General features: G+C 44.8%; 3 protein-coding genes and 1 non-coding gene across 6 annotated transcripts; all 4 read right to left on the bottom strand.

Moving 5' to 3' along the window:
- Nucleotides 1-6,093: 6,093 nt before the first annotated feature.
- Nucleotides 6,094-46,223, bottom strand: UBA2 (ubiquitin like modifier activating enzyme 2). Of its 2 annotated transcripts, none has more exons than XM_027618350.2 (17): nt 45,751-46,223; nt 43,811-43,894; nt 42,393-42,463; nt 40,756-40,820; nt 39,251-39,351; nt 37,471-37,592; nt 31,807-31,874; nt 31,221-31,342; nt 24,463-24,562; nt 22,080-22,246; nt 20,229-20,322; nt 20,029-20,141; nt 16,235-16,390; nt 14,776-14,872; nt 10,919-11,024; nt 9,212-9,348; nt 6,094-7,665 (listed from the first exon to the last, which is right to left on the bottom strand). In XM_027618350.2, exons 1-17 carry the CDS (start codon nt 45,886-45,888, stop codon nt 7,484-7,486), a joined length of 1,923 nt encoding a protein of 640 aa, XP_027474151.1. In that variant the 5' UTR covers nt 45,889-46,223; the 3' UTR covers nt 6,094-7,483. The 2 variants fall into 2 exon arrangements, with proteins under 2 accessions (XP_027474151.1, XP_027474152.1); XM_027618351.2 differs by lacking the exon at nt 45,751-46,223 and adding an exon at nt 44,747-45,650 and having other exon boundaries at nt 7,142-7,665.
- Nucleotides 14,631-14,707, bottom strand: LOC113936776. Its single transcript, XR_003524351.1, has one exon. It is a non-coding gene; the product is annotated as a small nucleolar RNA SNORD79 (small nucleolar RNA).
- A 3,787-nt stretch (nt 46,224-50,010) lies between the features above and the next one.
- Nucleotides 50,011-75,346, bottom strand: PDCD2L (programmed cell death 2 like). Of its 2 annotated transcripts, XM_027619281.2 has the most exons (7): nt 75,227-75,346; nt 74,948-75,114; nt 74,742-74,802; nt 72,988-73,361; nt 71,066-71,176; nt 65,435-65,583; nt 50,011-50,187 (listed from the first exon to the last, which is right to left on the bottom strand). In XM_027619281.2, exons 1-7 carry the CDS (start codon nt 75,332-75,334, stop codon nt 50,057-50,059), a joined length of 1,101 nt encoding a protein of 366 aa, XP_027475082.2. In that variant the 5' UTR covers nt 75,335-75,346; the 3' UTR covers nt 50,011-50,056. The 2 variants fall into 2 exon arrangements, with proteins under 2 accessions (XP_027475082.2, XP_027475083.2); XM_027619282.2 differs by lacking the exon at nt 65,435-65,583 and having other exon boundaries at nt 50,017-50,187.
- A 4,168-nt stretch (nt 75,347-79,514) lies between these two features.
- GPI (glucose-6-phosphate isomerase) lies at nt 79,515-105,118 on the bottom strand. Its single transcript, XM_027618115.2, has 18 exons — nt 104,913-105,118; nt 103,521-103,611; nt 103,106-103,174; nt 101,645-101,764; nt 97,323-97,406; nt 97,051-97,197; nt 96,222-96,293; nt 95,704-95,748; nt 94,462-94,515; nt 82,839-82,899; nt 82,373-82,416; nt 82,109-82,261; nt 81,679-81,808; nt 81,475-81,551; nt 80,486-80,614; nt 80,186-80,261; nt 80,034-80,100; nt 79,515-79,922 (listed from the first exon to the last, which is right to left on the bottom strand). Exons 1-18 carry the CDS (start codon nt 105,032-105,034, stop codon nt 79,787-79,789), a joined length of 1,677 nt encoding a protein of 558 aa, XP_027473916.1. The 5' UTR covers nt 105,035-105,118; the 3' UTR covers nt 79,515-79,786.
- Nucleotides 105,119-110,438: the final 5,320 nt, after the last annotated feature.

Here is a 110,438-nt window from a genome sequence, read left to right as displayed (position 1 = left end):
CCGGGGCTTGCAGCGGGGAGCTGGCCTCGCGGGCCGAAGCGGCGGCGGTGGCGCGGCGGACTGAGGCGGGCGCCGCCGTGCGCCAGGGCCGTCGGGCCTCTAGAAAGGTCCCGGATTCCCGCGGGCTGAGCTGGAGGCGGCTCCCCCAGTCCCGGCCGGAGTTAAGAAATACGAGCAGTTGACAAACGGTTCCCACATCCTCCCATCTTACTAACCAGCGCCGCCAGGGTTTCAGGCGCTGGGCCGGACTAGTTCAGCCCGGGGAGCAGAAGCGCTGCTCCCGCTCCAGCACCCGGGAGGACACTGTGCGTCTCGTGCAGATGGGCCCCTCAGGACCTCGACTGACCCCCGACCCCCCGCTCCCAGCCTGCCCCGGAGCCATGTGGCCTGCGCATCGGGGTCGGGGCGGGGGGGAGGGGGGAGCGGACTGCCTGGTGGGAAGGTGCCGAGTGCTGGAAGCCGGGGTTGGTTGGGGACTGGTCCTCCCGCCTGGTCGCTGTGCGCAGGCCCCCAAGGCCAGACCAGGCCGGAAGCAGGCCTCAGGCTAAGCCGGTGGACCGGTGAGCCCCAGATGTGGCCACCCAGGCAGGCAGTCACGAAGAGCTGCGAGGACACCCCCTTTTTCCAGCACCTGCCTTCAAGGGCTCGGGTGAGGCACCAAGGAGGCTCCTGAAAGCACTTGGGCTGCCACAGGTACTGGGACACGGTGGGGCCTTGGGAACCACACTGGGAGGGAGGGGCGGTGAACGAGAGGTAACTAGGGCTTTGTCCCCCAAAATACAAGCTACAAAGTCTATATTTCAAACAGCTTGTAGGGAAAAGCAAACCGTTATCTGTCGTGACCTGGTGGATTCAGGAAAACGACTTGAGTGGAAGAGTTTTGTCTCTTTGGAGGCACCCCCTTCCACTCAGAGAATTTCAGGAAGGTGCCCACGGTGTCGCAGGAGGCAGGAATCCTGAATGGGGGGTTGTGTTGGCACAGCTTGACCAGAGAGGACCTCTGGCCTCAACATTGCTGAGAAGCCTGCGGTGGTCCATTCTCCTCAGTTGGCGTTTGAGCAGTGTCTCACCTGGCAACTCCTCGGCAGCGCCCCTCAGATCTTGCAGAATTCCAACCCACCCACCCACCCAGCCAACCAAGCTCAGGCTGTGGGGGGCAGGCACAGGTGGATGCATGCGTTTGAGGGAGCAAATACCCAGAGGAGCCATCCCACGGAGAAATGAGCTCCACTCTGAGAAAAGAGGAGCAAATTAAAATCGACAATGAAATATCACCTTTCACTGACCACATTATCTAATATTTAAAAAATGGAAACATTGGCAACACTGTGGTGAAACGGGCACATATTTTGCTGGTATGGGTGTAAGTTGGTACATCCTGTCAGGAAGAGCAATTTGGTGGTATTAACAGTGTCATAAACAAAAACACTCTTCTACACGGTAATGCTTCAAGAATCTGTTCTAGAGAAGTAATCCAAACTGCAGATAATGATGTACGCATCAAAGTGTTTATCGTATTATTTATGTAATCTATACAGTCCTAGGATGTCTAGCCTCTTGAAAAGGACCTCTCTGCCCTCAAATTCTTAAATAACTGTTTCATCCCTACCTGCCCAATTAGAGCTTTTAACAAGATTTTAACAGTTTATTGGAGTCCGCTTAAGTAACAATATATAGGGTCAGCTAGAACACATTGCTTACCCTAATGGTAATTAAGCAATGAATAACAAAGACCCACCAACAGAAACGACCCAAAAGGCTTGCTTTCTCACTCCCCAGCCTCTGCTGATGCCTTTTCCCTCCTCCACTGATGGAGGGATGTTCTCCGTGTTCACCTCTCTCTTTGGCCTTTTCCTTCTTCCGTCCGGTGGTGTGCCGATAGGTGATTAGCAACCAGTGCTCTTGGGGGAGAATTGTACTAATCAGGAGCCCTGGTTTATAGCATTTACCAGTACCACTGTGGTGAATTTCAAACCACCAACATGGTATTACTGCAGAGAATGGGGAAGAAATGGGTATAATCAGCTCTCAGAAGCTAGTATGAGCTGGTTCTAACTACCTGGGTTATGTTGTTAAAGTTTCACAAGGATTTGTGGGGACTCTAGTCTGAGCATCCTCTCAACCAGAATCTTCCCATTGTCTGGGGATGGGGACACTTAACCACTCAGGAGGCTGGAACAGGACATGTTCAGGCTAGTCCCACACCAAGTCCTAAACCATGGTCTTTTCCTTGTAATTCTCCAGAGGCCAGGCCTACCCAGACTGTCTACACTGATGGTGGTTTAAGGATTCCCCCTCCTGTCTCTCCTTGTAATCTGGCTTCCATCAGACCCCCTTATCTGTCTGTAGTGTTTGTATTGTCTGGACCCCAATTACGGACATGAGTCAGGGATTTTTCCAGTCTTGGGACACACTCAAGCCAATCAAGTGTGGCTGTTTACCTTGGGTTCCTAGGGAAGAGGGATGGCACACAGCCAAACACCATGTGGGGGAGTCTCTGGGACCCACTCTTCTTTCTCTCCCTCAGCCTGCAGCAATCTTTACCCCTATAAAATAGTACTTCCTGGGGAGAGCGGCAGGAAGTCTTTCCCCTGAAGCCCACTGGTACCTCTCCCAGCTCAGCTCCTAAGGGCCAGTTTCCCCACAAGGTGTGTGGCCTCTCTGATGCTCCTCTACTGGCAGGACATCTACTGGGAGCTGTGCCCAAAGGGATTTCTCCATCCTCTCCTTTGAGGCTCAGCTCTCTCAACCACACTGAGTCCAATTTCCCCTGGTCCTGGTACCCGCTTTGGCCTCTTGGAGGGAAGAGAAGGGTCAAAGCATTGACATCTAAAGCCGTGGACAGGCATGGTTCCCCAATCTAAGAATTAGGGGCAGGATCAGATAATTTCAGCTTGCTTCCTTCCTAAGGGTGGGAGTGGCCACCTCGGAAGGACCTTCGCTTCCTTGCCCTGAAACCTTATCCTGCATCCAGGAAAGGGAATTTATACACAAACTTCGTATGTGGCGATCACCCCAGCGACCTGCAGTTCCATGGGGTGGGACATTTGGGAATGCGGATTTCTACAGCTTTGTTACATTTTTTTTTAAAGATTTTATTCATTTGAGAGGGACACGGAGAGCACAAGCAGGGGGAGGGGCAGAGGGAGAGGGAGAGGCAGACTCCCCGCTGAGCAGGGAGCCCGACTTGGGACTCGATCCCAGGACCCTGGATCATGACCTGAGCTGAAGGCAGACACTTAACCATCTGAGCCACCCAGGTGCCCTACGTGAGGTATTTTTAAGTGAAGGGGCAAAGACAAAACTGTCATCGAGAACATTTCTTGTTTTGTCCTGCTCAGCACTTTCTCCTTTCTCTGCATTTCCTCGGGGAGCCACCCCTCCAATCTTCCTCCATCTGAGGCACCCAGGCACTCCGGTGGATTTCTAAAGTAAAGGCCTGAGGATCTACTTGGAGTATTTGTACTTTTTTTTTTTTAATATTTTATTTATTTGGCAGAGAGATACAGAGAGAGCACAAGTAGGCAGAGTGGCAGGCAGAGGGAGAGGGAGAAGCAGGCTCCCCGCTGAGCAGGGAGCCCGATGCGGGGCTCGATCCCAGGACCCTGGGATTATGACCTGAGCCGAAGGCAGCCGCTTTAACCGACTGAGCCACCCAGGCGCCCCGTATTTGTACATTCTAGTAAAAATTATTCTGAGTCTTTCCCCATATAAGTTGTCACTTGTTGCTGATATTTAAAATTTTTTAAAGCTGAGAGACATTTAACAAAACCCTCAAAATGTTATTTTACCAGGAAAACATTATCTTCGGGATAGAGTCAAACTTCAGAGCATCATCATAGTCCTGTAGTTCAACTCAGATGATCTTTTTATTGAGAACAGTTCAAAAATTTCTCAAACTTTTGGCTGGAATTTATTTTAAATTAGATGCAGGGGGGAAAAAGTTCCCTGTGTGCAGAATGCAAATAATGTATTCCCAGTATGAAAGGGTCTATAAAAATACTTCTCTAAATATATCCTCCTGCAAATGGTCAAATGGAGATTCCAGGAGGCCTTTACCCCCTCCCCAAGTCACAGTGACTAGAAACATGTCATTTTTTCTTCCCTAACTTCTTTGGGTTTTCTTTTACTTACTTTGTAAGTTTGTATCTTCTGTACAATACAAAAGGCTAGTAGGAAGCTTAAATTTGCCAATGTTCCTTGGCCACCCATGGGCAATTTCCAGGAAGAGGAACATCTATTATGAACCAAATGTTTTCTGGAACTTCTAAGTGAACCATTAATCTACCGGGAGCAACTTGGCTCTCTTCTTAGTTCTCTGGAGGCTCAAATCAAAGAATTCTTCCTAAGTCACAGCCTAGCAACAAGGGTGAACAAAGCGGACTTCATCAATGTTGGACCCAGGAATCACTGCAACACTTTTCCATGCCAACTTATATTTTTAATCTTTATTGCCTGATTTAAAATCATAAGATATATTCATTACAAAACTTGAAAGTCACATAGGCACAGAAGGAAAATACAGACTATATATATATATATATATCTCCACTTTTATTACGAAAGTTTTCAGAGAAAAGTTGGATAGAACAATGAACAACGTATATAGGCTCCATCCACCTAGATTCAATAAATGTTATCTTTTTCTTCCTGTATTGTATATTTTGCTGAGCCATTTAAAAATTGTTATGAAGCTTCATCCCTAGTATTCAAAGAATAAAGACACTGGCCTATGTAAGCACAAGGACATTATCATACCTAAGAAAATACTTCCATTATCACTTTATCCCATTTCCAAATTTCCAATTATCGCAAGAATTGCTAAAGTCATGTATTTTGCACTTGAGTTCAAGAATGTCCCACATTCTGTACTTGTCTGTTTCCTCCTCATGTTGTTTAGCTTGTTCCTCTACACCCTCTCTTTCCTGTCAGCTGGAAGTTGGGTCTAGCTGCTGCATTAGGTTCAGGTGAACATGTTTTTTTCTCAGTGCCATTGCAGTCTTCATATCATCTCATTGCGAAGCACACATTAAGTTGTCCCTGATGCCAGGTTTGAGTATGTGATTACAGCGGTGACAGATCAGTCCATTATCAAAGGTTGTTTTTTCCTTCTGTGAGTTATCTGTACAGCAGCATTCGAACACTGTAAAGATTCTGTTCCTCAACAGCCTGTTATTGAAGGTTTTGGCTGATTACACTGATGTCTGCCTGATTGATTACTTAAGTGGTCAGGCTCTATATATTAAAACACTGAATCCTCTCTTACATGCCAAGTATGCAGACTCATCTTTGGGACAATAGACTAGATAGGTAAGCTTGAGTCAGCAGACTGTTCCCATTAAGGCTGGAAGATGGTCTGCCAGACTGTATTTCAGGGTAGAGCTGCTGGGGAAAGGCCCCTGACGAAAGGTGTCTGGAAAGGCGTCTGGCTCCCCAGCTGAGAAGACAACTCGCACAGGAAAACCACGAATACCAGACCACATCTAAAGCGTGTCCATGCTCCAGGGGCATGCAGGCAGCTTGGATCTGCTTAGTCTACACGGGCAAGACCCATGTATCAGACCTGCCTTGCTGATAAACCCTGATTTTATAAAAACAGGTTGAAAATGGACAGAACCTGCTGGAAAAGGTAGTAATAGAGTTGTTGCAGAGATAAAAACCACTGGTCTGCCAAAACAGAAACCTATCTCTGCAGATCAAACTGGCTCTTACTGCTATGTATGTACAAATGGAAAAAAATAAAATATACAAAATGCAGGAAACCACTGACAATTGAGTCTACAAGGGCAGGGTTAGGTTTTAGGAATGGAATTTCAAAATTGAAACATGATCACCAGTGACCAACCAGTTAACTGAAACACTTCTGAAAGACGGGATTCCAGAATATTTCATCATTGTTTGTTACACAGTTCTGTAATTTCGAGATTTTTTTTCTGGAGGAAAATGGAACATCTAAAAATCTAAAGGCAAAGTGAACCTCATGGGCTCATATAGTTGTAGGTGGGGATTCAGCTTGCTCAGTGCTGTATTGAAGGCTGGAAGTCAGTCCATCCTGCAGGCATCAAGTGGCATGCTCCTGAGAGCTGAGTCTTGTTCAACATGATTTTTCTGAAGGCTCTGATTACACGCTGAATTTACAAATGATACAAAACAAGGAGCAAGAGTTAAAAAGCTAGATGGCAAAGTAAGAATTATACAAAGTGGAACAAAATTTAATGAGTTAACAATCTGAAATTTAATTGACTGTAGCCACAAAACCACCAAAGGCTGAGGTATCAAAGGGGGGGGGAACAGCTTCAGGGGTTTCTGTTATCTGAAAACTCAAGGCACATCTGTGTGAGGAGAGTACCCTAAGGGCCAAGGCCCTCTGAGGTCCAAGGCGGAGACATGGGTGCTGATCCATCTAGGGCTGGTCTGGCCACTTCTGTAGGCTGGAGTTGGGCCCTAAATGGAATACTCAAGAAGGGACTCTGATGAATCGGGGGAGAGGGTGGGGAGGGGCAACCCGGAGAAGACTGCAGAATAAAGAAGACTCTCCCCCGCTCTGGAATCTCAAATCCAAGGTTCTAAGTTCCTGGGGCTGGGCAAAGATCACTTAATGTTCTCAACGGAAGGCCAGTTGTTTACAATCCAAACTTAAAAAGTAACACTGCCATAAAAGTTTTATTTTAGAAAGTACTTATCTATGGCAAACAGTGGAGATCATTTAACCTTCACAACCATTATGAGTTAACTCTTTAGAAGGAAAGAATTTTGCATGCCTGCAGTAATATATAAACCCAGTAAGGCAGCAGAAACGTGAACTATGCGGGCATGTATAACAAGTATGCAGATGCCATTTATTTGGTCCATAAGTACAGTATAGTCGTATTTGAGTTCTACAAAACATCAAATATAAATAACCTGAAACTGTAACAATACACAAAAATTGGCTCTTACACAGACATACCAGGCAGTACAAGCTGAAAACTTGAGTAAATTAACATTGTTTTACATTAATATACATAGTGCCAGTTAACATTTAAAAACACATTTCAATGCATAGCACTTGATACTTCTTTGAATCTGTTTCAGTCAGTTAAGAGTATGAAAATGGTTAGATCTAGGCTAAAAATAATTCTTCTTCTAACCAAAAATAAAGGCATAATATTTATAACCAGGTATCTTTACTAAACCACAATATTTTAAAACTGTTAAATGATACCTAAGGGTATTTACATTAAAAAGGCAACATGCATTGTGTTGTTTCATCTCGTAACTGGTTATGCACACACTTTGTTCAAAAGGCTTTAAAACTATATTCCTACTTTCAATACAGCATACCGCAATGTTTCTAATTGTTCTAGCAAAATGAATGCTTTCTTTCAAAGGGAGCAGAATCATCTTCAAGTCACTGGTGTCAATTTTTTCCCTTTGGAACAAAGAACATAACAAATAACCTGGTTCTGCCCAGTAAGAGGGTTCTGTTTGGAGGCGTTTCTGTTCAATCTAATGCTATAACATCATCAAGCTCTTCCGTCTGTTCTGTGCGGGACCTCTTTGCACTGATATTCTCTTTCTCATCTAATTTCCTCTTGCGACTTCTCTCTTCTTCACTGATGTCAGCATTATTTGAAGGACCTTCTTCATCTGAATCAACTATGAGCACATCATCTTGCTCTTGTGCTTATTTCAGAAAAAAAGGAAAAAATGGTTAAAAGTGTGGGAGTTATGAGTGATTTACTAGTATTTTATGAAAGTGAAAAGCTGGCATTTCTAATATATACCAAACTTAAGAATGGTAGGCTACCCTTAGGGAACCTCCACTTTATACATTTTCACATTTCTGTGCTGTTTTAATGTTTTCTGTAACAAGCACCAATTTGTTTTCTAATCTTAACAAAAACTGTAACAAGCATTATAGAACTCAAATTATTATAGCTCCTTGTTTCTATTTCTCCAACAGAAAAGGGGAGGGTGCATATCCTAATACTGGTAGTGGTGGTAATAATAATAAAACAACAACAACAACAACATATATATAGCACTTACAATGTGCCAGGAACTGTTCTGAGCACTTTGCATATAACAACTCATTTAATCATCACAACAACCCTATAAAGAAGATAACATTATTATCCGTTTTCCAGAAAAGGAAACTGACGTACAGAGATTGACTTGCCCAGGGTCACACAATAGCAGAGGATGAGGCCAGGATTCAAATCCACGCAGTGGGCTCTACCATGCATGCTCATAACCTTACACCACAGCTGGTTTCACGTACCACCCCCAACCCACCCTCCAGCCCCGCGCCAAAGCAAAAAAGGCAGAGTACCTACCTATCTTACTCATTGCTACAGTAAGTAGCAAACCGACCCACAGTAAGGGATCAAGCAATTCACATTTCAAATTATGGTTTTTGAAAAACTACCATAGTCCCTTCCTCACAGGAAAATGATAGACTTTTCTATTTTTGGAGGGGGAAAAAGGTCATGAACCCATAGCTCATCAGTGGACCACACTCTATAGCTAGTCTCAAAGTCCATCTTTAAAATTCTCAGAGAACATAAGAACCAAGAACAACCATATTCCAAAGAACACCAAAGACACAGGGTTAAAGAAATGGAAACAAAGAAGTAAAAAAAATTGGTAACTTTTAGTTTCCTGAGTAAAGAATGAAGGGAGGGGGGCTGTTGTGGGATGTGCGTAGGTAGGAAACATCCAAATCTGAGCACACAGTAAAGCACCAAGCACTAGTACTGAAAACCCAGGGAAACAGAGCCTCTGATGCACTTTACCAATGTCATAATGGTTCTGAGAAACTGTGAAATGCTAAAAATCCTATACTTACGCATCTGATCACTCAAAATAGTCAGATGCATTGATTTGTTTCCCCTAAATAAAACAGGTACCCAAAATCCAAAACTACCACTACAAAGAATGAAGTATCTTCATGCACTAGTAAATTCACGGACATTTCCAGTTGTGAAAAAACTAACAAAAAAGAACAGTTCCTATTTTCCATAAGAATTTCCCCTAGTCTTAAATGTCTTCATTGGTTCATATATTCAGAGCTCCATTAAAACAATCAATGCCAAATCAATATACACCTCTAATAGTCCTATGGATTTCTGTTTTATGGTCAAATTCATACAATAATCACAGTTTGTTTCTATATAATGGCCTGCTTGGTGGATAATTAAAGTGCTGGCTGGCTGGGGCCATGACTCACCAGTGGATGTGGAAGGCTGAGCTCCATCGTCACTGCCATTGGTTATGCTTTTGGCAGCATCTTCGGCTTGTTTGGGCCCCACTTTTTCTGGGGCATCACCAACAACTTCAAATTCAACATCCTTCCCTAGGTCCTCACTGTAAAAGAACAACACACTGTAAAACTGGACCACCATGACTATTTACAAAAGCAAAGGCACGAAAGAGAGACACTGCTCCTCAAACCTCTAAGTGCATGTACTATGTACACACCAAACAGATCCTGATTTTCAAAGAGCTAATAAAACTAAAAATAAGACTGCACATAACACATTTTTGTAATAATTCAAATGGTCAATACCAATGCCCCTTCAAATCAAGGAAAAAGTCTTTAAAAAATATTAACACAACTTTTACTGCTAGAGCAGAAAATGGAGTTCAAAACTCTGTGGCCCAAACTAGCTCTTAAGCATTATTTCTTCAGCTACCATGTTTAAAGATTTACACACTCTACTCTGCTCTTGACCAGAGCCATCTGGTGTTTTAGGAATGGGGGCTTACATGGGCTCTGGGTTTCCCATCTTTACCAGCAGCACCCTGCTTTGGTAATGAGTTCCCAAAAACATGTATGAAAGTTTAATGCATGAAAGTCAAGCAAAAGACTTACATGTTATAAGGGGGGGTTCTGTTCCCAGAGAGCTAAAAAATATGATAAAAAAAAACCCTAATTATGCCTCCTCTTTAGACACCATCTGATAGATTTCCATTTTATTGTACATGTCCTTCCGTTGTTTTTTCTTGTATAATTGAATACAAGCACACCACTGGCATCCAATGGTGTCTGAGGCTAGAGATCACTCCCCAGCAATATCTATCTTTGACTCGATTGTCTAACTTTGTGAAACTTGTACTTATTACTACTACTAACTCACATTCAGTTTTTCCTGTCATTTTATGCTTTTTATAAACCAAGTACATAAAATGTGATAATCTCCAAACAACTACACAAGCCTGAAGTTCATATAGAGATGGCAATATTGGCAAAACAACTGGATGCAGATGGCAACCCCCTTCATGTTTGTTAGATGGTACCCAAAAGTCCTAAGTCAGTGTGTAGTTTAGGTGTATCAATGGGAGCATGCACAAAAATGCACCTTATTCAACAGTTAACCATACCAAAGTGGAGGACCATCTCATTCTAACTGTTACATATACGCAAATATTCTGTAATGCAAGCCAATGAATGCTTTTTATAAAAATGGCAGGACGTTAAATCAAAAAGAAAAAAATACATGATTTAAAAATCTCTATAGGATAATTTTTAAATGCCTTGTTATTGTTGTACACCACAAATGAAATATCTGTCTAATGGGAGAAAGATTTCTTTTCTTCTAATGAATCTTTAAAATAATTGAAGTTTTTATTTTAGTTCAATTATCAAAATGAATTCACTTCTGATTCAAATGCTGGATTTCTACCTTTTCTAGATCTTTCTGATCAGACACTATGATGAGTTACCCTTAAATATTTTTTGCCTATCCCTTTTGTTTTTGAATTCCCAAATTCTTCTGTAGGTCAAGCCTCAGGGAACTTAGTAGCCAACTCAAGCAAATATACTGCATGGTTTCAAACGAACAGTAGGGCTTAACAGTAAGAAAACATTCTTTTCTTCACTTTAAGTTTTTATATTCAAATAATTTCTTACACTTAAAATATTAGTAGTTCCTACCTATGAAGGATGTTGATCAATAAAGTGTAGTCCTGAAGGAAGTCATCTGCTTGAAGCCGGCTCCCATTTCTAATTCCAAATTCTGACAGCTTTTTGTGATTATTAGCTAAGAAATTGGAAAGGAATTTAGATACTTCAGTTATATATTCCACTGGAGCAGTCCTATTAATTTAAAAAAGATTAAACCCCTACTATGAGCTGAATTCTGTTGCCCCCTAAAATTCATATGTTGGGAGTCCTAACCCCAGCATCTCAGAACGTGGTTGTATTTGGATAGTGCTTTTTAAAGAGCTGAGGAGGTTGTAATGAGGTTGTAATGTGATGTAATGTAATGTAATGGATTAGGGTGGGCCCTAATCCAACCTAACCAGGATCCTTCTAAGTCCCTCCAGAGAAACCAAACCTGTGGACATTTTGATCTTAACAACCTGCAGCCTCCAGAATTATGAGAAAATAAATTTCTGTTATTTAAGTCACCCTGTGTATTTTGGAATGGTGACTCTACCAAACTAATTCACTAAAAATTAGGCACTTAGAAATTCAGTCCTGAATCTTCATTCAATACTCAACTACTACAACTGCTTAAAAAGAACCAAACCGTGTGGAGTTCTGACAGCATTGTCCCAATCAAACCAAATTAATCTAGAATCCTGGAGGAGTTGAAGACAACTTTTAGAGTTGTTCAAAATATATTCTACTTGCGAAGAGGTTATCCATGACAACTTCAACAAACTACTTTTAAGCAAATTTTGTAATTCAGAAAGAGAAAACTTTGTGGATTTGAATGGATTTCCCATTTTTCAACATTTCTCAATGACGAGCCTATGGGACCTCCCCTATCACTCCAATCTAGTTTTAGCTTCTACATGTCATTTCTGCACAGTGCCTAATACCCACTAGCACTTAATAACCTTTGCTACATGGATTATAAATATTCCAATGAAGAACAATTCCTCCAGTCAAACTTCCGATGTCACCATCTCCTCCTCCTATTTCTGAGTCTTTCTGCCTTAATTATCCTTTCTCTCCTGCACATTCAAATGCTCTTCTCTCGACCTGTAAAAGCACTCAAGTATCACTTACAAAACTGCTTCCTCACTTTGCTCCCAGTTTCACCCCCTCTTCACGACAGACTGTGCTTTATTGAGTATTTGCTCCATGAGGGGCTCAGACTGTATAGAACCTGCTGACCTATGTAGTGCTTGGCACATACTAAGTAAACTATATTTTAAATTCTAGTTATCATTAAATTTACATCATTTTTCTATATGATCCAGTAATCTTTTTCTTTGTTGGTTTTTATAATTTCTTTTGTTGCTTATAAGGAGAATGCTTACAAAGGATCCTCCCTCCTTGAGCCTGAAACCCAGAAACTACTGACAGTTTCTAATTCTTTTATAGATTTTTTTTTTTTTTAAGTAAATTCCACGCCCAACGTGGGGCTCCAACTCACGACATGGAAATCAAGAGCTGCATGCTCTACTGACTGAGCCAGGGGGATGCCCCTGCAGGTTTCTTATTTTAACTTTTTAATCTACCTGGAATGCCTTCAGAGAATTATAGTTCCTACCCACACTTCCATCCTCAAGTCCTTTCTCACGTTCTCCACTCACTACAAACTCCTCAGACCCAACATGTTTGAAAGAAAAATAGGTACTGTGCATTCATTCTATCCTGGTCAATTAGCACCATCTCTAAAGCCAGAGTCATGGCGGCAGTCCTGTATCAGCCCAACAATGCCACTTTTCCTCACCTGGCCCCTGAACTCCGACTCCAAATCTCAACTATGACATCTGCTACAGCCTCAGTAAAAATCCCTCATTACCTTCCTTTTTTCCTCCCTCAACAGCTCCCCGCTTCCTCTTTCACATGCCTAACCACCCCCTCTGCAGACAATGCTAGAAGTTAACGAACGTATTACTTCCCTGCTTAGAAGCCTTGGTGGTAAGAGGATGACAAACACATGTCACACGTAGGCCACAGAAAGCCCTCTAGCCGTATCACCACTGCTAACCCCGCAGCACCCTGCTTTCCAGTGAAACAGGTAACTGGCCTTTCCTGATTCTGTGCAAGTGCAGATATTGCCTTTTCTGCCCAGAGGGCCTTTACATCTTTAAGAACTGGCCCAGGAGTCCTTTCTTCTGTGACCCTCCTCTCTTCACAAGGCTCGAATTCCTACCTTACATGCTCTGTTCCTATAGTTATTTCTTAAGATTGTATTAAATCCACTTGATCATTTCTCCTCTCCTTCCAGGCTCTAAGGTACTTCAAGACAGGGACCACTGCCTTATTCATTCTTGAATTAGAAACATCTAGGATTATACCTATAACACAGAAGGGCTCTAAACATATTTGAATAAATGCTAGCACCCTCAGTAGCACATGTATTTCGTGGAAAAGGGCCAGAGATTTAAGCCACAGAGATTCTTGACCTGTTTCCATTTTTAAAGTCCTAGCATTTGAAAGAGCTGGCCAGAACCAAAGAACCAAGGAGAGAATGTATAGTCATGGATAAACTTTCTCTGTGTGTATAAAGACAGCTGGCTAAAATGAAGCTGAAATATTCAACTAGATTTCTTAAAATAGACTACTACCTATCCAAAACACGGCCTCAAATTACTCATGACCTAGTATCTCAAACATTTTCTTGACAAAATCTACAGTCAAGAATCCTGACACTAGGTTTTAATGTAAAGGCTTGACATTTGAATAACCTCATTAGGATATGGCAAAGTGTACTGAATAAATGACCAATGAACAAATGTATGAATAAATAGATCACGTACTTGGGGAAAACAGTGCCCCCAGATTTTGAACGTCATGGTACATTGACAAAATTGGGGATGTGGAGAAATCAACTAAAACGGTAGCCCAAAGAGATGAGCTGCCAAAGTGACCAAAGAGGTATGGGAACGTAGACTAATGCAGTCTGAAGGGGACATAACCATAACCAATTCTAAGAAAGCTGAAAAAGAATCAAATGCATCATACTTTTTACAATAAATGCATTAACAAAAGGGATGACTTGCTTGCATTTTTAAAAAAAGACTTACTTATTTTAGAGAGAGAGTGCACAAGTGGGAGGGGCAGAGGGAGAGGGAGAGAGAATCCCAAGCAGACTCTGTGCTGAGCACACAGACTGACACGGAGCTCAATCCTACAACCCCAAGATCATGACCTGAGCCCAAACCAAGAGTTGGACGCTTAACCAACTGTACCGCCCAAGTGCCCTGACCTGCTTCAACTTCTGAAAAGGAAACCCTAGAAAACCCAAAGTGGGCACTGATTTTCAACACTACTTTCTGCTCTATAATGGGCTATCAAGGCTTCTTTCTCTACTCTTGGACAAAACACCTAATAGCCTTAAATTACCCTTCCTACCCTAACAGCCAGAGGAACCTTCTCATTACTAATTTAGCTCCTAGGATCCCCAAGGTGGTTCCTTGTTAGTGAACAAGAGCATCATGGTCACTGTAAACCTGACTATGCACTGGGTTCTTGAGAAACAGTCCCTGAGATACCCTGACAACACAGGAGACCCCAGACCTGGAACTGCAGTGATCCCACCAAGGCAGTGCCACCTAGGGAGAGCACTTCCATGACCAAATATTGCCCCATCAGCTGTGATACTAACATGTATAGTAAATGGACAAACTAATGTTACTTTCTCAGAGAGATTCCCATCTGTTTTTTAATTTCAAAAATCATCACTAACTTCAGTTTTTAAAAAATCTTCACTCTTTTTCAGAGATTCCCATCTGTTTTTAATTTCAAAAATCATCACTAACTAATGTTACTTTTTCATGTATACAGTTTCCACCCAAATGAGGGGAGTGGATAAATGCAATGTATGATACCTTCTGTCTCTCCCTCTTCTGAAGATATTAGGATTGTTCCTTTCCCATCTTCAATTTGGACATCTGGTGCTACCATAGCAAATTTTTCTTTCACTATCTATAAGAAAAAGAGATACAAAATATTTATATTTATATATATATATATATAGCTAAAGACCATAAAAAAAGACATTTTTTCCATAAAGGCTCTTACTTTCCCCTTCCATCGGAAAGGGGCAAAGTTGTTCATCAAGATACCTCAGGGCATGCAGGAAAGCACTGGAAATTCACCCAATTACTCCACGCCCATGTTGCCCACCCTCATGTTTGACCACTGATGAAGTTCAGATAAAACTTCCTCCAAATGGGAGATTGCGAACTCTTGATTGGCTTAGTATTTTGTTCTTCCCTACAGATTAGGTACTGAGCTAGACACTTGGCATATTTCATCTTAAGTCTCTATGCCAATCCTCTATTTGCAGATATTTTATAGATGGAAAATTTCTCATAAAACTGATTCTTGGATAGTCTTCCTCTTCCCAAGTTCCATCTCTTTAAATTCCAAGATGGATCAGGAGTGATGATAATCTGTCAAATCCTAGCTGCTCTTAAAAATAACAGGAATTCTCTAAAGGTCTGATTATCCCACAAATAGCAGGCTTGCCTTTAAGCTTAAGAATGACTACAGACCAACTATAATTATTTCCTAAGAAAGCAGGGGGGCAATCACCCTCTGCTGGCCAGTTTACCAAATCCTGCTGCTTCTCCATCAAAACATAAGCTCAAATTAATCTGCGCTATGCAATCAGTTCTGGGAGAAAGGCTATTCCCTTTCAAGCAGTCTAGGCCACAAGGGTCTATCGCCCCCATGTCATATAAACATGAAACATGATGATGGGGATTATCAGAGAGCAATCTGAAATGATCCCAAAAGTGGGAAGTGGCACCCATTTGGGCCATTTAGAGAAACTAATCTAGCCAATTTAGAAGGAGCCTAAAGATTAGACCACATCCTAAACTTCCATTTCCTTCACTCCAGAGCTCTCCTACTGGTGAATCCAGATACACAAATGCAACATTTCATAAGAAGCCAACTTAACACACCAGAATCAGGACCATCGCCTGTCAGGAAACAGAATTTACACACAATCTGGGAACAAAGTGTCTCTTGCTTGCCAAGAAACTGTATCACCTCTGTACCACCTGTGGTGCATATTCCATCCAAATTCATCTATTCCTTTCTGGGATGTGAGGCGCATACTCTGGAACCACAGACCAAAAAAAACCAGTAGGAACCCAGATAGTAAAGTAACCTAGAATATTAGAGCAACACACTTTAGTAGTCAGAATCTTTCAGAATAATTACATGGCTTTTAGTTTATCACACTAACACTATCAAGCAGAAGGGAACCTAGGTTTCCTGTTTTTAGAAGAGGAAAATGAAAAAACCTTGTGGAAGAGAACCAGCCCCTGCACTTACCTTATCCTGTAATGTGAGAACAGTCACTTTGTGGACATTCAGCCGAACAGTCACCTCTGGCTTGCTGGCACATACGTAACAATTAGGGTTAGGATGATCCAGTGCACAAGGCACAAGAAGCTTCTTTCTTGGGTTTGGTTGTTTATTCAAAAAAATCTTTGGAGGAGAAAAAATACAAGCAGAAACCACAAATCAGTTACAATACCACACAACCTGAAGTCTACCATCTTGTTTACTGTACAGCCAATAAAAAAATAAGTATTCCCTGGGCGCCTGGGTGGCTCAGTCGGTTAAGCGTCTGCCTTCGGCTCAGGTCATGATCCCGGAGTCCCGGGATCAAGTCCCACATCAGGCTCCTTGCTGAGCAGGGAGCCTGCTTCTCCCTCCGACCCTCCCCCCTCTCATGTACTCTCTCTCTCTCTCATTCTCGCTCTCTCAAACAAATAAATAAATCTTAAAAAAAAAAAAAATAAGTATTCCCTTCTAGATGGGAAAAAGAAGGAAAATCGTGGCCTTTTTAATAAGAGCCTGATTTTTCAACTTTCTTTTCCAATTAACTACCATGTGAAAGGCTGTGCTTACTGAAAAGAAATCTTGACTAACAACTCTAAACTATTCTGCAAACTAATTTACAAAAGTAAAGGCCTAGCTGTACTCATCCCTGATATCATTAAAACAGCTTTCAGGTGTCTTCCTAATGGTTGTTCTCATCAATTTTAAGCCAACTTCTCAACAGCAATACACTTATTTCTCCAATTAATGATAACACTTTCACAGATGTACGGAACCAATGTGCTGCCTTTCTTTTCAAGTTGTCTATGATGATTATATTAACGTTTATATAATTATGAGGAAAAAAATAATGTACTTCAGGCAATATTAGCACCTATTTACCATTTCCCTAGTACCCAAACAAAAAATAAAAGCCAATGCAAATTTTTAAAATTGCACTAGAAAAAAAAATGCACGGAAATTTAAAAAGGCCCCAACTTCATATTACTACAGAGTTTGGTGAACACTAGTAAGATTAATACAACCAAATGTCAGACGAACACTGGAAGCAGATATACAAATTCTCATTTCTTGATGACCATGTTAAGTGTGGCACCTGCTAAGATGACTTAATTCTAAAGAGGAACCCCATGGATTCCCCAACTTTAACGAAGTCAATCCTGTGAGAGGCAGTAAGTGCTAGGAGGAGCACTCCTGTAACAACAGTGCAGTTAGTCACTGTACTGGCAGGGCCAGAGGCAGGGTCCAATGGGAAAACAGATCTGACTGATCTTAGACTTCCCTGGGAAGGTAACTGTGCTAAGGGAAATCAACAGTCAGGAAAACAAATGCTAACACCATTAACATACAGGCTAACACTATTACTCCGTCCTAACATTCACTTCGTAAGTGAACCAAAGAATCCAGACATAAACATCATTAACCCAAGAGAGGGACGAAGCTAAGTAAGCAAAGAAACAAGGATATTATAGGAAACAGCTGACATTTTAATAAATTCGAGATTGGCAGTAATTCTACAGTCCTTCACTCCAAAATTTCATGAAAACGATAAAAGGTTTTTGTTTTTTAAAGTAGGCTCCACACCCAGCATGAAGCCCAGCGTGGGGCTTGAACTCATGTCCCTGAGATCAACACCTGAGCTGAGATCAAGAGTCAGACACTTAAATCGAATGAGCCACCCAAGTGGCGTTAATTTTAAAAGATAAACCTAGGGCGCCAGGGTGGCTCAGTCGTTAAGCGTCTGCCTTCGGCTCAGGTCATGATCCCAGGGTCCTGGGATCGAGCCCCACATCGGGCTCCCTGCTCGGCGGGAGGCCTGCTTCTCCCTCTCCCACTGCCCCTGCTTGTGTTCCTGCTCTCACTGTCTCTCTCTGTCAAATAAATAAATAAAATCTTAAAAAAAAAAAAAAAAAAGATAAACCTAGTCCAATCTCACGCAACATAGTAACTCTTTAACAGGAGACTCTTGCATAGAGCGAGGACCTAGAAGGGGAGGTGAATTAAGAAGAAAAATATCTCTCCCACAAAAATAGCAAGAAAAATGATCTTGGCTTTGGTGCTTAGGGGAAGTGGGGGAGGGGGAAGGAATGACACATATCTTCCTTCATATTTCATTACGGTAAGACAGGGCTCATGCGGATTTACTGTCAGACATAGGAGTTGAAAAACTAAAGCTAAGAATTTAAAAGTAGTCCTCAATTGGTAAGATGCCAGGCACCCAGATCAAATCCTCTTTGAAGAAGTACACCCTCAATAAGTCCTTCAGAGTTACCAGACACAGGGATGCCTGCCTGGGTGGCTTAGTGGGTTGAGCATCTGCCTTTGACTCGGGTCCTATGATCTCGAGGTCCTGGGATTAAGCCCCATGTTGGGCTCCCTGCTCAGTGGGGAGTCTGCTTCTCCCTCTCCCCTGCACCATGCTCTCTAATAAATAAAATCTTTTTTTTTTAAAGATTTATATTTTATTTGACAGAGAGAGCACAAGTAGGCAGAGCGGCAGGCAGAGGGAGAGGAAGAAGCAGACTCTCCGCTGAGCAGGGAGCCCGATGCAGGGCTCAATCCCAGGACCCTGGGATCATGACCTGAGCTGAAGGCAGCTGCTTAACCAACTGAGCCACTCAAGCGTCCCATAAATAACATCTTAAAATAAAAAAATTATCAGATACGATCTTAACGAACACTAATTCCATTAAAAAAAAAAACAACAAATCATACACCATAAGCCAACCAAATACTGTGAGATCTAGCAGAAATGACAGTAGACTCACCCATAAAGAGTTCAGAGATTGATATTATTATCAAAGAACATAAACTAGGTTTTAAAACAAAAAAGGAGACTAAAAAGCATGAACAAAGGAGAGGACTATAAAATGACAAAGCAATATTTAATAAAACTATAGAGAACTTTTAGAATTGAAAAAATGTAACAGAAGGAACCACACAGGGGTGCCTGGGTGGCTCAGTCGTTAAGCGTCTGCCTTCGGCTCAGGTCATGATCTCGGGGTCCTGGGATCGAGCCCCGCATCGGGCTCCCTGCTCAGCGGGGAGTCTGCTTCTCCCTCTCCCACTCCCCCTGCTTGTGTTCCCTCTCTCGTTGTGCCTCTGTCAAATAAATAAATAAAATATTAAAAAAAAAAAAAAAGGAACCACACAATGAGTCCCTCTAAGAATTCAGTAAAACTGCAACTATTAGAAGCAAACTAGCTTCTGCTTCCATTTCAGACAGAAGTAAGAGAAGCAAATGTTTTCCTTTTTGCTATAATTTCCAGGAAGCTTACTTACACATAAACTCACAAGGTAACTGTAACATGGTTTTTCCACTTTTTTTTTTTTTAAGATTTTTTAAATTTATTTGACACAGAGAGAGCGTGCACAAGCAGGCAGAGCAGCAGGCAGAGGGAGAAGCAGGCTCCTGGCCAAGCAGGGAGCCCGATGCAGGGCTCGATCCCAGGACCCCGGGATCATGACCTGAGCCAAAGGCAGACGCCTAATGACTGAGCCACCCAGGCACCCCTTTCCACTGCTTTAAATCAATTTTATTGTTTTAATTTTTTAAATGATCTGTTTAATGTGCTTTTTATAAGTTATTTTTTTCCCCTGAAGTACAGACTATACTATTAAAAAGAGATTGGACGGGGGCGCTTAGCTGGCTCAGCTGGCAGAGCATATGACTCTTGACCTCAGGGTTGAGAGTTCAAGCCTCACATCGAGCACAGAGCTTACTTAAAAAAAAAAAAGAGAGAGAGAGAGGTTACATAAAGAATGCAAATAGAAATACTCACTGTTCTACACTGGTCTATTTTTCCTGATAAAATCTTCAATCCTTCCAATACTATTAACCCAGCAATCACTGCATTAGTAGTAGCGATAGCAGGAATAATGTTCCCTGCCATTGCTGAAAAACAAAGATGAGTATGTTTAACTGTTAAAAAAGAGTAACTTAGAATTTTAGGTAATACAATTAAAGTATAACATAACTTACATTTTATATCAAATCTGCTCTTCATATTCATACTGAAAATATGCATCCTGAGGTTCGCAGCAGAGGTGACAAAATCCATTGCAGATGGGTCATCCTGCCAATTATTTTAAACAATTTATTAAGTCTTCCCAAAAACTTACTAATTTGGTTGGTATCACCTTCAAAACAGTACTTTCACATGTTTTATAACACTGTAGACAGTCAACTAGAATAAGAGATGGCCTTGAGGAAGAAGCTAGGGTCTCATTATCAGATTCTTGGATCCAGGAATGTAGCCTGACAAGAATGCCAAGACCCACCAGGCTTCTGGGAACTCAATCCTGCTTACACAGATACAGTGACACTAAGTGTATAGACCGCAACACCAATTCCATTCATTGACGGTGGCAACCCTCTCCTAGGTCCATCAGTCTGTAATGAAAGGTTGTTTGGTAACAGCAAAGAGATAAGGGCTTTTTAGAGAAAAGGGCTTCATTAAAGACTCAAACATCTGGACACCTTTTGGTTTTCCTTCAAATTCCCTTCATATACACCAGTCTCCTGCATTTGCGGTTTCTTTTCACATATGGCAATAGAACAAACGTTTTCCCTTGACAATTTATATTCTTCCGGAGATTGTATCTTGGTCACTTTAGATTTCAGCAAGATTTCCTGCTTCACTGAGAACATAATACTATCCTAGCCCTATAATTCAGAAGCACCAAAGTACAGAAGAGAAAGCACTGACAGGATGTGTGTTCTCTATGTATTTACTGGCTGGCTGGCTAACCTCAGGCAAATGAAATTCCTTAAATCTGTAATTCCTTAACTATTAAGTAGAGAAAATTATATAAATATTTTATAAGGTTGTGATGAGCATTAAGTACGAATATCTAACAGTACCCAACAGTGTACATTAGGTACTTCCCTAGACAACTGGGTCACCATATCAAATAGGTGTAGATTTTAACCAGAGGGTAACAACTCCCAGTTTCAGTTTCATTATCTAGCCCCTGTGTATGGATGAAAACGTCCCAAATCACTATTAGAACACTAATAATGAAAATATGTATTTATTAAGTAATCTTTATACAACATAAACCCAAAAGAATAAGGTTTACAAGGATCCCCAAAGTATGAACTTAACTAGCTCTATTTTGGATGTCTAATTCAATCACAGTGTCAAAATTTGCACAAAATTATCATCTCAGGTTAGTAAAACTGACCAAACTTTTCCTCTTACAACTCACGGCAAATCTCTACCATCATTGAAACATATAAACTTTAACACAGCTAAATCACTTGTAGATGTAGAAAACACTGATTACAATTAAAAATCTGATTCACTCAAATTTCAAAACATGACATCTAACCACAAAATACTTTTAAATATTATTTTAACTTGGTAAAAATAATTACATTTAATTTTTGTATTTAGAGGTCTCAGACCTTTCACTATTTCAATAGAAAGGCAATTTTATTACTTTCAAGGTTAATTAGGCCCATGAGCTGTTGTCGCCAAAAGGATTTTATGACTTCTATTAACAAATCTGTATTACACATAAAGTTTTTAAGTCAGTGAAACATTCTACTCCAATAAAGTCACATTTCTCCAGTCCAGTTATGTTCTCAAAACATAATTATAAACCACAAATCCATAACCAGAATCTAAAATCAAGTTCTATATTACTTGAATTCACGTACAGAAAGTTCATAGTTCAATGTAGTAATTAGAAATGAAAACATCCACGCAAACTCAACATTATGTCCTCAAATTCTGGTAGAATAAATGATATCCAAAAAGTTACTAGTTTCTGGTTACAGTTCAAGAACAAAAATATGCATGTGATATAGAACTGCCACAAAACGAACCTTGTCCCATATGAGCTCAGCTCCATCCCCTTTTTCTGCTAAATGAACTCTCAAAGTCTCAATGCTCTTTGAAAAAAGACATGCATAGCTCTTTACATCTAGAACTTGCTGGTCTTTCAGACCTAATTGTGGTTCATTTTGTTGATCTGATGCATTGGTTTCTTCTCCTAAGGGAAAAAATATTAGAAATTTCACTATTAAACATCATCCCTCTATTTAATTAAAAATTCAATGCTTGACCAATAAGAAAATCAAAATGAAACAAATTCCATTAAGATAATTATGATACTACAAATATTTGTGCAAGAAAATTGCTAATAGGAACCTCATAAAATCACTAGAGAATTCAAAGATACAATGTCGGTAAGATAAGCATTATGCCCAGCACATAGTTAGCACTCAGTAATTGGAAGCTATCAGAAACATATTTTTTTAAAAAGATTTTATTTATTTATTTGACAGAGACACAACGAGATGGGGAAACACAAGCAGGGGGCGGGGGGAGAGGGAGAAGCAGGCTCCCCGCTGAGCAGGGAGACCGATGCGGGGCTCGATCCCAGGACTCTGGGATCACGACCCGAGCCAAAGGCAGACGCTTCACGACTAAGCCACTCAGGCGCCCTATCAGAAGCATACTTATATTTAGCTGTAAAACCCAGCAATTGCACTACTGGGTATTTACCCCAAAGATACAAATGTAGTGATCTGGAGGGGTACGTGCACCCCAATGTTTATAGCAGCAATGTCCACGATAGCCAAATATGGAAAGAGCCAAGATGTCCATCAAGAGATGAATGGATAAAGAAGATGTGGTGTACATATATATACACAATGGAATATTATGCAGCCAACAACAACAACAACAAACCCAAAATCTTGCCACTTGCAATGACGCAGATGGAACTAGAGAGTATTATGCTAAGTGAAATAAGTCAGAGAAAGACAGGTATCATATGACCTCACTGATATGAGGAATTCTTAATCTCAGGAAACAAACTGAGGGTTGCTGGAGTGGTGGGGGTGGGAGGGATGGGGTGGCTGGGTGATACACACTTGGGAGGGTATATGCTATGGGGAGTGCTGTGAATTATGTAAGACTGATGAATCACAGACCTGTACCTCTGAAACAAATAATATACGTTAAAAAACAAAAAGAGAGAAGACAGTAGGAAGGGAAAAATGAAGGGGGGGGAAGTCAGAGAGGGAGACAAACCATGAGAGACTATGGACTCTGAGAGACAAACTGAGGGTTCTAGAGGGGAGGGGTGGGGGGATGGGTTAGCCTGGTGATGGGTATTAAGGAGGCACGTATTGAATGGAGCACTGGGTGTTATATGCAAACAATGAATCATGGAACACTACAGCAAAAACTAACGATGTAATGTATGGTGATCAACATAATAAAATAAAATTAAAAAAAAATTTAGTCCATAAAGACAAATATTCATTACTGTAGAGAACTGCTCCCAACTGACACCCCAAATCTCCTGGGACCCTTTAAGTTTCAATGTGCTGATCACTGCAGTGCCTACATTAATTGTAATGTAACTTATCTAAGGCACAGACATAATGTGTGGAAGGGGCGGTAGAATAAGGAAGAAGTCACTACCACAATAGTTTTTCTCACATTTAAAATTGTAAGTATGTCCCTAAATTAAATCCTAAAGAGATAATCACACAAAGGTACAAAGATGTGCATGTATTCTTATCACAACACTATTTGAGGGAAATATGAAACAAAGGTTAACCAATAAGGGACTAGTTAAATAATACCGACTGGAAAGAGCAAGTAATTATATATAAATGTGTATGATTCCATTTATGTAAAGTGCATAAACAAGAGCCCTTTATTTCTGTGCACAGATAGAGGTAACTACCAAGACATTCCCTAAATGTTAATAGTGGCTATTTCTCTAGGTGACAAGATTTCCAGCCATCTTCCTTCTTCATGTTTTTTTTTTTTTTTTAAGATTTTATTTATTTGAGAGAGAGAGAATGAGAGCCAGAGAGCACGAGAGGGAAGAGGGTCAGAGGGAGAAGCAGACTCCCTGCTGAGCAGGGAGCCCGATGTGGGACTCGATCCCGGGACTCCAGGATCATGACCCGAGCCGAAGGCAGTCACTTAACCAACTGAGCCACCCAGGCGCCTTCTTCATATGTTTCTAAACCGTTTGAATCTCTTACCATGAAATTCAGGGTTATTTAAAGATTTTAAGTGAGAGAATTTCCAATTTAGGTATCCCAAAGACTAAAATGTATTTAAGTTTATTTATTTAAGTAATATCTACATCTAACTTTGGGCTTGAACTCACAACCCTGAGGTCAAGAGTCCCATGCTCTTCCAACAAAGCCACCCGGGCGCCCCACAAAATGTATTCTTTACCTTGACTTTGCACTTCAGCCCAGTCCAACGGAACCGGAGGTTTCCTTTTCCGCCACAGTTTGTCCATTGTCAACAGATACCGGATATCATCTTTAAAAAGCTTAAAAAAATAAAAAAATAACAAAGATAAAATCCCACAAATCCTATAGTCCCTATGCTGAAAAAAATATAACAAAATTTCATTGATTACTATAAATATTATACCATAAAATCTTCTGACTTAAAGGCATGTCCTATACCAGCAGATTCACAATTTCCAAAAGAAAAACCCATAAAATGTAAACCTTTATAAAAATATTTATACAGAGCGTCTGCATTTGAAACAGTGAAAGCAGAAATGCTGAGAAAAAGAGTAAAGGAACTGTGAATAGTGCTCACGGTCCCTGCCCCTCTAAGTCACCTCCCCCAAGCATACCTAAAGTTCCAAAGATCGACCTGAAGCAAAATCATGCCAATCAAGAAGTTAAATAAACTTACACCAGTTCCATAAGAATTGAATAAAATCACTGAGCCTAGAGATACCAGTTAGCAATATCTCCAAGTTCATGGGTATAGCAATAAAGCAGAAACATTTTATTTTTTAAAGATTTTATTTATTTATCTGAGAGACACAGAGAAGATGAGAGAGAGAGCATGAGCAGGGAGGAGGGGCAGAGGGAGAAGCAGACTCCCCACTGAGCAGGGAGCCTGATACTGGGCTCAATTCCAGGACTCTGGGATCATGACCTGAGCTGAAGGCAGACGCTTTTTTTTTTTTTTTTAAGATTTTATTTATTCCTGAGAGACACAGAGAGAGAGAGAGAGAGAGAGAGAGAGAGAGAGGCAGAAGCAGAAGCAGGCTCCCCAAGGAACAGGGAGCCAGATGCGGGACTTGATCCCAAGACCCTGGGATCATGACCTGAGCCGAAAGCAGATGTTTAACTGACTGAGCCAACCCAGGAGCCCCAAACATACATTTTAAAAGTACAGTGCTCAAAACCAGAATTTAACCACCTGTAACATCTTTGAAATGTGGTCTGGCCCCCCCAAAAGCCCAAGACTGAAACAATTTCTTTTTCAAAAACGTTATGGGGCGCCCATGTGGCTCAGTCATGTCCAACTCTTGATTTCGGCTCAGGTCATGATCTCAGGGTCATGAGATCGAGCCCCAAGTCAAGCTCTGTGCTGGACATGGAGCCTGCTTAAGATTCTCTCCTTCTCCTCCCACTCACACACTTTTCTCTCAAAAACAAAACAAAATAAAATCATGTTATAAGCAGTATTATATATAGCCTGAGAGACTATCACATGAATGGCACTATCCTGTGGTAGAATTTCAGATGATTTTATTATATTTACTTTTTCCTCAGCTGTATTTTCTATTGTCAGTTGATTTAGTCAATACATTTATTTTATGTGTCAGCTCTGAACTTAAAATTGGCTTAATAAAAAAATTCAGAACTATTTCTTTTTAAAAAAGATTTATTTATTTTAGAGAGAAAGAGAGTGAGAGTGAGCATGGGGGAAGAGGGCAGAGGGAGAGGGAGAGAATCTTAAGATTCCCCTTGAGCCCAGTACCCAACTCAGAGCTCAATCCCATGACCCCGAGATCATGACTTGAGCCGAAATCAAGAGTTGGCTTCCTAACCAACTGAGCCACCCAGGCACCCCAAAAATTCAGAACTATTTCTATCAAAATATATTCAATTCAATCAGTATTTATGAAGTATCCTTAAATCTTTGGAAAACCAGCCAAATATACAAATAGTTAGAATACAAATTCAGTGTGAGAATCACACAGCTTTGAGTACTAGAAGGAATTTTGTTCTGAGGAATAAGGATAGTTTAAGGAGATGGTAACATCTGAAATGGATGCATAGGCAAGGATAAGTTCAGTATGACTTGGGAAACAAAACTGGTTAGACACATTTTATAGAGGACCTTAAGCACTTATCTGAAAAGCCTCCCAGGCAATGGGGAATTAGCATGGTTTTCCATGCACAAGCTCCACACCCTTTATCCAATTATTAAATACTGGGAATCCCTCAGAGTTCTAAGATGGTACTAAACCATCTTCATGCTCTTTTCTCTTAGGCTTACAAACGGGCCTGCAAATCCCAGTCTAAACCTCTCTGCTTGCCTTTAGAATTACCTGTCCCTACTCTAATATTCCAGAGGAATCTCAAATTGATTCTATCACCTTATCTCATCCTCTAACCCCTACACAACACATCTGCTTCCCACCTTACCTACCTCAGAGAATGGCACCTTATTCATTCTGCTGCCTGGCAGGAAACCAGGTATCATTCCTGATTCTTCACTGTTCCTCACTCTGAACAACCTAAGTCTTTTATTTTTTTACAAAAAGATTTTACTTATTTCAGAGAGAGAGAGAGCATGAACGGGGGGTCAGGGGGGTGGGGATCAGATCTTAAGCAGACTCCCTGCTGAGCGTGGAGCCCAACGTGGGGCTCAATCCTACAACCCTGAGATCATGACCTGAGCCAAAATCAAGGGTTGGACACCTGAGGCGCCTGGGTGGCTCGGTTGGTTAAGAAGCTGCCTTCAGCCCAGGTCATGATCCCAGGATCCTGGGATCGAGCCCTGCGTTGGGCTCCTTGCTCAGCGTGAGCCTGCTTCTCCCTCTCCCTCTAGCTACCCCTGCTTGTTCTCTCTGTCAAATAAATAAATAAAATACTAAAATACTAAGAAGAAAAAAAAAAGAGTTGGACACTTAATCAACTGAGCTACCCAGGTGCCCTAAACAACCTAAGTCTTGTTAAATCTACTTTTTCTCCACCCTCCACTGGGAATGCAGATAGGCTGTACTTCAGATTATATTCTAGCACTGTACAACTTCAGAAGGTACTGTCCCATATTGATTACAATAGGAATATCAGGTCCTAGAATGGTGCACAGCATACCCTCTGTATCTGATCCTGCAGACCACCTTTTAATGGATTCTCATTGCCTTGGTATAGCATCCTTATCATGATCTAGGAAGTCTTGCCTGATGTAGCCTCAGCTTATGTTTCGATTCCTCTTCCCAGTCTCCCCTTTAATGAGAATTATTTCAGTTTTCCGACCTGAGACCTTCTGTGTACATGTAGCATTCTTTTTTTTTGGTTAATATTTTATTTATTTATTTGACAGAGAGAGACATGGCGAGAGAGGGAACACAAGCAGGGGGAGTGGGAGAGGGAGAAGCAGGCTTCCAGCGGAGCAGGAGCCCGATGCGGGACTCAATCCCAGGACCCTGGGATCATGACCTGAGCCGAAGGCAGATGCTTAACGACTGAGCCACCCAGACGCCCCTACATGTAGCATTCTTATCCCCAGCCCAATTCTTTAAAGTGTTGGGTTGAAATGTCACTTCCTCTGGAAAGCCCTCTTTTGAAACCTCATACTAGGTCTAATAACACTAATAACAATGTTAAGTCTACTTAGTATTAAAGGGTTCTAATGCATCTGATCTTAATGTCATAACACTCTGAATTTGGTATTACTTGTTCAATGTCTGACTTTCCCCTCTAAACTATGAGTTACCTACAAAGAGCTGGAACCCTACTTCCCATCTTATTCACTGCTGTATCTCCTATCAGAGTGGTGACCAGCACACAGCAGATGCTTAGTTACCTACTGAACAGATTGGAGATGTACTTGAGATTACGTTGGCATTCAACACTGCTCAAACTGGAATGGGAATAGGTATATGCACACAAGTTTGGAAAATACTGTCACTATCCGTAACAGAATTAAGTACATTTTAGGCATAACCAAAATTGATTTTCTAAAGAAAAGGCTGTAACAAGGAAATAAATGCAACAGGTTTAAGAGTCAACCTATGACATCTCTTGCACTGAGGAAAAAGAGAGGAAACATAAACTGGAGGGAGTACAGGCCATTTGCGTAGGACCTATGCATGCTGGAAAGCAGACAGAAGCCAGGAAAGATCAAGATGCCAGGCAGAGAGAAAATACTGTTTGAAAACTAAGGTATAAAATTAAATTGGCAAAATACGGCGATAGAAAAAAATTTAAAAGCAGCAAGACAAAAGAAGACAGTAACTTACAAGGGAGACAAACCCCTTATGGCTAGATTTTTCAGCAGAAACTTTTCAAGCCAGAAGGGAGTGACATGATATATTCAAAGTGCTAAATGGGAAAAACCTGTGGTCAAGAATACTTTATCCAGCAAAGCTATTATTCAACATAGGAGATAAAGACTTTCCCAAACAAAAGTTCATGACCATTAAACCAGCCCTGCAAGAAATATTAAAGCGGGGGGGGGCACCTGGGTGGCTCAGTCGGTTAAGCGTCTGCCTTCGGCTCAGGTCATGATCTCAGGGTCCTGGGATTGAGCCCCGCATCGGGCTCCCTGCTCGGCGGGGAGTCTGCTTCTCCCTCTCCCTCTGCCTAACCGCTCTGCATACTTGTGCTCTCTATCTCTCTGTCAAATACATAAAAAAAATCTTTAAAAAAAAGAAAGAAAGAAAGAAAGAAATATTAAAGGGGACTCCTCGAGTGGAAAGGAGACCGAAAGTGGCAGGATGAAAGGAAACACAATCAAGGCTCAGGTCAAAAAAAAGAAAAAAAAGAAAGGAAACACAAAAGCAGTTAGAATGAATATTTCTGTAAAAAGTCAGTCAAGGAACTCACAAAATAAAAGGATATAAAATGTAACAACATGTATCTAAAAGGCGTGGAGAAGAGGCATAAAGAATGGGTTCAGGGGCACCTGGGTGGCTCAGCTGGTTAAGTCACTGCCTTCAGCTCAGGTCATGACCCCAGAGTCCTAGGATAGAGCCCCACATCGGGCTCCCTGCTCGACCAGAAGCCTGCTTCTCCCTCTCCCACTCCCCCTGCTTGTGTTCCCTCTCACGCTGTCTCTCTCTCTGTCAAGTAAATAAAATCTTAAAAAAAAAAAAGAATGGGTTCAAACTTAAACCACCATCAACTTAATAGACTGATATGCAGAAGAGATTATATACAAATCTAATGGCAAAACCACTAATAAATATGCAAAGAATAATGAGAAAGAAATCCAAATGTATTACTAAAGAAAATCAGCAAGCCATGAAAGAGAGAAAGACAAAAAAGGATCAGAGAAAATCTTCAGGAACCACAAAAAAATGAAAACACACTCAATGGAATGAACAGCAGGATGGAAGAAGCAGAGGAATGAATTAATGACCTAGAAGAGAGTAATGGAGAGTAATCAAGCTGAACAAGAGAAAAAAGGAATTAGGCAAAATGAGGATAGACTTAGGGAACTCAGTGACTCCACCAGACATAACTAACATTCTTATTATAGGAGTCCCAGAAGAAGGAGAGAAAGGGGGGCAAAAAATTTATTTAAAGTAATAGTTGAAAACTTCCCTTATTTGGGGAAGGAAACATATTCAGAGATCCAGGGGACACAAAGAACTCCCATCAAAATCAACAAAAGCAGACCCACACCAAAACATACTGTAATTAAACTAGCAAAATACAGCGATAAAGAAAAAAATCTTAAAAGGTACAGGGGGCATCTGGCTGGTTCAGTCAGTAGAGTATGTGACTCTGTCTCAGTTTTGAGTTCAAGCCCCACATTCAGCATGGAGCCTACTTTAAAAAAAAAAAAAAAGACAAAGGTACAAGGGGAAAGGAAAAGTAGAATTAATCTTTACTTAAAGAGATTTCTCTCAAATAGCAGGGGGGGAAAGTACGCACAAAGTGCGACCTTCTCTTGACATCTGTCCAATGGCTTCAAACCTGTTAATAAATCCTTAAGGTCATCTGCTCATCTGGTAGGAGTGTATTAGGCAGTTCAAGAAAAGCTGAGAAATCTTCAAGTATCTATTATGATAAACCTGCTAGGGAGTGAAGGCAAAGAAGTAAAGACTTTATAAACATAGACATGGGGCGCCTGGGTGGCTCAGTTGGTTGGGCGACTGCCTTCGGCTCAGGTCATGATCCTGGAGTCCCGGGATCGAGTCCCACGTTGGACTCCCTGCTCAGCGGTGAGTCTGCTTCTCCCTCTGACCCTCTTCCCTCTCGTGCTCTCTCTCATTCTCTCTCAAATAAATAAATAAAATCTTTAAAAAAAAATAAACATAGACATGAATACCTAGCTGGACTATAATTAGATCGAGCCAATTAAAACAATCTTGTAGATTTCTCTAGAAATATTCAGCAGGCAAATAATAAATACTAATGAGAAGGATTTGACCAAGAACGAGCGGATTAGGGATTCAAGAGTAATTAAGTACATATCAGATTCCCAAGAGATTTGAGCAGGAAAGGGATATAAGAGAAGATGAAAAACAGCAGGAACCAAAGATCAGTTATAAGGAAAACCAAGAAGTTCAGTGTAAGTGAGGGAAGGAAAGTAAACCAAGAGTGTATAAGTGAGCCTCTCTATTTTAATTCTTATGAAGATGCTATATTGATTTATCACGAGTGCTAAAATTCCAAAACCTAGGGGTGCCTGCACGGCTGTTGGTTAAGCAACTGCCTTTGGTTGAGGTCATGATCCCAGGGTCCTGGGATCGAGCCCCACATCGGGCTCCCTATTCAGCAGGGGAGTCTGCTTCTCCCCCTCCCCCTGCTCATGCTCTCGCTCTCACTCACTCTCTTTCAAATAAATAAAATCTTTAAAATTCCAAAACCTGCTTACCCTGATGACATCAATCAACTTATTAAGGCAACATTAGGCATAAAAAGCATATACTTCATGTACTATTTTAAAACAAACAGAATAATAAATCTGTCCATAATTATGAAGAAAGTAAATCTAACCTTGGTAAAAAGTTTAACCGGATCATATCCAGTTGATTTAGCCCATTCCTTAGTGGAAATACGTTTAATGTCACCATCTTCGTTAGATGCTCTGGCTCTGGCTTCAGCTTCCATTGGTTCCCCTATAAAATGAACACCCTTTTATTCTCAGCTATAATAAATGTAGAACTAAGCTCTCATCTACCTTTGGGGGGAAAAAAGAGTCATTCGTGGAAGTCATCTGCACATGATACATTCGGAGCTCAAAGAGAAAGAAAAATAATATGCTCATTAGCATCTTTTCCTACCTCAGTTTCTTAAGGCTACACGTAGAACAGTTCAAAATAGGGACCTGTAATCAGATCTGGAAACAACTCTGCTCTATTTACTACATTTGTGAAATTACTGCATCTTGTCTTCACCAGTAAATGGGACTACTCATTTTTTAAAACACTGTTTTAAAGATGAAATAATCCATCTTAAACACATAATATACTGTCTAACACAAAACAGCAATTATTATTTTCTCCTCTTATGCTATCAATATTAAGATAGCAAAATAAAGGCAGTCCTCGTTAAATAAGAGAACATATCCCAATCTACTCACAGGAAGCTTCAGGGTCAGCTCTGTCAGGGGATACTTCTTGATCAGCATCTTCTTCCCCAAACAACTGGCTATAATAAGAGTAATAAATATTTATGTTCAACAAAATATTCTGAATATTTACTTTTCCTACTTCCCCTCAAAACAACTAACTTAGAATATTCCAAATCTATAGGAGGAATGAGGAATAAACAATTGGCAGGCTAAATTTTAGTAAACCTATATTCATTCCTATCATCTAGGTTCTGCAAATTCCTATGTTAAAATCTCTGATCAAGACACAGGTGAGCAGCTTCTACATTTACGTGGATACCATTCTAATGCCAGAATGATACTTGTGAAATACACCTGCAGCTAGCTATTAGAAAAACATTATTACACATCTGCTACGCTGGGCGCTGATCTAGGTGTAAGAATAAGCAGTGCATGAGACGTTTTTGTCATGGTACTCTACCTCTTTACTACTAAAAGGCCTTCAGAAACAATATATTAAGCAGGAATTCTCCTCTGTTAATCCAGTTATCCTAAAAACTATTTAATAGCACTTACAGGAATATAATGTTCCACCTTTCCTCAAGTACTTGACTTACAAGAAAGCTATCTTTCCAAAGGAATCCTTTGCAGTTTAAAAAAAAAAAGGAAAAGCTATCATCTCAAAGTTTCTCAAAACTCCTGATATACTCTACAAGAAAATGTCCACTTGTTTCCCAAAGTCACTGTACCAATTTTCACCCCCACAATGGCATGTAAGAGTTCCTATTGATTCACTTCCTCTCCAGACTTAACATTTTACTAAACTACTGAGTATAAAATAGTATCTTGTGATTTTAATTTTCCCTGTTAGTCATGAAGTTAAACATATCTTCATTTGCTTACTGCCTATGTGGGTTTCTCTTTAAGTGAAAAAAAAATGCCTGTTCATATTATTTTGTCAGGTTGCCTGTTTCTTGATTACAGGAATATATTCTAAGATCATAATTTTTAGTTGACTTTATGTTGCAAATATTTTCTCATGTCTTTTGACAAGAGATATTTAATTAATTTCAATGAATCAATCCTTTCTTTTACGGTTAGCACTTTATATCTTAAGACATTGTTCCCTGAAGATTTTCCCCTATATTAGAAAGATTTTTTTAAGTTTTTTTTATTATTTATTTGACAGAGAGAGAGAGAGACAGTGGGAGAGGGAACACAAGCAGGGGGAGTCTGAGAGGGAGAAGCAGGCTTCCCACCGAACAGAGAGCCCGACCCAGGGCTCAATCCCAGGACCCTGGGATCATGACCTGAGCCGAAGGCAGACGCCTAACCTACTGAGCCACCTAGGCGCCCCTAGAAAGATTTTTTCTGTTGACATCTAAATACTTAATCCATCTGGACTTAATTTTTATATATTCTTTAAAGTAGAGAATATAGTTTTTTCCACACTGATAATGAATTGTCCTTTTATTTAATCCCTTCTTTCATCTGCCATCTCGTATGTAACCTTGGTCATGAGCTCTACATTGTCCCAGGGTCTGTGTTTCTATCTCTGTACCAGCAAAACACTGTAAGTTACTTTTAGCTTATATTAAACCTTGACATCTATTAGAACAAGTCACCTCAACCTACTCCTTTCCAGGAATGTTTAAGTCTTATTCTACAAATTTTATAATCAGCTGAACAAGTTCCAGTACAAACCCTGATGAGATTTTGATTGGAACTGCATTTGAATCTATAGATCAACTTGAAGACAAATGACACACACACGATATTAAAACTTCCAATCCACAAATACATTCTTTCCTCTTATTTTACCCTTCTTTTTATGTTCCAATGGTTACTATAATTTTCCATATTGGGTCTTATAAATCAAGATTTGTTAAGTACCTGAGAGTATGTCATGCTTTTAGATGCTTTATATTTAGGTATCTTTAATATTTAATTATACAATTTTATAGTGAGTTATCTATTCTTATATTTTTTAACTGCGTGATGCTGCATATAGAAATGTAATCTTTTAGTTGGCCATGCTGCTAAACTGTCATTATTTCTAATAATTTGTCTATAGGTTCTTTGGAGCTTTTTATGCAGGTAACTATATTGTATGCAAACAACAGTTTTGTTTCTTTTTTTCCCAACTCTTCTCCTGTATTTCCTTTTTGTCTTATTGTATGGCCTAGGAACTTCATTACAACACCAAGTAGAAGCAGCAATAACGGGCATCCTCATGCCAGCTCTGATTTCAAAGGGGATGATTTATAACTTTTTTTTTTTTTTAAGATTTTATTTATTTATTTGACAGAGAGAGACACAGCGAGAGGGAACACAAGCGGGGGGAGTGGGAGAGGAAGAAGCAGGCTTCCCGCGGAGCAGGGAGCCCGATGCGGGGCTCGATCCCAGGACCCTGGGATTATGACCCAAGCCAAAGGCAGACGCTTCAAGACTGAGCCACCCAGGCGCCCCATGATTTATAACTTTTATCATTAAAAATAATGCTTGTATTGGTGCACCTGGGTGGCTCAGGTGGTTGGGTGTCTTCAGCTCGGGTCGTGATCCTGGGGTCCTGGGATTGAGCCCTGTGTCAGGCTCAGTGGAGGTCTGCTTCTCCCTCTGCCCCTCACTCCCACTTGTGTGCACACTCTCTCTCAAATAAAACTTTTTTAAAAATTTTAAAAATAACGCTTATATTAAGTATATGGTTGGCAAATAGCGGAAGTTTCTGACTGTTGGAGTGGGACTGTACAGATAATCAAGGGGAGGAAGAAGCTAGAATGACCCCTGTAGTAATGGATTAGAGCTGGAGACACCAGTATGAATTCATATTTACCTTAATATACAGATATGTTTATAAGTTTGTGTATATATACAGATTAGCATAGATATATATTTGCTCTGTTGGCTGAAAGGGCCTAAAAGATATGACAACTAATAGCATGCCAAGCATTCAGATCTTGGTTTCTAATGCCATTCTTCAAAAAAAGGACCCAGGGCTCTTTGGAGAAAGGTCTGATTCTACAGCAGGAAATAACAATAATGAGCCTGGAACATATAGTACCAGAAAGCAAGGAACTGCTCCCCAAACACCCCACTCACATTGATGGCAGTATGTCTAAGAGCACAGAGCTAACAGAAAGAGCTCCCAGTGGCCAAAGCTAGAACAATCTGAGCAACAAAATATACTATTGGACTTAACCCGAAGTATAAAATATATTCAATATGAATGCATACTGATATAAACGATGAATAAATCAATAGACGGGTGAGAAAAGACAAACCTTCTAGGCAGAAGAACTCTAATTTAATTTATGTAGATACCTCTGCCCTCAAGGAAACAGAACACAGCTCCCATTCCTTAGGTGTGGGCTGCACATAGTGACTTCCCTCCAAAGTGTATGGTACAACAGTGAAGGGGGGGTGGGGAGAGTAACTTTACAGTGGAGAAACCTGACAAACACTACCTTAGTTAGGTGATCAAGGCCAACATTCAGTTATACATGTCAGTAACATATTTACTCTTCATACGATGTAATGAAAATGGCAATTTATCTACCGCTGTGATTTCCCTCCCAATAGCTAATAACAGTGTTAACATGAAAAAAAATTTCCCATAGTGGGGCATCCTACCTAACCAGCACTCTCAAAATTATCAGGTCATCAAAAAGGAGTAAAGTCTGAGAAACTATCACAGCCAAAGGAGGCCTAAAGAGACATGACAGACAACTAATGGTAACGTGGTATCATGGAACAGAAAAGGGACACTGGGTAAAAACAAAGGACTTTATGAATAAACTATGGACTTAAGTTAAAATAAGGTTACCAATAGCGGTTCATTAATCACTGCATATGTATCATACTAACAATGTTAATAGAGGGAACTCTGTATTTCTTTCCCATTATTTCTGTAAATTTGAAACTGTTCTAACAAGTAAAATCTGTTAAAAAGAAAAAAAATGTTTGCCAAATAATGCTTAGAAGTATATTTTTTATGAAATTTCATTATTATACCATTATACGTGTACTTTTCTGAGTGCATACACGTTATTACCTTAATCAAAAAATAAAGAAAACCAATGTTTGCTATGGGTTTGTAAAAGGTATCTTTTACCAGGTTGATAAAATGTTCTTATTTTATTAAGAATTTTTGGGATGGCTGGGTGGTGTAGTCAGTTAGGGTCTGCCTTCAGCTTGGGTCGTGATCCCGGGGTACTGGGATCAAGTCCCACATCCGGCTCTTTGCTCTTCTCCCTCTCCCTGCCACTATCCCTGCTTGTGCTCTCTCTCCCCGACAAATAAATAAAATTTAAAAAGAAGAAGAAGAAAAAGAAGAAGATTTGTCATGAGGGGTGCCTTGGTGGCTCAGTCAGTTAAGCGTCCAACTCTTGATTTTGGCTCAGGGTTGTAATCTCAGAGTCATGAGACTGAGCCTGTCGGACTCTGTGCACCATGGGGAATCTGCTTCTCTCCCACTCTCCCTCTGCCCCTCCCCACGCTCTCTCTCAAATAAATAAATTAAAAAAAAGTCTTGAAATTCTCCTTTTATTCTGTAATGGCCTTAAATGGTTTTGTTATCAAAGACATGATAGCCCCATAATGCAAACTGAGAAGTATTCAGGTTTTAAAAAATGTCCCTGGGACAATTTACTTAACATTATAATGATATGGTACTTGCAAGTTCAGTGGAAATCACCAGTAAATTCAGATAGTTTTGGTGCATTATTCAGAATTCAAACCACTTATTAAATTCTCCTCAAGTATAGTACCGTTTAGGCTTTCTTATTTCTTTTTGAGTCAGGTTTTTGTTTTTGTTTTAAGTTTTTTCCCAAAATGAATTTATCCAGGAGCACCCGAGTGGCAGTCAGTTAAGGATCCCCCTCCTGGGTTTCGGTTCAGGTTGTGATTTCATGAGTCATGAGATCGAGCCCCTTATCTGGCTCCACCCTCAGTGGGGAGTCTGCCTGAGATTCTCTCCTCTCCCTGTGCCCCTCCCCGGTGCTCTCTCTCTAAACTCAAAAAAAAAAAAACAAAAAAGTTTATCCAGATCATTAAAAATTTCTGTATACAGGCATGGTCTTTTTATTATCATCCTTTTGTTCTTTACTACCATTTAAATCTGTGCTAAGATTACATTCCCCATTTATTTACCTCTCCTTTTCATGACTGAACTCACAAAGTATTTTTTTCCTCTTACCTCAATTCCATCCTTCCCACTAATTTCCTTGGAGTTTCTCCTTTTTCTAATTTAAGTTGGGTCCTTAGCTCATTAATGTTCATCTTTCTTCATGTGTTTAAGCCTAGAACTTTTCTTCCAACTGCCACATTCAGTGCATCCAACTTTCACATGCAGTATTTTCATTATCATTACAAAGTATTTTTAACTTCCATGATTTCTTTTTTAACCAATGAATTACTTCTAAGTATGTTTTTATAATTCCAAATACACAGACTTCTGTTCATTTAGTTATATGCCTGTCTCCAATATCAGGCTTCCTAAATAGTCCATGGTATATAACAGACACGCATGCAATGTTGGCTGAATTTAGCACAAGAAATAACAAAGTTAACAGAGCGTCTCTTTGCCATATTTAAAAGAATATCCCTCATAAATACAATCTAAGATATAAAAATAAAAATGATCCCATTTCCCATCGTCAGTACTGAAAATACACCCAAAAATATATATCCTCTTACTTGAACAAATACTTTGCCCAAACGATGCAATGAATAGGTTCAGAAGGGGTGTTACGAATTGTACAGCCAGGGAAAGTTCTCTGGGTAGGTTTGGGATGACATTCGTAACACTCAGTTACACCCTGCAAAGTCAGAATATGAGAAAAGTATTTATCCCATGATGGTGGTTTCTCAACATCATGAAGTAATCATCATAAACATTCATTCATCTACATTCTAACTGGGTTTTATACTGTCAAGAAAATTTTAAAATATCAGTGACTCCAAAATCCTTACTTTACAAACAAGGAAATGTAACAAAAGTGAACTGAATCAATCAGTCACAGCTAAGTCTAAGCCAGGATTCCTCTGACTCCTGGCCCAGTAAACAACACTTAACAACAAGCCAAAAACAACAAAAAAAAGCCACACTGCACCTGAATATCAAATACAAGAAGTTTACCTTAATCACACTAAACAAAAGAAAAACTACTAGAAAGACAAACAACAGCTTTCTATAACCAATTATCTCTCAAAGGTGTGGACCTCAGTTATTTAAATATTATTCATAGCCTTACCTTATAATCTCCTAAAAATTAAGAAAATTAAAAGTAATTAATAATTTCAAGAACCACCTAGATACACAGAAAAATCCTAGATATTACCAAACAAAATACTCTTCATTTTGTTGAGCTAGGGTTACATTTTAATTTGCAATGTAAGGAATCCTTGAGAGAAGTCTATGGCACCTAAGACGATCTTTCAAAACCATGAAATGAACATTCCTTATTTCAAGCAATTCTCAACCTCAGTATTAATACATACTAGTACCTTAGGATCAGGGTAACGAGCAATGTCTTTCTAATAATGGTTAAAGAACCCAAACCTGCAAATATTGTTTTAATATAAATGACAGCAGATCCAGGATTTTCTCCATAATACCATTTCTGGTGTCCTTTCAATAAACCTTCTTGGGGGCAGCCATATGACAAGCAGCCATCCCCCAAATTCACAGTGGATAAGAGAACGACTGCTGTGACCTATAAACAGTCCCTGAAGGACTCCACTGATTTAACTAAATTTAATACACATTGATATTTACAAGTCTTTGCAAAAGGATACTAAATAAGCTTCCAAGAGCATTTATCAGCTAAAACAAAAGCAGCAGAGCCACAATTTCCAACATGGGTAAACTACCAGATAATGGACAAAAGTAGCAAATTTTAAGTGCTAATTCGAATTTTGGTTTCAAAACCTGCAAAATGACTCTTCAAATGTATCTATGTTTAATTTCCTAAAAGAACTAAAAGAAAAAAGATCACAATGCTGAATTTTATAAAACTGGGTTATGAGTCCACAGGTATTTATTTGCTCTATTATTCTCTGATTTTCTCTAAATGTGTGAAATATTTCACAAATACAACAAAAATTTTCAAAGTACTCTTCAGATCTTTGAAGTCCAGACTTTAGATAAAAAGTAACTTTGGAGAAGGCTCTTTTATCATACACCAACTATGGCATCACAGGTAGTTTCATAGCTACAAAGAATTTTAAAAGGCAAAGTCATTAAACTTACCAGTCTAATAATTTTAATATATAAGCTACAGAAGCAAAGTAGCACAGAGCTAAAAAAATCTCTGCCTATATTCTTTGTATTACCTTTATAGTATCTAAGTTTTATCAGAGCACAAAAATCCCTACATCTTGGATGCTGACGAGCCCATATCATATAAATCTAAAGTTTACTTCTTCCCTCCTTAAGGTCCCAAATAAATATTTGGGAAGTAAAAACTTACTTTACCTTTTTGATGGTAGTTACTTGCCCAAGGTAACCAGCAGTTCCACTCTCAATAAGAGGAACATCAGCTGCCAGACACATCCTATTAACGTGGTTGCGGGCAGCTGGAAGAAAAATACTAGTTAGCAGGAGTTTATGGGGGGAAAAAAATCAGTTACTTTAATTAGGATAACATTTACCCAAACTATTTTTTTTTAATTTGTTATGTAATTTTCTTATAGCTATGACCAGAGTAATAAAACGGTTACACTTAAAGAGACATTCACTAGCAAAACTCCAAACATAAGGAATTTATATCACAAATTTACTCCAGGAAAAGCACACCTATAAATAATTTTTGGATTCTAAAGTGTCACCTTTCTCTTCTGTTGCTGTGCCTACTCTATTAATCTTGGCTAAAACACTGTTTCAGTGTGTTCTGAGTCCTTACTATTATTCTAAAAAAATTATCAGGTAACACATGGAAATGAATGGAGAATGGAGAATATCCCCTTGGAACTATTAAGGCAGTTTAAGGCAAGGGGAATAAAGAGGAGTCTAGTTAAAAGTCATTCAGGGATGCCTGGGTAGCTCAGCCAGTTGAGTACCCAACTCTTGATTTCGGCTCAGGTGATGATCTCAGGGTCGCGGGATTAGGCTGTGTCAGGCTCCATGCTCAGCACAGGGTCAGCCTGAGATTCTCTTTCTCAGCTTCTCCCCCTTCACTCTCCGGCACACTCTCTCTCAAATAAAATCTTTAAAAAAAAAAAAGTCTTTCTGACCCTTCCTCATGCTACTTTGTGTTTTTTCTTTGGTATTTCAGGCTCAAAATGGTTATGAACCACTCCACAAATGTTTTACATGTAGAACAATGACTGTCTATCTAACACCTGATTATAAGAAACATAACCCCCTATTGTGGAAAGCTTAAATGGTCTAAAATGTGTACATCTAAACAGAATCCAGCCTGTTATCTTACAACACCAACCTATACCTAAAATAATTCAAGATCCATGGCATCTATACGAACTTTGACATCCTCTTGCCCCAGTCTTAAAACAGTGGTTTTATAGCCCCGATCGCACTTTAGCATCACGTGGGAAACTTGGAAAAAACATGCTCAGGCGCCATTCAGAGAGTCTGACTTAACTGGTCTTGAGATGTGAGATACAGACACTGATATTTCTTAGATCTCCATGTAAATGAAGGAAGTCGCACTGTGCTTAAGTGATGGGATACTCTGAAACAAGCACACACCCACATACCATATGTAGTCACCCACTTTAGCGATTTTAACAACTTCTATGTTCACACGTTTTGCTAGAACAGCAGAGTATGTGATAGCTAAATTCCTGCCTGAAACCAGTTCTAGTTAAAATTACAATCAACTGGCAAATTTTAAACCTAACCTTACTCCCCTCTAGATGTAACTCATAAGGAAATACTTTAAACACTAAAAGGCTGTGGAAACAGCCTTGTTACGGGGGAAGGGAAATACTTAGGAATTAAATGTATTAAAATAATCTCACCTCTGTTATCTAAAGCATTCATAACCAATATAAATTGTCGAAAAAATTCCACATTATAGTCAGGGCTACAAAACAAAACAAAACAAAAGTGTCACCAAAACAACTGGTCTTATACCAGATCTTCACAGCAGAATACAGGGTCCTAAAAAGCATACTAAAGTAACAGTGCAAAAATAACTGATATTACGGGGATGTACCATACAACAGGTTTGACTTTTTCGAAACACCATATCAGATTTCAAAGAAATAATTTCCCCTTAATCCCTGTGACTTGACATCCTTTTTGGTCAGCAATCTGGGGCCCAAGAGCACGATCTCAAACTGGCAGAAAGATGGCATGACTTCACTAGTCCCACCAGGCCTTCTCTGGGCAGCCTGGGAACATATAATGAACACATTCCCAGGATCTGCCTGGCCTCTCGCTTCACCTCACATGGTCAGGATCAGGCAAGGTTCAGGCCTCTAGGGTCCCCGCTTTTAGCAGCACTGGGAAAGCAACACAGGGTAAGGGGGTTATGGAGCTATAGGAAGGTTTGCAGGGCAAACATCCAGAAATAAAAAAAAATTGGATACAGATTTCCTGAGAAAGTATAAGGCTTTCTCTAATGCCAGACCTCAAACAACAAGTAATTATTTCTAATACCACTTACTTGTAAGTTAGACAACAACTATATAATAATTTAGACCCAGGGTTCCTTTGTTCCAACACTTCCAAAATTACATATTTACTCTATCTTTACTGAGATCAGAGCATATTTGTGTATGGTGAAAACTATGGCCCGGTCACAATTCCTAGCGTTATATTACAAAAGTCATAGTCCAAATAAATTATTTTGGGAAGGAACCTTTTAAACCGAAAAAGACCAGAACTGAAATCAGTCAGAATGAGAGCAATATATTTAGAAGTCTGAATCATCACATCTAAGGATTTTTCATAGTTTAAGTGTATCTTTATTTAAAACAAAACTATAGGGCCATCTGGGTGGCTCAGTCGGTTAGGCAGCTGCCTTTGGCTCAGGTCATGATCCCGGGGTCCTGGGATCAAGCCCCACATCGGGCTCCCTACTCGGCAGGAAGCCTGCTTCTCCCTCTCCCACTCCCCCCTGCTTCTGTTCCCTCTCTCTGTCATAGAAATAAATCTTTAAAAAAAAAAACAAAAAACAAAACTTTAAGGCCCTTTATGTTTCCATGTAACTTATTTAAAGTATTAAAATATCTTACTTCTTATTTCCTCTTATCTAACTCATTTAAATCATATATATAAACTGTTAATAAAACTCAACTTATGTGGGCACAAGCTACCACATTTTAATTTTTCTAGAAAAATCATTTTTTTCTAAGTTTTTATTTAAATTTCAGTTAACATACAGTATATTATGTAGCGATTCAAGACTTATATACAACACCTGGCGCTCATCACAAGTGCCCTCCTTAATCCCCATCACATATTTTACCCACCCCCCCACCAACCTCCCCTCTGATAACCATCAGGTTGTTCTCTATAGTTAGGATAGAAAAATCATTTTTAAAAAGCAGAATGACTTCAAACTCCTGTATCTGGCTACTAAAAATACCTAATGCTTTCGAAGTTTAATTGACAACAAACACAATTTTGCAACATAATAATTAGAACATACTTCATGATGCTGTCATGGTAGGCTATGATATTAGCTTTTGGGTAAAACTGCAGTACACTTTCTTTGGCAACCTGGAAAAACAAACAACACTAAATTACTAATTTACTAAATAGCTACAACATTTCTCTCTGTATGTCAAGTTTATTTATGGCACACAACACTGCCATTTCACCTACTTACATATCCTATTTATATTAAATACTAAAGAAATATAAAAATGTGACAAAATTTCATTAAGATTAAGCTATACATATTTATAAAATAACAGGAGAGCTGGCCCCTTCCCTTATACACATCTACATAAATGGCAAGCTTCAACAAAAACATAAAATGCAGTAACTAAGTGTGATTTGTTCATTCATTCAACATTTACTATTTTCTATGTGCCAGGATCTGCATGAAGCACTTGGTGAGCCAAAGCGACTATGATCAATGTAGATAAACAGAACTACAAGCTATGATAAATGATACCTAGAAAAAGTAGAAGCTATAGGGCGCCTGGCTGGCTCAGTCAGAACAGACTACTCTTGATCTCAGGGTTGTGAGTTTGAGCCCTGAGTTGGGTACAGAAATTACTTAAATAAGTAAAAAAATTTTAAAGAAAAAGTAGAAGTTGTTAGGAGAGGAAGGTCTGACTTAGTCTACGAGGTTTATTGAGAGTGTATCCCTAGAGAAGCAAGCCAAAATTTGAAAACTAAAAAGGAGAAAACAGTGGAAGTCTGCCAAAAGAGTTGGGAGAAAAGCAAAGTGAAAAGATGTTTCAAAACCCTGAATCAAGGGGCGCCTGGGTGGCTCAGTCGTTCAGCGTCTGCCTTCAGTTCAGCTCATGATCCCAGGGTCATGAGATAGAGCCCCGCATCGGGCTCCCCGATCAGTGGGAAGCCTGCTTCTCCCTCTCCCACTCCCCCTGCTTGTGTTCCCTTTCTCGCTGTGTCTCTGTCAAATAAAGAAATAAAATCTTAAATAAATAAATAAATAAAACCCTGAATCAAGATGGAACACTCAAGGAACTAAAGAAAGGTCAAGGTGGCTAGAACCTCAGGGAAGGCCACCCTTTTAAAAAAAGTGCAACAAGAGCATAGGCTGTAGTTTCTCTTGCCCTCAAATATAGGAGCAGTCAACCTCTGGGGAACACTGGAATGATGTTCATCCTAAGCAAACAATCAGAAATTTAAATATGAAGGGGACACCATTTACTGGATTGGGTAGAGCACATCTACTTCCTCAGAAGACCAAAACAGGAGGGTGTAGTCCTTTACTTCTTTATTCGTCACAATCTCCAGTAAAAAGAGGTGGCTTCCCCCATATTCTCCCTCCTACTGAAAAGTCCCAATTAATCTGATATCAGAAAGAGAAGATCCATCAAAGTGCAGAAATATTAATGAATAAATAGAAATAGTATATAAGAAAAATGTTACCTGGGCCTTTGATCTTCCAACATGTTTCTTTTGAAACAAAAACTGCCTGTTGAGGTTGCTGACATCGATAGTATCCAGATCAATCTACAAGTGCACAAACTCCAGATAAATCACAAATTTTCTGGTATGTTTGAGCAGTATCACTATCCTCAGCATCCATAAACCAAAACTTTTGCTATTTGTTACATTAGCAGAAAAAATGCTTTTCATTTTCAGCCAGTAATAGCAAAATTATTAAACTGGTAAAAATAATTTAACACATATTTTAAAAAACTCGGGATTCAATTTGAGATAACTTTCTCAAAAATATTTTAGAAAGGACGCATCTTTTTGTTTGTTTAATCATTGTGGAAAGTATGTTTGGAAATTCCTTAGATGCCATAAAATTATATGTCTGTTGAAAATATATAATTCATTTATCAATCTAATTGCTCTTTCAAATCCAGTATGTTAGATTTAACTGTGACTTCTTTTCTTAAATGACACTTGACAGTTATTGAATGTTTGCTGCTTTAGTTCAAGTCTTCATCTACACACAACTCCATTTACAATTATTATTAACCTAAGGGCTGTTAAAGGAAATGTCTACAGGTTAAAAATGTGTCACATTTTAAGTTTTATCTAATTGCTGCTTAAAAATAAACATAAGGGAAGAAAATAATAATGACTTAAAGACTTTCATTCCATTTCAATAAATTTATATGAAGAGTAATCAAACGTTCTAATCGTGAAACAGCTTAACAGTTTGGGTTATAATTTCTGAAAATCATTATATAACCACCTAAACATTTTCTATTTGTACTTTCCACATTTATTACAAAAATTAAATCAAATAAAAAAGAATCAGCATTTTTCAGGTGCCCAATCCACGGTCTCGTCTATTACAGAACGGTTCTTTTAAACATGCAGTAGTTACCAGCTAAAGCACAATCGTACCTGGATCTGCAGTACAGAACTGGATGGGAAGACTAACCTTTTAACAGCCAAAGAAAAAATGTGTAAATTCTTTCCCCCCCAGTCACTCATTAGTTCAGTCTGCTACTTCTACTTTTTCCATTCCGTGCTTCCACCACACCTTAAGACAATTTAAACTCACATCCAAATTCCTAACATCCCCAATCTCTAAAAAGTTTAATATAAATAATTTAAAATTACAGCCACTCTACGTGAGTGCCAAAGTTAAAATCCTCACCAACATCTTTAACGACGTAAGCGAGTGTGTCTACGGAGATAACAATGACAGTCACGCAGACTGTACCCACAACAGAGGAGCGCGAGTCCCAAAGGAGTCCTGCCAGTTGCTTCGTGACCCAAGTAAGTTACTAAAACCCCTCTAAATCTCACTTTTCTTCTCATCTGTTAAAAAAAGTGGGATGAAAATGGCGTTTGCAACCTTACGGAGGTAGCGAAGATTAGATGCGTTAATGCAAGTTAACCGCTCAGAACTGCGCCGGGCTCGGGACAAGCGCTCAGTATGTATTGGCTCCTATTACCGCCACCCTCTGCTCTGGACCAGTATTTCTGAGTTAAGGGAGACCGCCAAAATGAAGTCACAACATCCACGAGACTCAAACAATCACCTCTGCCTCCCACTAAAGCTGGGGAACTGCTCTGAAGCGAAAAGACACGAGGCCGCTCCCACAGCCTACAGCAGCCACAAATTGGCGCTGCTAGGGACGCAGGGGGCGGCCGCGCGGCGCGACGCCCGGAAGACCCCGGCCCGCGGCCTCTCTGGCGTCCCGAGCGGACCGGGCGTGCAGGGAGGCCCGCTCCAGCCCCGCCGAAGAGCGCCCTCTCCGCAGGCAGCCACGACCTCGGGGCTTCCAGGCCTGCTGCCGCCACCCCCGCCACCTCAACTCTGGTCCGGACCTCCGGAGCCCGAGCCCCCGGCCCCGGCAATGCCGCCCGCCATTCAGCCCGCGCGCACGCCTGGCCCTCACCAGGTCGATGTGGGAGAAGCCGGTGAGCACGAGGTTCTTGAGGAGCTCGCAGCCGATGCCACCCGCGCCCACCACCAGCACCCGGCCCCCGGCCACGGCCTCGGCCAGCTCCCGGGGCAGTCCCCGCGACAGTGCCATGGCGGGACGACCACGAGCCGCGGCGGAGGCGGAGGCGCGAGAACTGAGCCGCGACCGGAAGCAGGTGGGGGAAGGGCGGCCCAGCTTCCGTTCCTGCGCACTGCGGCCGCCAGTTGGCGCCGAGCGGGCGACGCCCGGGACCTGTGGAGTGAGCTGCCTGGGTCCACGGTGGGCTTTGCGCGAAGGAGCTGTCACACCTCCCGCCGTATTCCAGCCGGCCGTGTTTTTCACGCGCAAAGAACCGCTGTCTGGCTTTAGGAAACCTAAGGGCCACCTTTTAGCCTGGGGTTTGAACTCGCAGCCAAGGCTTACAGCTTAGAAAATAGATGTCCCTGTATGTAAAGAGCTCTTACAAATTAACAAGAAAACAGATACCACCCAAACAACAAATACAGGCCAAGGATGTGAAGCGGCACTCACAAAGAAAATGAATATGAGCAATAAACATAAAATTTAAACAAAGAAATGTAAAATAGTACTTAAATCATTTTCACTTATGAAGCCAGCAAACAAAAAAGTGCAACATTCCGTGTGGTCAAGAGATGGGAAAACAAGCATTCCCGTAGCTATAAGTAAGGATTCTAAAGCAAAGCTTTTCTAGAGAGTGTCATAAGACAAACTGAGGCATATCTAAAAAATTTTATTTGGGCAAAACTCGATTAGAATTGGGCAGCATTCAGTCTAGGAGATAAAAAAGCTCTGAGGAGCTGTACAAAATGAAAGACTTTCATGGCTGGAAGAGAGAAGGAGCAAGGAAATTATACAAAAGTGGATTGGTTATTACAAGGTTACTTTAGGGGATTATCAGGTAGATTACCTTTTTAATTTTTTAAATATTTAAGTAATCTCTACACACAATGTGGGGCTCAAACTCACAACCCTTAGATCAAGAGTCACACACTCATCAGACTGGGCCAGCCAGGCACCCCTAATCAGGCAATTCCTGATGGACTGGTTTAAAATTCCATTTCTGGGAGAACCCTAACTGTAAGTCTCTGCTTGGTGATGTGAGACTTAGCCTAAGCAACTCCATTTGGGGCTTCTTGTCTTTTTTTTTTTTTTAAACAAGGGTAATTTGGAAATATTCAAAAATTCTCACAATATAACATTAAATAAAAGATACAAAACTATTGGGGCACCTGGGTGGCTCAGCCGGTTAAGCGACTGCCTTGGGCTCAGGTCATGGTCTCAGGGTCCTGGGATCGAGCCCCGCATCGAGCCCCGCATCGAGTTCCCTGCTCTGCAGGAAGCCTGCTTCTCCCTTTCCCACTTCCCCTGCTTGTGTTCCCTCTCTCGCTGTCTCTCTCTCTGTCAAGTAAATAAATAGAAAATCTTAAAAAAAAAGATACAAAACTATTTGTAAGATTAAATTTTGTAAAAACAAAAATATATTAAAAAGGAAGAAAACCACAGTTAATATTTTGTGTATCTGTGTGTGATGGAATTGTGGATAATTTTTATTTCTTGTTTAGGCTTTTCTGTATTTCCAGATGCTCATGCTCCTCAAAGAAAATGCTAATTCTGAAATCAGAAAAAATTATCCCAAACACTAAAAGGAAGATAATTATGTAATGTGATCGAGGTGCTTGTAAAAAAGAAAGAAAAGGCTAAAAATGGAGTCACTTGTGCTAAACCAAGGTTAATACCTAACCTCATTGCAGTTTCAGCCTTTCTCAGGAGTGGAATTTTAAACCAATCAGTCTGGAATTTCCTGGTCAGCACTAGTGATTTAATCTGCCTGATAAGACCCTTGTAAGGTTAGGTAACCTTGCCTGAAATAATCTACTCTTCTAACTTCCTGTCCCACCATCCTTCTGCCAGTAAACACCTCCCATTTTGAACACCTCAGAACTCCTTTCTACTTGCTAGATGGGATGCTGTCAGAATCATGAATCATTGAGTAAAGCCAGTTAGATCTTCAAACTCAATCAGCTGAATTTTGTTTTTTAACATACTAAATATTGCTACAACAGCAATCATATCACAATATGTAAATGTATGAAGTTAACATATTGCACACTTTAAATTTACACAATATTATATGTCAAATATATTCAGTAAGAAAAAAAAATTTTTTTTTTTTTATTCATTCGAGACACAAAGAGAAAGAGAGAGAGCATGAGCAGCGGGAGAAGCAGTCTCCCCGCCGAGCAGGGAGCCCGATGCAGGGCTGGATCCCAGGACCCTGGGATCATGACCTGAGCCGAAGGCAGACGCTTAACCATCTGAGCCCCCCAGGCGCCCCTCAGTAAGAAAAAATTCTTAAAAGAAAAAAGGTAAAGATAGAAAACAGAGGAAAATGCTTTTGATTTCTGTGGTCTTTCTCATCAGCTGCTTGGTTCACCAACCGCACAACAAGCTGTTCTAGTCTCTGAGGAATACTCAGGCTGCTGTCCTGAGGCATGAGTGCAGGAAGTGCTGGAGTACTCCCTGGAGGCTGGGGAGGGAAACCCTGCACACAGCTGGGCTGCTGATGTTCTTTCCCTACAGAGGGCTGACTTTTACAAGGACCCCATCCTTACGGTTAAATTTAAAGGAGGCCCTTCCCAGGATGCTGATATTACTTATCCCTCTGGACACTCAGGGAATGGGAGCCACCTTCCTTGGCTTCTCTCCTGCCTCCTTTCTCTTCCCCTAGACCCGTCTGGGCTGTTACCTAATTCTGAGGGCCTTTGCTTCTCTTTGTGGATTTGGATTTGTGTGTGTGAGTTTTGAGTCTAAAGTGTAAAATGCTTGCCCACCTTAACAAATTCAAATAGGATCTGAGGGCAGGAAGTGAAAGCTCCAAGTCCCACCCAGACCTAATCCCACTCCTTGGGGCCCTCGATGGCCTTTGTCTGTCCTTTAAGTCATCCCTACTCCCAGTGTGAGGCCAGAACTCAAGCCGCATGCATGCTCTTCTGACTGAGCAAGCCAGGTGCCCCTGCAGTTTTACGTTTAAAGGGGTTCACACGGGACTTATTTTCTCATTATCCTGTTTCCCTGACAATATATAACAACCTTACCCTCGTTTGCTGTGCTTTGCCTGGTAACTTCCTGTGACTGGTTCCATGCACCCCACATATCTTTATCTTCAGCGGAAGGTGGTATTTGAGGTAATAGCTTGGGACGTTTCAAGGAGTTACTCAGTTTTTCTGGGTATCTCCCATCTATATATAGGAGGTATACATAAACTTCTGTTTTTCACCTGTCAATCTGTCTTTTCTTATAGGGGGGAAGTACCTAGAAGGGTAAAGAGAAGATTATTCTTCCTCCCCTACGTGCCTAAAGCCTCACTGACCAGCAAGTTCAGTTTGTACACAGCCAGCCATTTTCCCTCGGGTGCCCCAGGAGGCAGGATCAGGTGGTGTTCCCACCAGTCACACGCTGCCCAGGAGAACCCCTCCTCATGATAATCTGGACCCTAATGTGTTATTTGCCAGGGTAGCGAATCAAACTGTTTATAGCAGTTTCCTCATCTATGCAGGCAAAAAGCAAGTCTGTACACAGTTGGTGGGCGTGTTTTCAGACTGCTGTCAAAGTGTAGCAGAATGGAAGGGGTTAACATAAAAACCAAAAGGAGAAAGGGGAGATTGGAAAAGTGACCACCTGGAAGAAGGGACAATGTCCAGAATAGAGAAGGGACCCCTTTGCTGTGATACTGCAGGGGCAAAAGGTGGGACAGGGTGAGGGTGGGGACCGTGAGTAGGGAGAACACGGGGCAGGTCTAAACAGCTAGGTGGCCCTAGCTAAATATCAGGGTGGGAGCCTCAAGAAGCCGGGGTGGGCCGAGTGGTTCGGTCAGCATCCAGGGACGGCAACAGAGCGCAGTGAAGTACGGAGGCAGCAGAGGTGGGGTAAGAGGCTGACCGCTGCCCTTGGATCTTCGGCCACTCTCCCTCTGACAAAGCCCATTAGGTTGCTTGTGCAGAGAACACCCGCAATCTGGGCTGGAGGGGAGCCACATTCTGAGCTGTCTCTGTGGAGACAAGCAACTGGCCCTGGGAAGGTAGACCGGTCCACAGCCAGAAGCTTCTAAATCTCACCGCAGCCCCAGCACAGATGCCAGAAAGCAAAAAGGACCGTACTTAAAACAAAGAGTGAATAATCTGTGAGTCAAAATGAAGTAAAAATACGCAAATCTGGACATTAAAATTTGCTTTAATTTATATAAATAAAAGGAAATGCTCTACTTAAATAATGATTCATCTGGGTCTTCTTGTATGATACAAAGTTCCTCCATGGGAGTCTGATGATTTTGAGGCCAGCAACTCTTCTCACATGTGTAAATCAGAATTGTTCCAAATTCTACAGAAAGACCTGAAAGACACAACATATTCAGAATTCTAACAAAGAGGAAATGTTAGGAGATATACTCACTATTTAAAGGTTTGCTCAGTGGATAGAGCCCAGACTCTGGAGCAAGACTACCTGACTTTAAATCCCAGTTCTACCACCTGAGTAAGGGAACTTCACCGCTCTGTAATAATGACCGCATTTATCATGAAGATAAGACTGTTGTGAAGAAGGGAGCCTGGGTGGGTGACTCAGTCGGTTAGGCGTCTGCCTTCGGCTCAGGTCAGGATCCCAGGGTCCTGGGATCAAGCCCCGCATTGGGCTCCTTGCTCAGCAGGGAGTCTGCTTCTCCCTCTCCCTCTGTCCCTTGTCCCTACTTGTGCTTGTGTGCTTTCTCTTTCAAATAAATAAATAAAATCTTAAAAAAAAAAAAAAAGATTGTTGTGAGGAGGATTCAATAAACTAGTACATGTAAGATACTTAGAACAGAGCCTGGCATATCTTAAGTGCTCAATGTAAAACAAAGAGGTTAAGCAACGAGATGATAATAGAAGGAGAATGATGACGCAATATCAGGGTAGCTGCTGTTGCTACAGGAGTGATTTTATCCAATAAGATGAAAAAATAATTAGGAACAGCAAAACCAGTGTTCACTACCTTTCTGCCACATTCTTCCCCACAGTAAGTGACCGCTGATGGCAAAAAGCAGATTTAACAGGAAAATATACTTTAAAGTCTTTATTATAACTGTCTAGGATACTGGACACTGAAAATCAGGTTTTTTTTATAGATTTTATTTATTTATTTGACAGAGAGAGAGAGCACAAGCAGGGGGAGCGGCAGGCAGAGGGAGAAGCAGGCTCCCTGCTATGGGGCTCGACCCCAGAACCCTGGGATCATGACCTGAGCCGAAAGCAGATGCTTGCTTAACTGACGGAGCCACCTAGGTGCCCATCACTGAAAATCATTTAAAAATATGTCACGGGGCTGGGCGAGGGGGTGGGGGCACCTGGGTGACTCTGCTGGTTAAATATCTGACTCTTGATATCAGCTCAGGTCTTGATTTTGGGGTCGTGAGTTCAAGCCCTTGTTGGGATCAATGCTGGACATTGAGCCTACTTAAAAAAAAATTGGGGGGGTTCGTGGGTGACTCAGTCAGTTAAGTGTCCAACTCTTGATTTCAGCTCAGGTCATGATCTCAGGATCCTGAGATCGAGCCTTGTGTCAGGCCCCAAGCTCAGCACGGACTCTGCTTGAGGTTCTCTCCTTCTCCCTCTGCCCCTTCCCCTGCTCACATACCCTCTCTCTCTCTCAAATAAATAAATAAAATCTTTTTTTTTTAAAGATTTTATTTGTTTATTTGAGAGAAAGAATGAGAGAGAGAAAGCACATGAGTGGGGGGAGGGTCAGAGGGAGAAGCAGACTCCCTGCTGAGCAGGGAGCCCGATGCGGGACTCGATCCCGGGACTCCAGGATCATGACCTGAGCCGAAGGCAGTGGCTTAACCAACTGAGCCACCCAGGCGCCCATAAATAAAATCTTAAAAAAAAAATTTTCATGGGGCTCCTGGCTGGCTCAGTCAGTGGGTTGGGCATGTGACTCTTGATCTCGGGGTCATGAGTTCGAGCCCCAAGTTGCGTGTGGAGCTTGCTTGCTTGCTTACTTACACACATACATAAATAAGTATCACACTAAGAGAACACACTACCTCCAAAGAATTCTCTCTCTCTCTCTCTCTCTCTCTCTCTCTCACACACACACACACACACTCCTAAGAGCTTACAGAAATTTATCAACGTACAGAGCCGTGAAGAGTAGCACCAAGAAAACATGATCCACAAGAATTCCTGCTGATATGAGAACGGGGAAACAAGTCAACACGAGGAGCCAGACAACTGGTTTGGAGCAGCAAAGGAAAAACACTTCGAAAGGAAAATGCAGGCAGGGATAATGGAAAGAAAAGCACCAAAGACAGAACTAACAAGGCCAAAATGGAGCTGATTTGAGAGAAATGACCTGGTGAATTTGAGATAATTTCCAACCAGAATGTGCAACATGTACTTTGCAGAGGGCATAAGAAGGCTGGAGTCTGAGAACTGGTAGCCACCAGGTAGCAAAGGAGCAGCGGCAAGGAATCAGATGGAACAAAATACCAAACAGCAGAGTACTGAACATGAGGTCTGAGCCCAGGGGCCTGGCACAGAAGGGCGAGGCAGGGGTAGGAGAAAGAGGAAACCATGTGGAGGTCAAAACAGCCCCAGTATGCATCTAATGCAAAACAGCAGAAGCCACAAGGAACAGAAAAGACAGGTGAAACCTAATTACAGGTAGAAAGGAAAGGCTTGAGAGAATGGCGGTGAACGCAGAGGGAAAGAGGAAAGATGTGAGTACAGGAGAGAAGAAATGTGACCAACACAACTGCTACTGCTTCAGTAGAAAAGCTACACATGCAACAGAAAAAATATTCAGAAACAAGAAAGAAAAGAAAAGAAAGAAAGAGAAAAACTAAATGCAGGTCCGAAAATGCCCCTTGTCCCAGGATGAAAGGATTATGGAACAATGCAACAGCAAGACACGTTAGTTCAGAGATTGTACTTCAGGAATAAAGAAAAATCTACAGGTGCTAGCATAAACGTTGGTTACAAAGCGGGGGGAAATCAGGCCACCCTCAGACTTCACTCACAGCCTAAAGATCTCAATATAAAGGATCTTAGGGACTGGGAGAAAAATGTACTTCTCCGTGAAACGGGGCCACGGGTGATGACAGAAGAGCCAGAGGGGCTCTCACTGTGAGGACATGACAGCAGCAGGTCTACCACTGTCGGGAGGAAAGAAAACGGGACCTCAGGATTTTATACATGGGTTGTCCTTCAATACAAAGGCAGACATTCTGAAGTAAGAATAACCGCTATAAGCCCTCCTTAAGGCTATATCACCTGATAGAATGCAGCTACCAGAGAAGAATCAAAATAAAAGATTCAGGAATGGAAAAGCTCACTGAAAAGAATGGTGTGAACACACAAACCACTGAAACACAGAACAAAAGCTTATTAGCTGTGACAATCATGGTGACAGAGTACAGACTTATAAACCTCAATGAAGTACAAGTAATACTAAAATGGGGCACCTGGCTGGCTCCATTGGGGGAGCATGTGACTCCTGATCTTGGAGTTGTAAGTTCAAGCCCCACAATGGGTGCAGAGATTACTTGAAGAAATAAATAAAAAAAAAATCTTAAAAAAAAAACTGAAATATTTGGAGGCAGAGCAGGACATACATTTCCTTATTATAGTAAAAAGCCTGATACATACGATCTAAAATTGAAAAATGGAATGAATGTAATTCTTTTAGCTTCAGAAGGACTGTTTAGAAACTAGGTAAAAGAACCCATTGCCTACAATCCAGCAGCTGCTTCACATACACTTACTTTTCCTTATGTTGAATTTGCACACATTTATTCCAATATTCTTAATTAGTATGTACTGAATTTTCCTGTCTTTAGAATTTTTCTTTGTTTTTTAAGATTTTATTTATTTATTTATTTGAGAGAGAGAGAGAAACAGCATGAGAAGGGAGAGGGTCAGAGGGAGAAGCAGGCTCCCTGCTGAGCTGGGAGCCCCATGTGGGACTCGATCCCAGGACTCTGGGATCATGACCTGAGCCCAAGGCAGTCACTTAACCAACTGAGCCACTCAGGCACCCTAGAATTTTTTTTCTAGGGGGCTCAGTCAGCTTAGTGTCTGCCTTCGACTCAGGTCATGATCTCAGGGTCCTAGAATTGAGCCCCACATGGGGCTCCCTGCTCTGCGGGGAGCCTGCTTCTCCCTCTCTCTCTGCCTGCAGTTTCCCCTGCTTGTGCTCACTCTCTCTCTCTGGGTCAATTAAGTAAGTAAAATACTAAAAAAAAAAAAATTTTTTTTAGCCATCTATCTAAACTTCCTACCTGTATTAATGTCAAGAATGATGACTAGAACGATGTTGACATATGTTGTTAGTAATGGTGACTTCCAAGGTTTGCCAGACATTTACAAAAAATCTCCAACATAATATTTGGGGATCAGAAAAATTACAGGAGGGGTGCCTGGCTGACTCACTCTATGGAGCACCCAACTCTTGATCTCGGGGTTGTAGGTTCAAGTCAACGCTGGGTGTAGAGATTACTTAAAAATAAAGTCTTTAAAAAAGTTGCAGAAAATAGACAACATGGGTAACAAGTGAAAACTTAGAGAAACAGACCACTTCTCTTTTTTTAAGTAGGCTCCACGCCCAGCATGGAGCTCAAGGTGGGACTTGAATTCACCACCCTGAGTTCAAGACCTGAGCTAAGATCAAGAGTCGGACGCTTAACTGACTAAGCTATCCAGGTGCCCCTAGACCACTTCTTAAAGATATAGAAGAACTCATCAAACAAGACAAAACAAAAAGGTGGTATGGAAAAGTTTCAGAGAACAAGGAAGAGCTTTTGAAAAATAAAAATAGAACAGCCAAACTAAATTCAAAAGAAAGGTTAGAAGATAGAGTGAACAAAGATGTAAAGTTAAATAGAAGCACTCAGGCTCAAAGTCATACACCATATGATTCCATTTGTGTGAAGTTCCAGAACAGGCAAAATTCATAAGGGGACAGGCGACAGTGATAACCATAGAGAGGGAAGGAGGCCCAAGGGACTTTCTGGGACACTGCAAACACTCCCCATCTTACTCTGGGTGGCAATTACAAGAGTATTTAGGTAAAAATTCATCAAGCCATAGGCTTAAGATTGGTGTACTTTACTGAGGTGCTTCCTTTTTTTTTTTTTTTTTTTAAAGATTTTATTTATTTGACAAAGAGAGACACAGCGAGAGAGGGAACATAAACAGGGGGAGTGGGAGAGGGAGAAGCAGGCTTCCCACTGAGCAGGAGCCCAAAGCAGGGCTCGATCCCAGGACCCTGGGATCATGACCTGAGCCGAAGGCAGACGCTCAACAACTGAGCCACCCAGGCGCCCCTGAGTGCTTCTTTTTTAAAAAGGAAGTACGTGGCAAGGATTTTCTGAACATGAAACCAAAAGCACAGGCAACAGATGTAAAAATAGACAAACTGGACTATATCAAAATTAAAAAATTAGGTGCACCAAAGGACTCAACAGTTTTCAGGGAACCTACAAAATGGAAGAAAACATTTGCAAAAAATCACACCTGATAAGGGGTTCATATCTAGACTATAAAAAGAATTCTTACAACTGGGGTGCCTGGGTGGCTCAGTTGGTTAAGCGACTGCTTTCAGCTCAGGTCAAGATCCTGGAGTCCTGGGATCGAGTCCCGCATCGGGCTCCCTGCTCAGCAGGGAGTCTGCTTCTCCCTCTGACCCTCTTCCCTCTTGTGCTCTCTATCTCTCATTCTCTCTCTCAAATAAATAAAATAAAAAATATTAAAAAAAAAGAATTCTTACAACTCAACAACAAAAAGTTATATAACCTGACTACAAAATGAACAGTAAGACTTGAGTAGACATTTCTCCTAAAATGATATGTAAATGGCTAACAAGCCATTCATATAAAGAGATGCTCAACATCATTAATCATTAGGGAAATGCGAATTGTAACCACTGTAGATATGTCACATCCATTAGGATGGTTACTATTAAAACAAAACCAAAAAAACCACAAAAATATGGAAAACAAGTGTTGGTGAGGATGTAGAGAAACTGAAATTCTTGTGCACTGTTGACTGGGAATATAAAATGGTGCAGCCACTATTGAATATGTTATGGTGGTTCCTCAAAGAATTAAAAACAGAATTACCATATGATCCAGCAATTCTGCTTCTGGTATATATATCCAAAAGAACTGAAAGCAGGATCTTGAAGAGAGATTTGTACACCCATAATCATAGCAACAATAGTCACAATAGCCAAGAAGCAGAAGCAACCCAAGTGTTCAACAAATGAACAGATGAACAAAATGTGGTAGATCCATACTACAGAATATTATTCAGCTTTAAAAAAGAAGGAAATTCTGACACATCGTATGACATGGATGAACCTCCCTCATGCTAAGTGAAATAAGGCAGTCTCAAAGGACAAATACTATGATTCCACTTATCTGAGGCATCTCAAGTAGACAAATTCATAGAAACAAAGTAGAACGGTGGTAACGGTGGTTGCCAGGTGCTGAGGAGAGGGGGAAATGGGGAGTTGTTAGCAGTCACAGAGTTGCAGTTTTGCAAGAGGAAAAAGTTCTGGAGAATGGCTGCATAACAATGTGAATAAACTTAACATTACTAAATTGCATACTTACAAATGATTAAGATGTTAAATTTTATGTTATTTATATATATATATACATATATATATATTTTTTACAACTAAAAAGATGAATAAAGTACACAGCTGAAAAAAACTGGAACGTGAAACAAAGATCAAAACAAAAAAGAACAGAATCGAAACAGAGGTTCCCATAAAGGCACAACAACAAAAAAAAAAAATGGAAGAAAATCATCCAGGAAGTTGAAGGACATGAGTTTCTGAACTCAAAACACCTACCAAGTATTTAGCACGATATATACAATTTCAAAATAACAAGGATAAAGTGAAGATTCTAAAAGTGACCTGGAAGCAAGAGTTCCCATTCAAAGGACTAACAGAACGGGATTGCTTTCTATAGCAACACAGGATGCTCAAAGAATGAGGTAATATCGGGGCATTTGGCTGGCTCAGTAGGTGGAGCATGTGACTTTTGATCCTGGGGTTGTAAATTCGAGCCCCAAGTTGGGTGTAGAGAGTAATTAAAAATAAAATCTTAAAAAAAAAAAAAACGAGTAACATCTTTAAAATTCTGAAAAAAAATTGTCTTAGGATTCAATATCTGACTAATATGAACATAAAAATAGAATAAATATATTTTAAGACCCATAGGATACTTTAAGTATCTATCTCCCATGATCCCTTCTCAGGAAATTACTGGGGAAAAGTGCTATATCAAAACTGAAAGGATAAATTGAGAAAGAGGAAGATAAGAGCTCTAGGGGGGATGCCTGGGTGGCTCAGTCATTAAGCGTCTGCCTTTGGCTCGGGTCATGATCTCGGAGTCCTGGGATCGAGCCCTGCATCAGGCTCCCTGCTTGGCTGGAAGCCTGCTTCCCCCTCTCCCACTCCCCCTGCTTGTGTTCCCCCTCTCTCTCTGTCAAATAATAAAATCTTAAAAAAAAAAAAGTTCTAGGAAACAGGGGGACCCACTTGGAAGAGGGGCAGGAGGATACCAAAATAAAGGCAGAAGGTGACCCAGGATGACAGCAATGCTAGAGATGTGGAAGGCCTAGAGCTCAGACTAGTTCAGGAGAACCAGGCACACCAGACCTCAGGGAAGCAAACATGGAGCCAGGTGGTCTGGAGTTCAATTTGTGAGGAAAATAATATTGAGAACCTCCAGGAGGGTGTGAGAAGAACTGGCCAGAAGAATCAAACAGGTATGGGGCGCCTGGGTGGCTTAGTCGTTAAGCGTCTGCCTTCGACTTGGGTCATGGTCCCAGGGTCCTGGGATCGAGCCCCGCATCAGGTTCCCTGCTCGGTGGGAAGCCTGCTTCTCCCTCTTCCACTCCCCCCCTGCTTGTGTTCCTGCTCTTGCTATCTCTGTGTCAAATAAATATATAAAATCTTAAAAAAAAAAGAGAGAATCAAACAGGTATTATCATGTCCAAGAAGAACATCTGAGCACAATATACTGCTTTGCTAACTACCACTACCGACTTAAGTGAGAATTACAAACATGACTGAGAGTATGGGAGAAAGTGACAGGGTGAGGCAGAATGGGAGGGGGCTGTGAGAGATCCAAATTCTCCTATACCAATTCAGGAACTCAACAGATATTGTCTAAAAGAGATAAATGTAAAAAGTAGCACCTCTTATTTAGAATTACAAAAATAAATTCTAGAAGAAACAACCTGGATGGAGGCTACTGTCTCCCTTGAGTGCAACTAGACAGAGGAGGGGAGAAAATGGGGCCACAGAAGTTTGTTAGAAGCCTTTCAGGACTATGCACCTTTAAACATTGTGAGCATTTATGAATTTGATTCAATAATTAGGGAAGACACTGGTATTTCAAAAGAGTATTCACTGTCAGCAACATAAAAACATAATTTCAGTATTTGTGTACTATGTGTTCAAAGCACAAGCCTATTTAGCAGACAAAATACACCAAAATATATGTAATTTCTTTTTTTTGTCAAGGAAGTTTTTTTAAAAAGTTCATACTCTTTTTTTTTTAATGTACCCTCTGTGCCCAACATGAGCCTTGAACTCATGACCCTGAGAGCAAGAGATACATGCTCTAACTGACTGATCCACCCAGGTACCCCTAAAAAGTTCATATCCTTTGGTAAAAAGATTCTACTTCTAAGATTCAATATTGAAGATATACTCAAAATTACAGAAAAGACTCTATAGAAAGGGTACTAATTAAATTGTTATTTATACTAAAGAAAAAGAAAAAAAAAAAGAGAAACAGTTGAGATGTAAATCGCTAGATAAAATGGAACTTCCACTGGGAGAAATATTCAACGACACTAGGAAATTCTGTGAAGAAAGAAGTACGAAAACAATTTTAAATTTATCTCTTAATGTGTATAGAAACAAGAGAAAATAAATATCATCACCAGCAATTAACTCTGGGTAACTGGACTTCTGAAGTGAGCATTACATGTACACTCTAAAAAATACTTTTAAGGGGCGCCTGGGTGGCTCAGTCGGTTAAGCATCTGCCTTTGGCTCAGGTCATGATCTCAGCCCCACATCGGGCTCCGCGCTCAGTGGGGAGCCTGCTTCTCTCTATTCCTCTGCCTGCCACTCCCCCTGTTTGTACTTGCTCTCTCTGACAAAGACATAAATAAAAAATCTTTAAAAAAACCAAAAAGAATAAAGGGCACCTACCTGGGTGGCTCAGTCAGTTAAGCGTCCCGCATCAGGGGAGCCTGCTTCTGCCTCTCCCTCCCACCTGTGCGTTCTCTCTCTCAAATAAATAAATAAAATCTTAGAAAAAAAAAAGAATCATCACTTCAGGGGCACTGGCTGGCTCAGTCAGTGGAGCGTGCATCTCTTGATCTGGGGGTCATGAGTTCAAGCTGCACGTTGGATGTAGAGATGACTTAAATAAATATTTTAAAAATAAAAAATATTTTTAAAAGAAATTAACACAGGAGCACCTGGCTGGCTCAGTTGGTAGAGTGACTCTTGATCCTGGGGTTGTGGGTTTGAACCCCACTTTAAGGTGTAGAGATTACTTAAAAATAAAATCTTAAAAAAAAAAGAAATTATCACAAGCAAAAGAAAAAATCAACAAAATGAAAAGACAACTTATGGAATAGGAAAAAATATGTGCAAATCATATATCTGATAAGGGGTTAATATCCAAAATATATGGAGAACTCATACAATTCACCAGCAAAATAATATGAACAATCCAATTTAAAAATGGAGAAAGGACATGAATAGACATTTTTCCAAAGAAGATATGTGAATGGCCAACAGATACATGAAAAGGTACTCAACATCACTAATCATCAGGGAAGTGCAAATCAAAACCACAGAGAGATATCACCTCACGCCTGTTAGAATGGCCGTCACCAAAAAGTCAAGAAATAACAAGTACTGGCAAGAATATGGAGAAAAGGGAACCCCTGCATCCTGTTATGGGAATGTAAATTGGTATTGCCACTGTGGTATCGAAAATAGTATGGAAGTTCCTCAGAAAATGAAAAATGGAAATAGCACATAATCCAGCAATTCTACTGCTGGGTATACAGAAAATGAAATCATTATGTCAAAGAGATATCTGCACCCCCATGTTCATTGTAACATTATTTACAATAGCCAAGACATGGAGTGCCTGGGTGGTTCAGTCAGTTGAGTATCAGACTCTTGATTTTGGGTCAGATCATGATCTCAGGTGGTGGGATCAAGCCCCTAGTTGCACTCTGTGCTCAGCGGGCGGAGTCTGCTTGTCCCTCTCTCTCTGCTCCTCCCTCTGCTCACTTTCTCTCTCTCTCTCAAATAAATAAATAGCCAAAACATGAAACAACCTCAGTGTCCAATGACAGACAAATGGATAAAGACGTGATACACACACACACACTGGAATACTATTTAGCCACATATAGAAGAGAATCTTGTCATTTGCAACAACATGGATGGATCTTGAGAGAATTATGCTAACTGAAATAAGTCAAAAAGGGAAAGACAATAATGTATGATCTGACTTGTATGTATAATCTAAAAAAAAAAAAAAAGAACTCAAAACTCATAGAAAAAAATGATCATATTTGGGGTTTCAGAGGTAGGGCGTAGGAAGAAAGAGAATTGGACGAAGGTGGTCAAAAGGTACAAATTTCCAGTTGTAAGATAAATAAATATCAGAGATGTAGATTTGGAAAGCTTTTAAGAGGACAGATCCTAAGAGTTCTCACCACAAGGGAAAAAAACAATCTTTTTCTTTCATATCTATATGATTGATATTAATTAAACTTATTGTGGTAATCATTTTAGAATATATGTAAGTCAAATTAGTATGCTGTACAAACAGTGCCTGAGAGTTCAATATTTTGAATTTGCAACAAACAAGCAAGACATAAAATAAATGCATTAGTAAGAAAAACACGAAGACCTTGGGGCGCATGGGTGGCTCAGTTGTTAAGCGTCTGCCTTCAGCTCGGGTCATGGTCCCAGGGTCCTGGGATCAAGCCCCACATCGGGCTCTCTGCTCAGCAGGAAGCCTGCTTCTCCCTCTCCCACTCCCCCTGCTTGTGCTCCGTCTCTGTCACATAAATAACTAAAATCTTAAAAAAAAAAAAAGAAAAAGAAAAATACAAAGATCTCAAAAAATCAGGGCTCAAAGGATTGGCCTTTATAATACACTCACTGAAATCCTGCTTAAAAATATGTATAACAGAAAAATTTTCAACTACATATTATTAATACACAAACGGGCAAAATAAAACCAACACTTTTTTCTAAAGAATGGATGAAAAGTTGGCTTAATTACCTCCATTAAACCAAATTTTTATAATTACTGCTTTGCTATTATATTTGCTTTTCCTGGTGTCTTTATAAGGATCACCAAAGGCATTATGAGTTTATGCAGCTGCTCACATGGTGTTTTTCTTTCTTTTTTTTTTTTTAAAGATTTTATATATTTATCCATAAGAGACAGAGACAGAGAGAGAGGCAGAGGGAGAAGCAGGCTCCCCACTGAACAGGGAGCCCGATGAGGGACTCGATCCTGGGATCATGACCTGAGCCGAAGGCAGATGCTTAACCATCTGAGCCACCCAGGCGCCCCACATGGTGTTTTTCTTAATTGAAATATAATTCACATGCCATAAAATTCACCATTTATTTATTTATTTATTTATTTATTTTTAAAGTGGGCTCCACACTCAGTGTGGAGCCAACATGGGGCCTGAACTCACAACCCCGAAATGAAGACCTGAGCTGAGATTAAGAGACGCTCAACCTACCGAGCCACCTAGGCGCCCCTAAAATTCACCATTTTAAAGTACACAATTCAATGTTTTACAGTTTATTCAGAATTACAGAAACAAATTTTAAGTAGGAAAATCTCAAAGGGATTCAGACACATTATGGTCAAACTGTTAAAACTCAAAGACAAAGATCATTTTTGAAAGCAATAAGACAGAAATAACTAGTTACATACAAGATACCCTCATTAAGATTTAACAGATGATGTCCCAGAAACCCTGAAGGCTTAGAGGCAGTGGATGACATATCTAAAGTCCTGAAAGAAAAAGACTAAAAACCAAGAATTGTATATCTGGCAAAACTACCCTTCAAAAATGAAGGAGAATTAAGACATTATCAGATTTTTAAAAGCTGAGGGAGCACATCTGCCCTCTAAGAAATGCTAAAAGGAATTCATCTGAAATTAAAGAACTCTGGACAGGAACTCAAAAACAAAAACTAAAGAACACTAGTTGATTACTTCATAAAAGCCAGATTTGCTTTACTGTACTTTTGGTTCAGGTTGTAACTTCCCTCTTTTTCCTATATGATTTAAAAGGCAAACACATAAAACAATAATTATAAATCTATGTTCATAGACATATAACACATAAAGATATAATCTGTGACAATAACAATATAAAGAGAGAGGAAAGGGGCGCCTGGGTGGCTCAGTTGTTAAGCGTCTGCCTTCGGCTCAGGTTGTGATCCCAGGGTCCTGGGATTGAGCCCCGCATTGGGCCCCCTGTTCCGCGGGGAAGTCTGCTTCTCCCGCTCCCACTCCCCCCCTTCTTGTGTTCCCTCTCTCTCTGTCTCTGTCAAATAAATAAAATCTTAAAAAAAAAGAGAGAGAGGGAGGAACAAAGAGGTATATATAAGCAGAGTGTTTGTATATTATTGAAACAAAGTTGGTATTATTCAACTAGATTGTTATAATTTTAAGATGTTAACTGTAACCCCCAAGTAACTACTAAATGAGTAACTAAAAAAACTGAAAGGGAATCTGAATGTTATACAACCCCCCCCCAAAATCACCTAAATACAAAAAAAGAAAGAAAAGTCAGTCATGGAAGAATTAATTGAGAAACAAAAATATTGTAAGACATACAGAAAAGAAATAGCTATATGGTAGAAGTCAATCCTTCTTTATCGATAATGACATTAAATGTAAATGGATTAAGCTCCATTAAAAAGGGCACTGGCAGATTGGATATAACAAAAATAAAACAAGATCCATCTATACACTATCTATTAGAGACTCTCCAGATACAGGGACACAAAGAGAATGAAAGAAAAAGGATAGAAAAATATATTCTAAGCAAACAGTATAACAATTATAAACATATATACTTCTATATGCAGAGGCCCAAAATGTATGAAGCAAAAACTGACAGAATTGAAGGGAAAAATAGACAGTGCTACAATAATAGTTGACTTCAATACCCTATTTAAAGTAATGGATGAAACAACCAAACATAAGATCAATAAAGAAACAAAGGTTTTGACGAGGTTATAAATCAATTACCACTAATAGGCACATACCCCCCCTACCCCAAAAAAAAAGAACAGGCACATACAGAACACTCCACTCAACTACAGCAGTAAACACATTCTCTTCAAGTGCACATAGAATATTCTCTGGGATATACCATATGTTAGGCCACAAAGTAAGTCTCAATAAATTAGAAAGATTAAAAATCACACAAGGTTATCTTTTCCAATCACAATGATATGAAACTAGAAATAAGTAATAAAAGGAAAACTGGAAAATTCACAAATACGTGGAAATTAAATAAAACACTTTTAAATAACCAATAGGTCAAAGAAGAAATCATTAAGGGCAATTAGACAATATATATCTAAGACAAATGAAAACAAAAACACAAAATACCTAATCTTATCAGATGTAGTAAAAGCAGTGCTAAGTGGAAAATCAGAAGCGCAAACACATACATTAAGAACAAAGAGGGGTGCCTGGGTGGCTCAGTTGGTTAAGCGTCTATTCTTAATTTCAGCTCAGGTCATGATTTCAGGGTCCTGGGATCAAGCCCTGTGTGGGGTTCTGAGCTCAGCGGGGAGTCTGCTTCAGGATTCTCACTTTCCCTTTGCCCCTCCCCTTACTCACTCGCTCGTTCTCAAATAAATAAAACTTAAAAAAAAAAAAAAAGGACAAAGAAAGATCTCAAATCAATGACCTAACTGTATACCTTGAGGAACTAGAAAAAGACCACCAACCAACCAAAGCTAGCAGAAAAAAAAAATAAAAGAGATTTTAAATATGCAGACTATAAAACAATAGAGAAAAATCTATAAAGTCAACAAATCTTATATTAATACCATTAATATAACAACTCAGAAGAGGATGCAACTCTCAATCTCAGGATTATGAGTTCAAGCCCTAAAATTGGGGATAGAGATTACTAAAAAAATAAATAAACTTAGGGGTGCCTGGGTGGCTCAGTTGGTTGAGCATCCAACTTGTGGTTTCAGCTCAGGTCATGATCTCAGGGTTGTGAGAGTGAGCCCTGGTCTATGCCCAATGTGTGGCCTGAACTCATGACCAAGATAAGAGTCACATGCTCTACTGACGGAGCCAGCCAGGTGCCCCACTACTTTTATTATAAAAACTTTTAATTTTTGTTTAGAAAGACCATATAATGATGACAAAATAATAACTATAATCACATAAAAGTTATTTAAAAAAAATTTTTTAAGAGATTTTATTATTTGAGAGAGAGAGAGAGAGCACTTGAGCATGAGCAGGGGGAGAGGCAGAGGGATAAGCAGTCTCCCCAATGAGGACAAAGCCCGATGCAAGGCTGGATCCCAGGACTCTGAGATCATGACCAGAGCCAAAATCAGACGCTTAACCAACTGAGCCACCCAGGCACCCCCAAGTTTATTTTTTAATTTTTTTAAAATTTTTAAGTAAGCTCTATGCCCAACATGGGGCTTAAACTCAAAACCCCAAGATCAAGTCACGTGCTCTACCAACTGAGCCAGCCAGGTGCCCCAAATTATTTTTTTAAAACATTTTTTAATTTTCAAAGTTTTTCAAAATAATTTTTTGTAATCTCTACACCCAACATGGGTCTCAAACTCACATGCTCTTCCAACTGAACCAGCCAGGTACCCCTGTAAAAGTTATTTGCCCCCTCTGCCCCCAGTTTTTTAAATAATAAATTTTGATTATAATACAATGCTATTTAAGTTTTTTGTTTCTTTCTTTCTTTAAGTAAACTCAAGTGGGGCTTGAACTCACAGCCCTGACATCAAGAGTCACATACTCCACCAACCTAGCCAGCCAGGGGCTCCCGCTATGAAAATAATTTTAAGGATAGAAAACAGCTTGGCCTAAAAAATAAACAAAAAAAAAAAAAAGGAAAGAAAACAGCTTGGCCTTAAACAGACAAAATGGGGGCACCTGGGTGGCTCAGTCAGTTAAGCGTCTGCCTTCGGCTCAGGTCATAATCCCAGGGTCCTGGGATCGAGCCCCACATCGGGCTCCACCTGCTCAACGGGGAACCTGCTTCTCCCTCTCCCTCTGCCGCTCCCCCTGCTTGTGCTCTCTCTCTCTCAGATAAATAAAATCTTAAAAAAAAAAAAAAAAACCCGACAAAATGGTATCAGTGTTTGTGTTGGATTGGGTGGATTATAAATTTCCCCAATTTTTTGTAATATGCTTACATTTTATAACAAAAATGAAATGATAGCCTTTCCTCTTAAAATAATTCCATATTAGTGCAATATAGCCACAAAATCAAATGAATAAAGGGCTTATTACCTAAATTAGTGCTTCTGAGCATGCTGACCATTGCCGGCATAAGCTGAAACTCAAATGTCCTTTGGACTCCACAGTGGCTGCAGGCTGGGAGCTCAGTGACTTCTGATGTAGGGCAGGTCAAAAAAAGTGGTTCTCCACTCCAGGAATACCTAGAGCAAGGAAACAATAGACCCTGAAGAAGGACCATACACAAGTCACATTTCAACATCAGAGACCATGCTTTGCAAACTTTGCTTCCTTCTTGCAGAGTACCAGGAGCAAAACCAGAGAGCAAAGAAAATCCAAAGGCCCAAAACCTAGCAGCCAGCCTGTAGAGCTCAGCAAGACATCTGAAATCTTGTCAATGTTTGATTCAAAGTCTGGATGAAGGCACTAAAGCCAATGTTGACCCGAATCTAACTACAACTGCAACAAAGTCCAGAGAGAGCTCAACCACAGAGTAAGCCGACTTGGATCACCACACTACTAGCCTTAAAGAAGTGACACACCCTTCTAAGGAGTAAATATTTACTTCAGTATCTACCCTTCTTCAACATACAACGGTAAACAATAAAAAGAAATTAGATATACAGAACAGCAGAAAATTATTTATTTGAGAGAGTGTGTGCATAAGCTGGGGTGGGTGGGTGGGGGGCAAAGCAAGAGGGAGAGAGAGAACCAGAACCCTAAGCAGGCTCCACACTCAGCGCAGAGCCCAATGCAGCGCTCAGTCTCATGACCTGAGCCAAAATCAAGAGTCGCACACTTAACTGAGCCACCCAGGTACCCCAAGAGCAGCAGAAAAATTTAAGCCACAAAGAAAGTCAATATAAGAATACCCACAAGGGCGCTGGGGTGGCTCAGTCGGTTAAGCATTTGCCTTCAGCTCAGGTCATGATCTCAGGATCCTGGGATCAAGTCCCTCATTGGGCTCCCTGCTGAGCAGGGAGCCTGCTTTTCCCTCTGCCTACCCCTCCCCCTGCTTGTGCACTCTCTGAAATAAATAAAATCTTAAAAAAAAAAAAAAAAAGAATACCCACAGACAAGATGATGGAGTTACCGGAAAAAGACTTTAAAATGTCAGTTGAGGGCGCCTGGGTGCCTCAGTTGGTTGAGCGACTGCCTTCGGCTCGGGTCATGATCCTGGAGTCCCGGGATCGAGTCCCACATCGGGCTCCCTGCTCAGCGGGGAGTCTGCTTCTCCCTCTGACCCTCTTCCCTCTCGTGCTCTCTGGCTCTCATTCTCTCTCTCTCAAATAAATAAATAAAATCTTAAAAAAAAAAAAAACCTAAAATGTCAGTGGAAGGGGGATAAAACAAATTATAAAATATCAATAATAAACATATAGGGGCACCTGGGTGGATCCGTGGGTTAAGCGTCTGCCTTTGGCTCAGGTCAGGGTCCTGGGATTGAGCCCTACACTGGGCTCCTTGCTTAGCAGGGAGCCTGCTTCTCCCTCTCCCTCTGTCTGCTTCTCCCTCTCCCTGCCGCTCCCCGTGCTTGTGCTCTCTCCATCAAATAAATAAGTAAAATCTTTAAAATAATAATAATAAACATATAAAAGAATCTAGCAGAAAAGGTATACATGCATAAACAGACGAGGAAGTCAGCACAGAAATGGAAACTGAGAAATGCTAGAAATGAAAAATGCCGTGGCAGAATAAAGAACTTCATTCAATAAAAGTTAACAGCAGGTAGGAAACAACAAAAAATCTGTGAATCTGAGGAAAATAGAATTTCCAAAACGAAACAAAAAGTGAAAATAATTTTAAAAAAGAAACAGGGTCTTTAAAAACCATGGGACAATTTCAAATTGTATGTTGAAACATACAACTAGAGTCCTAGAAAAAGGAAAGAGGACAGAAGAAATATTTGAAGAGATAATGGCCAAATTTTTCCAAAATTCATGAATAGACATGAATGCAAAAATCCAAATGCAAAACCCCCAATGCAAAAATCCAAAAAGTTCAGCAAATCCCAAGCAGGATATATTAAAACATACAGGGGCACGTGGGTGGCTCAGTCGTTAAGCGGCTGCCTTCAGCTCAGGTCATGACTCCCAGGGTTCTGGGATCGAGCCCCACATTGGGCTCCCTGCTCCGCGGGAAGCCTGCTTCTCCCTCTCCCACTCCCCCTGCTTCTGTTCCCTCTCTCGCTGTGTCTCTCTGTCAAATAAATAAAATCTTTAAAAAAAAAAAAACCCATACAGTCACTGAAGGACATAATAGTTTCATTACATAAATATAACAAACATAAGAACAACAATAAGAATTACAGCTAATTTCTAACAGAAACACTAAAGGCAACAAGTCAATGGAACAAAATCTTTCTAGTGTTGAATGGAAAACAAGTAAAAAGCAAACTGTATAGCCAATAGAAATGTCTATTAAAAGAAATATTAACAAATATATTTGTAGACAAAACCTTTGTGGCTATCTCCAACAAACCCGCACTTTATTTTTATTTTACTTATTTACTTACTTACTTACTTATTTTTAAGTAGGCTCCACGCCCAATGCGAGGCTTGAACTCACAACCCTGCAATCAAGACCTGAGATCAACAGCCCAACGTTCAACCGCCTGAGCCACCCAGGCACCCCTAAGCTTGCATTGTAAAAAAAAAAAAAACAAAACAAAACCAGAAGTCCTTCAGACTTAAGGGAAATACCAGATGGAAGCTCAGCTTGAAGGAATGTAGAGCACGAAAAGGGTAAAAAAGTGGATAAATATAAAAGACCTTCTGATGATTACTTTCATTATTTTTAAAAAGATTTTATTTTTTGTTTTAAGTAATCTCTATACCCAATGCAGGGCTTGAACTCACAACCCTGAGATCAAGAGCTGTGTGCTCTACCGACTGAGCCAGCCAGGCACCCCGAATCATTATTTTTAATTTTATGGTATATATGTTATCCTTAAAAACTACCGATTATTTCAGGGGCGCCTGGGTGGCTCAGTCGTGAAGCGTCTGCCTTCGGCTCAGGTCATGGTCCCAAGGTCCTGGGATCGAGCCCCACATCGGGCTCCCTGCTCAGTGGGAAGCCTGCTTCTCCCTCCCCCACTCCCCCTGCTTGTGTTCCCTCTCTCGCTGTGTCTCTGTCAAATAAATAAAATCTTTAAAAAATAAAGCAAACCCTGTTTATGGCAACAGAAAAGACATACAATCATAAATTAACAGTATTCAATTCACTGAAAATAAGGTTAAAACAAAAGGGAAAAGAGGGACAAAAAACTAAAAAGGAAAAGAGCCAATACCAGAATGACAAAATTAACCCACCACCACCAATAATTATATTAAATGGACTCAAGACCCTATGTAGAAAGCAAACAGTCTGGATAAAATAAAGGCAAGACCCATATATATATATATGTTGTTTAAAAAGTATACTCTATAACACCTCACCCCTGTCAGAATGACAATTATCAAAAAGACAAAAAAAAACAAGTGTTGGCGAGGATGTGGAGAAAAGGGAGCCCTTGTGCACTGTTCGTGGGAGTGGAAATTGGTGCAGCCGCTGTGGCAAACGGTATGGAGGTTCCTCAAAAAATTAGAAACAGAACTACCGTATGATCCAGCAAGCTCATTTCTGGGTATTTATTCAAAGGAGACAAAAACGCTAACTCAAAAAAGGTAACTACCCTCACGTTCACTGCAGAATTGTGTACAACAGCCAAGACATGTACGTAACCCAAGCGTCCATCGACAAATAAGTGGAAAAGAAATTGTGATGTGTGTGTGTACGTGTGTGTGTTGTATGTGTGTATTTTTGTGTACATATATATACACACACAACACACAACAGAATACTCAGCCATAAAAAAGGAAATCTTGACATTTGCGACAGCATGGATGGGCCTCAAGGGCATAATGCTAAGTGAAATAAGTCAGACAGAGAAAGACATACTGTGTGAAATCACTTACAGGCAGGACCTAAAAAAAACAAAAAACAAACCAAACTCATAGAGAAGAAATTGGTGGTTTCCAGAGGCAAGGGATCAGGGGTGGGAGAAATAAGTAAACTGTTTTTTTTTCTTTTTTACTTTAAATAAATCAAATAACTTAAAAAAAAAAAAACCCCAAACACTCTATATTTAAAGGAAGAGGCTGAAAGTAAACAGTATAAAAAAGATCAACCACACAAGATTAAACAAAAGAACGCTAGTGTGGCTATACTGACATGAGATCAAATACAATCCAAGGAAAAAGTATCAACAGAAATAAACAGGAATATTTATTTATAATTATAACAGGATCAATTCATCAGATAAATAATCCTACAAGCGCATACATCTCAAAACAGTACCAAAAAGCATGAGACAAACTTTGACAGAATTAAAAGAGGACATATCTATAATCATAGCTGAAAGTTTTGACACTCCTCTCCTAGTAACTGATAAGCGAGACAAAAGTGATCAGCAATAGAAACTGGTGTTGCAACAATTGGGTATTCATACAAAAAAAGAACCTTGACCGTCATACATTATATACAAAAATTAACTCAAAATGGATCACAGACCCCTAAATGTAAAAACTAAAACCAAAAACTCCTACAAGAAAACACAGGAAGTCAAACACAATAAATTCTGTTACCTTTGGTTAGAGAGAAATTTCTGAGTAAATAAAAAGTTGAGGGCAGCTGGGTGGCTCAGTTTGTTAAGCCTCTGCCTTCGGCTCAGGTCATGATCCTGGAGTCCCAGCACGAGCCCTGCATCCGGCTCCCAGTTCAACAGGGAATCTGCTTCTCCCTCTCCCTCTGCCCCTCCCCCTGCTCGTGCTCTTTCTCTCTCCCTCTCTCAAATAAATAAAATCTTTTAAAAAAATTAAAAAAAAATCAAAGTTCTCAATGTACTGAAAAGATACTGTAGAGATTACTTTAAAAAAAAAATCATACTAGGGCACCTGGGTGGCTCAGTCAGTTAATCGTCTGCCTTCGGCTCAGGTCATGATCTGAGAGTCCTGGGATCGAGCCCTGCATCGGGCTTCCCTGCTCAGCGGGGAGCCTGTTTCTCCCTCTGCTGCTCCCCCTGCTTGTGCTCTCTCGCTGTCAAATAAATAAAATCTTTAAAAAAAAAAAATCACAGTATACGATCCAAATTATGGGTTTTTTTTTTTTTTTTTTTTAGTTTTTAAGTAAACTCTACACTCAACATGGGGCTTGAACTCACAACCCCGAGATCAAGCGTTGCATGCTCTACTGACTGAGCCAGCCAGGGGCCCCCCAAATCATGTTTTTTAAAAACACACATTTCCTGAGGAGTCTGGGTGACACAGTTGGTTAAGCATCCAACTCTTGGTTTCGGCTCAGGTCGTGATCTCAGGGTCATGAGAACGAGCCCCGCATAGGGCTCAGTGCTCAGCCTGGAGTCAGCCTGAGATTCTTTCTCCCCCTCCTGGCTCATGCTCTCTCCCTCTCTCTCTAAAATAAATAAATAAAGCTTTAAAAAACAAACAAAAAACCCCACACAACTCCTACCCACGTACATGCGTCCAAATGCATAAAAAATAAGTGAACATAATACACTAAAATCTTAGCCTCTCGGTTTGTGGAATATTAGATTTTGGTTTTCTCATTATATTTCCCAGTATTTTCCAAACTAACATGTATTGCTTTTATAATCAAGAAAAACAATAATAGAAAACGTGCCTCTACCTCAAAATCTGCTCCTGACAAGCAGCAATTCTCTTCATGAATTTGTAAAATATCTTATCTCCACTTTTAATTGTGGTCTTCTCATATTTTTCATCACCATCACTAGGAAGACTAAAAAACAAAAAGCAGAAAACACTTCTGAGTCTCTATATCCAGAGAATTACAATATTTAGAAGAGCAAACAAGATAATGCACATAATTTAAAAATCATAAATTTAAGCAGCACCTGGGTGGTGCAGTCAGTTAAGGGTTAGACTCTGGGTTTCGGCAAAGGTCGTGGTTTCAGGGTTGTGGGATCAAGCCCCACGTCAGGCTCTGAGCTCAGTGCAGAGTCTGCTTGGGATTCTCTCTCTCCCACTGCCCCACTCCATTCCACCACACTCACTCTAAAAATAAAGAAATCTTTTTATTTTATTTTTTAAAGATTTTATTTATTTATTTGACAGAGAGAGACACAGCGAGAGAGGGAACACAAGCAAGGGGAGTGGCAGAGGGAGGGGGAGAAGCAGGCTTCCCGCAGAGCAGGGAGCCCGATGCGGGGCTCGATCCCAGGACCCTGGGATCATGACCTGAGCCAAAGGCAGACGCTTAACCATCTGAGCCACCCAGGTACCCCAAGAAACCTTTTTAAAAAATCGTAAATTTGGGGCACCTGGGTGGCTCAGTCATTAAGCGTCTGCCTTCGGCTCCGGTCATGATCCCAGGGTTCTGGGATCGAGCCCCACATTGGGCTCCTTGCCCTGCAGGAAGCCTGCTTCTCCCTCTCCCACTGCCCCTGCTTGTGTTCCGTCTCTCTCTGTCAAATAAATAAATAAAATCTTTAAAAAAAAACCCATAAATTTAATACCTTGTAATAGCTAACAGTAATCCCCTACACACCCTTCTCCCAAGCCCTGCTCCCTTGCCATTTTCAACTCCGGGATAATTATGTGCAATTTTAAAAGTCTTTATGCCCATTGACTATCTCCATTTCTTTCCCCACTATGGATTATTTTCAACAGCAACCAGTCTGCAAGCAGTCCAGCATTATTCTGAAAAGCTTACAAAGGAAACAGCTCTGGTAAAGAACCAGGTCAGGAAGGGAAAAATGAAGGGGGGGGAAATCGGAGACGAACCATGACAGACGATGGACTCTGAGAAACAAACTGAGGGTTCTAGAGGGGAGGGGGGTGGGGGGATGGGTTAGCCTGGTGATGGGTATTAAAGAGGGCGCATACTGAATGGAGCACTGGGTGTTATAGGCGAACAATGAATCATGGAACACTACAGCAAAAACTAATGATGTAATGTATGGTGATTAAAATAATAAAAAAAAAGAACCAGGTCATCTCTCCAAATAACCTATCGTAATTCTATTATAATAGCAAGAATGATCATGCTTATTTCTTTATAGGGCTTTGGTTCATAAAGCCTTTTAGGACCTATTCTCTCAAGCGACTCCTAAAACCATCGATGAGACAGACAACAGAGGTATCAACACGACTCTCATTTCACTGGTGAGGCTGAGGCTCTGGGCAGGCCTCTGACGTCCCAGGCCAGTTCTTGAGACACAGCCAAGAGTCAAAAAACAAATGGCATTTTTCTAACTTACCTGTCTGAGCCAATCATTTAAAGACAGAAAATAAAATTAAAGAGATAGTAAACACATGTTCTTCTGTACAAGTTGTCACCCCTAACTTCTTTGCTCATCTTCTTGAGGGTACTTAGAAACAGAGCAGTGTTTTCCAGCTAACTCAAGGGTGGCTGGTAAGATTGCCTTGTCTCTGTTCCCCTTTCTCATCCAAGAGGAGCAAAGCAGAAATGTCCTACACGTACAAGCTCTGCTTGGAAAAGTTTCCCCGAGTACTAGAATCAAACCAAAGGGTACCTCCTGTGGCAGCTTCCTGATCAGTCCCCTCAGACTCAGCAGCACACATTCTCACCTATGGGAAAGCAACTGTTCCATATCCATTCCTTCTTTCTGCTGATACTCCCTCAGAAGGCTATGAGCATGATCTAGGCTGACGAAGTCCCTGTAATCCTCCTCATCTACCACACAGATGTAGTACGGCAGGAACTGTGGCACCTCAGAAGGCAAGGCCATCTCTTCCCCAGGAGAAACAGGAGAAGCGGCGCCCGGGGCAGCATCCTGCAGGTGGAGATTTTGGAGCTGGGCAGTATAGTCTATGTCTCTGGCACTACTGGAATCATTTCCAAAATCCAAGGTAAGCTGTGGTGGTGGCGCCTCCTCACTGTCACTTCCCCAGTCATCTGCACCTTCGCACCAATCCTCAGCTGCAAGGCCATTTTCCTGTTTCTGGAAGAATATTCAGGGAATGAAGCCCAAGCACACTTGAGTGATCTCACCTATTCCCTTGGCCTGAGCTACCCATTCCTTCACCTTCCCGAGGGAGCCTTCACACAGCACCTTCCCCTCTTGCACATTCTGATTCAACTTCCTGGTCCCAATATGCTCAAAAGCATGCTGGAGGTAATAATAATTCTCTTCCCTTTCCAGGAGCAGCGTGGCAAATGTAGTACAGTGGTTTCTTCAACCATCTATTCCCAACTCTCTCAGTTGTGCTTCATGTGCTACAGAAGCTAGCAGGAGAGAACTACATTTCCCAGACTCCTTAGCAGCTAGGGTTTCAGATATGATCAAGGGCTGGCTAGTCAGGTCCACTAGGGAGACACAAACTTGAAACAGAATGAGGTGGAAAGAGAGGCCATGAAGCAAAAGTGATATAAAGCAAGGACCTGGAGCCAAAAGATCTAACAAGGGCAGCTTCCCCTTCACCAGATCACATCTCAGCTTTCTGACTGCAGGTGGGGTAGGTGGTATAACAGCTCCTTGACAGGCCAGTTCTGAGGTGTGGTTCATTCCTGGAGTGGCCCCCTCCAAACTATCCAGTGATAGTAAAAACCTAATTCTGTCTCGGCTTTAAAAAGTCAGTGTTTTTCTATTACCTGCAACTCAACCCTGACAAATATAGGCAGACACCATCGGTTTCATCGTTTCATTCCTGGTATGGCAGTACCATGCCTGGCACACGTTTAGAACTCAGTGTATAGGGCGCCTGGGTGGCTCAGTTGGTTAAGCGACTGCCTTCGGCTCAGGTTGTGATCCTGGAGTCCCAGGATCGAGTCCCGCAGGGAGTCTGCTTCTCCCTCTGATCCTCCCCCCTCTCATGTGCTCTCTCTCTCACTCTCTCAAATGAATAAATAAGTAAAATCTTAAAAAAAAAAAGAAAAAAAGAACTCAGTGTATATACATACATAAGCGGACATTTACAGACAAAGGGAGACTGAATTTTGTTCTGCAGCTACCAACTTGCCCAACCTTTTAATTCAATAAATTCAAATTTTTTTGATTGTTTGCTATATACACGAACAGGTATCACAAGAACTGTATTTACTATAAACACATAAATGTATTACACACAACCACATATATGTACCTATCCCTATTTTTTTCCCCAAACAGAAACAGCGAATTATGTGCCTCAAGGCCTCCAGGGTATATTAAAAGAAAAAATGAACAAAACCTTAAGGAGATAGCACTTCACGGTTCAGAAAAGTGCAAAAACCATTCCAACGTACTTCAAAAGGCCACGACTGAAAGTTTATCTTAAATGATATTCTAGAAAATACCCCCAAATTACAGCAAGTCATAATATGCTAATCACAACCGGTTTACCTGAGCATCCTGCGCCTCTCTCTCTCGCATCTGCAGGCACTGGGAACGAAACACCTTCCAGCTTCGGGGTAAAAAATAAATGGCAGTGAGGCTCCAAAGCTGACCACCAGCCAGCGGGCCAGCCCTATCCGGTATGGCCGGTGCGGCCCCCAGCTCCCGCCCACTCGGCATAAAACCCCGAGGCAGCTCGGAACTTCCCCGCCTACCTGCGCGTCCCGCCGCTGCCGCACCTGGGAAGGGGGCAAGCGAACACGTGCAGTAGCCGGTGAAACGGGGAGCCTTCCAGCGGACAGTACACCTGCACGACCAGGGCAAGAGGCTGCCTGCAACGTTCACACACTGGCCTCGGCGCTGCTACCGCCGGCAGGGCGTCCTGAGGGCAGGGAAGCGCTCAGACTCCGGCTCTGCTCAGGGACCTCGCCCCCTCCCTCAGCCCGCAGCCCTCACCAGTACCCGCCGACCCCGGCCCTGGCGCTCCACCTCACCGGAAGGCCGCCCAGCTTGCTAGCAGTCCAGGCGTCCGGCCCCGTGGGGCGGCCGTGCACTGCAGTGTCTCGAAGTCCGAGCAGCACTGGCTTCCGAAAAGCCGCCATGACGACGAGGCACCCACGTGGAAAGGAGAACTACGGTGGCCGAGGCGGTGCGCCTCTCCGCGCACGCGCACCGGCTACACCTGCGAGACGGCCCCGCCCCCTTGAGATTATGCTTGGGAGGATTAGGTACCCTGAGCTGAGCGGGGCTCAAAATCTGGCAGCCCCAGACATTCTGTGCCTCCGAATGCGCCGAGGTAGGAAGTACGCACCATTGGTATGAAGTAGTCTTGCCAAAAGATTTTTCCTGAAGTGGAATAATAGTATTATCGTTAAGACAAAAGTTTTGATTTTTACAGGTACACGTCAAAATACTTACAGAGGAAATTGCGGGGGGGGCCAAGAGTTGATAACTTGAAATTTGGCGTCAGACACAGAGATCCTTGACTTTTATATGTTTGAGATTTTCCATAAGGGAATTTTTTTTTTTTTTTAATGCCTGTGGCACAACCTAGGTGAATTTTGAAAACAAACAAAAGGCCAAGTTCTGGAAAAGGTGAACTTCAAAAGAAAGAAATCAGATCAATTGTTGTCAGGGTTTGGGTTCAGAGGGTAGGGATTGACCAGGAATCTACCTCTTCAGGTGATGAAAATGCTGTATATCTCAACTGTGGTGGTTATGTGACTTAGACATTTGTCAAAACTCAAAACCGTACCCCATAAGAAGGTGCGTTTTTCTGTATGTAAATTATACCTCAACCTGATTTTTTTAAAAATGCAGATTTCAGGGCGCCTGGGTGGCTCAGTCGTTGAGCGTCTGCCTTCGACTCAGGTCATGATCCCGGGGTCCTGGCATCGAGCCCCGCATCGGGCTCCCTGCTCTGCGGGAGGCCTGCTTCTCCCTCTCCCCTTCCCCCTGTTTGTGTTCCCTCTCTTGCTGTCTCTCTCTGTGGTCCGATAAATAAAATCTTAAAAAAAAAAATGCAGATTTCAAAGGCACTCTCGCAGTCTTCATACTATAGTGTGCAAAGGTACTATAGTGTGCAAAGGAAGTGTATGTTTTCAAGGACTGACACCTTCAAGCAGGATATAAATGCCTCATGATGTTTGGCTCCAGCCCCAGCACAGACCTGGAGATGAAACCAGTTTGCTACTGGTTTATCACTGCCAATCTGCTTTAAAAGCTTTAGAAGGCACTGTGAAGTCTGACCTTGGTGTTCATTTCAGGTCTAGCCAAAGAGGCTGGACGAGTTGGCAGATACTTGTTATTTTAGCTATGTTTCCCAAAATATGTATTTTTGGTTATGGCAAAAAGAAACAAACTTCAAAACTGGTATTCTTGCTACCACAGCAAGACACCTTCCAGTAGTTACTGAGCTTTTTCCATCATCAGTCACCGGTTTATATAACACTACTGACTACAACCACTTGATCAAACTGTGATCACAGCATGAAGGCTTATTACTTAAGATGAATTTTCAAGATGTTAATTGCTGCCCCATTCTGGAATTCCAGAGACAATATAACATCAAATTTGAAACTGACGTTATTGGGGCACCTGGGTGACTCAGTCATTGGGCGCCTGCCTTCGGCTCAGGTCATGATCCCAGGGTCCTGGGATCGAGCCCCACATCGGGCTGCCTGCTCTGCGGGAAGCCTGCTTCTCCCTCTCCCACTCCCCCTGCTTGTGTTCCCTCTCTTGCTGTGTCTCTGTCAAATAAAAATCTTAAAAAGAAAAAAAGAAACTGACGTTATTGTGGGGTCCTTGGAAGTGTTAACAGAAAGGTCTTGCCATGTGTGAGATTTGAAGCATTCCACTTAATGATTTTATAGGGTTTGGACTTCCCTGGCAGTCACACAAATCAAGTTGATAGTATTTATGTATGTACGCGTGTATTCTCTGTCCCCAAGGTGGGGCCTGAACTCATGACCCAGAGATCAAGCGTCGCGTGCTCCAGTGACCTAGCCAGCAAGGTGCTCCCAGTTTGTATTTATTTGAGCAAGTACAGTATGAAGACTTTGAAGGCTGCTTGAATCTCACACTGTAGAGTTCTTCATGACAGTTAATTTTACCAACTTAAGACTGGGCTAGGAGGTGCCCAGATAGCTGGTAAAACATTATTTCTGGGATTGTCTGTGAGGGTGTTTCCAAAAAAGAATAGCATTTGCATCAGTAGACTGAGTAAAGATCTGCCCTCACCGGTGTGAGTGGGCATCACCCAGTCTGTTGAGGGCCCTAAGAGAACAAAAAGGTAGAGGAAGGGTGAATTCTCTTTCTTCTTCAGCTGGGACATCCATCTTCTCCTGCCCTCAGACTGAAACCTACCTGCCCTGGTTTCCCTGGTTCTCCAGCTTGTGGTAAACAGCATATTGTGGGACTTCTCAGCCTCCATAATCAGGTTTGCCAATTCTCGTAATACATCTCCTCACATATATCTGCATCCTACTGGTGATATTTCTCTGGAGAACCCTAAATAATACACTGTTCAAGAACTCACAATCGGGGCGCCTGGGTGGCTCAGTTGGTTAAGCGACTGCCTTCGGCTCAGGTCATGATCCTGGAGTCCCGGGATCAAGTCCCGCATCGGGCTCCCTGCTTGGTGGGGAGTCTGCTTCTCCCTCTGACCATCCCCCCTCTCATGTGCTCTCTCTCTCTCTCTCTCATTCTAATAAATAAATAAAATCTTTAAAAAAAAAAAAAAGAACTCACAATCACTGGTAGCCATAGGACAAGGGGAAGCCACAAGGGAGGACAGTGGTGGTGGGGGGGGGGAGGAGAGCAAGGCAGGGCCAAGGGACATGTGGCCATCCTAACTGACATGTGCAAGTTCCTTCTGCATAAAGCATGACAGACTTGACGGCTGGCCTAGAGGAGCAGTAGTCCCACTCCTAAGAGATCCTTCATGTGAAGCCAAGTTAGCCTGTGGGGCTCTGCCACCTAGAATTTTTCTCTCTACAGACTTTTTTTGTGTGTGTGCTTGCTCTTTTGTAATAGAGGAGATGCCTCTGATGGGAAAAGACCTTCCCATTTCATCAGTTATGTTAAGAAAGCAGGTGGGTTGGGATGCCTGAGTGGCACAGTCAGTTAAGCATCTGACTCTTGGTTTTGGCTCAGGTTGCGATCTCAGGGTTATGAAGTCAAGTCCTGCGTTGGGCTCCGTGCTCAGCACAGAGTCTGCTTGAGTCTCTCTCCCTCCCTCCTGCTCTCTCTCTCAAATAAACAAATCTTAAAAAAAAAAAAAAACACAAAAAAACTAAAGGAGGTCGGTTACCAGGAGCCTCAACAGAGCCTGACTGTCAAAAAACATCTTTACATCACCTCTACCAAAGTGGGAAGTGGGCATTCACTTTTGGAATTTAAAAAAAGCAAAACAAACAATAGAGAAATGCTAACAATTTCTGAGTATCATTTTAAGCAGACATTTGCACCTGTATGGTCACTTTCTGTAAGTAGGACATTCCTCCCTTTGAACCTCCATGGGTGCAGTTTGCCTTCTCCTTATGGGAGCAAAAAATACAAATCCTGGCTTTTCTTGTCTTGAGGAAGGCACATGACCAAGCCAGAGTACAACCCATAAGTGGGCGACCCAGGAGAGAATGGGGTGAAGGCAGCTGTGACGACAGGGTCGGGGACAGCAGGGCTTTGTGAAAGGGGAGCAGTCTTCCTGTCCAAATTCTGTATCGTGATCTAGGGTGTAGATCCTGGAAGCTCAGCCTCTAGTCTACCCGTCCATTCTGCTCATTGACTTTTTTAAATAAAATTCCCTTTCTGGCTAGTTGGCCAAAAATATTACTTGGTATCTTGAATAGAAGATAAAAGGGTGGTTTGTTCAAAATCCTTTTTTTCAATGTCTGTCTTATAAAAGGAAAGCAGTACCTGAGCATCTGGCCGGAAGATGAGCGTCACCCTTGACCCAGACTGGGTATTCACCCAAAATAGACAATCTAACGCAGCTTTTTAGAACTATCCGGTGAACAAAAGTATGCAATTCCTCCAAAGTCACAGAGGTAAGGAGTGAACAAAGGAGAAGGAATTTGCTTACAGAAGCCAAGTTGCCCCCGTGACGCCGACTGTGCCCCAACCCCCTCCTCCACTCTCTTCTCAAGGGACCGTCCTCCACTCTGGACCTACTCACCACTTGCAGCCAAGCCTCAATCAAGCAAGGCACATCACTCCTACTGAGCACCTAACTCCTGTGTGCAGCACCACTTCTGGAGATGAGAAGAGGCTGAGCCTACAACCTCCTTTGTGGCATCTTTATTTTTCTATCTGGTACATGAACAAAGTGAACATGGTCAGAAAAATCAGCTGCACCGAAACACTTCAGCCGGTTGTAAAACAGAGGGCACGTGGACATGGAAGGGCGGGGTGGCGATTCCAGACTAGCTTCCCCCAAAGGGCTTATGCTCCAGGCCCACAACCAGAGGCTGCTCTGGGCAGGACTGTGCAGTGCATCTCTGGGGAGGAGCGACAAGAAGGACCAGTCACAACAGGGACTGCAGCCGGGCATGAGTTTATTGGCTTCTGGCCTCACGCTCCTGCTTGATGAAGTTGATGAGCCCATTGGTGGAAGAGTCGTGAGAGGTCACTGGGCTACTGCCGTCAAGCTCAGGCTCGATTTTCTTGGCCAGCTGCTTTCCCAGCTCCACCCTGCCAGGACAAGGAGAAAGATGGTTAAGAGGACGTTCCAGCATCACGAGTGAAATCCACAAGCCAACCCACAGGCATTCCCTCCCCTCCCCTTGAGGAGCAGCAACTCACCCCCACTGGTCAAAGCTGTTGATGTCCCAGATGATACCCTGAACGAAGATCTTGTGCTCGTACATGGCTGTAGGGGTGGCAGATGGGGCACATTAGGGCTCGACCGGCTTTACCCAACCTACCCCAGGCCAGGACCTTCCCCGCTCACTCACCAATCAAGGCTCCCAGAATGAATGGCGTGAGCTTGGTGAACACAATAGAGTTGGTTGGCCGATTTCCTTCAAAGACCTTTAGAAAACACCCAGGAATGTCCCCCGGTTAGTCATCACCCCCAAATCCTCAGAAGGGATGTGCACCCTACCCCAGAGGCTGGGATATGCCTATCTGTAAGGACAGTCCCTCCTACTGGGTAGGACAAGCCAGGCACGCCATGAATCCCTACCCAGACCCCACAACTTTATCCTTCTGACTCCAGGATGCCAGCCAAAGCCCACTTCAGGAGAGGTGCTGACCTTGTGTGGCAACAGCTTCTCCAAGGCCTCTGGACTCTTCCCTGCGGCCTGCAGCTCCTTCCGGGCCTCCTCTGTTGACTTCCCCTTCATCAGGGCCTCAGTCTGGGCCAAAAAGTTGGCCAGGAGGATCTGACAAGAGAGATACCCGGTTCCATTTGGAAGTCCTGTCTGAGCTTCAGGCAGAGGGGCAAGACTGCGTGGCACTTCCCAGGTGGGGTTAGTCCCAGCCCCCAATGTAGAGCTCAAATGGAGCGAGGCGGGGATGGGAGGGCACATCGGACAACACAGCAAAGTAAGTGACAACAATAACTGCCCTTTAAGGGATACGCATGACTTGCCAAGGACCCTGCTAAGAACTTAGCAATATTTATCTTTTTTTTTATTTTTTTAAGATTTATTTATTTATTTGAGAGAGAGAGACAGGGAATCCCACACCGATTCCCAGCTGAGCATGGAGCCTGACTCGAGGTTCCATCTCACGACCCTGAAATCATGACCCAAGCCAAAACCAAGAGTCAGATGCTCAACCGACCGAGCTGCCCAGGTGCCCCAACCATATCTATCTTATGGTCTTCCCATCTGCTGCTGTGGTAAGCACCATCTTGGCTCCATGACCTTTGCCCCCTCCCTGCTGTTACATCTGTGTGGGTTACGTTACATGGCAAAGGAGATCTTACAGATGGAATGAAGGTAACAGACCTTGAGACAGGGATAGGTGGGCCCAATGTAATCACGTGGGCCCTTTGAAGTAGAAGACGAAGACAAATGAGTTGGTCAGAAAGATGCAACAGAAGGGGCAGGACAGAATCGAGGCTGAAGCGGGACTCATCCCACCACTGCCGGGTCTGAGATGGAGGACACCACAGGCTAAGGTGGCTTCTTGAAGCTGAGAGACTTAATATAACTGCCAACTAATCCATCAGCTTCTAAGCAGCCTGGGTGAAGGCGAGCCTAAGAAAGCGTGAGGAGAGGCAGGAGAAGGCTCTTACCTTGTGATGCAAACCCTTCCTTATCGGGTGCTGGGTCTGGACTGGGATGAGGAAGTCACAAGGTATCATCTTGGTGCCTGTAAAGGGCACAATGGTCACCCAAGCGCCTACCCCAGCCCATGGGAGCCACCCGAGGGAGAAGTCTCTGCTGGTGGGCCTTCCACGTCCACAGCAGCACCCGTGCCCAGGCCAGAGGGGCCCTACCTTGGTGGATGAGCTGGTAGAAGGCATGCTGGCCATTGGTCCCTGGCTCCCCCCACACAATGGGGCCCGTCTGGTGGTCCACACGAGTGCCGGACTTGGTGATGTACTTCCCGTTGGACTCCATGTCACCCTGGAACAGGGACAGAAACCCAGCCCTCTAGCTGAAGGTCTTGCTTTTCTTCATGAACTGTGCCCAAATCCTGCCTGGGATGTAGCACGCATACCTGCCCTGCCTTGTGTGGTGTCCATAGGCAGGACCCTCACCTGTGAGGTCAAACTTGGCTAACACTCATCAAACGGACCCTGGTGACAGGGATTCACCCTGAGATTAGAACACGAGTGGGCCTTGGCTGCGCCTAAGGGCAGTGCGGGGAGAAAGCTGCTGGAGGGGCAGGAACCTGACCCCAAGGCCTGGCCTGGCAGCTGGTACCTGCTGGAAGTAGGCCGCAAAGCGGTGTAGATACTGGTCATAGGGCAGCATGGCCTGCGTCTCACACCCGAAGCAGTTGATGTACCAGACACCCAGCAGAGCCAGCAGGACGGGGGCATTCTTCTCCAGGGGCGTCGTACGGAAGTGCTGGTCCTGAAACCAGAGCAGGTGGGTGGGAGCTGAGCAGCTGCCCCGGAGGGAAGCACGGAGGGAGCTGGACCAACCAAATGTCTCTGGCAGAGAACACAAGCCTCAGCTACTTACCATCCAGTGGGCCCCTGAGAGCAGCTGCTCGAAGTTGTCAAATCCTACGACACAAAAGCAGCGTCAACAGAAATGGTCATGCCCAGTGCCCTCGTGGCAGTGGACACAGCTTCTTTTTGCAACCAAGGAAAAGCTGATGCTGACGTGCAGCCAGAAGAAACAGGACCTGGGAAGACCTGGGCCTACAGAAAGCCTCTCTAACCGGAGTCAGCCTTGAGCGCAAAGGCCAGTCTAACTTCACCTACCACAGGAAACGACGGGACAGCAGGTGTGAGGGGCAGAGAGAAAGGCCAAACTGCAAACACCAGAGAAAAGTCAGGCCTGCCCTCCTGACCCGAAAGAAATGTTCCAGCCAAAGGGACAGAAGCCAGTGGCCTGTGGGGTCAGAAAGGTGTTCAGGGACATGAGACCCCCATCCCTAACCGAGACTACAACATGGTCTCCCAAGACTAAGACACAAACTCACCCACATGCAGTGCAATGGAGAGTCCAATGGCTGACCACAGCGAGTAGCGTCCTCCTACCCACTAGGAGAGACAGGAAAACGTGCTGAAGAAGGGTTGGCACACCCCGCCCCCCACCCTCCTGCCACAAAACTTGCCCCCTGAGAGCAATGCTCTTCCACAGGTGCAGCATGGAGGGCCTGGGCCCAACCCACCTCTGGGAAGCAAGACAGCAGGCCAGGCGCTGGCAACTCTTTGTGCTGACCAACAGAGCAGACTACGTGGGACTGGTCAGAGCCACAAGACTCAACTGAAGACCTTACCATGGCTGGCCCTGTCTCCTCAGACACAGATAGACCCAGTACCTCATCCTTGCACCAGGCCCGGCCTCCTCCTCATACAGGCAGACCCAGCGCCTCATACCCGCGCCAGGCCCAGGCTCCTCCTCTGACAGACAGACAGACCCAGCGCCTCATACCTGCGCCATGCCCAGGCTCCTCCTCTGACAGACAGACAGACCCAGCGCCTCATACCTGCGCCAGACGCCACCGCCCCCTCAGACAGACCCAGCGCCTCGTACCCGCGCCAGGCCCCACCTCCTCCTCAGACAGACAGAGCCAGCGTCTCATACCTGCACCAGGCCCAGGCTCCTCCTCAGACAGACAGACCCAGCGCCTCATACCTGTGGCAGGCCTCCTCAGAGAGACCCAGCACCTCATACCTGCGCCAGGCCCAGGCTCCTCCTCAGACAGACAGACCCAGCGCCTCATACCTGCACCAGGCCCAGGATCCTCCTCAGACAGACAGACCCAGTGCCTCATACCTGCACCAGGCCCAGGATCCTCCTCAGACACAGACCCAGCGCCTCATTCCTGGTACCAGGCCCAGTTTCTTCAGACAGAGACCCAGTGCCTCATACCTGTGCCAGGACTGGTTTCCTCAGAAACAGACCCAGTGCTTCATACCTGGCACCAGGCCCCACTTCCTCAGACACCAACAGACCAGCATCTCATACCTTGCCAGGTCCAGCCCCCTCAGACACTGATAGATCCAGTGCTTCATACCTGTGCCCAAGCGTCTTCAATACTGACAGACCCAGTACCTCATACCTGTGTTTGGTTGTGCCTCATAGGACACTAACAGAACCGAAGCCTCATACTTGCGCCAGGCCCCACTTCCTCAGACACGGACAGACCTAGTACCTCATACCTAAATCCAGCCTTTCTAAACACTGAAAGACCCAGCATCTTGTACCTGCAACTAGCCCACCTACCTGGATGCTAACAGGTCAGAATCTAGCTGTGCCTGGCCTGGCCTCCTTGGGCAGTGATAGACCCAGCACCTCATACCTGTGCCAGGCCCTGTATCCTCAGACTATCGACCCAATGCCCCATACTTGTGCCCAAGCACACCTCCTCAAACAAGAAAAGATCCAGCACCTTCTACCTGGGTCTTAGCCCTGCCTCCTCAGATACCAATAAACCTGGGTTTGGCCTTGCCCCAGGCAGACCCAATGCCTCCCGGGACAGTGACAGTGACAGGCCCAGGGCTCATACCTGATGAATCTCAGCCTCAGCCCCAAGACCTACCTAGTCACGCTTGCAGACTTCACTCTGTATCACCTAAATCCTCAGAGATCCATTCACATCCTTCTAACAGCTTTTTATGGAGCACCTACCACATTCCCAGCACAGGCAACAGAAGCAGCCCATGGGGGCTCCCCAGAGACGTAAATAATCATGCCAATAATGAAATACAAGTGCTTGGGAGAATGGAAATACAGCAGTGAAATCAATTATAAAAGGAATCTGAGGAGTGCTTGAGCTTGGATCTAAAGAACGAGCAGGCATCACCCAGGAAAGCACTGACGGGGGAGAAGCATTCCAGCAGCCAGTACAGCCTATGCAAAGGTCCTGTAGCAAGAGCAGCCTTTCTCAACGGTGAGAGAATTAAGCCCCACAGAAAATACTTTCAGGGTGCCTCAGTGGCTCAGTCGTTAAGCGTCTGCCTTCAGCTCAGGTCACGATCCCGGGGTCCTGGGATCGAGCCCCACGTTGGGCTCCTTGCTCAGCGGAAAGCCTGCTTCTCCCTCTCCCACTCCCCCTGCTTGTGTTCCCTCTTTCCCTCTCTTGCTGTGTCTCTGTCAAATAAATAAAATCTTCAACAACAACAAAAAAAATACTTTCTATGACTTCACTTCTCAATTCTCCCAAGGATGGTCCAAGGCTAGTACCCTCCTCGAAGCAAGGAAGACATGCTAATTCATGATATCCATTGGATGTCTTGGGGCATGAGGGCTTAATTCTCTACCGGAAGCCTGTTTAGACAGGTTGGGCAAGAGGAACCACAGCACATTCCTAGATGTGGGAATCTAGGAATGTGTGGAGGGTTGAAGCCGAGAGGCAATGCTGGAGGATGAAGCAGGGATCCCCAGTGGTCATCAGGAACACGATTCTACCCTGAATGGGGAAGGCAGAGGACTGATTCAAGAGCTTCAATCAAACAGGAGGAGTTGAAAGAACGAGAGAATTAAGTGTGGCCCAGAGGTTTCTGGCTTGGGTAATGAGATGAATGGTGGGGCCCTCCCCTGGAAAGAGTCCAGGTTTGGGGGAACCTTACCAGACAAGACACAGTCCCAGGAGCCACACCACGCCTGACACAGGCTCTCAGATCTCACTGAACAGACTCAGTTCTAGAAACTGGACTGCCAAGATGTTGATTTTGGCTGCCCCAGGTCATCAGACCTCACTTTTGGGAGCCCAGCAATGCCAGCGTCTGATTTGAGCCTCTGACCCCTCCGCCTACAGACAACGATCTCTAGAATTCACTTCACCCGCGGTGGCCCTTTCAGATCGCACCTCACAGATGTAGCTCATCAGTTCGGCATTCTGTGCCTCCTCTGCTCTGGCCCCAGACCTCACTTGAACTAACCAGTTATAATCTACTTTTTTCCCACCTGAGTAACTCAGACCCTACGCCAATCAGGCCCCAATGCTACAGACCACACCTTGGCCTGGCTATAGATCCTCAGGCAATACCATGAGCTCTGCCCGTCATGCCTGACCAGGGTACTGAGAACAGGAGTTCTGGCTCAAGGCATTCTATACGTCCTACGGATCCCAAGGGTTCCTGAGACCGCCCCAGGCCGACCTGGGTACACATGCCCACGACGACTCTGGCTTTCCCTTGAGGAGAGCCCTTACCTGATCCCACCACCAAGGATCCCACCTACACCTGACCCACGTTCTCAGGCCTCACCAGCCACACCAGTTATGCATTCCTGGGCTAGAGCATGCCTACTCATTTCATCTAACAAGCCCAGGGATGCCACTTGTCCCTGAACCCAGGCGACAAGAACCCATCTAAGATCACATTTATATACCTCTGTCCATGTGACTCTACATCCATGGACTCGAGACAAAGCCAACACTGATGGATGGATACAATGGCTTTGTCTACGAGGTCAGCTCTGCCTACCTGGGTCCTCCTCCAGCACACATACTGCAGGGTCATCCCGTCGGAGCCAGGCTCCACGCAGCTGCACGGATGCACCCGGCTCCACAGATCCAAGTCTGTGCCTGATCCTGACTCCTCACATCTCAACCGACAGACCCAGGTCCACCTTCCTAAGCCCACCTCAGACTCCTCACACCTTCCTGAGAGACCCAGCTCTCTCTAAACAGGCCTGACCTCAACTCCCCCAGGCCTGACTTGAAAAAACTGGCTTTCTATCCTTATCTGACTTGGCTCTTCACATCTCGCAGACAGATCCAAAGCTAACCACCGCTGTTTGACCTGGCACCAACACCTCACTGACGAGCCTCAGCTCATCAGATACAAGAATCTCTGCAGACCTATGCTCTAGAGAACCCCCCAACCCCGTGAGACGTGGTTCTCCCTCCCTGTGAGTAACCCGTGCTCTCCAAGCCTCCCCTCTAACTTTAAGACCTGGGTCAGCACCCCTGAGACAGAACCATGTTCCAAGGACTTCACCAACGAGACCCACGTAGATATCTCTGGCTCCAAAGTCTGTGCTTGAGAGAGCCAAGTCCACCTACTGACGTCTAACTTAGGGCTCGCAGACCTCTGAGCCCCATGGTGGTCTGCCTACCTAAAGACTGCGGGACTCACCTGTGGCCACTCCACCCACCCAGGTTTAACCTTCCTTCTTCAGGCCTCCCCACAAAGATCCCAAGGTGCATACCCTTGCCTGAATCCAACACCTGAAAGTCAATCTACCTACCTCACTGACCTCCTCAGACCACACCTGGCAGGCCAACCCTGCCTATCTATGCTGGACCTTAGTTCCTCAGTTCAGCCCCCAACTCTTCAGGCCTCCTCAAGACATTACACTTGGCTGATGAGCTTTGCCCTCCTGCTTCTGACCCTGGCTCCTTAGACCACATCTGTCAGGCCAGCTCTACCGACCTGTGCGTGCTTGACCCTGGGTCCCGACACCACACCTGGCAGGGTGGTTCGGCCAACCGTACATGCCTGTGGCTCCTAACACCGCGGCTCCTGGGCCGGCTCTCCCGACCTGCACAGGACCCCGGCTCCTTATACTGTACCCAGCAGGCCAGTTCGCCCACCCGTGTTTGGCCCTGGAGCTTCAGGCCACACCTGGTGGGCCAGTTCTGCCTACCTGTGCTCCACCTTGGCTCCTCAGACCACAGCTGGTGGGCCAGTTCTACTTACCTGTGCTTGACCCTGGTCCTTAGACTGTACCTACAGGGCCACTTCTACTTACCTGTGCTTGACCCTGGGTGCTCAGACCACACCTGGCTGGCCATATCTACCTACCTGTCTCTGACCCCAGCTCCTCTAACCCTATCTGGTGGGTCAGCTCTGCCTACCTGTGCTTGACCTTGGCTCCTCAGACCTCACCCAGCAAGCCAAATCTGCCTACCTGTGCTTGACCCCAGTTCCCCAGACTTCACCTGATAGGCTGGTTCAACCTACCTACGCTCAACCGTGGCTCCTGAGACTGTACCTAGTAGTCCAGTTCTACCTACCTGTGCTTGACCCTGGCTCCTCAGACATTGCCTGGCAGGCCGGATCTGCCTACCTGTGCTTGACCTTGGCTCCTCAGGCTTCACTTGACAAACCAGTTCTACCCACCTGTGCTTGACCCTGGTTCCTCAGACCACACCTGGTGGGCCTTCTACCTACTTATGGTTGACCCTGGATCCTCAGGCCTCACCAGCAAGCCAGATCTGCCTACCTGTTTGACCCCAGTTCCTCAGACTTTACCAGCTCTAGATCAGTTCTACCTACCTGGGCTTGACCCTGGTTCCTCAGACATCACTTAGCAAGCCAAATCTGCCTACCTTTCCTTGATTCCACCTCCTCAGACTTCACATGAAAGACTAGTTCTACCTACCTGTGCTTGACCCTGGTTCCTCACACCTCACCTAACAAGCCAAATCTGCCTACCTGTGCTTGATTCCACTTCCTGAGACTTCACCTGATAGGCTAGTTCTACCTACCTGTGCTTGACCTTGGCCCCTCAGATCATACCTGGCAGTCCAGTTCTACCTACCTGTGCTTGACCTTAGTTCTTTAGACCTCACCTGGCAGGCCAGTTCCACCTACCTGTGCTTGACCTTGGTTCTTTAGACCTCACCTGGCAGGCCAGCTCCACCTACCTGTGCTTGACCCTAGCTCCTCAGACTGTACCTGGTGGGTCAGTTCTACCTACCTGGGCTTGAACCTGGTTCCTCACACCTCACCTAGCAAGCCAAATCTGCCTACCTGTGCTTGATTCCACTTCCTCAGACTTCACCTGATAGGCTAGTTCTACCTACCTTTGCTTGACCTTGGTTCTTCAGACCTCACCTAACAGGCCAGTTCTACCTACCTGTGCTTGACCTTGGCTCTTCAGACCATACCTGGTGAGCCAGTTCTACCTACCTGTGCTTGATCTTGGCTCCTCAGACCTCACCTGGCAGGCCAGTTCTACCTACCTGTGCTTGACCCTGGCTCATCAGACCTTCCTGGCAGGACAACTCTGCCTACCTGTGCTTGACCTTGGTTCTTCAGACCTCACCTGGTGAGCCAGTTCTGCCTACCTGTGCTTGGCCCCAGCTCCTCACACCTCACCTGGTGGGCCAGTTCTGCCTACCTGTGCTGGACCTTGGCTCCTCCAACCATACCTGGCAGGCCAGGTCTACTGACCTGTACTTGACCTTGGCTCTTCAGACTTTATCTGGTGAGCCAGTTCTACCTACCTGTGCTTGACCCTAGCTCCTCAGACCATACCTGGTGGGCCAGTTCTACCTACCTGTGCTTGACCCTGGCTCCTCAGACCTTACCCAGCAGGCCAGTTCTACCTACCCATGCTTGACCTTGGCTCTTCAGACCTTATCTGGTGAGCCAGTTCTACCTACCTATGCTTGACCCTAGCTCCTCAGACCATACCTGGTGGGCCAGTTCTACCTGAGCTTGACCTTGGTTCTTCAGACCTCACCTGGTGGGCCAGAGCTCTACCTGCCTGTGCTCGATCCTGGTTCCTCAGACCTCACCTGGTGGACCAGTTCTACCTACCTGGGCTTGACCCTGGCTCCTCAGACCTCACCTGGTGGGCCAGTTCTGCCTACCTGTGCTGGACACTGGGTCCTCAGACCTCACCTGGCAAGCCAGATCTACCTACCTGTGCTTGACCCTAGCTCCTCAGACCATACCTGGTGGGCCAGTTCTACCTGAGCTTGACCTTGGTTCTTCAGACCTCACCTGGCGGGCCAGAGCTCTACCTGCCTGTGCTTGATCCTGGTTCCTCAGACCTCACCTGGTGGACCAGTTCTACCCACCCGTGCTTGACCCTAGCTCCTCAGACCTTACCTGGCAGGCCAGTTCTACCTACCCGTGCTTGACCTTGGCTCTTCAGACCTTACCTGGTGAGCCAGTTCTACCTACCTGTGCTTGACCCTAGCTCCTCAGACCATACCTGGTGGGCCAGTTCTACCTGAGCTTGACCTTGGTTCTTCAGACCTCACCTGGCGGGCCAGAGCTCTACCTGCTTGTGCTTGATCCTGGTTCCTCAGACCTCACCTGGTGGACCAGTTCTACCTACCTGGGCTTGACCCTGGCTCCTCAGACCTCACCTGGTGGGCCAGTTCTGCCTACCTGTGCTGGACCCTGGGTCCTCAGACCTCACCTGGCAGGCCAGATCTACCTACCTGTGCTTGACCCTAGCTCCTCAGACCATACCTGGTGGGCCAGTTCTACCTACCTGGGCTTGACCCTGATTCCTCAGGCCTTACCTGGTGGGCCAGTTCTACCCACCTGTGCTTGACCCTGGTTCCTGACACCTCACCTACCAAGCCAAATCTGCCTACCTGTGCTTGATTTCACTTCCTCAAACTTCACCTGATAGGCTAGTTCTACCTACCTATGCTTGTCCTTGCCCCTCAGATCATATCTGGCAGTTCAGTTCTACCTGCCTGTGCTTGACCCTAGCTCCTCAGACCATACCTGGTGGGCCAGTTCTACTTACCTGTGCTTGACTCCAGCTCCTCAGACTTCACCTGGGGACCAGTTCTACCTACCTGTGCTTGACCCTAGCTCCTCAGACCTTACCTGGCAGGCCAGTTCTACCTACCCGTGCTTGACCTTGGCTCTTCAGACCTTATCTGGTGAGCCAGTTCTACCTACCTGTGCTTGACCCTAGCTCCTCAGACCATACCTGGTGGGCCAACTCTACCTGCCTGTGCTTGATCCTGGTTCCTCAGACCTCACCTGGTGGGCCAGTTCTGCCTACCTGTGCTGGACCCTGGGTCCTCAGACCTCACCTGGCAGGCCAGATCTACCTACCTGTGCTTGCTCGTGGCTCCTGACACTACGTAGAGGGCTAGCTCTGCTTACCTGTACCTCCTCCTCTCAGTTGCTTACATCTATGACATTCGACTCTTACCTGGACTCAATGTGATTTTTTAGATCTCACTGGACAGACCAAGTGTTATGAACCTGCCCTCGGGGCACCTGGGTGGCTCAGATGGGTTAAGCATCTGCCTTCAGCTCAGGTCATGATCCCAGGGTCCTGGGATCGAACTCCACGTCTGGCTCCTGGCTCAGCAGGGAGCCTGCTTCTCCCTCTCCCCCTGCCTCTCCCCCTGCTCATGCTCTCTATCTCGAATGAGTAAATAAAATCTTAAAAATAAATAAATAAATAAATAAATAAATAAACCTGCCCTGATCCTGGCGGCACAGACCTTACCTGACAAACCCTGCTGTACACACCTGTGCTTAACTCATATGGACAGTACCGAGGATACAAACCCATGCCAGATACAGACTCTGCAGACCTTACCTGAGAAACTCAATTCCACACATCTGTACCTGACCACAACTCAACAGCCTTGCAAGACAGCTCTACAAGATACGCAGAGGTACAGGTGCGGTTCTGTCTGCCTACCTTGACCTTAACCTAGGAGATCCAGATCTAGGCACTTGCACTCAATCCTGGCTCCTGAGCTCTCACCTGAGAGAGCAAGCCCTATCCTCCTGATGTCACTTCATTACCTCAGAGAGCATCTAAGAGATGGAGTTCTTTCTAGATAAGCCTTACAGGGCCTCCTTAGGCCTTACCTGACAGATCTGGTCTACCTACCTACACCTAAACTCAACGGCGAGACAGAAGTGAACCTAACCATGGCTCTTCAGGTCAACCTACCTCTGCTCACCCTTGGTTTCACAGATGTTACCTGAAAAACTCAGCTCTACCCTCCTACGCTTGGCCCCAACTCCTCAGGTTCAGAATACAAACCAGGGCCCGACCTCAGCAATTCAGACCTTACCTATTCAAGATCCAAAAGTACAAACCTGAATCTCACCTCCCCTCTCAAGCTCCACCTGACAAACCTGTTCTACATACCTGAGCCAGACCCAGAACTCATACACCTTCCAGATACAAGCAGTTCCCCATCCCTCTGCCTGACTCTAGCTTTTGTCTTTCCCCAGAGGACCCAGCACCACCTCCAGGATCAAAAACCTGCACATCACCAGAACCGCTAGATATCACCTGAGGGCACAGTTCTCACCTGGAACCAATGATGGATTTCTAGTCCTCACCTGTCAGACTCGGCTATGTCTGCCCTTCTTCAGCTCCGGTGTCCTTACCTGAGCAACTCATTTCTACCTATATGTACCTCATCTTGGCTCCTCAGGCCTCCCTAAGAAACCTAGTTATAGAGACCTTGTCTGATTCCAGCTCCTGTGACCTCAGACGGACGAGGTTCTGCAGCCCCCTCCCTCCCCCCACCGGCAGACTCCACTGTACAAACCTAACTTGAATGGACACTTCCCTCAGACCAGACTGCTCCTAGCTGCTTACCTCAACCTGAGGGAAAACTGGTGAGAGCGCCTTGGTGCCTGAGGGACTTGGGCCTCAGACATCTCACCCTGTAGACATGGTTCTCTAAGGCCTTTATCTACCACAAGCCTCTCGGACTACACCTTACCAATGTAGCTCCTGTCTGTTCTTCACCTGCCCCAACTCCCCAGTCCTTACCTTTTATAACTCAGTGTATTCCTACCTTTTACTCATCTGGACCCCTTGAGCCCCACCCCAGCCAGAACCCAGTGCCAGAACCTTGGGCTGGTTGTAGGTCCTCAGAGGCCTCTGCAACCCCTGAACTCTGCTTATCACACCTGGTCAGGATGCCAAGAGCCAGGTAGCTGACGTGGCTCGGAGGACTACCTACGTTTGCCTAATTCTGAGTTTTAATCACCTCATTTAAATAATCCCATTACCTGACACTCACTTTGCAGAACCAGTCGGACAGACCCCAGTGTACACACCTGTCCCATGTCAGGGACTTCAACTCACGGATCCAGGTTAAAATACCTGTATGTGACTCTGGCTCCTTAGACCTTATTTGATAGAACCATCTCAAAATACCTGTGTCTTCCAGAATTCGTAGACATCATCAGTACCTTTACCTGTCCTGGCTCCTCCTCAGAACTCACCTGTACCTATCCTGGCTCCTCTTCAGACCCCACCATCCAAAGTCAGCTCTCCAATGTGTGCTAACTCTGGCTGAGCCCTGAGAAACCCCATAATTTACTACTAAATTATTATTACTGCCTGATCCCGACACGAAGCTACCCCATGACTGACTCTAACTAACCAGGCCTCACCACTTGTATGTCCCCCTACCAGACTGGCCTCTTCTGATCTTACCTCAGAGCCAGCACAATATCCCTATGTCTGTCCTGACCCTCCATCTCGCCTAAGAGATACTAGCTCCAGAAATTTCACCTGTCCCAGGCTTCTCAGATGTCACCTTCTTGATTCAAAACAATATACATCTTCAGGTCCCTCTTCCAGCCACTGTGTATGTGGTTTGTCTGGCCTGGCCCAGGAGGCCTTCATTGTGCCCACCTCGGCCACTCAGGCCTCACTATCCAGCCCCAGCCCCACATTCATGTACCCAACAGTCATTCCCAGGCCTTACCTGGGAGTCGCCCTAAGCCGCCCCCCTCCCCATCACCGCTACATGCTAGGCAGTTATGGGCAGTGAGAAAACCCACACAGGGTTTTGGCTAGCAGGAGACCCTCTTGTTCCTGACCACCACCTGTTGAGGCTCCAGATCCCAGAGAAGAGGTAGCAGGTGCCCCCCCTACTTTATCAGACATGCAACATTTGTTAGAAGCTGCCCGATCTCTGTCGACCGGGGTTCCTCATCTGAGCCACAGGATGCAGAAAATGATTTGAGTGACTTCTCGATTCTTCCAAGGATGGCACATAATTAGTCCCATTCTAGAAAGAAGTTAACTCATTACACACAACACATGCCTCAGGACGTTTAGGGCTTAATGTTCTCCCAGACTCCAAGGCCTTTAGTGTTTTCAAAGGAGATTCCATCTGTGGATGCTGCCACCAAGCAAACAGCTTCCAGTCTAAAGGCCTGGAAACAGCCCCAGTGGGAAAACCCCGAACTGGACAATGGCCTCCCTGGTGCGCCTGCCCCAGGCAAGTGTTAGAACAGCGCCCCCTGCGTTCCCAGCACCCACACAGCCGGAGCCCTTTTTCCAGGGCCAGCCGCAAGGCAAGGTCCCACTCGCTGCCTGACACCAGCTGTGGCTGTAGCAGAGATGAGTCCGTGACAACACCCTCCCCCCCCCCCCACGAGTTAGACTGGCCCTGGCTTGGCCTCTCAGGCGCGGTTTGCTCTGCAAGCTGCCTGACAAGCACCCAGGCAGGCCCCAGGCCCGGCGCCTCCTCTCTGCACCTTGCAGCTGTTCCCGTACCTCCTGACCGGGCCAGCCCAGTCACACCTCCTGCCTCACCCTGCCCTGTGGCCTTTAGAGACGGCGGCTGCAAGTTCGGAGAAAGGCCATCACTGAGAATAACTCACAACCTCAGTTTAGTGAAGGGGGGAAGGGTGCTGCTGGCAGACACCCCGGGGAGTGTTGGCCGGGCCTGCAAGCTCAGCTCGCCCTGCTGGAAGTGGAGTCCCCCTCCCGACGGGGCTGGTCCTGCCCCACAAGCCTCCCTGAGGGCCTCTCAGCCCTTCCCAAAGCCAGGCATGCAGCAGGTGCTCAACAAAGGTTGACCTGACCTCACAGGCCCCTCATCTGTGGCACGGTGGTCATGCCTTGACCCAGGACACATAATTCACCCAGCGCAAGGAAGTGCCTTTACTTACATCCCAGAACTCGAACATGTTTTGAGGGTCAATCCCAAACTCCTTCACTTTGGTCTAAAAAGGGGCAAAGGAAGAGAAGGAAGAAAACCTACATTAGCTGGATGAGAACTGGAGCTCTAGGGTGCCAGGCGTCACGCTGTCCACGCTGCGGATGGACGGGGTGGGGATGGAGCGGCCTGTCATTCCAGGGCAGGAACCGGCAGCGGCCACCCCCAGAACTGGACACGAGGCCAGCTCCCATCCAGCAACACCCGCGGCCTGGTGCCTGTGAAGCCCCTCACACTGCCCTGCGAGAGCCGCCGCCTGCACCTGTCGGGGTAGAGACACTGACCCATGCAGGACATATGGGAAACTGAGCCCAAGGCTGGAGCCCGAGCAGAGGGTGGGCCACCTCCCAGGCCAGGTGTCACCCAGCCAGGACACCTGTCCAGCCCTTCCAATAGCAGAGATGGGGACTCTGCCCCAGGAAGCCTTCAGGAGATAACCGACCCTACCCCTCGGGTGCCCTGTCCCCTGGGCAGACAGGGTCAGCGACCCCCTTATGCCGTCCCTAAGGAGGAGACGCCTTAAGACGTCCTCCTGTCTCCCCTCCCTGGGCAGGTCGGCACTGGAGGCAGGGGTGGGGGTTGGACAAGAGGGGCAGAGCTCGGGGAAGGGAGTGGTCAGGACAACCTGGGAGTGGTTCCAGGTCTGACACAGCGCCGTACAAAGCCCACCACATAGCAAGTGCTCACCTGGTTTGTGACCCCGGGCGCACAGCTCCGCCCCGCCCCACAAGCCCACCCCACACCTCACGCAGCCTCAGGCCAGGAGGACCGGGACAACTGGCTGGCAGGGGACCGCGTTCTCCCAGCTCCACTGACTCCTGCAGTCACGGGGCAAAAAATCCTTCAGTGGGGCTTAACCTCCTTATGTAAGAAATGGGATGTACCCCCACCCCTACCCCACACAACCCATGCGGGGAGAGGCCAGGGGCAGGCTGGTAGAGGCCAAAGGAGGTCATGTGTGTGGATATGTGTGTTCTGGATATCAGTCAGGCCTGGGAGGTGGACGCAGCCAACCGGATCCCTCTTTGGAGCTACAGAGATTTGATGGGAGGATGCAAAAGGGATGGTTTGCAGCTCACATCCCTCACAGGCAACCGACCCTTCTAAGATCCCCAGATCTGCGAACCACAACTCAACTTGAATATATTCTGATAGGCCATGACCAGGACGTCTGCGAGCCCACATGGGCACTTACCGTGTTGGTAGACAGGGCAACAAAGTGCTTCGCAACTGCAGAAGGCTACAAGAGACAGAGCCAAGTTACACCAAACCCATCCCAGGGGGCCACCCGCGGGTAGTGAGCCTCCCATCTCTGGAGAAACCGAGGCCCTGGGTGGGACTGATTATTCCCAGGCCTTGGCTCTGAGGCTGTTAGAGGAGCCCCGTGTCAAGGTCAAGAGAACAAAAGAGGCAGAGGCCCATCCTACCTCACAGGCACACAAGGCCCAGGTTCCCTCCCCTGTGAAGTGGGTGTGGCAGGGGGTAGAGAGGATCCTCCCGGGGCCAAGGGACCTTGAAGTGCCTTCAGCTAGTTTGAGCAGGTTCTGGCACATCTGACTTGTCTGGGACTGGCAAAGCCAAAGGCCTAAACTGGAAAAAGCAGGCACCAAGAGAGGCTGCCTCATGCTGCCAACTTTGGGAGAAACAGGGCAACAGCACTGGGCTTGGCCACTCACGTGGGTGGGCCGGCCCACCACCCACCCCAGCACTCACTTCCTTGGCCGACAGGAGAAACCACTCCTTCGCCGTCTCCGCATTCGTAATGGTCTCCTGGGTGGTAAAGGTCTGCGGCCAGAAAGTACAGCAGTCGGTCCCAGCTCGGGCTCGGTGTGGCCTAGAGCCAGGGCCCAGTGACAGAGGCCATGGGGGTGCCCATGAGCAGTGACAGTCACCCCACATAACCTCTACCCACCTGTCCACAGAGCCACAGTGAGTGGCTGTGTCTGGGGCACGGGCCTGGAAGGAGTAGTACCACCATCCTGGGATTCCAGGACTTCACAAGCAAAGGAAGAGGAATCCTAGTAAAAGCCACAACCCCGACCAGCGGCCCATTCCTCCACCACAGGTCAAAGGCCAGAGCATCTGCTGGGGCCACACTTGGGGCTCCCTTTCAGCCCAGGCTAGGCTGTGATCTCAGAATTCAGATGGAATTCTTAATATGTTATGTGCACCAATGTGAGTAAACAGGACGTAAATGACAACAAACAAAACCCTTACGTTATCTGGGCATGGCTCTGCGATCAGAAAGGAGCAGACATTAAGCACAGAGGTCTCAGAAAGACAACAGCAGCCCCAGGTTGGGCACAGATCCCAGAAAACAAATGGATGTGGCCTTAAAATGAAGGTTCTAACTGACTAGTTCAGGCTTCCATCAGGAAACTGTGTTTGCCACCTGCCAAGGAACAGTCTGAGGGCGGTGGGGCTGGCCCAATTGATCCACAGAGCACAGTGAGCCCGGGGATAGCGGCAAAGCATCCACCCAGCAGCCCCCCGCCCCGTCCCACCCAAGGCTGGGGAGCCAGGCCAGGACCAAGGCCCATACCTTGGAGGCAATGATGAACAGGGACGACTCAGGGTTCAGAGTGGCCAGAGTTTTGGAGATGTGGGTCCCGTCGATGTTGGAAACAAACCAGACCCGGGGACCTCCTGAAGAATACGGCTTAAGGGCTTCAGTCACCATGAGGGGTCCCTATGGGGAGCCGCCACATCAGAAAACAAGATTCCAGGGCCCAGAGATGGGGAAGCCAGGTCTTACCCTGGAAAAACCAAGGCTCTGGGTGGGCCCCCTCACCCCATCCATGGAATCCTCCTCACCAGGTCAGAGCCGCCAATGCCGATGTTAATGACGTCCGTGATGGGCTTGCCTGAGTACCCCTTCCAGTCACCACTCCGGACTCGCTGAAACAGAGTGGGGGGGCATGCGTTCAGCCCAAAACCCCCAGGATAAACCATTGCTCAAAAGCACCCTCGCACCTCAGGCCCAACGTCCAGGTGTTCGCAGGGGCCTCCTGAGACCACACCGGCAGCTCCCTGCCGCGCTCACCCCCAGTTAGACCCCATTTCATCATTAGCAAAGTGGGGGACACCCCCACCTCTCAGAATTCGCAAAACAAAGGCAAACTCTCAGCAGAACCTAACGTATAAGAGACCAAGAAATGTGAAAGGCCGACTACTGGGACTGGTCTGTGCCAGGGACAGGGCTATCAGACATGCAGCCAGCCCCTCCAGGGACCCCACCGATTCCTGTCTCCTGGCATATTTTCCCCTCCGTATAGCACCCCCAAGCTGAATAAGGCCGACCTCTGCACCCACTGGGATACAATAACCCGTTAGTCATGTGAAAGGAACGGCCTGGCTTCCTGGTGCTTACAATAAAATGCAAGAAAAGAGAAATAAAGGAAGAACTTTCAAGCAAACAAACAAAAAAAGTCAGAGGGGCGCCTAGGTGGCTCAGTCGGTTAAGCATCTGTCTTAAGCTCAGGTCATGATCCCAGGATCCTGGGACTGAGCCCAGCTTCCAGCTTTGCATTCAGTGGTGAGTCTGCTTTTCTCTCTCCCTCGCTTCTCCTCCCTCTCATGCTCCCTCCCCTGCTCAGCGGGGAGTCTGCTTCTCCCTCTGCCCCTCCCCCCAATTTGTGCTCTCGCGCGCGCTCTCTCTCAAATAAATAAAAAAATCTTTAAAAAAAAAAAAAAGCCAGGAATTGTTGGGTTTAGAAATTCCCAGCTTCTTTAGGCAACAAGAGATGCTAAAATTAAGAGATAGCTCCTTGGCAAAGACCAAACACAGGAAACTATAACAAAAAGCAAAGTATGAAGGGGAAGCAGAGGATGTAGCTGTAAAACCTTCCTTTCCTTGCACCTCCGAAAGACCTAAGGTGGTAACACAGAAAACATTTTGGTCAAAGATGAGGCTTCTGGGGCGCCTGGGTGGCTCAGTCATTAAGCATCTGCCTTCGGCTCAAGTCATGATCTCAGGTCCTGGGATCAAGCCCCGCATCGGGCTCCCTGCTCGGCGGGAGGCCTGCTTCTCCCTCTGCCACTCCCCCTGCCTGTGTTCCCTCTCTCGCGCGCTCTCTCTCTGTCAAATAAATAAATAAAATCCTAAAAAAATAAAAATAAAAGAAATGCAGGAACTACTATTTTGTACCTAATTTACGTGATGAGGCTCCTGACTTCTGGCTGATACTGTAATGGGATATGGCCTTAGGAGAAGGTGAGGAGGGTATTCTCCATGTGGAAGGAACATGAGTCACCGGGAGCCTGAAGGCAGACTATGCAGCCAACTTCCAAGATGGTTCCCAATGGTCCTCACCTCTTGGTATTGCATTCATGTCCTTGTGCTGTCCCCTCCTACTTTGATCAGAGGTGACGTGTACAACCAACAGGGTATTACAGAAACGACAGATGTAATTTCTGATGCTAGTTCAAGGTAATAAGGGACCTTGAGGCACTCTGCCTTGCTAAGCTCTCTTGGATCACTCATTTGAGGAAATCAGCTGTCTTGTGATGAGGACACTCAGCCTGTAGAGAGGTCCACAAGGTAAGGAACTAAAGCCTCCCAAAAGCCAGCACTAACTGCTAGTGAGTCATCCTAGAAGCGGATACTCCGGGCTCCATCCATCAAGCCTTCAGGGGAGAGCTAACTTTGGCCAACATCTTGTCTACAACCTTAGGAGACCAGAACCAGCCTGCACAGCCACAGCCAATCCTGATCCACAGGAATGTTGACTTTTGTTGACAGACGCTAAGTTTTGGAACCATTTATTACACGTCAATAGAAAACTAGTAAATAGATCTTTTCCGAAACCAGTAACAGCCAGCAACGTTTTTTGTTTGTTTTTTATATATAAGGCGATCAATCGCCATGGGAAATTTTCCATCAATACAGAAATAAAGTTGCTCAGCTTCTCAACCCTTAACCTCACCATTAAACTTTTGGTACAATAAAGCATCCCAGAGAAGAAAACTGTAGGTCTTTAATAGGATTACACACACCCTTTATCTGACCTGATGGCGTTTTACGACACGTGCCCGTTCGGCAACTTCCACTTTCAACTTGATAGCACAACCTGCACAGTGTGGCAGCTCAATGTAACCATAGCTCCCTCATACCTGCCGGTGCCTGGGACTACACTGTATGAACATATGCTGATGTCACTAATCAGTCCTCTGATAAATGGGCTCGAGTTGTGTGTTTAATTTTATTTTTTAATTTTATTTATTTGACAGAGAGAGACAGTGCGAGAGAGGGAACACAAGCAGGGGGAGTGGAAGAGGGAGAAGCAGGCTTCCCGCCGAGCAGGGAGCCTGATGCGGGGCTCGATCCCAGGACCCCGGGATCATGACCTGAGCCGAAGACAGACGCCTAACGACTGAGCCACCCAGGCGCCCCCCGTTTAATTTTTAAATAAATTTTTTTTAAGATTTTATTTATTTATTTGAGAGAGAGAATGAGAGAGAGAGAGAGAGCATGAGAGGGGGGTTGGGTCAGAGGGAGAAGCAGACTCCCTGCTGAGCAGGGAGCCCGATGCGGGACTCGATCCCAGGACTCCAGGATCATGACCTGAGCCGAAGGCAGTCGCTTAACCAACTGAGCCACCCAGGCGCCCTTAAATAAAAATTTTTTTAAAGATTTTATGTTTAAGTCATCTCTACACCCGACGCGGGGCTCGAACTCATGACCGAGATCAAGAGTCACACGCTCCACTGACTGAGCCAGCTAGGCGCCCCAAGCTCAGGTTGTTTTTGATTTCTACCACTATAGACAAGATCATGGTGAACATCCTCAACCCAACCTTGGCGAACTTCTAAGAGCACAGCCATTGGGGAGTGTTCCTTACGTGTAACTGCTGCCACTCAGTAGCATTTTTTGAACTATAAATACCCCATTCGCCTGAGTCAGATATCCTGCAGCCAGCCATAAGGGCGGGCTTTCCTGGAAATAGCTTCCCAGACAGCCAGGACCATGCTCTCCACACAGCCGACCTGAGCACGCACACGTTCGATGAGCTTCTGACGCAAGTCAGCTCCACCACTCGCCACCAAAGGCTGGGAAGGCCCTTCCCCGCACCTGGTACACAGGTACTGACCAGCGTTAAGGGACATTCTGGAATCCAAATTCCCACCGGGCTGCCAACCCTTCCTCACCCGCGGAAGTCCCACTCACTTGGCTATCAGGCCTCCAGGATTGATGGCCAGATCACTTCTGCCGTCTGAGGTCTGAAGTGGCTCTGAGCCAAAGCAACCAGATTTGGACCAGCCACTGGCAGGGGCCGCTGGTCCCAGGGACAAGCGGCCCAGAGCCCAGATTATCACTCCCAGAGCATGCAGAGCCCATACGTACAATGTGCACGTGCACACACATCACCCCTGTACCCCAGGCTTGAGGACGGCCCCTAACCCTTGCAGAATCACCCGTGGGATAGACACTGAGGTAACAGTGGTTGACATGGGGAAATCGCTAGCTGGTCTCTGAGGCAATCCCTACACCACCACCCCCCAACAGGAAAAGGGGGCACGGTTATGAGCACCAACATGGACCCAGGGACATTTTTTACTTATTTATAAGTACAAATAGGCTGCAGAAGAGTAGGTAAAAACGAACCCGTGTGTGTGAATGCATGTGCACACGTGTTTCAAAGAGGAGGACGCAGATGTACACACATAGCACACGCACAGGAAGCTTTCAGAAGATCTCACAGGAAACCCTATAAACGCTGCTTCTGGAGAGCTGGCTGGGGGTACGGCCAAGCAAATGTTAACACGTTGATTTTATCTAGTTTCAGCCTAGAAAAGGAAGGCATATCGCTAAAGAGATTAGAAAAAACAAGTCTCTCCCCTACTATCCCACCTCTCAGGAGCCTCGCTTTTCTTTTCGGATCTCCCGTCTGGCCGGATGGTCACCGTGAGCCCACAGGTGTCTGGAGTTCAGCGAAGAGGCTGCTCTGTGGCCGCCCGCGGTAGGTTCCCTCACCACAGGGGCAGGGAAATTCCCTCAGAACACGGGGTGATCCCGCAGACCGCCTCCACCTCAGGCTGCAGTGAGGCCGTGGGTCCTCTCCAAGCAAGGCCCCCAGATTCCCAGACCCATGCCCACATGCGCGGCCAAGGGCATGTCCAGCGCAGCAGCGGCCTACCTGGCAGAAAGACTTCATCTTCTCCAGGACCCTGTTGACCTCTGGCATCACATCCTTGCCATCTACCAGAATGGGTGTGTTTGCCCGGTTCCGCAAGGCCACGTGCAGCACCGCCCGATCCTGGGGACGACAGTCAGTGCGTGAAGACCCCCACCCCAGCGCAGCCACGCCTGCTGGGGCGCTGAGGGCCTGGTGCAACATGGCCCTCACTCCACTGGACACACACCCCCGAGGTCTACTGACAGTCACAAGGGGAGGGAGACCAGGAGAAGCCCAGGACAAGCCCAGAGGGCTCCTAGCTGTTCAGGGCATGAAAAGCTAGGGAAAGAGGAACAGAGTAAGCAAAGGCAGAGAATGGGGACAACACAGCAATAAACAGCTTCAGAGGACCAGGGTTCATTAAGGCTGGTCTCATTGTCTCCCTGAGAGTACATGGTGTCTTTGCTGGCCCCTTCTAAAAAGTACGCCCACCCCCCTGGATGTGGAGCAAAGCAGGCAACTCGAACAGCCCTCACCAAGCAGCCCCATCATATTAACTGCCAGAAACCAAACGCAACTGTAGGCCTGTGACAGGTGCCAAGAAGCTGGCCTTGTCATGTGAGAGCAACAGTCCCATCAAGCTGGAGCCGGGAGAGGAGCCCTTGAAGGAGACAGATCTAAAGACTCCAGGTGGGCAGGAAAGGGATGGTCGCTGGACTCCAAACCAAGGAAAGGCCCACTAAGGTGGAGACCTTCACACCACTCTGCCCTCTGCCCTCACTCTGCCCAACCTCACTCCTGTCCCCCATTCCAGAGGAAAATGCACTCCTCCAGGAAGCCCTCCTTGACTGCAGCCTCCCTCAGCCCAGCCCAGCGGCAAGACAAGTGGAGTTTGAAACCTCTGTCTCTTACAGATATGACGTCTCGGGTAAGTGATTTGCCCTCTGAACCTCAGCTTCCTGGGGTGTAAAAAGAGGACGCTAACCCTGGGAGGAAGAGACTCTGAGCACCCAGTGATTATTATGCCTCCAGGCTGCCACAGCAATTCAGGAACAGGGCCCCCAAGCCCTGGCCTCATCGCTGCTTCTTACTGACTCATACCACAGAGGAACCTGAGCTTATGTCCTAAGATTCCTCTTTTCACTAAAAAAAAAAAAAAAAAAAAAACCATGCAGCAAAGATAGCCCAGAGGTAAGTTTTCTAAGAAGCCGTCTTCCTGCAGGCTTGAGACGTGCTCTCCCCAGGTAGACACTGGGAGCCATTCCACGCTCACCAGATCGAGACGGCCAGTGCCGGGGAGGATGCACCCCACGGCCCTGCAACCCACCCTAGGAAACAGGCTTTCATGCCCCTCGTTAAGCAAAAACGTTGCTTAAGAGGAGAGATGAAGACACAGTGTGATGCTGTCAGTCAGATGAAACCCAAAGGGAAGGAAGAGGCCCTGAAGGGTAGGCAGCGTCTGCCGTCCACAGGCCAGCTCACCTCTGTGAAGTTGATCTTCTCGCCGCTGAACATGTGCTCCCGGGCAGCCTCCACACCCCTGGACTTGGCCTGAGAAGAGAAGATGCTAAGGCCTGATCCCCATCCACACAGGCGACCAAGAGCGCAGGCCACAAGCTCTGGGCTTGATGCAGCCTCCAGTGGGGCTGACAGATGGCTGCAGCCTGCTGGCCCTCCCCCGCTGCCTGCAAAGGGTCTGCCCTGGGTCCCCTGGGATGCTGCTCAGAACCTGAGCCAGGGGGCAGGAGCTCAGAGCCCTACGCTGGCACAGAGGCAGTGACCGAGGTCCACTGAGAGAAGGAACTAAAGCTGCTCAAGGACCCTGGGGGCTCCCAGGAGCCCAGCTCGCTTGCCAAGCTGTGGGTCACAGGTCAAGCCCCCCACAGCAGAACATTACCAGGTCCACCAGCATCTGCATCACAGTTTCGGTCACAAGGTTCTTTGAGTAATCCACCAGAATATGCCCATGGTTGGTGTTCAGGTTCAAGCTGCAAAAAGATGGCAGAAGCCAATGGCCACACCCCAGTTCTCCCCTGCCTATTCCCTGACCAGAGCTGCATTCAGAAAAAAACATCCCGGGCGCCTGGGTGGCTCAGATGGTTGAGCGTCTGCCTTCGGCTCAGGTCATGATCCCAGAGTCCTGGGATCGAGTCCCGCATCGGGCTCCCTGCTCTTTGGGAGCCTGCTTCTCCCTCTGCTTCTCTCTCTCTCTCTCTCTTTCTGTCTCTCATGAATAAATAAATAAAATCTTTAAAAAAAATAAAAATTAAAAAAAGATTTAAAAAAAAAAAAGAAAAGAAGAAAAGAAAAAAACATCCTCCCCGAGCCACACCCCAAACAAGCCTCAACTGCCCAGCACAGTGGTGGTGTCTGTCACCTGTCTGCCCACCAGCAGCGGCAGCATAGTGAAAGGGACCATCCTCACAAAAGGGAGGTGCAGACCCCTCCTGAGGAGCCATTCCTCTGCTAAACCAGCGAAGACAAACAGCTGGGTGCACATCCCCTGCCTAGCCAGGGGAGTGACCATTCCCTCCTAGAGCCTCCACGCTGCAACCCTCTCAGGAAGGACTCAGGAGGCTGGGCTGGCCATGGGGACTTCCTGTCCGGAGCCACAGACGCCCCCTCCCCAACACACCCTCACCAGTCACCAGAGCACCCCGAGATTCCTGCCCTCCCCCCAAGATTTCCTCCAACAGACTCCTTTCCATTTCCTGGTCGTTCATAGGGCTCCACGCCGAGCCTCCTTCGCAGAAATCATGCCCTCTCATCTCCACCCTTCCCCCACGGCTCCCTGCAAATCCCCCAGGCCTGCGCAGCCTGATCGCACCCCGCGGACGTCCCCACCCGCTCGGGGCCAGGAGCCGGGGGAAGGCGACAGCCCTTTCCCCGCCTGCTGCGTCAGCGAGGGCCCCTGCCCACAACTGCGGAAAGAGTCCCTTCTCAAATGGCAGGGGCTGGGAGGACGGGGGCGGGGGGGGGGGGGCGACAAGAGGTGGAGAGAGAGATGCCCCTGCAGAGAGACTCAGCCGCGGAGGAGCCGGCTTCTCATGACTAAGCAGCGCGGGTTCCGAGACCTCTGGCGAGCCCGCGAGCCCCCCAGGAACCTCCTTCAAGGAGGCGTCAAGGACGAACGGAGGCCTGGGCCCCGATCCGGGGCCGGGGGCGGCCGAGGACCCCCGCCGAGGACCGCCGGCCGCGCCGTGCCCACCCCGGGCCTGCACACCCGACCCCGTGCGCCCGGATCCAGCTCCCGCCCGTCCGCGCCCCGCCTGTGGCCCCGCGCGCGCACCTGAAGTGGCTGAAGCGTTCCTTGTCCCCCTCGAAAAGGCGACGCAAGTTGAGGTCAGAGCCGTGCTCGCGGTACCATTTCTGCAGCTTCTGGAACTGCGGACTCTGGGTGAGCGCGGCCATGGCGACAGCAGCGGGGTACACGGGCTCGGACGAGCTTGGAGGAGGAAGAGAAGGTGGGCGGCGCGCAGCTAGCGGAGACCGGGTGCGCGCAGCGGCCTTTATGGCGCAGGCGCAGCGTCCGCCCCGCCCCCTCCCCCCCCCCCCCCCCCCGTCCGCTGTCCGCGCCCTCGGGGCGACCTTGGCAGCATCTGCAGCTCTAGGGCCTTAGCTTGTCTCTCCTTGCAACAGGTCGGCCTGTTTTTTTTAATATTTTAAGTTCGACGTTGTGCTTTGAAAACCCAGTTACTTGGTCGGCCAGCCTATGACTGGAAGTGACTGCGGGAAAGAGGCCGAGCTCCCCATGCCCCGGCTAGCTTCCTTCGTCCATTCATTCATTCAGCACCTTCCACATCCCAGGTCGTGCTCCAGGTGTTGAGGATACAAAGTGATAAATAAAATATATGGGGTGGGGTCAGAGGCTGGTAGGTGTTACTGACAAAAGGAAAGCTCGAAAGGGTTTGGGAATTGTGGTTGCAATTTTTTTTTTAAGATTTTATTTGAGAGAGAGAGCATGAGCGAGAGAGAGAGAGAGAGAGAGAGAGCAGGATCAAGGGAGAGAGGCAGAGGGAGGGGGAGAAGCAGGCTCCCCGCTGAGCAGGGAGCCCAATGTGGGGCTTGGTCGCAGGACCCTGGGATCATGACCCGAGAGCGGAAGGCAGACGCTTAACCCACTGAGCCACCCAGGCGCCCCAGGGTTGCAATTTTGAATAGAATGGCCAGGGGAAATGACTAGTGAGGTGATTTTTTGAGCAAAAACCTGAAGAAGGTGAGGAAGTCAGCCAATTAGATGTCCGGGGGGAAAGTGTTCAGGCAAAGGGAAGAACAACTGGAAAATTCCCCTGCGAACATGCTCAGGTGTTTCAGAAGCAGAAGGAGGCACATGTGGCTGGAGTGGGGTGAATGAAGGAAAGAGAAGTTGAGGTCAGAGAGAGAAGGAAAGCAACAAAACCACATAGAACTTGTAAATCCAGGTTGCCTGGGTGGCTCAGTCGGTTAAGAGTCTGCCTTCGGGGGCGCCTGGGTGGCTCAGTCATTAAGCATCTGCCCTCAGCTCAGGTCATGATCCCAGCATCCTGGGAGGCATCAGACTCCTTGCTCAGTGGGGAGCCTACTTCTCCCTCTCCCTCTGCCTGCAGCTCCCCCTGCTTGTGTGCTCTCGCTCTGTCTGTGTCAAATAAATAAATAAAATCTTAAAAAAAAAAGAACTTGTAAGTCCTTGTGAAAACTTTGGTTTTCTGAGAGAGATAGGAAGCCATCGAAGGGTTCCAAGCAGTAGAAGGACATTATTTGACAAGGCTTACAAAGGATCAGACCTACAGGGTAGCAGGAATGGAAGTAAGGACAACAGATAAGACGCTATTGCATCAATGCAGGCCAGGGAAGAAGGTGACTGGGTCAAGGTAGTAGGAGTTGGGCATGGTGATCTAGACACACTGAGTGAAGAACTGAGAGACAGAAAAAGAACAGTCAAGGTAACATCCAGTTTTTAACGCAAGTCCCTGGAAAAATGGAATTGTCCTCACATCTTGGAGAGATGAAAGTTCTTTTTTGCGGGGGGGGGGGGGGAGATCACAAAATCTGTTAGAAATCTAAGTGTAGGTATTGAATTGGGTATTTCTGACTGGAGTATGGGGAGAGAAGGTTCGAGCTGGAGGAAAAACTTGAGAGTCATCAGTGGATAGATTGCATTTGAAGTCAGGAGCCTCGGTGAGAGTCTGGATGAGACAGTATATATGGCCACAGAGGAGCAGAGGTCCAAGAACTGGGCGCCCAAATTGAGCTTCTCCATTGTCTGCTTCCCCTAGAGAGGCCAGCCACCTGGGAAGGAGCCCTGTCTTGCTGCCACCCCGGCCACCTCCCAGCTCCATGGAGTCAGTGCCCCCTCTGACCTCTGCAAATGGCTTTTCCCTTCCTGCCCAGGAATATCTGGGGTCCTAAAGATGCAGGAAGAAAATAGAGGGAGGCTGAAGACTGAAGAAATGAGGGGTCAATAGGACTTTGCAGGGAGCCGCCCTGTCCACACGGGCCCTTACTCACCCAGAGTTTTGAGTCAACTGTCAACTCTGAAATGTAACTGAACTTCCCATACTCAGCACACCCCTGACAGCACTGAATGGCATCTGTTCTCCTGGAGTCCCTGAGAAATACTCCAACCAGAGTTTCCCATGCAAGCCAGTGACTTGTCTACACAGAATAGCATGTCCCACCGCTAAACCCTGTGTTTCATAACCTCATCCAAAAGGAAGGTCAGCCTCAGTAGCCACCGCCCCATCATCACTTGCCCTGTGATTCCTCAGATGACCCTAGCCCAGCCGTAGCCACTGACTGCCTTTTTCTAGTAGGCTCTTTCTGGTGACCACAGTGGACGTCTGTTGTCTTTATCCAAAACCACTACATCCCACTCCCGTGTCTCTTTCTTTGCCTCCCCGACTGCATCAGCATGACCTAAGTCAGCCAAACAAGTACCAGCAGGAGAAGCTCAGTTTTGTGTAGTGTTAAGTTGCCCCTTCTGGAAGAGTAGGCCGGAGGATCAGTCCGGTCTGAAGGAAAACAATGCAGAGAGCAACCCCCAGAGAGATGCCAGAGTCAACTTCACAGGGCCCGAGTTCCTGGTGCCAGGCCACCTCCGTCTGTGGCTGGAGCATAAGTCAGTGATTTCCCTTAGTGTTGATGTTGTTTGGAGCTGGGCTGTCATTTACAGCTGCAAGGCTTTCCAAAGTTTTTCTGGGTGTTCACCTAGGTACTGCCACACTGCTTCTCTAATGTGGTCTCCTGGCCAATTGAACCCCACAGGTACTGCTTTGGTTATGAAGAAGAGGCTGGACATAAGGCCTGATGATGGCCTTTTTGAAGGCTTCATTTTCTCTTTGATATTCTCTGATATACACCTCCGGCAGTTTGGCCTCTGTGATTCCCAGCAGGTTCAACTACTCCAGATTTCCCAGTAATATTTTAAGTTCGACATTGTGCTTTGAAAACCCAGTTACATGCATTTTCTTTTCTTTTTAAGATTTTATTTATTGGGGCGCCTGGGTGGCTCAGTCGTTAAGCCTCTGCCTTCATCTGAGGTCACAATCCCAGGGTCCTGGGATTGAGCCCCGCATCGGGCTCCCTGCTCAGCGGGAGGCCTGCTTCTCCCTCTCCCACTCCCCCTGCTTGTGTTCCTGCTTTCGCTGTCTCTCTCTCTCTCTCTGTGAAATAAATAAATAAAATCTTTTTTTACAAATATTTTATTTATTTTTGCAAGACACACACACACACACATACACACACACGTGGTGGGGGGCGAGCAGAGGGAGAAGCAGACTCCCTGCTGAGCAGGGAGCTCGATCTGGAACTCCATCCCAGGACCCTGGGATTGTGACCTCAGACGAAGGCAGAGGCTTAACCAAAAGAGCCACCCAGGCGCCTTGTATTTTCTATATTAGCAGAAAACTATATTGCTATCTGGAGGGCCATAAGTCACAGTTGCTAAAGAGAGAAAACAAGGGGCGCCTGGGTGGCTCAGTCGTTAAGCATCTGCCTTCGGCTCAGGTCATGATCCCAGGGTCCTGGGATCGAGCCCCGCATCGGGCTCCCTGCTCCGCGGGAAGCCTGCTTCTTCCTCTCCCACTCCCCCTGCTTGTGTTCCCTCTCTCACTCTCCGTCAAATAAATAAATAAATAAAATCTTTAAAAAAAAAAGGGAGAAAACAAATATGAAGAGACAAAGGAGATTATTACTTGAAGGTCATGCATCATCCAACTACTAGCATTGTTACTACTTCCGCCAGTCTACTGTGTTTGGAGCTCTGGGCCAAATGCCCTCCCATATAATCCTCACAGCAGCCCTGTTATCCTGCTGTCCTCCCCACTTAACAGACAGGTTAAGAAATCTGAAAATAGCCACTCTGTTGCTACGTGGAGAAGCAATCCAAGGTTGCCTGATTTCTTTATCACAATAAGAGCCCTGTTCTTTATCACAACCCTGTCCTGCCTGCCACTTTCTGGCAATTCCCCATCATCCCAATTCTGTTTTAACCTCAATTAGGCCTCTATGATATTAATGCCAATTGACAGGGTAGAATTTTAGAAGTGGAAAAGGCCAAGAATGGCATCTCAAACAGAAAGGACAGGAGCTTAATCATAGGAAAAAACTGAGGGTTGCTGGGAGGAGGGGTGATGGACACTGGGGAGAGTATGTGTTGTAATGAGCACCGGGTATAAGACTGATGAATCACAGACCTGTACCCCTGAAGCAAATAATACATTACATGTAAATTAATTGAATTTAAATAAAATAAAAAGAAAGGACAGCAGCATGGAAAAAGTCACAGAGCTAGGAAAACCCAACCACTGCGTTAACACTGGTCCCTCTGTACCGGATCTAAGGATTTGTGCAGGGCAACAGGGAGAAACCCTCCGGGGAAGTGCTGTGTGTGGGAGGCTGATCAGTTACTGGAGAGTGAGGTTAGCATCCCGGATCAAATCTCGTGGGATGGTTTGGGATTTGGAGTTTGGAAAATTTTCAGTGTAAGGTAATTTTACATCCCCACAGAAGTTAAACCCTACTGTTTTCTACCACCATGACCACCATCGACACCATATGTTGTGCCAAAGCCCTGTCTGCAACTACCCAGAGTTATAGGGTTCAGATACCTGAAGATCCTGCGGGCAGGAAGCTTGGAGGGCTGGACTAAGCCACAGCCGAAAGAAAACCTGGCTCAGAGCCTAGTGCAGCCTTGGAAAACCCAGTGGGTCCCACTGAGTATTTGCGAAACTAGCACTTAGTGAGCCTGTGGCGAGCGAGCACAGTTCCAAACAAGAGCCCTGTTCTGTAGATGGGGAAACTGAGGCATGGGCATTTAGATATGTCAGGCCTTAATTCGGGACAGCTGCACAGGAGTCAGGCAGGATCTGGAGCCTAGGGAATCACCGACTGAAGTCGGAGATGGTGTGGGGGGAGGAGAGGGGAGAGGCATTTCTGCGGCTGAGTTGAAGGAGCCACGGGAGGTTGGGCGCGGGGAGATCCACGCCGAAGGATTTTCGCCAGCTGCTCCGGGGAAGCGAACCCACCGAGATGCTGAGTCATGGCGGCCTGGCGAGGGCCTGAGAACCGCGCCTCGGAGTAGCCGCACGGGGCTCCTAGCTCGGAAGCCACGCTCGGGAGAGGGCGGTGTGCACGAGCCTACGTGCAGCCAAGGCGGGATCAACGCAGGTTGGGGGCGGTGGCGCGCACGCGTCTGCGTGTGGGCTCGCACGTCCGGGGTGCACGTGTGCGCATGTCCCCGCGCCTGGGGGGTGGGGGGCGCTGGGGCGAAGGGAGAACTAGCAAACGTCTCCGTCCGCACGTCTGGGATGGACGTGCGCGCGCATGTGCGCAAAGT

The sequence above is a fragment of the Zalophus californianus genome, chromosome 17 (assembly GCF_009762305.2).
Source record: "Zalophus californianus isolate mZalCal1 chromosome 17, mZalCal1.pri.v2, whole genome shotgun sequence".
Lineage (NCBI taxonomy): Eukaryota > Metazoa > Chordata > Mammalia > Carnivora > Otariidae > Zalophus > Zalophus californianus.
This window is presented reverse-complemented; position numbering and strand designations above follow the sequence as displayed.

What these genes read in the sequence shown, in the direction of transcription:
- UBA2 (XM_027618350.2), bottom strand. Translation starts at nt 45,888, where the DNA reads ATGGCACTGTCGCGGGGACTGCCCCGGGAGCTGGCCGAGGCCGTGGCC. An exon ending in CGGTTAAACTTTTTACCAAG is followed by an intron (nt 24,563 to 31,220) that starts GTTAGATTTACT and finishes TATTTTTTTAAG; the next exon opens with CTTTTTAAAGATGATATCCG. An exon ending in GGCTGAAGTGCAAAGTCAAG is followed by an intron (nt 22,247 to 24,462) that starts GTAAAGAATACA and finishes TTTTTCCCTTAG; the next exon opens with GAGAAGAAACCAATGCATCA.
- PDCD2L (XM_027619281.2), bottom strand. Translation starts at nt 75,334, where the DNA reads ATGGCGGCTTTTCGGAAGCCAGTGCTGCTCGGACTTCGAGACACTGCA. An exon ending in GCAAGCTGGGCGGCCTTCCG is followed by an intron (nt 75,115 to 75,226) that starts GTGAGGTGGAGC and finishes CCCTGCCCTCAG; the next exon opens with GACGCCCTGCCGGCGGTAGC. An exon ending in GCTCAGAAGCACTAATTTAG is followed by an intron (nt 50,188 to 65,434) that starts GTAATAAGCCCT and finishes TGTGTCTTTCAG; the next exon opens with GTCTTTCTGTAGAATTTGGA.
- GPI (XM_027618115.2), bottom strand. Translation starts at nt 105,034, where the DNA reads ATGGCCGCGCTCACCCAGAGTCCGCAGTTCCAGAAGCTGCAGAAATGG. An exon ending in GAACGCTTCAGCCACTTCAG is followed by an intron (nt 103,612 to 104,912) that starts GTGCGCGCGCGG and finishes ATCTTTTTGCAG; the next exon opens with CTTGAACCTGAACACCAACC. An exon ending in TGTTCATCATTGCCTCCAAG is followed by an intron (nt 96,294 to 97,050) that starts GTATGGGCCTTG and finishes TTCTGGCCGCAG; the next exon opens with ACCTTTACCACCCAGGAGAC.